General features: G+C 35.7%; 1 protein-coding gene and 1 long non-coding RNA gene across 2 annotated transcripts; one reads left to right on the top strand and one right to left on the bottom strand.

Moving 5' to 3' along the window:
• Window positions 1-3,077: 3,077 nt before the first annotated feature.
• On the top strand, window positions 3,078-98,647 carry ENPP3 (ectonucleotide pyrophosphatase/phosphodiesterase 3). Its single transcript, XM_079148223.1, is given in 29 exon segments — window positions 3,078-3,113; window positions 5,346-5,486; window positions 8,938-9,013; window positions 16,061-16,183; window positions 17,881-18,006; window positions 20,670-20,730; window positions 26,393-26,448; window positions 26,451-26,467; window positions 26,469-26,486; window positions 26,488-26,491; window positions 49,623-49,702; window positions 51,847-51,966; window positions 52,496-52,605; window positions 53,966-54,031; window positions 54,754-54,826; window positions 60,287-60,395; window positions 61,823-61,951; window positions 62,331-62,362; window positions 65,061-65,188; window positions 71,494-71,560; window positions 73,275-73,362; window positions 74,660-74,847; window positions 77,659-77,710; window positions 79,263-79,417; window positions 86,171-86,306; window positions 89,307-89,384; window positions 89,914-90,046; window positions 92,252-92,408; window positions 98,147-98,647. Coding segments are annotated over 28 exon segments (2,631 nt in total). The 5' UTR covers window positions 3,078-3,113; window positions 5,346-5,408; the 3' UTR covers window positions 98,318-98,647.
• LOC306666249 lies at window positions 18,411-22,310 on the bottom strand. Its single transcript, XR_013765253.1, has 2 exons — window positions 21,829-22,310; window positions 18,411-20,146 (listed from the first exon to the last, which is right to left on the bottom strand). It is a non-coding gene; the product is annotated as an uncharacterized lncRNA (long non-coding RNA).
• Window positions 98,648-102,127: the final 3,480 nt, after the last annotated feature.

The raw sequence follows: 102,127 nt of genomic DNA, 5'->3' as shown, positions 1-102,127 counted from the left end.
TCTCCATGCTTCCAGTGTCTCAGACCTAATAGTTGGCAAACTATAACCTGCTGCCAATTCTGGCTTGCTTGTCTACATTTGTATGACTGGCAAGCTAAGAATGGCTTTTGCTTTTTTGTTCATTTTTTATATACCCCCCCCCCCCCCCCATGAATGAGTGCAAGGTCTGTAAGTGCAGAGATTCAGGACTGTTTGTTCACTCCTTGGATATATAATGCACTCGCCTAAATACTCATTGTATAAACAGGACAAGAGGATGCCACCCATCCCTCTGACTGATCTGCCCCTTCGAAAACACTAATGTAGAAAATTGCCTGTGGGTGTTCCCTGACCTAGTACATTATAAGGTGTCACCAGAACAATGCACTGGGTGCAGGGCACCTGGAAGGCCAATGGTAGCCCAGACGCCTCCTAGGCCCGGAGGACGAAGTTCTTAAATGAGTTCTGCACACTTTTTCAGTCCGATTGATAAATACTCCCAGATCCTACTTTTGTTTTAGAAGTATTTCCTGATTGCATTGGACACAGACTTTGTTTCCAGGAAAAGATTAACTTGCAACTGGGGAGCTCACTCAGGAAGGTTATTTGTCCCCATGTTTGTGTTCAGAATTTTCTTGTTTTTTTTCCCTTTTTCTTTCTTTACTCCTCTTTCTTCCTCCTCCCTCCCTACCCTTTCTTCCCCCTCCCTCCCTACCTTCTTCCCTCATCTGTAAGAGGAGATAAAACACTTTATCAAGCTCCTTCCTTCATTTCTTCCTTTCTCTTCTGCTCTTTTAATTTATTCTCTCTCCCTTCCTTCCTTCTCTCCTCCTTCTTTCCTCCCCTTTCCCTCTCTCTCCCTTTTTTTCTTTCTCTGCCTATAAAAATAATTCAGGATTTACCATGAATTTTAGCTGGATTATTAGTATACAATCTTAAAATCCTTTAAGTATCAAAAATATGCTTTTTTTCCATCTCCATACATGTACTTGGGGAAAGTTGGCCAATATATAATGTGTAATATTCTCTCAATTGTTTTGTAAGAATATATTACTTCTCATTTTGAGTTGACTCATTGACCCATTTGAATGGACACTACTATGGGGCGCAGCTTAAGAACAGACCGATCACCACTGAGAAGTCCAAATTTGAGAGTCTTTATTAAGCTGGCCAGCTGACTGTCTCACACAATGCCCAAAAAAATGGCTATTGGGAGAACAGCCCCGACCACAGGGTTGTAGGGGTTCTTATACCAAAAATCACATTAATCATAAGTGTTGTTGCTATGATCCGAAATTACACATTAACATCATGAGATCATCGACAGAGGGGGATGTGGGTCAAAATGACCCTTACCTAGGTACAAACTAAAGAATGGTTGCTAACATCCACACAATTACTGTTCACATAGTACATTGTTTAGGAGCAATAGGAATCAAAAGAGAGCAATTCTTTACTACATAGGAGTTGCCATTGTATATTATTAAACATGTCACACCACGTAACTGATGATAGGCACGGAGGCGGGGTGTTCCCATGGGAGAAGCTTATTTCCTACATAACATAGAGTCTCAGAGCAAAATGGAGTCTGTTTAGTCATTTCCCTTAGACTCTGGCCTATAACATTCTCATGGAGTCAGATCTGTCAGCCCATCACAGATACCAGAGGATATTATATCAGAATCTACCAACAAATACTATTTGTATTTCTAATCTCCTGGTACCTGTATTGAATACTTGATATATAACATGGCAGATGGTATGTCCATAACTTCATTTGAAACTGTTCTAGAACTAATTTACATTTTAAACCTGTCTTGTCCCTTTTGGCAAAAATTTCACAGGTTCATTGAATGTATACAAATACAGAGAACTTGTTTCCTTTTATCATAAAATTACATACTTCAAGTTTCAAATGGCATTTCATGGCTAACTATTCCAAAATATGTTGAATAGTTCCATGGACATACTGCAGTTTTATAACTAGCCATGTTACCTTTGAGTCTTCATTTTTGCTGCTATAATATACATGACAAAATGTCAACTTTGTTTAGAATTTCACAGTTTGCAAGGTATTTCTTTCATGAACATATTTATCATTCACTATATTTACTTGGTCTTCTGAGAATGAGGTATGGATTGCTTGATGATTCTCCTCCCCATTCTCACAATAGTCCCATGCAGAGCACACAGGGATCTAGACACACAAAACTGCCTACTTGCCTTCCTCTGGGCAGGCACTTTCTTGACATTAATAATCAGTGTACGGCTTGGGAGGCTGAGGCAGGAGGATCACAAGTTCAAAGCCAGCCTCAGAAAATTAACTCTGAGTAACTTATCAGACCCTGTCTCAAAATAAAAAATAAAAAAAGGGCTGGGGATGTGACTCGGTGGTTAAGCACCCCTAGGATCCATTCCTGGTACCAAAACGATAAAAAAATAATAATAATAACAATTAATCCTGTAGTGAAATCTGCCTCATAGTTAAAATCTGGTTGTGCCTTTTGTCAGGGAGGCATTTTGCAAGATTCAGCAGTATGAGTCTTGGGTGTTAGCTTTAGAGGTAAAAAGCATCTTTGAGAATACTTTTATTCTTAATCATGAAATTAGTCATATGTAAGGCTGAGCATACCAATCATATATACATATATATAATTTTAAAAATATCAATAAGACAAATATCTCTGTGCTTTCATAAGATTAAGAAATGAGATATTGAGGGCATGCTGTTTCATGCCTGTAACCCCAGCTATTCAGGAGTCTGAGGCAGGAAGACCACAAGTTTGAAGACAGTCTGGTGACTTACATGAGACTATCTCAAAATAAAATCAAAAGCTGTGTAAACGTGTTTCTCAGCACATGAAAGGCTCTGGGTTCAACCCCCAGCAATGAAAAAAAAAAAAAAAGGGAGGAAGGAAGAAAAAAAAAAAAAAAAAAAAAAAAAAACATTGCCCAAAACAGAGAATCCCACTGTGTACCCCTTCTTAGTGATATTCCCTTCCCTCCTCCCAGATGTAACCACTCTCCTGACTCTTGATTCAGTTATTCTCTTCATTTTCTTTATATTTTCAGCCACTTATATGTTCTCTTCATTTACTGAAGATGAGTGGCAAGCATAAAGCTAGGTGGATAAGGTAAGGACCATGTTACCATCACTAATACAAGTCTTCCAGAAAAACATTAACTGAACAAAGTCTCTGGATCAGAGAGAAAAAGGGAGGGAGAGAGAGGAACATTATGCCAAGGAATCAGCTCACCTGCCTGTGGGGGCTGGTCAATGTCCAAACTCCAAAGGACAGGGGATGAGGTGGGGATGGGGACACGTAGGCTGGTAACTCAGGTTAATGTTGTTGCCATGAAACAGAATTTCTTCTCTGATAAACTTATCTTAACTTTTAAAGTCCTCAAGTGACTGGATGAGGTCCACTCACATAGTAAAGAATAGTTTTTTTTAAAGTTGACTAATTATAGTTGTCACCACAATGACAAAATATCATCATAGCAGCACCCTAGATTTGTGTTTGATTAAATAACTGGCTATTATAGCTTAACCAAGTTGACACAAACAACCTTCACAGAGGAGAAAATAAAAGTTGGAGGTTCAGGAATCAGAGTTAAGGCAGAGCAGGAAGAATGTCACAAGAACAGATAGTCAAGAAGCCCACAAGAACTGAAGGCATAAGACAGATGACTAGATAAAAAACAGGTCCTAGGAGTCCCCTTATTTTGAAGCAAATTTTGATATAGGCTTGATCATTCTTTTGTAAAATCAGTATGAAACAACAAAAGTGTGAACTGAAAACTGAAAAAGTGAAAACTGAAATATCACTAAAAGGGGATCTTGCACAGGTGACCAAGCCCCTTGGGTGATCCTACCCATAATATATGCAAGTTTGATTAGCATAGAGTGAATTCTTGCCTAAGGGAATTTGAAAATGTCTGCACTATTTAAAACAAAGTATTTAGACTGACCTTTGCTGCATAAAATATCACTTGGAGGGATATTTTAAAAATACTGCAGCTTTAGCAAAACTATGGAAAATTCTAATTCAACCAAAATAAATCTGGGCTTCAGAATTAGAAAACAAACAAACAACAACAACAGCAACAAAAATTCTGTCTCTGGACACTAATAAGCTATCCAGTGTGGAGAACTTTATGCTAACAGTATTACAATATTTTTGTTTGTTTAACTTGATAGTTTCACTGGGGTACCTGGAAAAAGTCATTGTACAACAGAATAAATGAACTCGTTCATTTTCACTGCTTTTTGGGTTGAAAAAAGTTTACCTAGAGTAGTGTTTTCCAAAGGATATACTGCACCATACAGGAATTTTATGATCTTTACATTAGAGAAGTGTTCTCAATGTTTATTTAGCCAAGGTAGTTATCATGAAACAATGTTCCATGATACCACGCTTTGAAAATCACTGGCTTAGCATCAGTAAAAGTGGAAGAGTTCAGTGCTCACCATTTACTAAAACTTTTTGACATTCTACTATTAATTTAACTCCTTACATCATAAACCTGTTACCCCATCTTAACACAGAGTACATGTATTAAGATGCCCTGGTCTATATGAATAAGAAAATAATTTTAGTCAATTAGTGAAAATTGCCTTACATTTAGGGTGTTAGAAAATGGGTTCCACATCTAGTTCTGGCATCTAAATATGTGACTTTGGACAAGTCACATAATTTAAACAATGAGAGCCTTAATTTACTCATCTAAGAAATAGGAATAAGATGGTTAGAAGGAATATTGTCAAGTTTGACATGAGATAATGTATTTCAAAATGTGTCTTAAATTCGGAGCACTGTAAAATGCAAGACATAATTATAACAGAATTAAGCAGTTTCATATTGGTTTGGTATAGTTTCAAAATTACTACTATAATCGAAACACATTTTTTTAATATGTTAGTTTTTGACCATGTGGCATGAAGTATATGTAAATGTAGAAACTACCTATAACAAGACTTGTTTGGAGTATTTATTTATTTATTTATTTTTGCAGTACTGAGGGTCGAATTCAGGGCCTTGTGCTTGTGAGGCAAGCACTCTACCAGCTGAGCTATCTCCCCAGCCCTGGAGTTATTTTTAAAGAAAATAAATAATAAGCTTGTATTCCAATTTGATTATTATATCATTCTCATTACACAGATCTTGATTTGTATTTACTATGAATTATAAGGAGAAAAAGGATAGTTGTTTACGATGTTCTAGTACAGGACTTGAACCTTTTAGCACTGTAGTTACTACCGTATTTTTCTCCTCTCTAGATTGCCCAATCACTAAAGAGCTGAACTCTGCAAGCATTTAAAAGTCAGGCACAACTGTGTAACTCAGTACAGTTTCTCTTTACAGACTAGAGGAAAGAAGGAACACCACTCTCTTCTGGCCAAACAGGTTTATGCAGTGTCTGGAACGATGGAATCTATGCTAACTTTAGCAACAGATGAACCTGTTAGGAAGAACACTGTCAGAAAATATAAAATAATTTGTATTGTAAGTACAGTTCTTAATTTGAGTATTTCTAGCTTTGTGACAAATGTTAAAAATGTATCTCTCCATTTGAATTTGTTTGTGTTGCTATTTAAATATGAAATTTTAAGTTATTGTATTCAGCTTGATTCCTTATGGTGACTTCAATGCAAGTTAAGATTTTTAATCATATTCAACAAGTAAGAAATTTGAGTAACCATAGGTTAATGTTTAATTAAAAGTTGAACTCCACATCAGAAACCTTTGCAGGACTTTTTTGCATGATTACAATTACCTTCCAAATCACTTTTTTATTGCATAAATATTTTAAGGACAGAGAGTGAGATACTAAATAATCATACCTTATATTATTTTTGTCAAACTATTGATTTCATCCTAATTTAATGCAATTCTAGAGAAAGTCTTTTTTGTCTGTCTTCTCATTCTTGTCTTTTTATGTGGCAGGATCATCCTTATCCTAACAAATAAAATAAAAAGCTTTGATTTTATTACTCTGTCTCTTCCCTTCACTCTGACTCTTCCCTTCAGCATCAAACTTTTGGGAAAAGAGGTCTTCTATTCGCTACCTCAGTTTCACCACCAACCCACTGTCCCTTGAGTTCTTGCTTTGTTATTGTTGTGCTGAAATCAGTCCTTCCTCAACAGTCAATTTCTCTTCCCCTGCCTTCTCCCCACTGAAGTTTCCATAACAACAATATAGGCATATTGTTGAGTACTTCCTCATTTCAAACTATTCTTCCCCCTTTTTTCTGCAGTGACATAAAATGCTCATTTTTATGGATTTTTCTCCTGGTATTGTTTTGCAAATTTATCTTTCTTCTCATTGCACGTTACTTATGAACGTTTCCCAAAGTCTATCTAAAGATTTCTTTAGACAATCTCGTTTCCTCTTGTAGTTTTTAGGGCCATGTTCTCCACCTAAATTCCCTAGTTGAGAGAATGTCACCACCCTTTTCTGTGTTAACATTGTTAACATTGTTAGCATTGTTAACAAGGAGTAAATTAAACAAGCGTGTCAGCATTGAACCCAGTGATTAAAACAAAGTAAACCTCCAATGTCGTCTACTTACTCTCTATCTTTCTGGGAATTATAGAATGCTTGCTACAGTTCTTATGCTATGTACTATATCTTATTAAAGATATATATAAAGATATATCTACAATCTATATCTATTTACTATATTTTATATACTTATCCCTATCTTATTGGGATAAGCTATAAAATTTCTTTGGGAGCAAAACTTATATGTCATTTGTTTTTCTTTCTATCTTTTGACTGATTTTTAGTTAGTAAATGAAGCTCAGTATTTTAAAGTCACAATTTTGAGAGTACCCTAATTATTTTTTTTAATTTTGACAAAAGTATCATTTAAAATTTTTGAAGGCAGCTACTGTGTTTCTCTTTATTCAATCAAGCTGAAGTCAAGTGTTTGTTGGGTTTACAGTGGATTTTGGAGTTCATAATATTCTCCCTACTTTGTGCACAGCATAGAGATTTAAAGATTCATGTGTACCTCAATATCAAGAAGATTTTTAAGAATTAGATATTTAAAGCACATGATAAGAGATTTAAAATGAACGTTTGACTGGGCATGGTGGTGCATGCCTATAATCTCAGCGGTTTGGGAGGCTGAAGGAGGAGGATTGCAAGTTCAAGACCAGCCTCAGCAACTTAGCAAGGACCTAAGTGGTTAAGCACCCCTGGGTTCAATCCCTAGTACCAAAAAAAAAAAAAAAAAAAAAAAAAAAAGAACATTTGGTTGGGGACATATATTTCTGCAGCAAAGCACTTGGCTAGTATGCACAAGGCACTGGAGTCCATCCCCAGTACCACCCCAAGCCAAACAAACAACCAAACAAAAACCTTTTATGAAATAGTATGGAGAACAAGATATAAATATATGGAAACAACACAGAACCATGATGAAAAAGATACCAACATTTAACATCGCAAAGTTTTAAAGCATCCTACCAACAGCTAAATGTTGATTTTCTAGCAAGTTTGAATGGCAAAAGTAATAAAGAGTAGATGTAACTCAAAGTATATTAATTTGTAAATCTGTAATTCATGAAGTTTTACCATAGGGAGTTTCCCAATGTTGGTTTTGTTGCTTTGGAACAATTCTAGTACGGGCCATTTGTGACTTCAGAGCACCATGCATGACAAGGGACTAACAACTAATGGTGTTATTTAATAACTGTTTACTTTCCCCTTCCATCCTCTCACCGAATGTATATTGGAAGGTCATTAACCCCTGGGCCAATTTGAGACCTCATATGAGAATTGTTTTCATAGTATTTTAATATATTTTCCCAGTCTCTGTATTCACTTCTATTGTCAAAGTTAGTTAATTTTCCAGTTGATTTTCAAAATGAAAGCAAGTCCCCCAATCAATAGTTTATGAATTTCTTTATTATTTAAGCAATTTTGATCTGTCTTTCTTTGTGAAATTTATTGTTTGTGTTTTAAGGTCTAATAAAAGTTATTATAAAATACTTTTCTAATTTGATTGTGTGTTACCATTCTTTATGGTAGTGTACTGCATTCTTACAGCAACTTATCTTTGGACCCCACGGATGAGGTAAAAAGGCAGTGAGAAAAATACTTCCCAGTTTAATCTTATCATAGCATAAAGTCTGCTACTTGAGCTTTTGCAGCAGTAATGATGATGAGTGACCCACGTAATCTTTGATCACAAGGCTTCCAAATTACCCTAAATGATTTGCTATGAACTAAGAATTAAAGCAGATCACTTTCCAATTAATTATGTTTTTACATTTGTTAAATGTTCTAATTTTTCTCTGATGAAAAGAGTAGAAAAAAGCAAAAAGCCCCCCAAAACTCTGTTCCCTAGAAATGAAGTAGGTAAGGATTTCACAGTTGTGCTGGAATTCTGGAGTGCCTTTCTAGAAATGATTTCCAGAAATTTCTAGAAATGATTTCCTGTTTTAATTTCTAATTAAAACAGAAAATGAAGCCAGGTGTGGTGTGTGCCTATAATCTCAGCTATTTGGGAGGCTGAGGTAGGAGAATTGCTGGAGGCCAGGAGTTTAAGAGCATCCTGGGCAACATAGCGAGATCCACCCTGCTCCACTGAAATAAATAAATGAATAAATAAAATTTTAAAAAACAAGAAAAAAGAAAATGGACAAAGGCAAATGGATCCCATGGTTTTAATTCCTAATTAATTCAGTTTGGGGTTCTGCTCATTGTATTTGAACCATGAAAGTATTTGAGTATGGAAAATACTGTAATACATGGCATTTTAAAATTCTTTACAAACCTTTCTTATTTGGGGTAACTAAATGAAATAATGCACCTCTATTGTTGGATCTCAAATGCTGCATTAATGAACATGTTGTGGGTACTTAACACTCACTGAGCATGTGGTTGTTTATAACTTTGTGTACTTTAAAGAGAATTATAAATGTGGATTTTCCTTTTTTGTAATAGGTTCTTCTTGTTTTACTGGTGATTATGTCACTTGGATTAGGCCTGGGGTTCGGACTCAGGAAACAAGAAACTGAAGGTATACCAACTAGCCTGTTTTATCTTTTTTTCCAAAACATTCTCTTTTTTCTTGTTTCTCCTGGCCTTAATCCACTAAAAACTTGTCTTCACCCCAAGTCTCTTCTCTCCTCCATGCCTAGTGTTACTTCCAGGCTTCTCCCTCTCCCACCCCTCACTCACCCATCTGTGGCTAATATTGTCCACTATCATTTCTGGACTTTACTCTTCCACCCTCATACAAAAGTCCCTGCTCCAATATCATTCCAGTACAGAGAACTTTGATAACAGATCACAGACTTTCTGTCCCAGCTCCTACTGTAATTGTATATATCTGATGACAAAGTGTCCAGCCTCTTGGACTTGGAAGCCTTTATTGCTCCACCCCCCCAGCACCTCCTGCCACCTGTCCTGTACCTTGATAGCATGCCAATATTATTCCATCTCTGAAATTGTATTATATTTTGGTTAGGTAGTGCCAAATTTTAAAAAGTGGTGCATAGTACTATGTATGTTTCATGTATAATAATTGCAGATTTTATGCCAATTTTTTTTGTGTGTGAAAAAGTAGGGTGTGACCATTATGTGAAGTTTTGTTTTTTTAAGCTTCTCTTTTCATTGTTCCCATGCTACTTAAAAATGATTTATTAATAAGCTGTCTTTGGTTCAAGGTTAAGATGAATGGAATACTCATGAATGGATGTTAATGTGGTCATGACAATTATGTGGTGAAATATAGTGAAACTTCAAAAAAATTTTCATAAGAAGCAAAGAAAAATAGGAAATACATGCCCCCAAGTATATAAACACTTCACATCCATTTTGTGCTTCCCATTAGTATGAATAATAAACACACCATTTGTAAGTGACTCTAAAAAGCATTTTCTATCATTTTTAATGTATTGTTTTGCTATAAAGTGAAGCAGGAAGCAGTTGTTAGAACATTCATTACCCCTTTCAGTTTGACTGATATTTTCTATTTTAACTCCAGTGGGAAAAGTGTTGCTCTTCAGTAGGAGTCCACTTAGGGAGGTCAACTGACAACTTTCCAGTTAGGCTTTCACTTGAGAATTAACACTTTCTGTTTCCCTTTAGAAAATGGCGATACAGTAAAACAAGGAAGGCAAATATTAGCTGGAACATCGCTGCCCTCTCTTGTTCACTTGACTGTGGTGTCTAGCTGAGTGGTGGCGCTAGCCCTCGCTCATATGAGTGTTGGCAGGCCATTTTAGGACTAGTATGCTGATGTAAGCACACAAAAATGGGCATCATTTCTTGGCAAGTTTATTTTCCCAACTGCATAAATTGATCGCAAAAGGCATACCCTAATCTCTGAATAAAATCTATTGTTTCAGTTCTTTCACTCACTCTCTTACTGCAGTACTGGTTGACTTCCCAGGATCAACTTTTCCTTATTCTCTTTCTTCCATCTCAGTCTAACAGTCCTTATGTGGCACCATTACCTTTCCTTTCCTTGCTCTCTTTTGTCATATTCATCCTTTTTAATATTCCTTAGCATTTAGCATCTTCATCTTATCTTCCCCTTTATTATGTATCTTCTGCCACCTCTGTTCCTCTAAGCTCCAACTCTGGACAGTATTCACCATTCTTCACTCATACAGATTTTTTCTAATGTGGGTTTTTTAAAGTTTGTGCATGTTCTTAAAATTTTGTTATTTGTGTGCAATTTTTTTTACCTATTCTTCAAAAATTGAACATGGGTTGTATGTTTGGTTTTATTTTACATTGTAGCATGGAAGAAAGAGAATAAAAATATAAATAAGCAATATACATATATGATAGAGAAAGTGCCAAGGAATAAACAAAACCCAAAAAGAGAATATTAAATTTTGAGTCAGGATGGGATGTGAAATATCTCTCAAGTTACGAGTTGATGGAAGGAGAAACAGGGATGCTTCAGGAAGGATATTCTAGGTAAGAAGGAAAAGCAAATGCAAAGGCCTAGGCAGGAACTTGTCTGGCGTATTCCTTTAAAGGAATAATAAGGAGGTCATGAACTAGAACTAAGAGGACCAGACAGAAGTAGTAAAAACCTGAGATAATTGGGTGTGGTGTTACACACCTGCAATCTCAGTAACTCAGCTAGACCCTGTCTTAAAAGAAAAAATAAAAAGGGCTGTGGATATAGTTCAGTGGTAAAGCACTCCTGGGATTAATCCCCAGTACAAAAAAAAAAAAAAAAAAAAAAAAAAAGCAAAGGGCATTTATGTAAGTGGATTATGATGTATCTATCAATTTTTCTTACTTTACAATTGAGCAGTTTTTGAGTTGCATCTAAATTGCTATGCACGTGGTCATTCTTATACTTCTATATGGTGCTTTTTGATATGTATCCAATATACCATTTGATCTGCTCTCTCCCCGTGTTGAATATCCACCAGATAGTTCCTCACTACAGCATAAACCCTGCGGGTTACCTTATGGACTTGTGTGAGATTTGTTTTGTCATGTTCTCCTGGATCTTAGTGTTTACATCTTCAATTTTGGCTAAGTAGTCCCAGATTAATTCTAGAATGGCTGCCACAGCTTACCCTACCTTCATCACACATTACCACCAACCTTTGGCATTATCTTTTTTGACTACATAAAGTTGGGTATAGAATGATATCTTTCATTTTAACTTTTTTTTTCACTGCCCTGTTACTCCCATCCATGTTTTTTCAGTTTGGTGTATGGCTAGTGTTTCCTAACATCAGCCTGTCTGTTTTGCTGAAGATTGTGTTCATTAAGCCTTGTTTTCTTGCTTCACTTCCTCATTTTACACAGAATGTCCCCTGGTAGCTTACTAAGATAGGATGCATAGAAGATAGGACTTGAGTCCTTGCCTATCTAAATGCATCTTTGACATCCTAATCTAACACTTGGTAGTTTGCCTAGATATTGAATTTTAAGATGAAAATAATTTTCCTCTGTAGATTTGAAAACATGACTTTTCAGTCTCCTTGTGTGAAGTGCTGCTTTTAAGAAATATGGTAATTTTCTAATTTGTGATCATTTGTACATTGCTAGTGGTATCTCTTTGGGATCTTTTAACATCTCTTAACCCTACTGGTCTCTTTATGTGAGCTTTCCCCAGGGAAACATGGTAGGCAATTTGATGTAATAATGTTTGCTGCTCAAACATTATTGTCTAAGCAATTTTAGGACTTTAAAAATAATATCACTTTCATTTGTTGTTTGCTTGTTGAGGTATACCTGATTTTTTTATTTTAAAAATTTAATGCATAAATACATACTCATTGTACATATTTGTGGGTATGATGTGATGTTTTGATACATGTATTTATTGTGTAATGTTCACATCAGGGTAAACCTATCTAACTTCTCATTTATCATTTCTTTATAGTGAAAACATTCAAAATCCTGTCTTCTAGTTTTTCAACAGTAAATTATTGTTATCAGTTGTCACTATACCGTGCAATAGTACAGCAGAATTTCTTGCTTCTGATTGTAACTTGATACGTAATGATTAACCTTTACTTTTCCTTCTTTTCTGCCTTTTCTCCCCAGCCTCTGGTAACTACCATTGTGCTCTCAGCTTCCATGAGATAAGTTAACTAGTAGCCTTAACTACATATGTAAAGTCCATTTATTATATAAGATAACAACTTCTTGGTAGCAGGGATTAGGGAATGGAATCCTCCTGAGGATTGTAGCTGTGCCTACCACATGCCTCTACTATGGTTTTCATTACTACTCTCATATTTTTATTTCCAAAAGCATGCTGAATGTTGCTTCTTTTCTTTTTTATTATAACTTTTCTTTTGTGGATATAATATCTCCTTAAGAGGATCTCAATTTTAGTTGTGTGTGTGTGTGTGTGTGTGTCTGTGTGTCTGTGTGTCTGTGTGTCTGAACTCTGGTCCCAAGTCCTTGTCAATCAAGGTTTTCTCATGTTTGTTTTGCTTTATCTCTCATGTGGCATGCCATCCTGCTCTCCTCAAATGTCCTCTGTGTAGATTTCTCAGAAAGGCTTGTTCCTTTTCTCCTCCTAGTTATCTTCCTCTGTGGCTGTTGTCCTGTTACCAAAGTCACCCCTAAATTCCTCCAGCTTGTGAACCTGTGAGTCTGGAGTGCTCACTGTTTTTTCTTTTCTTCCTTCATCTTTTTTCTTATTATTTTTTAAAGTACTTTTTAGTGTCCATGGATCTTTTTATTTTATCTATTCATTTATATGTAGTGCTAAGGATCAAAAACAGGACCTCACACATGCCAGGCAAGCGCTCTACCACTGAGCCACAACTTTAGCCCCTCTTTTTCTTTTTTAAATTCACATTTTAAGCCCTTTATTTCATGTTGTCACATAACCTTCATAGAGTTTGTACATTTATGTCAGCAACAGCATGTCTCATTAATTTATTAGTGAAAAGTCACTTCGTTTCTCAAAAGTTAAGTAAACTTCTATAATAGGACTTTGAAAATCATGAGTTCTGTTTTGTCTCCTTTGGAGTCTGAGGAGCTATATCACATGAGTGCCCTTACTTTCTATGCCTTTCATGTGTATATTCCTCCTCTTTCACCTTTCTTGTTCATTTTTAATATGAAACTTGACTCCTGAGACATTTATATTTTGTTAAGCCTTTAAAATTAATTTTTTGTATTTGTCATAAGGCAAGAATATCAAGATGTCTTCTCTCTCCACATACCTAACTAATTCTCCTAATTTCCTGGAGTATTCCTTTTTTTTTTTTTTTTTTTTTTTTTTTTTGGTACTTGGTTTTGACCCCAGGGGTGCTTTACCTCTGAGCTACATCCCTAGTCCTTTTTTATATTTTGAGACGGGGTCTTGATAAGTTGCTGAGCACCTTGTTAAGTTGCTGAGCCGATCTTGAGTTTCGATCCTTTTGCTTCAGCCTCCTAAGTCGCTGGAATTATAAGAATGTGCCACCATGCCTGAGCCTGTCACTACCATTTCTTAAAAATGCTTTATTACTGTAAAGTCTCTTTAACCATATCTGTATTATTTATCATTTTATCTCCATGCCTAGAACCTGGAACATAATGATGCTAAATAATATGTGTAGAATAAATAAACATATAAATTTAAAACTATGTGCTGATTTTCAAGAGATGGGGACAAGGTACTCAAAGTTGAATTGCCCCAATCATACCATTATACCCTCCTTGCCTTCAAGGGACATTTTTGGTATACAAAGCAGGTAGTGAGTATCACAGAGAATGATAGGTAAAAAGCATCACTAAGAATTCATGGCAAGGAGAAATTGTATTTAGCTGGTCACACACTCCTTTGTGAGAACTCCACGATGAGATTGGCTTTCTCATTGCATAGTATCACTAATACGCTGAAGACTCCAAAATTAGTATCTTAACTTTTATCTGTCTCTTTCCTGAGCTTCAGATCCAAATATATAGACTCCCTTCCAGGTATCTGTTTGCTTGGATATCCGGCAAAACTGACCTTTCCTTCTTTCAGGTCCTTGCCTGACTTCTTGGAAGGCATTATTGCCTCTTTCCCCTTCTTCATTCTTTTTTATTTTTAAATTTTTTTAGTTGTAGATGGACACAATTCTTTCAGTTTTTTTATTTATTAATTTTTATGTGGTGCTAGGATTGAACCCAGTGCCTCACACGTGCCCACGTGCCAGGCAAGCACTCTACCACTGAGCCACAGCCACAGCCCCCCTGCTTCATTCTTTATATAAACCTGCCCTCCTCTTAATTGCACACTAATTTCTCTGCAAGCTTATTTATATATTCTTTGTGTCTACTACTACTATCTTCTTTAGGTCCTTATCATTTTTGGATTTGAATTAAAGTCTTGATTAGAGAGGTTCATCCTTTCACCTGTTTTTCAGAACAAGTACATAAAACACAGTTCTAATTACTTATCCTCTGCTTATCCTTTAAGAGCTTCTCATTACCAAAGTTTGGGTTTCAAGCCTCTTAATTCGGCATTTGCAGCTTTCCTCTCCCCATCTTTACTTCTTTTTTGGGGGGCGGTGCTGGGGATCGAACCTCCCAGGGCCTTGTGCTTACAAGGCAACCACTCTATCCACTGAGCTATCTCCCCAGCACCCCCATCTTTACTTTTAATCCTACCCTTTAGCCATTGTGTCTTACCTGCTGTTCTCCAAATTGGCCTTTCTTTGCTTCACTGATTTAAATAATGCTGATCCCTTTTCCAAGACTCAGTGGAATCTTCTCACCCACTGTGTGCTTCCATGTATTCCTTTGTAATACCAGTGCCTTATTATTTTTAAATTATTTATTTATTTTTTACAGACTGCATTTTGATTCATTGTACACAAATGGGATACATATTTCATTTCTATGGTTGTGCATGATGTAGATTCATACTATTCGTGTAATCACACATGTATGTAGGGTAGTGATGTCTTGTCTCCATTCCACCATTTTTCATATCCCCCCTCCCTCTCATTCCTTCTACATAATCTAAAGTTCCTCCATTCTTCTCTCACCCCCCCCACCTCCCCACCCCCATTATATATCATCATCCACTTATCAGGGAAAGCATTTAGCCTTTGTTTTTTGGGACTGGCTTATTTCACTTAGCATGATATTCTCCAGTTCCATTCATTTATTTTCAAATGCCATAATATTATTCTTCTTTATAGCTGAATAATTTTCCATTGTGTATATATACCACAGTTTCTTTATCCATTCATCTGTTGAAGGGTATCTAGGTTCATTCCACAATCTAGCTATTGTGAATTGAGTTGCTATAAACATTGATGTGACTGCATTACTGTAGTATGCTAATTTTAAGCCTTTTGGGTATAAACGGAGGAGTGGGATAACTGGGTCAAAAGGTGGGTCCATTCCAAGTTTCCTGAGGATTCTCTACACTGCTTTCCAGAGTGGCTGCACCAATTTGTAACTCTACCAGCAATGAAAAAGTGTCCAGCGCCTCATTATTTAGCACAGTTCACTGGTGAATCATACTGAACATAAAAAGCATCTAATTTGTGCTAGCCTGTGCTAAGTACTTTTATGTGTTTCCGCCATCTAGGTATGAGATACAGGTTAACTTCTAAATATTACTGTCCTTATGTCCTTTGTTTTACAGAGAGCTGCAGGAGAAAATGCTTTGATTCTTCATTTAGAGGAAAGTGGGGCTGCAGGTGTGATGAGGGGTGTAGAGACCGAAACGATTGCTGCTGGGACTTTACAAGCGTCTGTGTGGACTCAAGTATGAGTTTTAAGAAAAGTTTATTATCAAGTTGATTGTGTTATCATTAATGCATATCCAAATTTTTACAGGCACACCTTATGTATAAATTTCTTAGTGCTTCTACAACAAAGTACCACAAACACAGGAGTGTAAAAACCAGCCATGCATTGTCTCACAGTTTCTGGAGGCTAGAAGACCAAGGTCAAGATATTGAAGATCTAGGTCCATCTGAAGGTTGTGAGGGAGAATCTGCTCTTTGCCTCTCCCTAGCTTCTGGTGGGGTGCTGGCATTCCTTGGCTGGTAGAGGCACAACTCCAAACTCTGCTTTCATCTTCACAAAACCTGCGTCTTTTTGCACCTTCTTGCATCAGTGTGTGTCTGTGTCCAAATGTCCCCTTTTCATGAGAACACCAGTCATATTGGGTTAGGACTAACCTTAATGATTTCATTTTACTTGCAGATAATTATCTGCAAGTAGTCCGGACACATTTCCAAATGAGATCACATTCACAGATATTGGGGGTCAGGGCTTCATTGTCTTTCTGGAAGCACAGTTCCATCCATAACACCTTTCATATAGGGTCTGCTTCTACCACTCACCCTTTCCAGATCAACAGATGAACTTTAGTTGATTGAAATTGAAGGACATCTGTCTTCAGGATGAAATGCCAGATAATTACATAAATCCCAATGGAGTTTTACTCTGGCTTAAAATAAACATCGTAGTTTCATCTGCAAATGGTCTTAAATTTCAGGGTGCTTAAGACTCCCCGTGAAAATCATCATTCTTGATCATTCTGATCTTGATTCTATCTTCTCAGAGCACAATTTGAGAAACACTGTCCTCCAGACAGAAAACACAGTTTTACTATTTAATTCTCTAAGTAATTGGTAAGGTGGGGTTAGCTAGTGGTTGGATAAGAGTGAAGATTAGAACAGTAGAATTCTTTACATTATGTTCTCTGAAAAGCATAAAAGGGAGGGGATAACTCACTTAGATAGCTATCTGTGTTCCTTTTACTTTATCTCCCCAGATCTTTTCTAAGAAATAAATGACTGGGAATGAAGAACTCTGTGCACAATGGACGCACACATCATTAACCTATCCCACGTGTTTATTTAAGCATTGTTTCCTAGCAGGTGGCAATGGGAAGCAGCTTTCCTTCAGCTTCCTGCTGATTTTAACAATGGGATTTATTTAAACTTCTCTCACACTAAGTACAAAGCCTGGAAGAACATCAAAGGTGTGGCTGGAGCCGACCTACCACTTCTATCTGAAGACGGTGGTCCTAAAGATGTGAATGTTCTGCTCCTGTTATTATTATCATCACTGTCTCTTCCTGGCTGGCTGTCCTTAGACAAGACTGGACAAAGCTGCTCTTGGGTAGCTATGACTGGTCAAGACTAATGGAGTTTCACCATGGGAAATTCCTACCCTTGGGTTAGCAACAGGACCAGAGTTTAGAACCTCTCTAAACTCACGAGGGCACCTGTGAGGGGACTAGGATTGCAGCTTGTAGGGCAGCATTTCTCTCTGTCCCTCCTGTTAAGGAATAGATTGCTTCTTGTTTTGTATGATATATTTTCATTTGTTAATGCAGATAACCCAAGAATTTGACTGTATACAATAACAGAATGAGAAATGCATCAAATTTGTATCTTTTAAATTGGATACTTAAGAAAATGCCCAGAACTAACTTGCATAATTTTACAGCTCAAATATGGTCATGCAGTTCATTTCGTTGTGGGGAAGGCAGACAGGTGACCAGCCTTTGCTCCTGTGCAGAGGACTGTACGCAGAAGCAAGATTGCTGTGCTAACTACAAGAGTATTTGCCAAGGTAAGCAGAAGGATGTTGTCAGATTTGCTTCTGAGTTCAGTGCAACCGTGTTTTCTAGAGCTATCCTGGGCTGTAGAAATGAAAACAAGTCAGATAATCTTTAGTTACTAATTTATACATCAAAGAAAAGATCAAATGTATTCACTGTGGGAAAAGATATGATTTTTACATATCTCTTCTACATATCTTTTAAATGGCCTATACATATTTTTATATGGTTTATACATATCTTTTCTACATCACAAGGTGTAGAAAAGAGAAGAGAGAGCTTATAGCTCCTTATTTGTCTAGGAAGCAAGGTCCGTTTTAGTCCAATGACATGCCAGTTACACTTGTGGTATGAGACAGAGGATGGCAGGTTCTAAAGTTAAAACATACAGCAAGAGGTTATCTTTTTAAAAAAAAAATTTATTTGTTCTTTATAGTTATATATGACAGTAGAATCTGTTTTGTTTTCTTTACAAAGACATGACATATATTTTATTCTAATTAGGATCCCAGTCTTGTGGATGTACATGATGGTGAGATCCACTGTGCTGTATTCATATATGAACACAGAAGAGTTATGTCAGATTCATTCCACCGTCTTTTCTATTCCTATCCCCCTACCTTTCCCTCATTTCCCTTTGACAGATAGAGGTTATCTAGCTCTCGATTTCTAGTAGTGTTGAAGTTTATCATTACCACTCATTGGTTATGGAGTTAATTTAATAATTTCAGTTTATTTTAAAAATAAATGGAAATGTTTTCTTACTCTAAGGAGTCCATTCCCTAGACTAAAAATTGTTAACTGTTTTTGGTCAGAATTGTATCTTTAGAGAGATTGAGGGAATTTGAATCACTTTTGTTTTATTCATAAAACATGACTAGAACAAACTAGTTACTTTTATACTTTGTTAAACTTAGAATTTTTAAAAACTTTGTGATATAGTTCTACCATATGCAGGGATAGAGAGAATAGCATGATGTTTTCTCATCACCTATGTTATCCATATGGCCAATTCTATCTCATGTTGACAAAGCGTGATTTTCAAAAAGATAACATGACTTTAAGATAAATGTAAAGTGATCAAGTGAAAGATTTACTAACTCATTAATGAGATAACCAACTAAAATGTAAAGCCCGTTCAAAGAAAATCAAAGAGACTAAATGAATAGAGGACTGAAAGAATGTTGAATAAAATCACTAAAATTGTAACTTTTATTGGGACAGAAATTATTTTTGTTTTCTACAGGAAAATCTATTTGCTATCAGAAAAGATTCCATAGTTGTTTATGCTGTTTGTTTTCTATTGGTTAACTGCAACTCTCTTTGAGTTGTAAAATGAGTAATAATGAGTAATATAGATAAAGGTACATACACCTAGGTAATTAAATAATACATAACATTTTAGATAAGTCCAAGATTGACATTAACACAAAGTCTAGTGATCAGCTTCTCCTTTTGCCTATTTAACTTGGAGTTTTTCTTAACAAAATATACTCCTATTTCCCCCCACTTCTCTTTCAAATTTTTAGGTCATTTCAAAGCAAATACTAGAGTTAACATCATTTGTAACATCAGTTACAAATATTTTCAGAACATATGTAAAAAGACAAGGATTTAACAAAATTATAATACCATCATACATTTGAAAACATCATTAATAATTATTTACTGTCATTAAATAAACAGTGTTCAAATTCTTCTCCTTGTCTCCAAATATTTTTTAAGATTAAATCAGGATCCAAATAGGTGCTATTTATTGCAACTGACTGATATATTTCAAGTCTTTTAAATATATATGGTTCCCTTTTCTTTTTCCTCCTTTGCAATTTATATACTGGAGAAATGGGGTCATTTGTCCAATAGTTTTCCAGTCTGAATTTTGTTGATTACATCCTTTGTGATTTAATCAGTTTATCATTCCATACATTTCCTGCAAATTTGCAGAGACAGAGGTCTGTTGAGATTCAATGTAATTTAAACATTTATTTTTTTGCAAGTTACTTTGTACATGACTGTGCTACTTCCATCCTGAGGTTCATCATGTCTGCTGGTGTGGTTTTGGGAATGTTAGCCATTGAAAATCATTTCTAGATCCATTAGGGGTTGCAAATGGTGACATTCATCTTCTACAATTTCCACTTTATTTTTTAGCTGGAATGTATGATAAAGAAAAATATCCATGAAGCTAGGGTATTTTTTTGTTAAGATTTTAAGCATTTGTTAAATTTCACCCACTTGATACAACTATTTCCTTTAGCTTTTTCTTCTTTCATGTTTTCTTTTATCTAGATTGTATATTTATATTTATTAAACCCATTTACTCTAGCAGTTGAGAAAACATTATCTGTGAGGGAGAAAAATCCAAAACATTATTATTATTTTGTTTCAAAACATTATTAACAAGAAGAAATGTCCCTTTCCAGCTGAGGGAATCCCCTTTGTTTTCCTCAGTAGATTGGCTTCCTGGCATTCAGCTGGTGCAGATTACAGAACTCTGCAAGTCATTACAGGCACAGCCCTTGCCAACATGTGAAATAGCACTTATTTGTTCTAGAAGAATTTAGTTATCAGAGTGATGCTATTATGCAGTTTGGGAAGATTATGTCCTCTGACACTTGCTTCCCTTTTTCGTGTGTGGTACAACAGTCTGAAGATTTTGATCTTTGCTTTGCAGGAACAACCCCTTGGGTGAAAGAAAACTGCACCACAGCTGAGCAGACTCAGTGTCCAGAAGGGTGAGCATGAGTGATGTCCGTTTTTTCTCCTCTTTTGACAACTGGCACATGCGATAGTAATTGAGAGGCAGGGTGGCATTTCCTCTACCATACTTACTTTTCAAAACAGAATAGTTAACAGAAGATTGGATTCCTTGTGAATTCAAAGTTAATAGATTTGTTTGCGTTATTATTTTCAAAGTACTTTTATGTTAATTTAGTATATTCATGGTTCATAATATTGACTTAAAATTTGGTTGGAATATTAAGTAACATTCACAAGGTCCAGGTTAGTACTTGCAATTTAGATTGAAACGAATCCTGCTAGAACTCTTTCTATTAACACTCCTGGCACCAGCAATTTCTTCTTACTGGAGGATGTGGAAGAAGAGGGTCACAGAAGGTCACATAGGAAAAGGAGGGATGCCTGCAATTGTTGAGGTGGGATTCATCCATCTGGTGAGGACAGGTAAGAAACACTTGAGGTTCACCCCACCCCCTCCCTACACAACCCCACCCCAGTCCAACCCATGCTTCTCCTTCCCATGTTCATGACAGCTCTCGTAGAAATTTTCCCAGGCCTGAAGATGTGTCCCTAATTACCTCGGAGCAGGGGTACTGTCCCCATTCCTTCTTTGGCTCCCCATGCCCTTCAGACTTTCCTGGGCCCAGCAATGGGAGGATGACAGTGAGGTGGAAGAAGTAAGGAATACCTGCTTTTAGGAAGAATTGGCCTGAGCATAAAAAATGGGATTATTTCATTTAAAAAAATACGTTCAGAGCCGTAGAGTGGCCTATTCCATCTACTCGGGAGATCGAGTAGAGATTTGGATTTGAGGCCAGCCTAGGCAACAAAGGAAGACCCCATTTTAAAAGAACTGTGTAAGGTATGAAATCAAACCTCCTGAGACTGAGTACTCTCTGACATAAAAGGGTTTACTGAGCTCTTACAGATACTAGACAGAAAGGAAAGGACTGGGTCATGAAGTGAGTTCCTATAATATCAAGCAGCAAGGCCGGGTAGCAGTTGGGGAAGGGTGCAGTGGACCCCAGCAGGGTATATATTTTTATAATGAAGACTTAGGGAAAGAAGGCACAGGTTGTTCACATTGAACCTACCTTGGCAATAGAAAGAGGGGTGAGATTAAGCAGAGTGTCAAACTTTGGAGCAGGAGGGCCATCTACTTGCTGCTTCTGGAATGTGGGGTGAGGTGTTGCAAGCAGGACATGTTAGCACCTAGGGGATTGGGCTGGAATTTGAGTTAAGTTTTAACATACATTCAAAAATGTAAATGACCTTTTCTTCTTTTTGGCCCAGAGCTTGTTAACTGATTACCTCCCCATCTCCCAGGCCTTTCATCCTTGTAATTAAATTTAGGACATCTAAGAATTTTTCTCTTATTGATAGACAAATGCATCTGTTATTGTACCATGCTACTTTGGTTTGTTCCAATTCTCAGATCCAGCTGTCCTCTTCAGCAGCTTCTGGGTGGAAGAAGCAAAGGATTTTAGAACAAAAAGAGATTTGAGTTGGAGTCCTAGTTTTGCCTGTGAGACTTGGCTCTAGTAAATTCTCTGAGCTTCATCTATTAAATTGAATAATAATAATAATAATAATAATAATAACAACAACAACAACAACAATGCCAAGTTCAGAAGATTTCATATGTGGATTAAATGATCTAAAGAAAGGGAAAATGTTTACTACTTTATAAAATAATAGTCCAAATTTTAGTTCTGGTGTATGGCATATAGTAGTTACTCAAAAAGTTAATATTTTTCTAGTGGAATTCTTCTTTAGTCACTTATTAGATGAACCTGCCATTTGAACCTACTAAGGTGTGCCCAAAACCAAACAGCATAGATTCAGATGGACTTTTCTCAGGGTCCAAATTAACTTATAATTCATTCTCTCTGACAAAAGCATAAAAATGATAACAGGTGGGCTGGGGGTGTAGCTCAGTGGTACGCACAGGCTTAGCATGCTTGAGGTCTTCACTTCCACTTGCAGCACTAAAATAATAATAATAATGATAATAATAAGAACAACAGCTAATATTTATATAGTTCTTATGATGTACTGGTATATACTTTATACTGAGCCATCTTACATGTTATTCCTTATGAAAACCCTTTAAAGTAGGCCCTATTATCTCTATCCTTTGTCATGTAATCCTTTTATTAAAACATAGGCACAAAGCTCTGAAGCACCTTGCCCCAGGTTACACTGCTTGTGATTGCTGGAGGCAGGAAGTCAACCCTGGGGGCAAGGCCCTAGAGTCTCTATGGCTTGGTGCTCTCTCAAGTGGTAGTCTGCAACTGTGGCACTGTGCAACTGACAGAGGAAGAGGTAGAGAGGAAGAATTTTTTGTGACCCTAAGACTCTCCCTCTAATTGATAATCAGGGGAAGAGAGACATTAAGTAAGCAGGAAGATTCTCACTGAAGTCCTTGCAAAAAGTCCCAGCAAACCTAGATGATTGAGCCTAAGTGATCAGCCAACATGATCTGGCCCAGACTGGTGAATTGCTTGTCTAGTTTAGGATTCAAAAGCTGGAACAGTGGCACAGAGGTTACAGGATTGACCTTTGCAACCTTGAAGCCAGAAAGACCAGAAAGAACACTGGTGAGGAAGCAGCAGTGAAGGTGGTGAGGGGCACACTGACCGTCTGTCTCCCACCATCCACTCACCCCATTTATTCCACTGGAGTTATTCCTGTCCATATGTGCCATCTCTGTGAGGCAAATGTATGGTGATTCTGCCCAGTGTTAACAATAGTTACTGGTAACAACCTTATGACTGGAGACATGAAATTACATGAAACCTTATTACTGGATATTTAAACTAGTATTTCTGTTTGCTTGCTTTGTCTTATGATTTTGCTAGTCATCATAGTTCAATAAGAAGTGTGTGCTCCTAAGTCAGACAGATGTAGACCAATAGCTTAGCTCCATCCTTCCTGGCAGTGGGACACCTTGGGTAATTATTTGATCCTCTTTATCCATCTCATTGATATTCTAGATGTAATGTCATACCTGGCTTTCAGGAGGTTGTTAATTTTATTGTTTATTTTCTGTTATTTTTGCTAATGGTGATGTGAAATAATAGGTGTGAAATGACAATTCTAAGCATACAGAGTGCTGTTATTCAAGCTTCATCGTAGACAGTAAAAGTAATATAGATGTAATGGTCAACTCTACTGGAAATCAGAGAAATTAAAATGAAAAGAAGATAACCAATTCATTCCATAAAATTATCAATATACCATGATTTGTGTAAAGTAACCGCCACTTGTCTTGATTTTGGAAGAACAAATTGATACAGACTGTCAGAAAGAGAATTGTGACAAAATATTTTAGTCTTCTTTGAGAATTTGTCCTTAGATCAGAAAATTTAATCCTTAGGAATGTAGCCTGAGGAATTAATTAAGGGTGTTTGAACACAAGGATATTCATGGTAGCAGCATATAAATGTGCTCTGGAGCTTTGAATAGCAAACTTGAGAGGTAGGGAGGACATTAAGAAAGGGATATACTAGATCTTTGAATCCCACCCTTGTCCCACGCATGATCGACCTCATCTTTAAGTTGCAAGGTTATTTTTGATGGCACATTTGTGAACGTAAAATTTTAATCAGAATTATGCCAAAGACTTTGAAAAAATATAATTTCTAATGTAAATGCACCAGGACCCTTGAGGTTTTGATGAATTTTCTACCTGTTATATTTCAAACAGTCCCAGATTCTCATATTTGTTTTTAAATTGAGGTATAATTCATACATACTGAAATGCTCATATCTTAAGTGTATCTATTGAAATGCTTATATCTTAGGTGTTTGGAAATTTTCTATAGCCTACAGACATAGGTTATAGATTATAACCTAATATTTGCAAGATAGAAAATATTTCCACCATCACAGAAGGATGCTTCATGTCTCTTTTTTCCTTCTATTCTCTTAATCCTCATTATGATTTCTATCACCATAGATTTGTTTTAGAACTTCATATCAATGTTCATACCATATGTTCTCTTCTGTCTGGTTTTTTTAACTTAATCTAGTGATTTTTGACACTCACATATTGTTGCAGGTTTTGTATCTCTCTGGGTTTCTGCACAGAGTATATCCCTGATTAAAACATCAGACCCATTTTCAAACTATTTCTATTATTTCTTTGGGACTTAGCTCATGTCACACCTCCTGGAAAGCTGCTCTCACCTTACAGAGCTTGAGTTTGACATCCTTCCATACATTTGAATCTAACCCTCAACCATCCTTTTACATCTCAATTTCATATCCTAGATGAGGACTGTAACTCCTCTATGCCTTTTTTTCTAAGAATCTAGCAGAGTATCTGACTCAAATATTGTTAAATGAAATATTCTACAATAAATGTGTAATCTAGGAAGTCAAATAGACCTTTTCTTCAGATGCTCCTCATAATTTATTTTGCAATGTGGAATTAGATGGCAACACTATTTAGCTCTACTCAAACATGTCAAAAGCACAGGCATAACCATCTAATTTTTATTTGACATAGGCATTCAGAATTTTTTTCATCATATTTAGGTAATTATCAGAATTTTAAAAGACTTATTCTAGCCAAAATTTGTAGGCAAGTATGTTTTTATTAAAATTTTATTTATACAACTAGTTGAGCAGAGTTGAAAATAATTCTTTATATACTTCTTTGTGTTCATTACATTGGAATTTAAAACAAATTTACTGTATTCATATCTGCTATTTATAGTAGCTCTGATTTGGAAAACACCTAAATGCCTGTTAACAGTAGAATGAATAAGTTTGTGGTTTTGTTCATTCACTGGAAGAATGATCTTTAACTATATGCAACAAGATGGATTAATCTCAATCATAATGTCAAGTAAAAAAAAAATCAGACTTAATGAAATATATACTGTGTCATTCAATTTGCATGTCAATGTCAGTACAAAAATAGGCACAATTATGCTGTTAGAAATCAAGGCACTGCTCATCCTGCTCAGGGCTGTTCAGTGACTGAGGGAAGGACCAGGGGCAACTTTGGGGTGCTGGTCATGTTCTGATTCTTGATCTTGGTGATGGCAACATGTGAGTTCAGTTAGAAAAAATTTATCAAGATATATACACCTGTGAATTTGTGTGTGTGTGTGTGTGTGCGGCGTGTGTGTGTGTGAGAGAGAGAGAGAGGAGGAGAGATGAGAGACGAGAGAGACGAGAGGAGAGAGAGAGAGAGAGCGAGAGAGAGAAATAAGGATAAAACTCAGACAGTGAAAAAAGTACTACATTTAAAAAAGAATAGCCTCTAGCTATAAACACAAAGTTATCTTTGATTTATCTTTTATCTTTGAGTTTTTCCTTTGATTTATTTTTTCTATCATTTACCTTAACTATCCCTCTAAAATGAAGAGATTGAATGCTTTTGAGAAGTATACTAATATTCTGAGATATTAGAATAAAAATCAATATGTAGAACTTTAAAATAAAACACCTCCTAAACATTTTCTAAATTTCACATCATAATTACATCCAAAGATGATAGACTTCAATGGTTGTTACTTGACCTAGAACTTTCCTTACTCTCCTTTCTAAACATTTTCTATTCAGAGAATTACAAGCACGTATTGAAAGGTGTATTTTTGTTTTAACAATTAAATCATGGATAAAATTTTTGTTTTCCATTTTCAGGTTTGACCTGCCACCTGTTATCTTGTTTTCCATGGATGGCTTCAGAGCTGAATATTTAACACATGGAGTATTTTAATTGCCAAATATCAATAAACTTGAGTAAGTTCTTGCAGTTAACAGAATGCAAATGATAGACACCTTGTCAGCAAATCCTTAGAAGAACACTTTCTTTCTGACCTTTAGCAATGGTGGTTTGTATTATCCCAGGTCCTTTCAAGAGCTTGATGTTTTATCACACATCTGTATATTTTAGTAAGGAGGATTTTCATGCTTATGGCTCCTCATACTTTTCTTTGGCAGCATGCTCATCTTTTTTAAAACTTTGTTTCATATTGAATACAATCTCTGTCCTGGGAAATCTGTTTATGCATACCATTTCTAAAGTGGCCTTTGTCAGTACTGGGTTTGATGCATAGCAGAAGATAGGAGCCTAAAGGAGCCTAAGGGAACTGGATAGACCAGTGTCTGCGAAATCCTCCACTAAATCCTCTAAACTAAATCCTCTGAAGTCCAGGATCTCTTTCCAGTCCGGAATCAAATTTCCTAGAAACTGACTCGATCACTTATTAGCTGTTGTGTCTCAGGAAAGTTTACCTCACATGTTGGTGTCCAGTGTCTTCATTTGTAAAATGGTCACTTTCTGATAGATTACTGTAAGAACATTGAATGGTGGGTGTTTAATGGTGATTTTAAGTGTTTTCCTATTATCAACTTTATCACATGCTATGCTTTTCTGCATTAGGCACTTGGCCCTGCACACACTTGAGAAGTAATAATAAAAAGAAGTTGATTGCCCAAGGACACAACCAGAGGGCCAGCTCCATACTCTTTACTACCCTGAAATTCTTCTCTTTTGTCTCCTTTTCTTCCAGACCCTCTTTTATTTCCAAGTTCTCCATTTTTGTAACAATTTGGTTTACTACCGTTTTTATTTTCTCCAAATTATTAAAAACTACAGTTTCCCTGAGTAAGTCACTGACTTTTCTAGGCTTTGGTTCCCTCATTCATAAAATGAGAGGACTAGGCCTAATGGTAATGCTTTTTCTGTTAATTCCAGCTCTAAAATGTCATGATTGTAGAAAGATAATCTATTTTTTCCCTGAGAAACAAGATGCATTATTTCTTCAACTTCTTTCTTACTCTCTAAGGCAGGTCTTCAGCAAAAAGATGGAGAATTTTTCAAACCCAGAACTTGCCACTTACTGCTAACATACTTTGGCCTGAAAAGATAACTGATACCTCTTAGTTTCTATTTCATTATCTAAATTTCTCTTGATAATCTCTTGATAATCTAAATATCAAATCTTATGTTCAAAAGGGAATTTAATAGCCAGGATGAACTGAATTTCTTTTCAAATGGAATTGTTTGATTTTTGTCATCTGATCAAGAATTGGAAATGACATCAATTAAATATTTGTCTATTAAGAGGTTTCCTATTTCTGATTTCTAAAATATGTTTTTAGACTTATGGACAACATCCCAATCCACAAATGTATGAAGAAATTACTGTGTAGGTCTCCCAAGGCAAACTAATCTCCTATTCCTTTGTAGAGTGTCCAGTAAGAATATGATGAAATAGGATTAGGATGGTAGGCAAGAGATGAGTAGTGACAGTAGGTGTCAAAAGTCCAGGGCCCCATCTCTAGTGTCCCATCAGGCTGCCAGCATTGGACTACAGCAGTTATAAAAACTGAGCATGAACTAATACCAAGGGAAGTGAGTCCTATCGGTAACTACTAAGTGTATGAGGATGTGGCTCTTGGAATTACATTTTAATAAAGTAACTCTATTATCTTGTCTTAGTGTAATTGGCAGCAGACATAGAAAGGCCCAAGCCAAGATCAGAAAACTGTCAAGATAGAAGGCATTCAACCCCAGCTAGAAGCCAGACTTCCTGGAAAATTAGGTGGGACACTGGGGATAAAATAAAATAAGAAGTAGCAGATAGACAACAAAGATCTGTCACTTAACATGAAGAGTTTTGGAAATTAGTTAGCAAGATTGGCGTTCATGGAGTGTAGACCTCTTAAGCTCTCCATTGCAAGTGCCATTTGCTCTCTGCTTTCTATTTATCTTGATGAGAACACTTAGTGAGATCTGCCCTCTTAGAATTTTAAGTGTCAATGTAATATTATTATCTATAAGCACAATGTTGTACAACAGATCTCTAGAACTTATTGTGTATAAACTGAAGTTTTATACCTATTGGTAAGCAGTTTGCACATTCCACCCAATCCCTGGAAACCACCATTCTATTTTTTGCTTTTGTGATTTTGAATATTTGTTTATTTTTGTCACCCTGGGGATTAAACCCAGTTTTGCATATGCTAAGCTAGCACTCCACCACTGAGCTACATTCCCAGTCCTTTTTAATTTTTTTGAGACAAGGTCACACTAAGTTGTCCAGGTTGTCCTCAAATTTGTAATCCTCCTGTGTTAGCCTCCCAAGTAGCTGGGATTACAGGCTGAGCTACCATACCTGGCAATTTTGGCTACTTTATATACCTCATATGAGTGGAATTATGTGATATTTGTGTTTTTGTGATTGGTTTATTTCACTTAATATAATGTTTTATATAAGGTTCATCCAATGTTGCATGTTAGAAAATTCCTTATTAAAAAGCTGAATAAAATATTCCATTGTGTGTATAGATAAACATAAGTAAACATATTTATAAGTATTCATAAATATATATAATATATAAATATACTTGTATATATAAATTATATTTATAAATTATAAATAATGTTTATACACATATATCACATTATTACTGTTATTATTTTGTCCATTCTTTATTCATCAGTCAATAGACATTTAGGTTATTTCCACATTTTGACTACTGTGAATAGTTTTGCAATGAATATGGAAGTTACTGATATCTTTTTGAGATTCTGCTATCAGTTTTTTTTTCTCTTTTTTTATTGTAAACAAATGGGATACATGTTGTTCTCTGTTGTACATGGAGTAAAGGCATACATTTGTGTAATCATAAATTACATCGGGTAATGTGTTTGATGCATTCTGGTATTTTTTCCTTCCCCCCCACCCCTCCCACCCCTCTTTCCTCTATCAGTCCTTCCTTCCTCCATTCTTGCCCCCTCCCTAAACCCTAACCCTAACCCTAAGCTAACCCCTCCTCCCCCATATGTGTCATCTCCACTTATCAGTGATATCATTCGTCCTTTGGTTTTTTTTGAGATTGGCTATCTCACTTAGCATGAGATTCTCCAATTTCATCCATTTGTCCTGCAAATGCCATAATTTTTATCAGTCTTTATGGCTGAGTAATTCCATTGTATTATATACCACAGTTTCTTATCCCTTCATCATGAGGGCATCTAGGTTGGTTCACCATCTGGCTATTGTGAATTGAGCAGCTATGACATTGATGTGGCTGTATCTCTGTAGTATGCTGATTTTAAGTCCTTTGGGTATAGGCCAAGGAGTGGGATAGCTGGGTCAGATGGTGGGTCCATTCCAAGCTTTCTGAGGAATCTCCAGAGTGGCTTTTCCCTGCACTAATTTGCAACCCCACCAGCAATGTATGAGTGTACCTTTTTCCCCACATCCTCTCCAACACCTATTGCTGCTTGTATTCTTGATAATCACCATTCTAATCGGGGTGAGATGAAATCTTAGGGTAATTTTGATTTGCATTCCTCTTATTACTAGAGATGTCAAACATTCTTTCATATATCTGTTGATTGCTTATAGATCTTCTTCTGTGAAGTGTCTGTTCATTTCCTTCGCCCATTTGTTGATTGGATTATTTGTATTCTTGGTGTAGAGTTTTTTGAGTTCTTTATAGATTCTGGAAATTAGCGCTCTATCTGAAATATGAGTGGCAAAGATATTCTCCCACTCTGTAGGCCCTCTCTTCACTTTACTGATAGTTTCCTTTGCTGAGAGAAAGCTTTTTAGTTTGAATCTATCCCAGTTGTTGATTCTTGCTTTTATTTCTTGTGCTATGGGAGTCCTGTTAAGGAAGTCTGATCCTAAGGCAACAAGTTGAAGGTTTGGACCTACTTTTTCTTCTATAAGATGCAGGGTCTCCGGTCTGATTCCGAGGTCCTTGATCCATTTTGAGTTGAGTTTTGTGCAGGGTGAGAGATAGGGGTTTAATTTCATTCTGTTGCATATGGTTTTTCAGTTTCCTAAGCACCATTTGTTGAAGAGGCTATCTTTTCTCCATTGCATATTTTTGCCCCTTTGTCTAGTATGAGAAAATTGTATTTATTTGGGTTTGTGTCCGTGTCCTCTATTCTGTACCATGGATCTAACTGTCTATTTTGGTACCAATACCATGCCGTTTTTGTTACTATTGCTTTGTAGTAGAGTTGAAGATCTGGTATTGCGATACCAGAATTGCTTTAGCTATTCTGGGTTTCTTATTCTTCCAGGTGAATTTCATGCCTGCTTGCTCTATTTCTGTAAGGTACATCATTGGGATTTTAATTGGAATTGCATTGAATCTGCATAGCACTTTTGGTAGTATGACCATTTTGACAATATTAATTCTGCCTATCCAAGAACATGGGAGATCTTTCCATCTTCTAAGATTTTCTTTAATTTCTTTCTTTAGTGTTCTGTAGTCCTCATTGTAGAGGTCTTTCACCTCATTTGTTAGATTGATTTCCAAGTATTTTATTTTTTTCAAGGCTATTTTGAATGGGGTAATTTTCCTAACTTCTCTTTCTGAAGATTCATCACTTACGTATAAAAATGCATTGGATTTATGAGCATTGATCTTGTAACCTGCTACTTTACTGAATTAACTTATGAGTTCTAAAAGTTTTCTGGTGGAATTTCCAGGTTCCTCTTAATATATAATCATGTCATCAGTGAACAGAGATAGTTTGAGTTCTTCTTTTCCTATTCTTATCCCTTTAATTTCTTTGGTTTGTGTAATTTCTCTGGCTAGAGTTTCAAGGACGAATTTGAATAGAAGTGGTGAAAGAGGGCATCCCCTGCCTTGTTCCAGTTTTTAGGGGGAATGCTTTCAGTTTTTCACCATTTAGAATGATATTGGTCATGGGCTTAGCGTAGATGGCCTTAACAATGTTAAGGAATGTTCCCACTACCCCAATTTTTTCTGGTGTTTTGAGCATGAAGGGGTGCTGTATTTTATCAAATGCTTTTTCTACATCTATTGAAATAATCATGTGATTCTTAACTTTAAGTCTGTTGATATGGTGAATGACATTTATTGATTTCTGGATGTTGAACCAACCTTGCATCCCTGGGATAAAACCCACTTGATCATGGTGCACTATCTTTTTAATATATTTTTGTAGGCAATTTGCTAAAATTTTGTTGAGAATTTTTGCATTGATGTTCATGAAGGATATTGGTCTGAAATTTTCTTTCCTCGATGTGTCTCTGTCTGGTTTAGGTATCTGATATCAGTTTTTTATATATAGACAGAAGTGGGATTATTACATCATATAGAAACTCTATTTTTAATTTTTGAGGAAACTCCATACTCTTTTCCTTAGCAGCTATTCCATTTTCCATTCCCACTATCAGAATATGAGTATTCCAGTTTCTCCATGCTCCTATTAACACTTATTGACTTTTTATTGGAAAGTGTCTGAACAAGATGTAAGGTGATATTTCTTGTGATTTTATTTGAATTTCCTTGCTAATTAGTGACACTGACATCTTTATATACTTCTTGGCCATTGTATGCCTGTTTTAGAGAAATGCCTTGTCAAGATCTTGTCCATTTTTTAATAGTGTGTTCATTTTTTTGATATTGAATTATAGAAATTCCTCATATATTTTTGACATTAACTCATCAGATATATGATTTGAATATATTTTCTCCCATTTCCTATGTTGCCTTTCCTCTCTATTTGCTATATAGAACTTTTACATTTGATTTAGTCCCACTTGTCTAATTTTGCTTTTACTACCTATGCTTTTAGTGTCATATCCATGAAATCATTGCTAAGATCAAGGTCATGAAGGTTTTCACCTGATTCCTTCTAAGAGTTTCACAGTTTTTGGTTTTACATTTAAGTTCTTAATCCTAATTTAAGTTGATACTCTAGTATAGTATAAAGGGTTCAGGATCATTCTGCACGTGGACATCCAATTTTCTAACACATTGTTTATAGATATATCCTTTCCCCATTGTATAGTCTTGGCACACTTGCTGAGGATCACTTGACTATACACACATGGATTTGTTTCTGTACTCTCTATTCTGTTTCATTGGTCTATATGTATACCTTTGTTCCAGTGTATCTTTGTAGTGTATTTTGACATCAGGAAATGTGATGCTTCCAGTTTTGCTATATTTTGGGATTGGCTATATGAGATCACTTGAAGTACCATATGCATTTTAGAATTTTTTAGAATTTTTTCCCATTTCTGTAGAAAACACCATTGTGATTTTGATAGGGATTGCATTGAATCTGTAAACAGCTTTGGATAGAAGCTTAATATTTTAACAATATTAAGTCTTATAGCCCATGAATACTAGATGTCTTTCCATTTGTTTATGTCTTCTTCAATTTATTTCTCTTATATTCTGTTGTTTTCACTCTACAAGTCTTTTATGTCTTTATTTAAGTTTATTCCTAAGTACTTTATTCTTTTTGATGCCATTATAACTGGGATTGTTCTCCTCATTTCCTTTTCAGATCGTTCATTATTGGTGCATAGAAACCCAACTGATTTTATATCCATCAATTTTGCTAGATTCATTTATTAGTTCTCAGAGCTTGGGGAAAGTCTTTAGAGATTTCATATATTATATCATGTCATCTGCAAGTAGGGAAATTTTGCTTCTTTCTTTTCTATTTGGCTTTCTTTTATTTCTTTTTCTTCTTTAATTTCCTTGGCCAGGACTTCTATTACTGTGTTGAATACAGGTAGAGAGAAGGTACATTCTTGCCTTGTTTCTGATATCAATGGAAGAGTTTTCTGTTTTTAACCATTGAGTACTATTTTAAGTCAACTTTATATTGCTATAACCGAAACACCCACCAAAATAAACTTAGAGGAAGAAAAGTTTATTTTGGACTCATAGTTTCAGAGGTTCACTCCATAGTTGACTCATCACTTTGGGCCTGGGGTGAAGAACATCATGGAGGAAGACTGGCAGGGGAAAGCTACTTACCTCACGGCAGGTAAGAATTGAAGAGAGATAGAATCTTAGTGTAGATTTAATTTGCATGTCCTCCTTATATATGGATATACAACCAGGGTAACTCCACATCATATACAACCGTAAGAATAGGATCCTAATTAGAATAAATTATACTCCATGTATGTATACTATGTCAAAATACACTCTACTGTCATGTATATCTGAAAAGAACAAATAAAGCAACATAAAATAAAATAGAGATGTGAAAAAACAAAAAGAATTGAAGAGAGAGAAGGAGCCAGAAGGACAGATATATAATCCCCAGGGCATGCTCCCAATGATCCATGTCCTCCAGCTACGTCCCACCTGCCTATAGTTACCACCCAGTTAGTCCATTCACATAATTAATCCAGCAAATTGATAAATCCACCCATTAAGTTTCAGTTCTCATAATCTCCTCATTTTATCTCTGAATATTCCTGCATTAACAAAGGAACACAACTCATAACCAAACCATAACAAGTAGGATGTTAGCCATGGGATTTTCATATAGGGACTTTATCAGGTTGAACTAATTTCCCTCTATTCCTACTTTGTTCAGAGTTTTTATCATGAAAAGGTGTTGAATTTTATCACTTTTTTCTGCATCTATTGAGATGATGTGAATTTTATTCTTTTTTAATGTGGTATATATCACATTAATTAATTTTCATATGTTGAACCATCTTTGTATCTCAGGGATAGATCCCATTTGTTATAGTGTATAATTTTTTTAGTGTATAATATTTTTGATGGGCCTGAATTTGGTTTGCTAGTATTTTGTTGAGTATTTTTACATGTCAAGGGTATTGGTCTGAAGTTTTCCCTTCTTTACAATGTCTGTATGGTTTTTTATCAAGGCAATTCTGATCTCATAAGATGAGTTTGAAAGTGTTGCCCCTTGTCCTCAATGTTTTGGTAGAATTTAGAAAACTGACATTTAGTTCTTTAAGTGTTTGGTAAGCATTTACCAACCAAGTCACATAGCCTTTGGGCTTTCTTTTGGGAGGTTTTTGATTACTGATTCAATCTCCTTACTAGTTATAGATGAATACATTCATATTTTCCATTTCATCTTGATTCAGCCTTGCTGGGTTATATGTTTCTAGGAATTTAATCAGTTTTTTCTGGATTATCCGGTTTGTTGACATGTAATTGTTCTCAGTAGTCTCTTAAGATTATTTTTATTTCTGCATTATTAGTTGTAGTATTTCTCTTTCTGATCTTATGAATTTGAATCTTAACTATTTTCTTGTTAAAGATTTGTCAATTTTGATTGTCTTTTCAAAAAACAACTCTTTTTTTAAATTTTTGCAGATTGCATTTTAATTCATTGTACACAAATGGGGTACACCTTTTCATTTCTATGATTGTACATGATGTAGATTCATACTATTCATGTAATCATACATGTACATAGGGTAATGATGTATATCTCATTCCACCATTTTTTATACCCCACCCCTCCTCTCTCTCATTTCCATCTACAAAATCTAAAGTTCCTCCATTCTTCTCTCACCCCCTAGACCCCCACCCCATTATTTATCATCTTCCACTTATCAGGGAAAACATTCGTCCTTTGGTTTTTTGGGATTGACTTATTTCACTTAGCATGATATTCTCCAATTCCATCCATTTATCTGCAAATGCCATAGTTTTATTCTTCTTTATGGCTCAATAATATTCCATTATGTATATATACCACAGTTTCTTTATCCTTTCATCTGTTGAAGGGGATCTAGGTTGGTTCCACAATTTAGCTCTTGTGAATTGAGCTGCTGTAAACTTTATGTGTCTGTGTTACTTGTAGTCTGCTATTTTTAAGCCCTTTGGGTATAAAAAAGGAGTGGGTTAACTGGGTCAAAAAGGTGGGTCCCAATTCAAGTTTTCTGAGGAGTTTCCACACTGCTTTCCAGAGAGGCCGTACCAATTTGCAACTCCCCCAGTGATGTAAAAGTGTGCCTTTTCCCCATATCCACACCAACATCTACTATGTTTGTGTTCTTGATAGTAGCCATTCTAATGAAGTAAGATGAAATCTTAGAGTTGTTTAATTTGCGTTTTCTAACTTATTAGAGATGTTGAACACTTTTTCCTAAATTTATAATCACCTGTTATGTCTTCTTCTGCAAAGTGTCTATCCAGTTCCTTGGCTCATCATTGATTGGGTTCTTTGTATTTTTTGGTGTAAAGTTTTGTAAGTTCTTTTATAATTTTTGGAGATAAGAGTGCTCTATCTGAATGTGCGTGGGGAAAAGATTTTCTCCCACTCTGTAAGTCCTTTTTTTTCACGTTCTTGATTGTATCCTTTGCTGAGAAAAAGCATTTAGTTTGAGTCCATCACACTTATTGATTCTTGCTTGATTTCTTGTGCTTTGGGAGTCTTGTTGAGGAAGTCTGATCCTAAGCCAATATGATGAAGGATTTGGGCCTACTTTGTCTTCTATTTGGTGCAGGATCTCTGGTCTAATTCCTAAGTCCTTGATCCATTTTGAGTTGAGTTTTGTGCAGGGTGAGAGATAGAGGTTTAATTTCATTTTATTACATAATGGATTTCCAGTTTTGCCAGCACCATTTGTTGAAACAGGCTATCATTTCTCCATTGTATGTTTTTGGCTCCTTTGTCTACTATGAGGTAGCTGTATTTTTATGGGTTTGTCTCTGTGTCTTCTATTCTGTTCCATTGATCTACCTGTCTATTTTGGTGCCAATAGCATGCTGTTTTTATTACTATTGCTCTATAGTATAGCTTAAGGTCTGGTATTGTGATACCTCCTGCTTCACTCTCTGCTCAGGATTATTTTGGCTATTCAAGTTTTCTTATTCTTCCAGATGAAGTTCATGATTGCTTTCTCTAGTTCTATGAGGAATGTCATTGAAATTTTAATTGGAATTGTATTGAATCTGTATAGCACTTTAGGTAGTATGGCCATTTTGACAATATTAATTTTGCCTATCCAAGAATATGGGAGATCTTTCCATCTTCCAAGGTTTCTTCAGTTTCTTCTTTAGTGTTCTGTAGTTTTCACTGTACAGGTCTTTCACCTCTTTTGTTAGATTGATTCCCAAGGTTTTTTTTTTTTTTTTTTTTTTTTTTTTTTTGAGGCTCTTGTGAATGGAATGGTTTTCCTAATTTCTCTTTCAGAGGATTCATTGCTTATGAATAGAAATGCATTAGATTTACGTGTATTGATTTTATATCCTGCTACTTTGCTGAATTCATTTATTGATTCTAGAAGTTTTATAGTGGAGTTTTTTGGTTCCTCTAAATATAGAATCATGTCATTGGCAAATTGTGAGTGCTTGAGTTCTTCTTTTCCTATTCATATTCTTTTAATTTCTCTGGTCTGTATAATTGCTCTGGCTAGTATTTTAAGGACAATGTTGAATAGAAGTGGTGAAAAAGGAAATCCCTGTCTTGTTCCAGTTTTTAGAGTGAATGCTTTTAGTTTTTCAGCATTTTCTCCATTTACGATGATGTTGGCTGTGGGCTTAGCACAGATAGCCTTACAATGTTGAGGTATGTTCCTACTATCCCTGTTTTTTTCTAGGGGAAAAAACAACTCTTATTTTGTTCATTTTTCTGTTGTTTTCTGTTCTCTGTTTTATTTTTGTTTTCTTCTTCTGCTAATTTTGGGTTTAGTTTGTTGTTCTCCTTTTTTAGTTCTTTGAGCTGTAAAAGTAGGTTGTTTGGGCTTGTGGTAGAGCACTGAATATCACAGGTAAGGCACTAGGTTCGATTCTTAGCACCACATAGAAATAGTACATTGTTTATTTTTTAATTCTTCTTTTGAATGTATGCATTTATTGTTATAAACTTCTTTCTTAGTACTGCTTTTTGTTGTATCCTGTTAGTTTTGGTATATTGTGTTTTAGTTTTCATTTGTCTTGTCTCAAGATATATTTTTAAATTCTCTTTTATTTCTTATTGACCTTTTGGTTGTGGGTTCATTTCCATGTGCTGGTGAATTTTCCATTTCTCCTTTTGAAATAGATTTCTAATTTCATTCCATTTCTTGAGTTTCAATTTTCTTGAGTTTGATAAGATTTGTTTTAATATGTAATCTAACCTGGGGAATGTTCCATGTGTACTTGAGAAGAATGTGTTACATAGTGTTGAATGTTTATACATATATATGTTTGGATCCATTTGATCTGCAGTGTTTGTTAAGTACATGGTTTCTTCATTGATTTTTTTGGGGGGGTAGTCTGGTTGTTTTACTCATTATTGAATGTGAGATAGTGAAATCTCCAACCATTACTATATTGCTGTCTCTATTTCCTTTCAGAGCTATCATTGTTTGCTTTATGTCTTTAGGAATTCAGTTTGGTGTTCATACATAATTATTATATTTATTTATTTATTTTAAATGATTTTTGTCTAACTGATGGCTTGATCCTTTTTATCATTAAGTAAGGTCCTTCTTAATCTGTTTTGAGACTTTTTTAAAGTCCATTTTGTTCTCATATCATTATAGTCATTTCTGCCTTATTTGGGATACCATCTGCATGGAACATCTTTTTCTTTTGGAACATTTGTATGGAATTTGCATGGAACATTTATTTTCTTTGAGCCTTAAATCTGACGTGAGTCTCTTGTAATCAGCATATACTTGGATCTTGCTTTTTAATACGTTTAGCCACTGTCATTTTATTAGGTAGTTTAATCACTTTACTTAATACTTAATGTCATTATTGATATGGAAGTTTTCCTATTGCCATCTTGTTAGTTGGTTTTTGTTTGACTTGTAGTTCTTTTGTTCTCCTCCTCCTCTATTGCTTTCTTCCTTTGTGTTTCATTTTCAAAATATATTTATATGCTCTCATTCCTTTCTCATTTTTTTTGGTATAACTTCTATAGACATTGTCTTTGTGGTTACCATGTACTTACACAAAATATTTTGTGATAATAACAGTCTATTTTAAGCTGATAATTTTAGTTGCTTACAAAAGTTCCATACTTTTACTTTTCCCTAATACACATAAAGTTATTGAAGTCACAGTTTATGCCTATTTATATTATATATCTACTATCTTATTCAGTTATATCTATTTTTAATACTTTTAACTTATTTAATAGGATTAAAAATGATTTATCTACCATCTTTACAGTAATACAGCATTTTGCATTTGTCTACGTATTTGACCTTAGTAATGAGTTTTTTACTTTCTTATGTGATAATTCTTGTGTTTTACTGTCCAGTGTCCTTTGTTTCAAGTTGAAGAACTCCCACTTCCTGCCAGGGAAGGTCCAGTGGTGGTGAACTCTCGCAGCTTTTATTTGTCTGGAAAAGTATTACTCTCTCTCTTGCTTTCATTTCTCTCTATCATTTTTGGAAGACCTGTTTTGCTGGATAGAGTATTCTTACTTGGCAGTTTTTAAATATTTTTCTTTCACTACTTTGAATATTTCACTACACTCCCTCCTGGTTTGCAGTTTCTGTTGAAATTTTTGCTGATAGTCTTGTAAAGTTTCCCTCATATTTTGGAGTCGCTTTTCTTTTGCTACTTTCGAAATTCTTTTTTGTTTTTGTCTTTGTCTTTTGATAATTTGATTATTATCTGCATTGGTGTGGACTTCTTAAGATTCATCTCTTTTGGGGTCCTTTAGATTTCCTAAGTCTGCATGTTCATTTTCTTCCCAAAGTTAGAAGCTTTTGGCCATTTATTTGAATTACTTTCTGGTTCTTTCTGTTTCTCTTTTCCTTTCAAAAATTCCATACTGCATATATTGATCCACTTGATTGTGTCCCACAAGTGTCTTCATCTTTGTTTCCTTCTCCTCCTCCTTCTTCTAAAATTTTAATTTAGCTCCTCTGTATGAATAATTCCCAATGACATGTTCTTCGAGTTTGGTGTCATTTCTTTTTCTGGATCTATTCTGCAATTAAACTGTTCCACTGCATTTTTCAGTGTAGTTATTATATTCTTCTGCTCCCTGTTTTCCATTTGATCCTTTTTTATATTCTCTTTAAAAATTCTTGAAATTCTCATCTCTTCTTATCTTTTTTAGTTTATTTTATTGTAAACAAATGGAATACATGTCGTTTCTCTGTCTTCTTATCTTGATGAGCATTTTTATAATAGTTATTTTGAATTGTCTGTTAGATAAATCATACTTTTTTGCTTCATTAGGTTCAATTTCTACGATTAATCTTGTTTCTTTGTTTTGAACATATTTCCTTGTTACTCTCTGTGTTGGTGTCTGGATGTTAGTTAAGGTAGCCACCCCTCAATTTTCCTAGAATGGTTTTGTATAGAAGAAGCCCTCATGAATCAACCTGGTCAGAGATTTTGGAGGTTCCTCAAGACTTTATGTTAGTCCTATCTTTCTTGGTTCTGAGTGTGCCACCACTCACTACTATGGTATCTAGAATATGCCAAGTGCTCTCAGTGTTCTCAGATAAGCAAGAGAAGCCACCAGAGAAGTTGTATCATTAGACCTTCTATAAACACTCTCCTTTTGTTCCCAGAGATAATTTGAAAAGTTGGGTTTTTTTTTTTTCTGTTTTCTCAGTGATGAGCCAAGGGGAGAGGATTTGATTACTACCATGCTTATCAAAGCATTTTCTTTATGGTAACTGGCCCCAGTTTACTTAACTATGCTGGATTCTCTTAGTGCTACAAGACTGATAAGACAGAGGGGAAGACTTTGGGAAACCTCTGGAAGACTATGGGCAATGGACGCATCGTCCAACTCTTTCCTTCTCAGAGAGAAGTTGGGAGCTGGAGTTGACTACTCACTCATTCCGCCCTGAATCAAAGGAAGGAACTCCAGTGAATGTCTGCATACTAGTTCAGACCTCCTTTTTTGTTCACTGGATCCTCCAGGACCCTACAGTATGATGGGTCCCTAAGACACGTGAGATAGAGACTAGTCCCTCTGGTAGCACTTGGAAAGTTGAATAGTAAATGTTTAGTCAAGTTCTTCCCTTCCTTGGGGAGAAATAGGTTCTTACCAGAAAATATAGCAGTATCCTGGGGTTCCCTCTGGATCGTATGGGACCTACTAGGGATGGGAATTATGAAAAAGATATTTACATTTTTCCTGCCAGTTTTGATATGGCTGGTTTCACACTTTGCTGGTGTGCAGGAGACTCTGAAGTAGTTTTGGGGTTTTTTACAAAGGGAATTGATCCATGTGTTGCTGTTAAATGGTTATGTCTGTGGTGGGAAGAAGACCCCAGAGATTCTTGTTTTGCTATATTGCTGACATCACTTCTGTCTTCCTTTTTCTGTCTTTTCTCATCTGTGTGCCAAGGGCTTGGATGCATACGTGCAACCACTGGGAAGATCAGAGGTTCTGCAGAACTTATTGATTTTAGTGCTGGAAATGACAAAGGTCAACCATATGACTAGTATTTCCAGAAGGATATGAGATATGTGCAAAACGAAAAGTACCTATTTTGAACCTGTGAATATTGCTGAGTTATTTTCTATGTTTTCAGTTTGTAAGAATACCTTAATTAATAACACTTCTTTGTGCCAATCCTGATAAGAATTTCATAAAGACTACATTGTAGTTTTTTTTTATTGTAAACAAATGGGATACATGTTGTTCATTTATTTGTACATGGAGTCAAGGCATACCATTTGTGTAATCATAAATTTACATAGGGTAATGTTGTTTGATTCATTCTGTTATTTTTTCCCTTCCCCCTACCCCTCCCACCCCTCTTTTCCCTCTATACAGTCCTTCCTTCCTCCATTCTTACCACCCTCCTTATCCCTAACCCTAAACTTAACCCTAACCCTAACACTAACCCCTACCACCCCCCATTATATGTCCTCATCTGCTTATCAGCAAGATCATTTGTCCTTTAGTTTTTTGAGATTGGCTTATCTCACTTAGCATGATATTCTCCAATTTCATCCATTTGCCTGCAAAAGCCATAATTTTATCATTCTTCATGGCTGAGTAATATTCCATTGTATATATATGCCACAGTTTCTTTATCCATTCATCAACTGAAGGGTATCTAGGTTGGTTCCACAATCTGGCTATGGAGAATTCAGCAGCAATGAACATTGATGTGGCTGTATCTCTGTAGTATGCTGATTTTAAGTCCTTTGGGTATAGGCCAAGGAGTGGGATAGGTAGGTCAAATGGTGGGTCCATTCCAAGCTTTCTGAGGAATCTTCACACTGCTTTCCAGAGTGGCTGCACTAATTTGCAGCCCCACCAGCAATGTATGAGTGTACCTTTTCCCCCACATCCTCCCCAACACCTACTGTTGCTTATGTTCTTGATAATCACCATTTTAACTGGGGTGAGATGGAATCTTAGGGTAGTTTTGATTTGCATTTCCCTTATTACTAGAGATGTTGAATATTTTTTCATGTATCTGTTGATTTCTTGTACAACTTCTTCTAGGAAGTGTCTGTTCATATCCTTAGCCCATTTGTTGATTGGATTATTTGTATTCTTGGTGTAGAGTTTTTTGAGTTCTTTATATATTCTTGAAATTAGTGCTTTATCTGAAGTATGACTGGCAAAGATATTCTCCCACTCTGTAGGCTCTCTCTTGGCATTGCTGATAGTGTCCTTTGCTGAGAGAAAGCTTTTTAGTTTGAATCTATCCCAGTTGTTGATTCTTGCTTTTATTTCTTGTGCTATGGGAGTCCTGTTAAGGAAGTCTGATCCTAAGGCAACAAGTTGAAGATTTGGACCTACTTTTTCTTCTGTAAGATGCAGGGTCTCTGGTCTGATTTCAAGGTCCTTGATCCATTTTGAGTTGAGTTTTATGCAGGGTGAGAGATAGGGGTTTAATTTAATTCTATTGCATATGGTTTTCCAGTTTTCTAAGCACCATTTGTTGAAGAGGCTAGCTTTTCTCCATTGCATATTTTTGGCACCTTTGTCTAGTATGAGAAAATTGTATTTATTTGGGTTTGTGTCCGTGTCCTCTATTCTGTACCATTGATCTAACTGTCTATTTTGGTACCAATACCATGCCGTTTTGGTTACTATTGCTTTGTAAAGAAGTTGAAGATCTGGTATTGTGATACCCCTGCTTCGCTCTTTCTACTGAGAATTGCTTTAGCTATTCTGGGTTTCTTATTCTTCCAGATGAATTTCATAATTGCTTGCTCTATTTCTATAAGGTACATCATTGGGATTTTAATTGGAATTGCATTGAATCTGTAAAGCACTTTTGGTAGTATGGCCATTTTGACAATATTTATTCTGCCTATCCAAGAACATGGGAGATCTTTCCATCTTCTAATGTTTTCTTTCATTTCTTTCTTTAGTGTTCTGTAGTTCTCATTGTAGAGGTCTTTCACCTATTTTGTGAGATTGATTCCCGAGTATTTTATTTTTTTTGAAGCTATTGTGAATGGGGTAGTTTTCCTAATTTCTCTTTCTGAAGATTCATCACTTATTTATAAAAATGCATTGGATTTACGAGCATTGATCTTGTAACCTGCTACTTCACTGAATTCACATATGAGTTCTAAAAGTTTTCTGGTGGAATTTCCAGGTTCCTCTAAATATATAATCATGTCATCAGTGAACAGGGATAGTTTGAGTTCTTCTTTTCCTATTCTTATCCCTTTAATTTCTTTGGTTTGTCTAATTGCTCTGGCTAGAGTATCAAGGACAAATTTGAATAGAAGTGGTGAAAGAGGGCATCCCTGCCTTGTTCCAGTTTTTAGGGGGAATGCTTTCAGTTTTTCACCATTTAGAATGATATTGGTCATGGGCTTAGCGTAGATGGCCTTAACAGTGTTAAGGAATGTTCCCACTACCCCAATTTTTTCTAGTGTTTTGAGCATGAAGGGATGCTGTATTTTATTGAATGCTTCTTCTGCCTCTATCGAAATAATCATGTGATTCTTAACTTTAAGTCTGTTGATATGGTGAATGACATTTATTGATTTCTGGATGTTGAACCAACCTTGCATCCCTGGGATAAAACCCACTTGATCATGGTGCACTATCTTTTTAATATATTTTTGTATGCGATTTGCTAAAATTTTGTTGAGAATTTTTGCGTCGATGTTCATGAAGGATATTGGTCTGAAATTTTCTTTCCTTGATGTGTCTTTTTCAGGTTTAGGTGTCAGGGTGATATTGGCTTCATAGAATGAGTTTGCGAGGGTTCCCTCCTCTTCTATTTCATGGAATACTTTGAGGAGTATTGGAATGAGCTCGTCTTTAACGGTTTTGTAGAACTCGGCTGAGAACCCATCTGGTCCCGGACTTTTCTTTGTTGGTAGGCTTTTGATGACCTCTTCTATTTCATTGCTTGAAATTGATTTATTTAAGTTGTGTATGTCCTCCTTGTTCAGTTTAGGTAATTCATATGTCTCTAGAAACTTGTTGATGTCTTCAAGGTTTTCCGTTTTTTTGGAGTATAGATTTTCAAATTAGCTTCTAATTATGTTTTGTATTTCACTCGTGTCTGTTGTGATATTTCCTTGTTCATTCCGAATTTTAATAATTTGAGTTTTCTCCCTCTTTCTCTTTGTTAGTGTGGCTAAGGGTCTATGAATTTTGTTTATTTTTTCAAAGAACCAACTATTTTGTTAATTTTTCCAATTATTTCTTTTGTTTCAATTTCGTTGATTTCGGCTCTGATTTTAACTATTTCCTGTCTTCTACTACTTTTGTTGTTGGTCTGCTCTTCTTTTTCTAGGGCTTTGAGCTGTAGTGTTAAGTCGTTTATTTGTGGATTTCTACTTCTTTTGTTGAATGCGCCCATGAAATAAATCTTCCTCTAAGTACTGCTTTCATAGTGTCCCAGAGATTTTGATATTATGTGTCTTTGTTCTCGTTTACTTCTAAGAATTTTTTTAATTCCCTCCTGATGTCTTCCGTTATCCATTCATCATATAATAGTGTATTGTTTAATCTCCAGGTATTGGATAAGTTTCTGTTTTTTATTCTGTTATTTCTAATTTCAATCCATTATGATCTGATAGAGTACAAGGTAGTATCTCTATTTTCTTGTATTTGCTAACAGTAGCTTTGTGGCGTAAAATATGGTCTATTTTAGAGAAGGATCCATGTGCTGCTGAGAAGAAAGTGTATTCGTTCTTTGTTGAGTGGTATATTCTATATATGTCCATTAAGTCTAAATTGTTGATTGTGTTATTGAGATCTATGGTTTCTTTATTCAATTTTTGTTTGGAAGATCTATCCAGTAGTGAGAGAGGTGTGTTAAAATCACCTAGTATTATTGTGTTGTGGTCTATTTGATTTCTGGAATTGAGAAGGATTTGTTTGACATACATGGATGAGCCACTCTTTGGGGCATAGATATTTATGATTGTTATGTCTTGCTGATTTATGCTTCCCTTAAGCAGTATGTAATGTCCTTCTTTATCCCTTTGACTAGTTTTGGCTTGATGTCCACATTATCTGAAATGAGGATGGATACTCCAGCTTTTTTGCTGAGTCCGTGTGCATGGTATGTTTTTTCCCATCCTTTCACCTTTAGTCTATGGGTATCTCTTTCTATGAGATGAGTTTCTTGCTGGCAGCATATTGTTGGATTTTTCTTTTTAATCCAATCTGCCAGTCTATGTCTTTTGATTGATGAGTTCAGGCCATTAACATTCAGGGTTATTATTGTGATATGATTTGTATTTCCAGTCATTTGGCTCTTTTTTGTTTTTTGACATGATTTGGTTTCTCCTTTATCTGGCTGTTCTTTTAGGCTAGTTCCTCCCGTTGCTGATTTGCATCATTGTTTTTTATCTCTTCCTCATGGAATATTTTGCTGAGAATGTTCTGTAATGCTGGCTTTCTTTTTGTAAATTCCCTTAGCTTTTGTTTATCATGGAAGGATCTTATTTCATCGTCAAATCTGAAAGTAAGTTTTGGTGGGTATAAGATTCTTGGTTGGCATCCATTTTCTTTCAGGGCTTGGTAAATGTTGTTCCAGGCCCTTCTAGCTTTTAGGGTCTGGATTGAAAAATCTGCTGATATTCTTATTGATTTTCCCCTGAATGTAATTTGATTCTTTTCTCTCGTGGCCTTTAAAATTCTGTCTTTATTTTGTATGTTAGGTATTTTCATAATAATGTGCCTTGGTTGGGGTCTGTTGTAATTTTGTATATTTGGAGTCCTATAAGCCTCTTGTACTTGGTTTTCCATTTCATTTTTCAGATTTGGGAAATTTTCTGATATTATTTCATTGAACAGATTGTTCATTCCTTTGGTTTGTTTCTCTAAGCCTTCCTCAATCCCAATAATTCTTAAATTTGGACTTTTCATGATATCGCATAATTCTTGTAGATTCTGTTCATGATTTCTTACCATCTTCTCTGTTTGGTCAACTTCGTTTTCAAGATTAAATATTTTGTCTTCAATGTCTGAGGTTCTGTCTTCCAGGTGTTATATCCTATTGGTTATGCTTTCTATGGAGTTTTTAACTTGGTTTATTGTTTCCTTCATTTCAAGGATTTCTGTTTTTTTTTTTTTTCAGTATTTCTAACTCTTTATTGAAATGATCTCTTGCTTCCCGCATTTACTCTTTTAACTGTTGATTGGTGTGATCATTTAATGCCTGCATTTGCTCTTTCATCTCCTCCTTCAATGCCTGCATTTGCTCTTTCATCTCCTCGTTTGCTTCCCTGATCGTTTTAATTATGTACATTCTGAACTCCCTTTATGACATTTCTTCTGCTGTGCTGTCATTGGGTTTTATTGATATAGTATCTAGGTTTGTTTGGGACATTTTCTTCCCTTGTTTTCTCATATTGGTCAGATGTCAGTGGGACTTTGTGATATTGCAGTATTCTTCTATTGGCTTATAGTGTCCCTGTAGATTTCCAGTATATCACCTTCCTGCCTTCAGTAGCCTGAAGTCTTGGAGTAACTTGATAATGCAGTGCTTCCAAGGAAAGGTGCCCCTAGCCTGCTACTGGTTCCAGGGCTTGGAGCTGGCTCTGTGTGGAAAGGCTCTCACTGGGTGGTCTGCTCCGAGAAGCTGGCCGTGAAAGGAGCCTGTCGCTGGAGGGAGCAGGGCTGCTTGGGGAAGTCTCTGGGTGCCTTGTCCTGGTCCCTGAAGCTGCCTGCGGGCTGGAGCTCGCTGCTGGCTCCAGGACTTGGAGCTGGTTCTGTGCAGAAAGGCTCTTACTGGGGGGCCTGCTCCTAGAAGCTGGCCGTGTGGGAGAAGCCCACCGCCAGAGTGAGCAGGGCTACCTGGGGAAGACTCTAGCTGCCCTGCCGTGCTCTGATAAGCCACCCCTATCCGGCCTGCTGCCCAGGCCGAGCTTCACCCGGTGGGGGAGACTCACCCCGTGGCTCTATTTTAGTGCGAGTCTCTCGATGCCTCCCCTTCTTGAATCCTGGGTTCTGGAGCTACTGGAGATGCAGTCACCCTCTAGTCTGCCATCTTGGATCGCCTGCATTGTAGTTTTGATCTGCACATTCCTTGGTTGTTTCACCTATTCATCCATTTAGCCATCTAGTCTTTCTTATAGTTTATAGTTACTGTAAGCCTAGTTACATAAGCATATCCCATTTATATTTTCAGGTTATTTTTGTTGAGTATTTTCTTTTTTAAAAAACTGTTTTCTAACTGGATATAGTGATGCATACCTGTTATCCAGCTGGGATACTTGGGCAGCTGAAGCAGGAGTATCACAAGTTCAATATCAGACTGAACAACTTAATGAGACCGTCTCTCAAAATAAAAAGAGTTGGGGATATAACTCAGTGGTAGAGCTTGCCAAACTAGGGCTAGTGTTCACCCCAGTGACCTCCCCACATGTGTGCAGGCGTGCACACACACCCACACACAAATGGTTTTCTAGAAGTAAATTGTGCACATGGTAAACATTTCAAAGAAATATTAAAGGATATATAGTAAAAACAAATGCATTTTCCCTGATCATCTTATTTTTCTTCTACAGAAACAAATATTCTTATTAGTTTATATCATGTCTTTCCAATAGTATTTTATTTGATCATAAATTTGATTATTAAGATTTGGAAGGAACAGTAATGGAAGATGGTGCTTCTTGTGGACTGTACTATAGTAGGCTGACACAAATGCAAAATAGTAGCCTAGGTCTATAGGTAGTCAAGAGATATGTCCTGTTTATGACATTATAACTAGGATGGTATCATGTTCACACCATACTGGCAGCTTAATTTACATTTTGTTTTATACACTATGGCTCAGTTTAAATTTTATTTAATACCCTAGAGCATTTAAGAATTTGAGTTTGCTACCCATGTTTCAAGGAAATAAAAACAAAAACTGACTTTATATCTTGGTTCATTCTGTGACTTTTTCACCCACTTAAATTCTTTAATTATGTAAGAGGATTAGCTTCCTTTATATTTTCTTATCATATAACTTTTCAACAATATTGAATTTATCTTATCCTAACTGAAGACAAGAATTATTTATTGATGTTATTGACTAAAAGAGAAAAATAAGGGGTGGGGGGAGAAAAAATAACAGAATGAATCAAAAACTATTACCCTAGGTAAATGTATGCTTACACAAATGGTATGCCTCTACTTCATGTACAAACAGAGAAACAAGATGTATCCCATTTGTTTATAATAAAAATGAATTTTAAAAAAAGGGGGGAAAAAAGAAAGAAAGAAAAATAAAGGTTATTTTAATTTAAAGCCATGCCTTATGGATCAAGTTTCAAAGCAGTTTACAAACTAAGTATATCAGAATCATCCTGCGTGATTGTTAAAAATGTAAAATTTTTGAAGTCCCTTTCCCCCATCTCTGTTTCTCATCAAATGGTGCTATGTAGTGAACTTTATAGGGACTAGATTCTGAAGGAGGAAATTCCTGGATTGTATTGGAAATACTGAATAGAGACTGGGAAGGAGATCAACCACAGATCTATTTGGGAAAATATTCGTTGTTTCCAGTTGCAAGTTTGTTACTTTTTGGCCAACAATCAATTTCACTTTTTTTTTTTTTTTTTTTTTTTTAATTTAAGAGACTATAACAGGGAAGTTTTCCTTTAGAATTAGAGGCAGTGGGATTTGGGTATGGAAAATTTCTTGGACTTTGCTGCAAAGGAAATAGCAATGTGCTCCAGTAGTTCTGACCTCCTTAAACAAGGTTACTGCACAGATTGAAAACAACAGAACAATGAAAGCAGAATTAATGCCATACTTTGTGAATAACACAGTACAGGAAACTTCACAGATCAAATGGAAACTGAACTGAAAATAATAAGCAATAAGTGAGCTCATTTTGCAAACATTACTATGTGACATGGTCTTATGGAGTTGAACAAGTCGAATGAATACCTTTTTAGTTACCTGGACAGTTGTGTTGATTTTTATTATGGAGGATACTTTACATATAGGAACTATCAGCTGAGAAGCAATAATATATAGAGATTCTTACTATAATGACCAGAGTCAGAAAGAAAAAGCAAACTAAGTGTATAATTTAGGATACCTTTAGCTCGGGGGTCACAATCCAAACAGGCTAAATCCTGCTTGCTCGGCTTGATATATGGCCTGCCATATGCTAAGAGTTGTTTTACATTTTAAATGTTTTTTTTAAATAAAATAATATCTTGCAATGTAAAAATTATATGAAATTAAAATTCCCATGTCCACCAATAAAATTTTGTTAGCACACAGTTCTGCTCATCTGTTTGTGTATTGGCTATGGGTGCCTCAGTGGCTAAATGGCAGAGTTGAGCTGTTGCAACAGAAACCATATGTATCATCTGCCTTTTCACAGAAAAATGTTATTGACCTTTATTTAGCTCATTCCTCTTCTAAAAATGGACATGCCTTAGAATGGGAGAAGTGGAGGGGTCAGAATTTCAACCTCTTTCTGTTAGTTTTCTGGAAAACCTTCATGTTCAGACTAATTTTTGTTTGTGTGTTTGATGGTGCTGGGGATTGAACCCATGCTAGGCAAGCCCTCTACAATTGAGCTACATCCCTGGCCCTTTTTTTTTTTCTTACTTTGACAAAAGTAAAGTTTACCAAGCTATCCTCAAATTAGTGATCCTCCTGCCTAGCTTCCCTGAGTAGATATGATTATAGGCATGTACCCAGATCATGTCCAGATTTTTAATTATTCAGCATATTTCTAAGGAGGAAACAACTTTCTAATTTCTCAACAATACTTTGTTGCAGAAACATGTGGAATTCATTCAAAATACATGAGAGCTGTATATCCTACCAAAACCTTCCCAAATCATTACAGCATTGTCACGGTAAGTGCTTTGACCACTGGAAAGACTGACAGGCCGCAGACAGGAAACTGACCATGTCAGACAAACCTTCGTGGGCAAGAACTGTCCAAGCCCATGCCACATACTTCACAAGTACATGTAATGATAGTTCATGGCTTAATTCAGCTGGGGAGTCATGGTTCAACATGAGGCTGGAAGTGTGCTGTGAGACATTAACTATTTAACTATGAGTGTGTCCTTACCTTTGTGTGAGGCCAGAATAAACTCTCTGAAATACCTTTCTCCTGGCCTTTTGATTGCCCTTTATTTAACTGAAGGTCCTCTGAGAATGGTAGGTTATATATGCTTCTTATTGGTGATTTTGCTGTTTAAAATAGCCCCCAATCATAGTGCTGAAGTGCTATCTTGTATTCCTGTTTGGATTGCTGACCACTGAGCAAAAGGTATTCTAAAGCAGGCCTTGCCATGCCTCACAGATAAGATCATGTGTTAGGTAAACCATTCAGTGGACAACTACTGGGATGTGGAAATGTTGTTCTTCATGATTTCTAACTTAATACTTATGCTCCACGAATTAATTCATACTGGCCTCTTAGATAAACAACTTTAGATAAACAAATCGCTTTAGATAAAACAGCTAAAACAAGTGAATTCTCCTTAATGTATGAAAAGATGTAACTGGAATGATTAAAATTAACTCAGAGGAAGTTCTCTGCTTCAGTCTTCATCACCAAAGGATATTTGTGTCTTTACTATTTTGCATAATAGTATTTTATTACTATGGAATGATAACTGACTGAATAAAAGTTAACCCTTAAGTAATTGTATGTATATATCCTCATTGTTTGTAGATTTCATATGTGCAATTTCATCTGCTCACTAAAATTTATTTGTAACTCCCGATCCACAAATGTAGTACATGCGTGGTCATTGTGGATATGGCCAGGAGCCATGTGAGTTGCCTGATGCACACCTTTCCAGTTGAGGTATACTAGGCAACACTCCTGTCCTCTTGTTTTAGTTCTCATGATGTCAATAAGTGTCATTTTCACAGTCTATTACCTATTTAGGGCTATGTTTTTCATGTTTGTGCTTCTTATTGTTGATTTTGGTATTTAAAATGGTCTCCAATCAGTGCTAAATTGCCATCTAGTGTTCCTAGCAAGCAGGCCTTGACATGCCTTACAGAGAAGATCATGTGTTACATAAACTTCGTTCAGGCATGGGTACAGTAAGCTAGTATTAAATAGTATTAAATGTTAAATAGGTTCCATTTTTCAGACACACAGAAGGTAATATGATGATCAGTACACAAAAATGTCATACCAGAGGTCCTCAGAAACTTAACCCTGTACTTACCTTAGAAGCAGTGGTTCAGTATTTGTTAATTCAGTGTTCATCACAATTTTAGAGAACATAAGTAACATGAATAATAAGAATTAACAGTATGTATACATACATAAATATAAATGCATATAATGCACACATACATATATATGAATGAAAGATTACATACAAGCACTATTCATTTATATGATATCTCTGTCATATATATAGTGATGTTCTGAATTGTTGATCCTAGAATCTGTCTGAAAGTAGTTATGATGACAGGAGATATAGTAGGCATTCAATGAAAATATGTAGAAGGAGTGAATGACTATAAATAATTTGATTGAATGAATGATTGGATTGATAGCAAAATGGATGAATGGAAAAGAGGATGGAGAGAATGAGCTGATAACTAGCTTTAATCACATTTAGCCAAGTATCTGATAATTCAAGTCTATCTAGTAAATTTCTTGTGACTGTTGCTAATATAAGCAGTGACTAATTATTATAATATGGGAAATTTTATTGATGAACAGTTACTAAGCAAATGAGAGTTATATTAATACCATCAATGCAAACCATTCACCTGATGTTCTTTGTTTGCTGCTATATACCACGGCAGAATTAGAAACAAAAACTGCCTGTATCTAGCTGGCTAGCCAGCCTCAAATTTGGGTTCAGATCCAGGTATTTTATATTAAAAGGTACATGACATCCTTCCTAGACATGATTTATAGATCTTACAGTATTTTAAATATACATTTGGCTTTACTTTCATAGGCAGTAATTACAAAAATAATTTTATTTATCTCACTCTTTTTTAATTAACATTTTAGGGCTTGTATCCTGAATCACATGGTATTATTGACAATAATATGTATGATGTACAGCTCAACAAGAATTTTTCACTTTCTTCAAAGGAGAAAAATAACCCAGCCTGGTGGAAGGGGCAACCAGTATGTAACATTCTGTTCATGGTTTCCAAAGTAACCCCATTTACCCATGTGACATGGACCAATCTTCTTGTTCTACTTTGAGTTTTAAATTATCCATCTTGTCTCCAAGAACTAGGTTGTGAAGGTGTTTCACCACTATTTATTATTATTATTTGAATTTTTAAAACATTTATTACTGTTTACTCTTATGTTGAAACTTGAGTTTTGTATTGTAACTATATCCATCTGGAAATTACTCAGAAAAATTATCTAATTTTTTTCTTCATAGTTTTTCATAATTCTTTTAAAGAGAAAGAATCTTATAATTTCCTCAATTTAAAAAAGATGAACTTGTTCCTCACTGCCTTACCACATTTTTAACTGTTGAGGCAGATACTTGAATATTTATGTATTTTGACTGCTGCAAACACAAGTTTTTAATAATTATTATAAGTTTTGCAGTGGAAATTGTTGTTTCCAATAAGCTGTACCATTTCAACAACACCTAACCTATTGACGTTCGCTTAGTCTCGGTTCTCTCTTCTTACAGATATGGCTGACAGCAATGTACCAAGGTTTGAAAGCCGCTACCTACTTCTGGCCAGGATCAGATGTGGCTATTAATGGTTCCTTTCCTACCATATATAAGAATTACGACGGGTAATGAATCACTTTCAGATAAGAGCCCATCTAAGCAGTATTGATTAGGATGTTTTTTTTTTAGGGCTGGGGTGGAGACCAGATCCATGTGCCTACCAAGTACATGTTCTACCACTGAACTACTCCACCCAAGCCCCTTTTTGTCTGAATTTTGAGTGAAATTCTATATTTCCAGTCGTTTGGGTCAAATGCCTTGGAGTCATTGTTTCTTCTCTTTTTTAAACCCAATCATTTCATCTCAAAACTTTCTTGCATTGTCTCACACATGAGGTTTTTGGGAACACCTAATCTAAACCATCTAAACAAAGATGATTGCGGTCTCAGAACCTCCAGCATTACCATTCTGATTTGAACTTTCTTCTACAATTGCCTTTTTATACATTTCTGTGCTGCGCTTTTTGCAGTGCTGGGGTTTGAACACAGGGCCTTATGCTTGACAGACAAGCACTCTTAAGAACTGAGCTATGTCCCCAGCCCCATTTCTGTGCTTCTTATTCCCTATAATCTATTCTTATTCAACCAGTCAAAAAATTACTTTAAAATGCAAGTTCAATTATGGCACTCCTTTGATCAGTCAAAGTAAAAGCCTCAAGGACTCTCTGTGCGATGGCAACCACCATCCCCAGACCTGATGTCCATCTACTGCCCCAGATGCTCACTCAGACTCCCTCAGTGGACCTCGGCACACCAAGTTTACTTCCACTGTGAGGCCTTTGCACCAGCCCTTCCCCCTGCCGAAGAGGATTTCCTCCTTGGATTCAAATGCCCACTCTCTCACTTCTTTCAAGTTTTTGCTAAAAAATCACCTTTTCAATATTGCCTTACTTCAAACACACTCAGTTTAGAATTCCAAATCACTCTCACCCATTTCTCAGGGCCCCTTATTCTGCTATAATTTTTATTTTTTCCATAGTATTTGTCACCTCTAAATATACTATAGAATTTGTGTATTAACTCTATTGTTTGATTCTTGCCTTCCTCCATGGTAATGTAATCTTTGGTTTGCTCACTGATAAATTTTGTTTCAAATGAACAAACAGTGTCTGGCAATAGATGCTCAATATATATAAATATATAATTGAATGGAAATTAATAAACTGAGTATTTAGTTAGGGAACATTGACAGAGAGAAGGGCAAGTAAGCATTATATACTTACTACTTACTATACAGAGAAGTATATCTGTATAAAATACTGAAAATAGGGACCCTTAATATACTGAATATCTTTCAGCATTTTGATCATATAGGATCACAAAATGGATATCTGAATATATTAACCTATTTTCCTGAGGAGGAATAGAATGCAATTATTCCCTGATCCAATTAATTTTTTAAAATTATATTTACTCTTTTTTTCAGTAAGATCTCATATGAAGAGAGAGTTTCTACATTGTTAAAATGGCTGGACCTGCCCAAAGCTGAAAGGTAATACATAGTATCAGAGAAGTGCTGGCATAGTGGGACGCATGTGGACCAAAAATGGAATTTTTCTTGATCATTACTGACTGTTTTTGAATATACTTGCTATTGCCTCTTAATGGGCGCTTTTCAAGAGTTATTTCTGAGGTCTGGTGCTCTTGAGGACATGGTTGACAATAACTATTAACTGCAGAAATACAGCCAGTACAAGAGAGAAGAGGCAAATATCACAGAGGAAGATGTGGGGTTGGGGCAGAGCTGAGACTGGGTCTGACACTCACTTCTGAGGACAGATCCCAGGAATCACAGGTGCTTGCACAAGACCGTGATGACGGGCTGGAGTTGTCAGAGTCTCCTGAAAGAGAGTTGGAAGTAAACAGCACATCAGAAACCAGACATCCAGAAACAGAACTTGGTGTAGTAGGAGAGAGAGCCAGCAAAAAGTCAGAAACCAGGAAATATAAAGGGCTTGGGCACACCAAAAGAGGTCCTAACTGTAAGAACAAGGCAGATTTTCACAGCTGAGGCAGACCAATGATTACATCCTGGCAGGTCTTATTTACTTCCTGAAAGGAAACCTATGCCAGTTGGGGCCAAGTGCCGCTGCGGTCCTGAATAAGGAGAAGGCTAGAGAGAAAAAGAATGGTTAGCATATTCAGGATCCCAGATTTTGCTGCAGGTTTATTCCAAATTTTTAATGTCTTTCTCTGTTTCAATTTTACCCCTAGACCCAGTCTTTATACCATATATGTGGAAGAGCCTGATTCTGCAGGACATGATGAGGGGCCCGTCAGTGGCAGAGTAAGTTTTTATTTTTTAAAACAAATGGAAACTTATCTAACCCTAACCAACAAAATAAAAAAATTTCTCATTTCTACTGTACACGAATATATCTGATAAATATATGAGAAGTTCAAAATAAATGAAAATCTAAAAAGGATATCTGCCTTTTTAACTATAAAACAATGAAAATTCTAGAAAGGACAACTGCCTAATTAACCACATCTTGATTCTTTTGATAAGCACTGAAGACTTAAATGTCCCTATGTTATTTCATATGATAAAAACATGAAAGCTAAATACTGCATGAGCCAATTCAGCATGCTAATGTGGCCCATTTCTAAAAGCTAAGTCGCTTGCAAGTTCACTGTGGTATATCCAGCCGTCTACTCATATACATGGTTGCATTCATAAGTTCTTATAATTAGACAATATGTTATTGCCTTGGGCACATTTATCATTGGAGTGAACTCTAATATTAGTTTCTTCATTAGTTAGAACATTCTGTTATGATTCCCCACACAAATATAGTCCTTAAATACTGCTTTTAGCAAAAAAAAAAAAAAAAAAGTCATTTTTCTCTCCTGAACTCCACCAAAGCCTTTATCATCTTGAATGTAGTGCAAAGCTGTGAGAACTCCCAGGAGTATGATGGTATTTCCCTACCCCATGGAAACTCAGTTAGTAATTGTCCTCAGTTGGAATGCAGGCATATTTATTCTGGCCACATGCCTTTGCTATTTATCAGAGAAATCCTTTTCCTTCCTTCCTAATACAAGGTATCCCGAAGTAGTGAGTCCACTCAGGACTCAATAAGACTCTTAGCCTCTTCTTTTTATCACAGAATGTTATCCTAATTCAGATTACTCTAAGGCCGAATGACTCAGTAATGAAGTAAAACATATTTAGTATTTCTTCTTTTCTAGTTTGTTATCCATGTTTGACATGATTGATCATTGGAGAGAGGATGCTCTGTCTGTATTTATCTGCCCTCTATGGTATAGCTGACTTAGGTTAGCTACCAGTTCTTTCTCCCCACCTCCATTCAGTGCTCTAGTTTAGTACCCAAGTAAATTTTAATTCTGAAAAGCATTGCAAAAGAAGAGATCTGAATGCCCTGAGAAGTCTATGAAGAGGTCCTACTCCAGAGTGGGATGGGAGTTGGGGCTGACTATCAGGGTCTCCTCTGTGTAACAAAAAGTAAACAATTTGAAGATGGCCTAATTGAGGAAGAAGCTGAGCATACTGGAGGAACACATAATGAGCAAATGCACAGATAAGCTGATGGTTAGATGACTCCATAAATAATGATAACAATAAAAATAACAGCAGCTAACCTTTATCATGTGCTACTCTGAGCCAGGTAGTTTGAAGTCCTGTGTGAATGTAATATCCCACCAATGTCTGGAGTATTGGGAACCAGAGGAGAGAGCTAAGAGGAAGTCCAGAGAAGGCAACACCAAATCATGTAGGTGTTTTTCAGGCCACAAGAAGTGCAGTGGGAAGCACTGAGATGTTGCAGTTGGAAAAGTGAACCGACCTGATCTGTGTGTATTTAGAAATCACTTTTATTGCATAGAGGGAAAGTGGGAAGAAAATGATTAGCTTTTGCAACATTCCAGAAAGGATATATATATAGTAGTGACTTGGATACTGTGGTAGTGGCAACCATCATGGATAGAAACGGACACTTTGAGATTCATTTGGGAGATAGACTTGGCATGACTTGGTGTGAGGTGGATGAGGCACAAGGGACAGCAATGATAGTTTCTGGTTTCTATCTTACTACTGCAAGTAGACTATGATGGCCCATTTACATTAGCAAGAACGCTGCTGGGGAGTAAGTTGAGGGAAGATGCTTATTTGCAGCTGAGGGTTCTGTGACATCCAAATTAAGAAGTTCAGAATGCAACTGAATGAATATTTAAAACTCAAAGAGATAAATATCAGGGAAGTTTGGTAGCAAATAGATGGTGCCTGGAAGTGAAGATGATCTCAGGTTGGAGTGAATAGTGAAAATCGAAGAGGGATGAAGACCAAGCTTCATTTTAGTTATACATGACAGCAGAATGTATTTTGACACATTATACATATTATACATACATGGAATATGACTTCCCATTCCTGTGGTTATACAAAATGTGGAGTTACACTGGTTATGTATTCATTCTATTGTCTTCCCTATTCCTATCCCTTCTCCTTTCCCTTTATTTCCCTTTGTCTAATCCAGTGAACTGTTCTTTCTTATCCACCACCTTGTTGTGTATTAGCATCCACATATCAGAGAGAACTTTCAGCCTTTGGATTTTGGGATTGGCTTATTTCACTTACCATGATAATCTCCAGTTCCATCCATTACCAGCAAATGCCATAATTTCATTCTTCTTTATGACTAATAGTCCATTGTGTATATATACCACATTTTCTTTATCCATTTATCTGTTGAAGGACACCTAGATTGGTTCCATACCAAGCTTCATTTAAAACTCAGGAAAAAGAGGCAAAATGAATAGAGAAAGTTGAAAGACTTTTTCTTGACTTTGTTATTATTTGTTATTTTTAATAAAATATCTTAATTCAGAATTAATATGATGTATAAATTAAAAGTAAAGAAGACTATTTTAGTTTGTTTTGGTCCACTCACTAAGCTTTTTAACTTGTTCTAGATTTTTCCATTATCAAAATCCCTGTTGCTTGACTGTCCTTTTAAAGCCTACTTTAAGCAGGGCTAATATTGTGCTGAGCATTTCTAGAGTTAAAGAAATGATGCCTTTACTGCCAAATGCCAGGTTGAAATGACAGATAAGGAAAATAATGAGTAAATGTATAATCAGGGGTTTTTGTTGTTGTTGTTGTTAAAAGAGGCAGGCTATTAAAGTAAAAAGTTTTGAATTATTAAAATTTGGTAGCTTAAACAATTTTAAATAGGAACATCATTATATGATACATATAACCTAAAAAAGTTCATGAAAGGGGGAAATAGAAGGTGTTAGGATTTGGATGGCAGGGCCAGGTAGGAGAGGCACTGAAAATATAGCAAACCAGGAATTTCTTAATGCCAAATTCATTTCAATGATTATCTAGTTATAGAAGATGAACTGGTTGCAGTGTGTCCTGACTGGTCACAAGTCACTTCAAATGATGGTCTACATATTCAGTAAGATTCTACTGTTATTCATTATGGACAAAGAAATTATTAGCTGGGATGAAAAGTCAGTTGGGAAGAAAAAGTTTAGAAAATTTAAAACAGATTGACTAAAATGTTGGTTACACGTGCACATGGTGGGTGAACTTCAGAGCACTGGACTCCACTTATTCTGCCTCCATGTGGGGAGTAGAATAAGTGCAGAAGGATGTTGTCATTTCCAGAAATTAGATCATAGCAATGGCTGCAGAGAGCTTCCTGCCAACTGGATGGATATTCTGCAGCCTTCAAGTCAACTTTGCAAAGAGGGGCTTCTGGATCCAAAGCACAATTTTTCATTAGGGGTCTTGCTACTTAATCATCATACCAGGATTGTACAGTGTCCACTGTGGAAGCGAACAGTCATGATTTCATGGGAAGAGGCAGTTTCTTCTGGTGTATTCAATCCAAACTTGGTTTGCTCCACCTCTGTAAACATTATGTCCTTGTTACCCATCCCCCAAACTGCACACTCTTTTGTTCTGTAGAGTGTGTACTTTGTTAAAGACTTTAGGTTAATCAGGTGCAGTGGTGCATGCCTGTAATCTCAGCTACTTGGGAGGTTGAGGCAGGAAGATCACAAGTTTGAAGACAGTGTGGGTACCTGAGTGAGACCCTGTCTCAAATAAAAAATAAAACTCAATCATAGAGAATCCCTGGGTTCATTCTCTAGAAAAAAAAAAAAAAGTCACTAGGTTTAGGAAACATGCAAGATCTTGTACTGACCTTGGTAGGCAATTTCATACACAAGTGATTCCAGAACTGTGCAAAATCCACTGGTAGCAGCGTGCCAGGGTGCTAGTAGAGGAGGATAAGAAGGGTTTTTAGTGTGCTTGGGTGTGTAGAATGAGTATGTAAAAGGGACATTATGCCATGAAAACAAGTAGGAACCTCATTGACAAGCCAGAGTGCATGATCCTAAGATTGAAGGTCAGGAAACACTTTGGAGTAAGTGGAGAGTTTAGCAGCAGGTTGAGCATGGTTTAAATTCTGTCTGTCTCTTAACAGTGGGACCATGAACATGTTTCTTAATTTCTTTAAACTTCAAGTTTCCAGGCCTGACAGCTGGAAGTTCTAATAGCATAAGTTCCAATAGCATATTCATGCCTGTTCTGTGAGAATTTCATGAGATAATGCACAGAAGCTCTTAACTCCACCTGGCTTGTAAGTTTTGTTCTCAGAAAGAATAAGGAGGAGGAGGAGGAGGAGGAGGAAGGAAGTAGGGAGGCAGAGGGGAGAAGGGGAGGGAGAGAAGGAAGAGAAGAAGAGAAAAAAAAGACAATTATTTTTGTAATAGTGTTATGAGAAATTTAACATGTTCCCCCATCCATTGCTGTTATACTTTCTCATTTACTGAAAAAATTACTGAAAAGTTTACATCAGCAAAATTTACTTAAAACTTTAGGTCAGTTCAATGTGTATATGTGTGTGTGTGTGTGTGTGTGTGTGTGTGTGTAGAAAAATCTAATAACACAAAGAATATAAACAATAAAATAAAATGAACTCTAATTCATATTTGGGCAAACCACCATAGTACTTTGATATATTTTCTTTTAGTTTTCTATGCATGTGTGTTTACTAAGAAATGCTTACTATATTAAGGACAAAACCAGAATTATGCAATATGTGTGGGTGTGTATACAGTTTCTTTTTCATTTGTTAATGGTTAACACTATTGTGTTTTCCTATGTCTTTGTTCTTTTCAAAAGTGTTTTATAAGTGTTGTAGAGTGTGTGTTCTAAAGCATGTGCCATAATTTATTTTCCCCAGAATTCAAATTACAAAGCAATGATGTGATGATTATCTGTATACAACCTTCATGTGTACCCCAAGTATTTACTAGGACAAATGTCCAAAAGTAGAATTATTAAATTACAGAATATGCTCATTTTCAATTCTCTAGTTACCCATTTTCACATGATCTTCCAGAATGTATACAGCCCTTTGTTTATTAGAAGCATCTGGGATCCCCCTTTCTACTATCAGGCATTATTATGAAAACATTGAGATTCAAAGAGTGTTTGTTGACATTCAACATTGCTTCATGTGTTTATTGGCTTGTAGACTATATTCCTTTATAGGAAATACAGCTCAATTCTTTGTTTATAGATACTTAGGGAATAGGTATTTGGTAAATGTGGTAGCATGGGTGGTGGGCTCTGAAGTTCTATTTCGAAACCCCACCACATTAAAGAAAAAAATGCATTTATTTTTTACCTGATTGAATAATTATTTGGATAATTAAAACATTTCATGAAGACTATCTTAATTCTTTTTTTTTGTTTGTTTGTTTTTAGTTAATTAAAGCCTTACAGTTAGTGGATAGTACCTTTGGACTGTTGATGGAGGGCCTAAAACAGCGGAATTTACACAATTGTGTCAATATAATTCTTTTGGCTGACCATGGTAAGCTTCCTTTTTAAAAAAATCATAACTCAACATTGATTATATTTTTTAATCTTAGGGATCATATAAAAATAATACTGATATTTTAAAGTCTGCACTTCTAGACCTAGAAGCTCCTGAAAAAGAAAAGAAAATTTTTCTGGTAGATTATGAAGAAAAGAGGACTAAATTAAAATTTCTAATTTGTTTATTTAACATTTCTAAAAATCTGTTCACATACTCTTTTTTTTCTGTAAAAATGGAGTTGTAAGTACTTAATAGGAATGTGGTTTGATTGTTATTCAATCTGAAAAGAACTTTTTGGAATTTTTTTTCAGCTAGTAATTCCTTCATGTAGGCTGGCTGCAATTTACTCTATTGGCAAGTTTTGCTACTCTCCTTTTCTTCTTTAATTTACTTGAACAGATGTATGTTTAACATAGCTGTTTGTCTGTAAAGTCCCTGTCCCCTCACATTTCTCTGCTTGAGGTTAATTCTTGAGCCTGGTAAACGTGAACATTAAAGGAAGTAAAATAGCAGCTACCCACTGTCCTGCACACAGAATGCATTCACATGGTTGTAAAATACTCATTCATTCCACAAATATGCTTTCCTATCTAATATTTAAGTACTCTTCAATCTACTAGACTCACCAGTGGTGTCCATAAGTACATGAAGCAGGCAGAACCCTTTTCTCGCTAGGGTGGTCAGCTTTCTTCTTGAGAAGGACATTCAAAGTCAAACTCCAGAGCTGTGAAGGAACAGGGTGAGGTGTGGGAGTGGTCTGCAGAACTCCCTCTTTTGGAATATCAAGATAATGGGAAACATAGTCTTATGTTTTTTAAATTTCTAGAAAGTTTCTCTAACACTTTATTGTTTTAAAGTCAAGGGGATCCACTTTGTTAAAAGAAATTGTTAAAAGTAAAAATTTACTTGCAATCTGAAGAGTCTGTCAATAAAAAAAAGATTTGATTGCCAAGTCTTTTTGGAGCACATGCCGCTTATATAAATTTAAACAACAAAAGTAAAGATTGTGAATCCCTAAACTCCTAATGTATTATTTCACAAAAGCACATGTTGCTATTTTGATTTAAAAATGTATCATTTGTCTTAACAAATCAGATTTTATAAAGATTTAACTACCCCACAGAGGATTTTCTTCTTCAAAATTACTTTAACTGAACTACATTGAAAAGATAGTCTGTTTAATATTGCTGTTTAGTCTTCCTTCATAAACATGACCCTTTCTCTCCACTACCACAAATTTTAAGTTCTGCTATTTAGAGAAAAATAATAGAATAAATTGTATAAGTTCTCAGTTAAACTCTGTTTGAGATCTACAACATAAAATATCTCCTTTTCGACATAACCAAAAACACATTGTTGTTGCTACTACCTGTTTACACACTCAGTGGATTATTTTTCTCTTTCTTCCCTTTTAAATTCAGGAATGGACCAGACTTCTTGTGGTAAGGTGGAATATATGACTGATTATTTTCCTCAAATAAACTTCTACATGTATGAAGGGCCAGCTCCTCGCATCAGGACTAGAAATATACCCGAGGACTTCTTTAGTTGTAAGTGTGAAGATACCCATATGAAAGGGGAAAGGGGATAAAACTGAAGGCGAGTAACCATAACCAAGGTCCTGAGAGCATGTGGGGACTTTTGCAGAGAGTCCCTTCCTGACTTTCTGGGAAGATCACACAGAAACCAATGAGACATTCCCATGTTCAAGTAGCATCAGTCTGTAGAGTCTATGGGAATAGCTAATATTGCTGAGTAAAAATATATCCTATTCTATTCTTAAATGCTAAGGTAATTCTTCATCTGAAATAATTTTTTACTTAATTTTGCCAGATCATCGTTATAAGTATGTCAAATTCACCTGAGTTGTTTACAATTTTTGCAGTTGTCAAGTACCAATTGTAATGTGATTATTTTCTTTTGAAACAGTTAATTCTGAAGAAATTGTTGAGAAACTCAGTGTAAGTATAGTCTCCTTAATATATCTAAATTAATGGTGATGGCCTTAATCTGAGTTCTGAGAAATTTATATCATATGTTTCTGACACTAAGCTACTTGTAATTTATTTTTTAAACTCTCCATCAACATGCATGTTCATCTTAGTTTTTATTTTGGAGTGGACACTGCTGCAGGAAACTAGTTCGGGGTAACATTGGCCCTAACTCCTAGTTTTCATTGAAAAGAATGATGTCCCATTCAAAAGTCTGTGCTAGTAAGCTTTAGGTCACACCATTTCCTTCAGTTTTTGTGCAACTGAATATCTAAAATAGTGAATCTTAGACTCTTATGGAAATTTTTGTTGTTGTTGGTTTTTCATGGTGTGGGAGGTTGAACACAGGGCTTCATGTGCTGTACCACTGAACTACACGCCCAGGCCATTTGTGTGATAGTTTTTAACAGTTTTATACTTAAAATATATTCACAAATATATATCTATGATGAAGAATTTATTAGTTTATTATTGCTTGACATGAGATTAAATTTATTTAAGTAGAACTGGACAGCAATTACAGTAAAAACGGTGAAGATGGGGTGCAAGTGCTTAAAGATAAAGAAAACATGGGGTAAAGAATGGTTCATATAATTTGGGACTCACTTCAAGGTTCAAGCAGGAGTGACTAGAACAGAAATCCTTTAGAGGGTTAATCACTCCTTTTTCCTCTTAAACGTTTACTCATTAATACTCTGATCTTAAGTAAACATGATAGACAATATTGCCCCCTATTGGTGAAGTATAGACATGCTGAGTTTAATCTCCTGAGCCACTCCCATACCCAGATACCAACCAACAAAAAAAATCGACCACCAAGAACATTTTAGGTCTCTTCAGAATTAGTGCACACCACTTTGACAAATGGAATTTTAAAGCTATCTGGAGTTTTCCCTACTCATTTACTTACCACCTAGGATTATAAGTTTTTTTCATGCTGAGTGGAGGGGTACTTCAAGATTTTCAATATGTGGACTCTCTCAATCCACATACTGTTTTATTTTTGTTATGTCACTTGGTGATCTCTACATAGGTGAAGTTCTGTTGATGAAGAGGGACAAATCTCTAATAATCCTAGTGGTGCAAGGGGATCAAGCACCACAGATTTTGGAAATTCCCGTACATGTTTTCATGGTTATAAGCTGGGTCTGGAGCTATAGAGCCCCCCAAAAAATGAACTACCATTTGATGTTTCATGTGGTTGTGCTGTCTGTGGGCCTCCTACATTGAACTTTTATTGGACAAACATAACCAGACATGAACTGGCAACTCTTTAAGTTCCACAATAATCTGGCTACATAAGAGACATGAGCACCAACTTGGTTCTTAAAATGACCAAATTTTATCTCAACTCTTGTGTCTTTATCTCAAGTTCTCAAATGCAAAGAACAATCCTGTACTTCTTCAGAAGTTGGCATTATGCCTCCCAAGTTTCTGTGGATCTATTCTAGCTACACACCAGGGAGGGAAGTGTGACTAATCACTGTCTGTTGTCCTCTGGAGCACCTTGTATCCCCTTACGTTTTTGGGGAAACTGCATTCTCAGCAGCTGCAATCATGTGCCTGCCTGGAAATCACAAAAATGTTGTCTTAAGAAGGAAGTATAATAGTTGAAAAGTAGAAAAATAAGAAGCCTGAAAAAGATAACAAAATAGATAAGAAAAAAACCCTTAATAGACGTACAATAAATACTTTTCGTTTTCTTCTTTCATTCTGTAATCTCTCTGTGCACTCCCATTTTCTGTATTTCTCTTAAATTTTGCTTTGTGAAGTTGTGTTTCATAGCTTCTCATTTTTCATCTCTAAGTTGAATGTGAGATAATTGGTGACACAGACTTGCTAATATAGGTGAGACATTGTGGTTTAAAATATATGAGAAAATGGGGAAATAGAAGAAGTTTCATTTCCTCACAGTCTTATTTGTTATGTTTAACAATTTTCCTCTTATTTCTCAAGGAGGTCACGAAAGAAAGTTTCTTTGTTATTGGTTGTCATTTCTTCATTTTTCTTTTCATTAATAGGTACCAATGTGATTCGAATTTTATGGTTTTTAAATCTGCATTAAAGTTACAAATAGTAATTATTAGAGAAACATCATTTTATAAAATTTTACTCTAATTTGAGATAAATCCATAAATTTGTTTTACAAATAGGGATACTCTACTTGGTTTCAAAAGCTGTTGAATTGATTTGAAAACCAAGCAAATTATTATTTAAAAGCTGTGCTGGTAAGGAATTATTAGTGCAACAAAACTGATTTTTAAGTTATTTTTCTTATACTTCTAATATCTCATATACTGTTCATATATAATTTAGACTAAAAAATTATAATTACTACTCAAAATTGAGATAGACCTATCTATTCTCTGTCAAAACAAGAGGGGAGATTTATGGGTGCTCAATATTTTCACCCAGGAATAAGACCATAAAACATCAAATATCTGCTCATAATTTAAATCAGATTTTAAATTTCAACCATTTTATTGTTGCAGCAATGAAAACATAATTAATGAATCTGATTATGTTGATTATAGGTTTACTTTTCCTATTTTATTAGCTTGAACTTAAATCCCCCTACTTTTAAAAAGTGCCTCATTGTCTTAGAAGATGAAATTTTTTACTTAGTTTGCATATTTTTTCATTGGAGAAATATTTACCCTTTTTTCAGTGCCGAAAACCCGATCAGCATTTTAAACCCTATTTGACTCCTGATTTGCCCAAACGACTACACTATGCCAAAAATATCAGAATTGACAAAGTTCATCTTATGATGGATGCACAGTGGCTGGCTGTGAGGTTTGTGTGTCTATTTATTTTTAGCCCTTTTGACAATCATCTTTCATTATAAGCTTACTTAACGTTACCCCACTATTATGATCATGTAACTGTTCCTAAGTATTGACATTTCCTTGACCTTTTCATTCTGTCTAGCACTTCTCCACTTGAAGTTATTATTATTAGATGGCTAATCTCAGCATCCTAATCTCTACCACATAGATGAGAATAAAGAAGAAAGTTGAGACTGTACCAGCCACTGTTCCAGGGACATCAGCAACAGCACATTCCTAACCCCAACTGTGCTGTCCTTTGAGGCAGCAGGCAGGATAAAGATATCAGTTTTCTTCTAGGCTGAGAGCAATTGAATGATTAGAAGGCTCTTTAAGATCTTTGTCAGTGTTGTGGTTGTTAGAAAAGAAACTTTTTATGGCTGTAAAGCCAACTTGACCAATGTAACATTTATCTCTTATTTCTAGTTATAATTCATGCTGATCACTGAGCATTTGAAAAATATAAATGTCCTTAGAGAAAATAAAAACCGTTGTGAATCACTCCATCCCAAATAACCAATGACTTTATGGATCCAACAAAATTTTATCAAATGCTTGCCAAGCTTATCAAATGCAGGTCTTGCTTCAGGCTTTCGGGATACAGATAAGATTATCTGCCCTCTTGGAGTATAATTGCAATGGAGAAGACTGAAAATGACCCAGGAAACAAACATATACTTGCTTAGTAAATGAGTGATTGTTTTCTAAATTTCATTCCAGGATTTTTTCAATGTGCTTAAGTGAATACAAACAGAATCAGGATCTTATGGAATTTTCTCCCCTAACATATGTATGCAACATGATGCCAGGGGATTACAATGACAATGCAAATACAGTAACTAAAAGATATGTTTGACGGAGAAAGAGGAGATGAAAGACGACAGGGAGTTGGCAACGCTCCAACATGTATGCAGGATGAAGAGCAGGGGTTCGGCAGAGCCTAGTCTTTAAAATAGCCTGCAAACACAGACGTCAGCCAGGGAGTGTGCAGTTCCACATTGCTTCACTAGATGGCACTGTCCTCTCTCCTTGGGATCTGAGTTTCTTGACTGTATTGTGGATGGCTGCACTGTGGCTCAGGACAACATTCTTTAAAAGTATTTTTCTAAAATGTGAATAAAATAAATTAATAAATTAATTTAATATGAATAAAATTAAACTTTACTAAAATTAAACACATAAAATTGTTAGTAGTTTAGGTACATGATATATAATATATACATGGGAGTACATCCTCAAATATTTTACTGTTAGGGGTCTATTGAAGAAGTTAGGAGGCCACAGATGCAGAATGAGAAACAGTTATGGAAGGAGAGTGCACCACCAGAATACCTCTGGGTTTCACACACTGATGGACATTCTCAGATGATGAGCTTCATATCCTTTGCTACGACTAGCAGTGAGATATAAAATAGACTAGTGGCCTAAGAGTTCAAGGCCTGGCTCTCAACCTGGCTACTTATGGGAACTTAGGGAAATTAATATCTTAGGACTTCATTTATCTCATCTATAACACAACATGAGCCTGGTTTTATTATTGTCCCATTAATTACTTACATGTTACATTAGCTTACATCAAAGGAAATTTTGAATACAGACTTAATAAGAGCAATTGAAGAATTAGTTTAATTAAATCATTTTATTTCTAACTCTTAAAATATTTTCTAAAATAAAGCATATCATCTTTAGGAATAATGTGCAATATTTGGTAACTAGATTAGATCCCCTTTTCACTATTATATCAAATTTTAATAGTTTAATCTATTATCATTATCTTCACATTGATTTTGCCTAAAGTGTGTTAGATTTTACTCATTTGGGAAAACCCAATTATTTGAAACCATAAGGGAAGAATTGTTAGAGTGCTTTTTTAGAGAACATGAATAACAACTCTTTATTTTGGAATAGCAACTGACAAATATACAGGCACCTCTCTAAGGACTATGGACACAGCCCTTACCTAAAGCTCTTTTTCCAGGTGGGAAGGAAGATCGTAGTCATGATCTAGTGTGATAACCCACAGCGCCAGAACCAAGTACGTGGTTCCAGGAAGCAAAAAGGATGATAGCACACACCCAGGTGTGGGAGTCAGGAAACATCAGAGAGGGCTTGCTGGTGGGGTTTATTCCTGATCTGGGTTCTGAGAACTCAGCGGGGCAGGCCAAATGTTGTCAGCCAGCGGGTCTGCCCCTGCAGTCTGTGTGCATGGTACTGGCGCCCATCCAGAAGGTGAGTGGGCCTGAAAACTGGATCCCTGCTCTGCTCACTAAGCTCCCTTCTATGTCAGCAGGAAGAAGGGGACCCATTTTCTTTGCTGGATGGTATCCTCCACTTGCCAAACCTTGCACACTGTCAGACTGTGTCCTTCAAGATGGGTTCTTTCTCTAGATCTGTCCAGAGCAACTGGGTTCTTTTCTCAAGCCAGCCATAGCTCTGGGGCAAAAAAGGGAAAAATGAGATAGCAATTGCTAGTGATTCTATATTGGTGGAGAACCCCATGAATGAACTGCCCTCTGCATGAAGGATTTACCTGTCAGGACTAAGGAGTGTGACTTCCATCTTGAAGAAAGTAGGGGGCCATTGGTAGCTATGTGGTGTTCTGAAGAGAATATAGTGAGACTTGCATTTCAGAGAACCCATTCTAGCTGCATTATGGAGGAGGATCTAGCAAGACATAGGGGCCTGTTAGAATGTGTGCTGACCCATTCCCCAGAGTTCTGACAGCCCCCAGGAAACTGTAGAGCCCAGGAATGGTGAAATTAGTTACATGGGACATCTCCAGGAATGTATTGTGGTTGACCTATGACCCAGATTTTCCAGGATAGTCCTGGTTCTTCATATTCTGTCTCAAATTTGTATTCATTAAACATGTATGTCCATTTCCAGCAACAGTCACAAAGAGTTTAAAAGTTTTAGGGAGATGTGTGGTATGTAGGAAGATTCTGCAGTTCTGAAAGCAGGATGATCAATTAGGGAACTCGATCAAGTCGGAGACCAGGAGGATCCAGCCTAGAACAATGGCAGTAAAAGAGGGAAGGAAAAGACCAACAGGGAGATTACAAAGAAAGATGAGTCTTCTCGTGCACTTGGGTATCAGGACAGAAGTCTTGTTCATCAGCCACCTGTGTCATTACCCAATTGTGGGAGAGAAACTCAGCTTTGATTTCAACTGTGTTAATTAGACAGGGAAAAGATAATAGAGAATTTGTTCCAAAAGGTTTCATCTAGTACTTAGAAGTTGAACTAAATTATGATAGATAAAATCAACTCATCTTTTCCAAATGCCAGCTCTCATTTTTCCATGCGCGCTTTCCAGAGTCAAATTAATGGTTGGAAGGAAAGAACATAAGCAGTTCGAAGAGCAAATTGCTTAAGTTTTTGCTTAAGAAGCATTAGAAAATAGAGATTTTTCATAGAATATTTTTATCTTTTGCTACAAAAAAATTTTGCAGTATTTACTGTCTTTTCTCATTGAACTAGGTTAGGAAATGGAAATTTTAAAAAATACTAGATTTTTCTGGAAATAGAAAATAAACATTGGACCAATTTTAGGAAATTTTACCACAAAGATTTGGTTCAAAAAATCCTTTTCTCTCCTTCATTAATGAACACTCTAGCTTCCCACATAATTTAAAACTTAGTTATCTATAAATAATTCCAGTAACACTGGGAAACCAAAAGTCTGTGCAAGAAGAATGAAAAAAAATCTATATATTTTATTTTATTTTATTTATTTATTTATTTAAATTTATTTTTATTGTAAACAAATGGGATACATGTTGTTTCTGTTTGTACATGGAGTAACAGCACACCATTTGCATATTCATACATTTACATAGAGTAATGATGTTTGATACATTCCGTTATTTTTTTCCTTCCCCCTCACCCCTCCCACCTCTCTTTTCCCTCTATACAGTCCCTCCTTCCTCCATTCTTGTCCCCCTCCCACTCCCCATTACGTGTCATCATCCGCTTATCAGTGAGATCATTCGCCTTTTGGATTTTTGAGATTGTCTTAGCTCACTTAACATGATATTCTCCAATTTCATCTATTTGCCTGCAAATGCCATAATTTTATTATTCTTTATAACTGAGTAATATTCCATTGTATATATATACCACAGTTTCTTTATCCATTCATCAATTGAAGGGCATCTAGGTTGGTTCCATAGTCTGGCTATTGTGAATTGAGCAGCTATGAACATTGATGTGGCTGTATCTCTGTAGTATGCTGATTTTAAGTCCTTTGGGTATAGGCCGAGGAGTGGGATAGCTGGGTCAAATGGTTGGTCCATTCCAAGTTTTCTAAGGAATCTCCACATTGCTTTCCAGAGTGGCTGCACTAATTTGCAGTCCCACCAGCAATGTATGAGTGTACCTTTTTCCCCACATCCTCGCCAACACCTATTGTTGCTTGTGTTCTTGATAATCGCCATTCTAATTGGGGTGAGATGGAATCTTAGTGTAGTTTTGATTTGCATTTCTCTTATTACTAAATATGTTGAACATTTTTTCATATATCTGTTGATTGCTTGTACATCTTCTTCTGTGAAGTGTCTGTTCATATCCTTAGCCCATTTGTTGATTGGGTTATTTGTATTCTTGGTGTAGAGTTTTTTGAGTTCTTTATATATTCTTGAAATTAGTGCTTTATCTGAAGTATGACTGGCAAAGATATTCTCCCACTCTGTAGGCTCTCTCTTGGCATTGCTGATAGTTTCCTTTGCTGAGAGAAAGCTTTTTAGTTTGAATCTATCCCAGTTATTGATTCTTGCTTTTATTTCTTGTGCTATGGGAGTCCTGTTAAGGAAGTCTGATCCTAAGCCAACAAGTTGAAGATTTGGACCTACTTTTTCTTCTATAAGATGCAGGGTCTCTGGTCTGATTTCAAGGTCCTTGATCCATTGTGAGTTGATTTTTGTGCAGGGTAAGATAGGGGTTTAGTTTCATTCTGTTGCATATGGATTTCCAGTTTTCCCAGCACCATTTGTTGAAGAGGCTATCTTTTCTCCATTGCATATTTTTGGCACCTTTGTCCAGTATTAGAAAATTGTATTTATTTGTGAAAATATATTTTTGACACAAGTTCTACTTATAATAATGATTTTGTTGCAATTCACTAAGGTAAGGGCTTGAGCTGACACCCTTGGGGTAACTGAATTGAAACACCTTATAATTAGGAATGCCAGTGCGTTCTCTGTTCTGGTTCTTTTTTATTTCTCTTCCTTACTAGTGGGTAGAGTTGAGCATACCTTCATCAGAAGTGTGATTTATATTTAATTTTGTAATTTACTTTATTTTGTACTTAAACTGAGTGAGAGTCATTTTGATAAATGTTGATTTTTTTTCAAGACACTAGACTACTGTCCTGTGACCACTTGAGCCTTCAGTGCAAACATGAACAGAAGCTGTGTGTGTGTGTGTGTGTGTGTGTGTGTGTGTGTGTGTGTATTTCCCTAGGAGGTGGAGTGTGAGGAAGCAAATGAAAGAAACCTTTTAAGGCCAGTCTTCAGAAACTGGAGTCTTGTTCCCATCAGAGAGAAAATTTGAACCAGTACAATATTGTTGCTTTAAGAAGATCTAGGTTCATTTAGCAGTATCTTTTTCCTAAGTATGAAAACTGACTGTGCCGAAAATTGCTGACACTGTTCAAATTAAAGATTAAACATGGAAAAGATAGATTAATTGAATTTGAGAAGTTATTCAAGTAACAGAGCAACAGCCTAGGGAAGAAAATCCCAAAAGTTAAAAATAAACTCAATTTACAGAATATACTAGCAACCCCTTATCAACTATTATAATTAACTTCTCTAAGTATTCTTTATTCATATTTTTGTATTATTTCCTCTGGACACATCCAGTATAAAATAGAAATTAATATTCTTTCCAAGTGCCAAAGATTTATTCCTAAAACACTTAAATGCTTAAAATAACATATTAATCCAACTCTTAATCACAAAGTGCAGATGAGCTTGACAATTCTTTTCTTTTGTTCTGTGCCTTTTAAATTATTCCCTTTGTCAGTGTCTAAGAGTGAAAAAGTTTGAATTCTATTTATAGAACCTAGAATTCTCCATCCTTCTGCCCTACCATTCTACTTATTCCTCTATGGTTATGAATTCAAGCATGCAAATAAACACATTTATGCTGTCATTGACAGAAAAATTACTTATATAAAAGAAGAAGCTATATTAAAATCCATTAAAACTCACTTTACCATAAGGGCTCACATCAATACTTTGACCAGTATATAATAATAATATTTCTTCACAGGGGTAAAGAAACTTCATTCTGTGGAGGAGGCAACCATGGTTATAACAATGAGTTTAAGAGCATGCAGGTAATGTACTCCTGAATTAAACAAGTGCTGACTGATCTCTGTGATGGGCAATATCCAAAACTCTTGAATACATCTGGGATAGAGCAGTTAAGGGCCCTCATGAAGCTTTATTTGAAGAGAGGATGAAGACAAAAGGCCAAACAGGAGTATATGATGTGGTATGTTAGGTGAAGTGCCAAGGGGAATACAGAAAAAGTAAAGCTGAATGAGAAAGTGGGAGTGTTGGATGCCCTGGGGACAGGAAGCAACTTTAAAGAGGGAGGAAGGATAAAAATCACCGAGGTAGCATTTGAGCAGAGACTGGAAGGAGGTGAAGGAAGTAGCCTTTCAGGTATTCAGAGAACAATGTCCTAGGCAGAAGACACTGCCCTTGCAGAGACCCTACGTTGGAATTGGCCTTAGCCAATTGAAAGGATGTTGGACTGTAGCTGTTGCTGATTTGGAAGGAAGGAGCAAGAGGACAGTTGGACTTGCTGAGTTTGAAATATTTATTAAACATGCAAGTAGAGATGTTGAATAGGCAGTTAAAGAGTCTACCCCAGAGATAAAAAGTTGAGTCTTAGACATAGAAATTATTTAAAATATAAGACTAGGTAAGATACTCAGGGATTGAGTGTAGATAGGAGGACCAAGTATTAAAGGTGGAACTTTTCTATTTGAAGAGATTGGAGAGAAAAAAGTTAGTAGAAGTAGAGGCATCAGTAAGGAAGAAAGAAAACCAGAGTGGAGTGACCAGAGCCCTGAAAGCCCAGGGAAGCAAATCTATGGAGGAATCTACTGATCTATGTGTAAAATGTAGCTGATACTCCTCCAGAGTCAAAGCCTTAAAATTATTGCATCCTGATTGTCTTATCTAGTTCCATTTGTCACACACGCACACACACACACACACATGCACACATACATACACACTCCTTTCCAAATTGGGGGAAAAAAAAGTGTTAGGCTCTTTATGAACATACTGTGTCTCAGTGTTGCCATGGTGAGTTATATCACTTTATAAATACCTGAAAAATCTCTAGAAACAGCTTTTCTATTAATTAGGCTACCATATGATAATTAAATTCATGACTAGAAGAAAAACTTATGCCTCCAATTCTTTACTGATCATCTTAGAAAAACATGTATATCACATTAACTAAAAAGAATTGTTTATCCATATTTGATACTATTAGTTGTTTATAATCTTAAATAGATTTGTTATGAATAACAAAGTTAGTAATAATTAAATATAAATCAGAATATATAGTTCTCTTCACAAAAGTAAAGGGAAGAGGTGTTTGAGAAGTAAGTAGGTTAGGAAAGTGTGCAAAAATTTAGTGCTTTAAATTTCTTGTCATATACTAACATATTTGAGCAATGATATGAAAGGAATATGAAAACAGCATATGGTGTCGTACAATAAATTTCTAATATGTAATGTCTAGATGTTATGGAATTGTGCTGAGTAGGTTGTCCACTGTTGCCTGTGTTGCTAGTTGTTGACATGTGAGGTACTGGGGAAACAGGTAGAGACAGGTAAACACAGCATGCATTATATTGGATTAGAATTCACACATCACAGGTGGAAATGATTTGAAAATCATTTTCAAAACTGAAAAGAAATTCTTACAGAAGCCTAAGATGCAAACAGGAGAGGAAAAACGGTGTCTCTTCCTACAATTATTTGTGAATCTAGATGTTATCTAGTAATAGTATTATTATTACCACCTAGGCTCTCTTTTTGGCACATGGACCCAGTTTTAAAGAGCAGACTGAAGTTGAACCATTTGATAATATTGAAGTGTATAATCTACTGTGTGGTAAGTATAAATAAATAAATTCACCAGCAAAAGGTGAATAATTTTTCAATATATTGTAGATTTAAATTGTGGACAAATTGAATCCCTAAGGCTAGATGCTGTGCATTAAGACAGAACATAGGAAAGATGGGGAGAAATTATTTATTATCCAGAATTATTCAGACTTAAGAGTGAATTCATTTTTGTTTTCCTAGTAATGATAAACCTTAGATCTTAGGAAACCATGCTTTTCTATCAGTTAGTTGCTATATGATAATTTAATAAAATTCAGAAAAATAAAATAACACTTCCAAAATTTCAAAGCAGGATAAGCATACCTTAAAACACCAGTACTTTCTTGTAATTATAAGAAGTCTCCTGGCATAGAAGGATGTTAAGGAAGTTCTATTTGGCTGGACACCTGTTATTACACTCCAGGTTGAAGAACTGAAAAGAATCAGGATCTTAAGGAACCTAATCTACCTTTAAATCTATATGCCTGGTTCAGTCCATTGTACTCTCAAATCACTTGCCTGGTAAAGCAAAGAGAAAGCTACAGTTTCACTGTTAATTGGATATAAGCATATGCACAACTGTTTCTCTTAATCTTACCATCCTAATTGAGGGTAGCTTAGAGACCCAAAAGTACCTGTTTTAAAATAATGTTTTGTAGTCTTTACAATTAAATTCTTGTTCTCACAGCTGCTGAGTTTGTGGCCAGGGTTTTTGGCCCTTTGTGGGAATGGTTAGAAGTACTCTAATCTGAGGAGAGATCTCCCTTAGGTAATAGTCAGCAAGAGCCGTGTAAAAGGCTATGTTTATAAAATGTTGTTTATGTTCTGTTGTTGTTGAAAAAATAGAAGTTTTCTAAATATTAAACAAAACTCACTAGTTTAATTTTTTAAAAGCATCCATTCTTAGACAAATTTCATATAACTAAGTAAACATTATTTTAAATATGATGATAAGTCATTTAACTTCTTTAAACTTGATTTTAACTTAAGAGAATAGCATTTTATGCTAGAAAACCATGGTATGCTTAAGGAACAAAGTGATCCTTTTAACAATGCAGCTTTTCTCCCAAGGGACAGAAAAAGTTCATGGAAGTTCCTGAGGCTTCCCTAGTTGACTGAACCATTGTGGAAAGACTAGATGCTGTAGCACTGGGGGATGAAAGTCAGTAAACTGAATGGCATATACAGTACACAGCTGGGTTACAGCAGAAATTATTAAATGAACGAAACAGTAGCTATTTCTCCCACACAGGAATTGTTGCCTTCCAATTTAAAGCTGTTCTGAACTTATTTGTTTAAAACAGATCTCCTACGCATTCAACCAGTACCAAACAATGGTACCCATGGTAGTCTAAACCATCTTCTGAAGGTGCCTTTTTATGAACCATCACATGCAGAGGAAGTGTCAATGTTATCAGTTTGTGACTTTACTACTCCGTTGCCTACAGGATCTCTAAACTGTTCATGTCCTAGGCTATCTTATACACAGAATGTAAGTAACAACTTCATGCATCCACAAGACTGTAAATGTAAACGGGCAAGCTGATCTATAACCAGGGTTGTGTTCTGGCTTGAATTATTAAGTACATGTATGGGTTCTCTAAACTTTACCTGGAAATTAGGGATTCTAATGCAGGCATTATAAGATTAAGTGTGGAAATATACTTTGTAAATTGGAAAGCAGAATTTGGGAAGAAATTGTTAATCCTGCTATGAGCTATTTGTCCTCACCATTCAAAATAATCTTGGACCTCTTTTTGATTTTTCTCATCAACCATTCTTAAAATTGGAGAATCAGGTGGACTTGCTTGCCATTTAGAGCAGAACAAATTGGGAGGGTGCAGGAATTTGGGCAGCAATGGAGAATTTCTATCAGGCACCGCTTGGACACTGACTGATCGATAGTAGACACTGGAAAGGTCCTATTAGTAGATCATGCCCTGGGCTGAGTACAGGGGCAAGACTTCAGATTCTAGGAGATTCTCAACAAGGAAGTTCCAAGTGCCCCAAAGGCAAGGAGGAAGAAAAGGGACTCAAAATACAAAGACTAGCCCCACCTTTGGGAATCAGATCACCTGGGTGGGTTGGGATTTCTGAATAAAATTGGAACCCAGGAGCTCATCAAGCTAAAATGAATGTCAAAGTACATTTGATGCCAAGTTCAAAATGTGGTTGTAGAGCTAAATAAACACTGGCTATCTCAGGTAAAAATTGCTCCTAATGGTCAAGGGCCATGAAGACTACATTCTCTAATCCTCAATGTCATTCCACCCACACATAAATAAATACCCAACAACAACAACAAAAATAAAATAAAATAAAATAACTTTAAGGGACAACCAGTAAAACTTCTCTGTAATTATAACTCCATAGCAATGATCAGAATAGGGGTGTGGGTTTCCAACCTGATATCCCTGATAACTTCAGTTCCAGGTCTCCACTACTCCAGATAACCTCAATGCAATGGCCATTAAAATGATGATGATGATGGTGATGATATAAAGTGGGTATTGGGTATTTTATTACTCACTTTAGAGAAAAAGAGGACTTGGAGAAGTTAGGCAAATTGTCCAAGGTCACAGAAAGTTAGTCTATCTAACTGCAAATGTAGAGTTCCTCTCTGTAAAGAATGTCTCTTCCTATACCAGGTATGGATCCAAGACCAGCATTTACATGACCTGGGGGTTGTCTAGAGATGCAGAACCTCAGTCCATAACCCAGGTTTATGAAATCATGATATGTACTTTAACAAACCCTCGAGAGATTTATATGCATCTCGAACTTGAGAAGCACTGGTTATCATCCTGACTCCATTGTTGATTCCAGCTGCCATCAGAATGCTTTGTCTGATTGTCAGTTATATCTTTGCCAACTGCTACACACACACACACACACACACACACACACACACACACACAAAGAGAGAGAGACAGAGAGAGAGAGAGAATATGAGGGAGCAGTAAGTAGCATCTCTGTTTCTCTGAGTAGTGGCAGAATTGGAATTTAAACCCATGTTAGTTGTTGTGTTTGTTCACTAGTAAAGTTTTACTTGTAAAACACTTTGTGTGATTAATGCAGAAGTAATATTGATCATACTCTGACACATGTTTAATTACTTTTAATTCCTTCCCTTCCCTGTCTCATTATCTTACAGTCTACCAGTCTGAATCAAAAGTCAGTTCTCACTGAAACTGATCTATATGACTGCAGATCCAAAGCTTCTCTCTGTAAAGAATGTCTCTTACTATTCCAAGAGGTATGGATCCAAGACCGGCATCTGCATTATCTGGGGGTTGTCTAGAGATGCAGAACCTCAGTCCATAACCCAGGTTTATGAAATCATGATATGCACTTTAACAAACCCTCAAGAGATTTGTATGCATCTCGAACTTGAGAATAACTGGCTGTCATCCTGACTCTGTTGTTGATTCCAGCTGCCATCAGAATGCTTTGTCCCATTGTCATTATATCTTTGCTGACTTATACACACACACACACACACACACAGAATGGAGGAGCAATAGCATCTCTATTTCTGAGTAGTGGCAGAATCAGAATTTAAACTCATGTTAGTCTGTTGTGTTTGTTCATAGTAAACAAAGTAAAGTTTTGCTAGTAAAACACTTTGTGTGATTACTACAGAATAATATTGATCATCTTTGACACATGTTTAATTACTTTTATTTCCTTCCCTTCCCTGTCTCATTATCTTACAGTCTACCAATATGGAACAAGTGACTCAAACGCCAAATCTCACTGAAGTTCGTTTGTCTGACTGCAAACAAAAATTTCCTCTCTGTAAAGAATGTGTCTTCACAATCAGAGAGGTAGGATCCAAGACCAGCATCTGCATGACCTGGGAGTTGCCTAGAGCTGCAGAATCTCAGGCCATAACCCAGGTTTATGAAATCATGATATGCAGTTTAACAAGCTCTCAAGAGTTTTGTATGCATCTCAAACTTGAGAAGCACTGGTTATCATCCTGACTCCATTATTGATTCCAGCTGCCATCAGAATGCTTTGTCCCATTGTCAATTATATCTTTGCCAACTCCTACACACACACACACACACACACACACACACACACACACACACACACACAGATTGAGGGAGCAATAGCATCTCTACTGCTAAGTAGTGGCAGAATCAGAATTTAAACCCATGTTAATCTGTTGTCTTTGTTCACGAGTAAACAAGATTTCACTAGTAAAACACTTTGTATGATTACTGAAGAAGTAATATTGATCATCATTTGACACATGTTATTACTTTACTGCCTTCCCTTCCCTGTTATATTACAGGTTCTCCATCTGGAAGAAGTGAATCAAAGGCTAAATCTCACTGAAGAAGAAAGTAAGTCAGTAGAGTCTATGTTAAGTGTTTGATATTTAGAACTAACAAAACACAACATTACTCTTTGAGGATTTTCCAAAATAAGCTCACAGAGGCTTTTAAAGATTTTATTGCCAAGAAACCTGTGGGGGAAACCCACAGGCCTAATAATAAAGGATACCAAGCACCAGGAGAGTTAAGGTGGTACCAAGATTGTGAAAAATTCCTTGAACTGGTTGTGCTTGTCTCCTGTCCCCTCTTCTCTTTCTAAGGTGTGAACAGACCACATTTCCTAGATTCCTGGCTATAGAACCTGGGGCAAGTTATTTATTCTTGCTATGTCTCTGATTCCTCATCTATAAAAAAATCATACCCCTTCATGTAGTTGTAAAGATTAAAACAGCTAATCCATGGAAATAATTTACAAGTGCCTGACCTATAGCAATGTCTCTATTACCTGTTATCTTTTAAGTATTCTTGTGTTAAACTCACTGGGCCTCAGTCTCATCATCCCTTATTATCTGCAGGGAATGGGTACCAAAACTCCTTGCAGATAATCAAAATCTGCAGATGCTCAACTCCCCTATATAGATGGCATAGTATTTTCAATAAGCTATGCATATTCCCCCATAAACTCTAAATCATCTTTAGACTACTTGTAAGACCTTATACAATGTATATGGTATGTAAACAGTTGTTATACTGTGTTGTTTAGGGAAAAATGACAAGGAAAACAATCTTTACATGCTCAGGAAATGTTTTTTAAATATTTCCAATCTGCAGTTGGTTGAATCAAATATAATAGCATACAGAAACAAATAAAGACATTAGGATATAGTCTGCATCTACTCAGGCTGCTATAACAAAACTCCTTAAGCAGGTGACTAATATACAACAGAAATTTATTCTCACAGCTCTGGAGGCTGAGCAGTCCCAGATTGAATTGCCAACAGATTCAGTGTCTGGCCAGGGCCCACTTCCTCATAGATGGCCCTTGCATTCTAACTTCATATGGCAGAAAGGACAAGGAATCTTTCTGAGCTCTCATCTTTATAAGAGCACTAATTCCCTTTTATAAGGACTTCACCTGATGATCTAAATGACCTAGAGGTCCCACCTTCAAATACCACCACCTTTGGATTAGGGTTTCAACATGAATTTTGGAAGGACATAAACATTCAGACTAGCAGGCTTACTTTTAAAAATATTCCAATATCTTTCCTATGATAATTATTGAAATAGGTCATCTTTGTTATAAAGTAGGCACTTTGGGTTTTAAGGTTTTATCTCTTTGGATATATCTTGTGAGATATAAAACACAAGGAGCCAAAGAGAGCTTCAGATTTTTGCTTAGCCTCTTGTTTAACCAAGTTATTTACCTAAGCCTTAGTTTTGTGATCTGTAGAAAGGGATAATAACACCTACCTCACAGAGTGTTTGTGAGTTTTAGGAAGTTAAGTATATAAAATATTTGTTAGAATACCTAACAAATAAGCCACCAGAGGGTAGTTGTATGCATAGATGCACTTGCTATTTTCACAAATATTTTTATTTTATGTTATTTTCATTTTAGTAACAGCAACAGTGAAAGTAAATTTGCCATTTGGGAGGCCCAGGGTTATGCAGAAGAACAAGGACCACTGTCTCCTTTACCACAGGGAATACATCAGTGGATTTGCAAAAGCTATGAAGATGCCTATGTGGAGTTCATACACAGTCCCCAAGCCAGTAAGTTCCTGAGTCCATTGATCCATGGAGCCTGGAAAAATTTTGCAATTCTTTAATGTTGTAAGCATTGAATTTTGTTTTACAGCAGCAATCACAAAAGGTTTTCACTTCCATGTAGCTTGTAAGAGAAAGTTCCAAGTATTACATAAACCTTTTGATAGGTGCTATTTGGTGCAAAAAAGGACTACATTGGGTTTTGCTTGAAGAAATTAGAGAGTTTTTATAGGCCAGTTTGCCAATTGGTAAAGCAGTAGAAACTGAAACAATAGCAAGTACAGAGATACACTGTCCTTAAGTATACAGTGGGTTACACATAGAAGGTAACAGCATTAGGTCATAAAGGGCTTTGTACTTTTTTCACTATTTAACAAGTATTCTATTATCTGCTGTGTGCTGTGGAAGGGGCAAGGAGCACTGTGAATAGGACATGATCCTTCCTGAAGGCTGCAGCCAGCACTCTGATAAGTTAGGCTCAACTTAAGTGAGCAGATGTGTGACATCACAGGTCTCTCCAGACCAAGGTTGAGAATCCATTCATTTAAATCCTCTTCCTTTTTCACTGTCTGGCATACTCCCTTTCACTAAATGGTGCCAGGATGATCAACTACCCATGAGGAAGAAAATTTTAGATACCTACCTAACACTATACACAAAATTAAATTTCTAGTGGATTATAGACCTAAATATGAACAACAAATCCATATTTTCCTTTGTGCATATCTTTATGACCTTAGGATAAAGAAAGATTTCTTAGAACACAACAACAATAAAATTATAGAGGAAATTAATTTGACCATATTAACATTAATATGTGACAATAACAGTCATGGATAGGACAGTATATTTGCATTGCATATAAGAAACAAGTGATAAAGATCCAGAATAGTAATTCGGATCCAGAACAGATAATAATTTCTGCAAATAGACAAGAGGATAAAAATCATCTTAGTTAATATATGGACAAAAGATATGAGCCAAGCAATTCAACCTCATTAACAGTCAGGTAAATGAAAATCAAAGTAAAAGGTAAAATCAACTCAAATGCTCGACTTCTTTAGGACAGGGAGTGGTTATAAAATATCCTTGGTTATTAAAATGTTCAGTGAAAGCTTATTAAATGGAATGTATTAGACTAATCATTCCCAACCACGAACTTCATCTAGAAGAACAAGAGACCTCGAATAGCCAAAACAATCCTGAGTAGAAAAAGTGAAGCAGAAGGTATCACAATATCAGATCTTAAACTATACTACAGAGCCATAGTAACAAAAATGGCATGCTGTTAACACCAAAATAGACAGGCAGGCCAATGGTACAGAATAGAAGACATAAAGACAAAATCACATAAATACAGTCACCTCATACTAGACAAAGGAGCCAAAACATAACAATGGAGAAATTATAGCTTGTTCAACAAATGGTGCTGGCAAAACTGGAAATCCATATGCAGTAAAATGAAATTAAACCTCTATCTCTTACCCTGCACAAAACTCAACTCAAAATGGATCAAGGACTTAGGAATTAGACCAGAGACCCTGCACCTAATAGAAGACAAAGTAGGCCCAAATCTTCATCATGTTGGCTTAGGATCAGACTTCCTTAACATGACTCCCAAAGCACAAGAAACTAAAGCAAGAATCAATAAATGGGATGGACTCAAACGAAAATGCTTTTTCTCAGCAAAGGATACAATCAAGAACGTGAAGAGAGAGCCTACAGAGTGGGCTTTTCTACATGCACTTCAGAGAGAGCACTTATTTCCAAAATTTATAAAGAACTTACAAAACTTTATACCAAAAATACAAAGAACCCAATCAATAAATGGGCTAAGGAACTGGACAGACATTTTACAGAAGAAGAGATACAAGTAATTTATAAATGTATGAAAAAGTGTTCATCTCTAGTAATTATGAGAAATACAAATTAAAACAACTCTAAGATTTCATCTTACTACAATTAGAATGGCTATTATCAAGAACACAAACAATAATAGATGTTGGCATGGATGTGGGGGAAAAGGCACACTTTTACATTGCTGGTGAAGTTTTTAAATTGGTGCAGTCACTCTGGAAAGCAATGTGGAGAATCCTCAGAAAACTTGGAATGGACCCACCTTTTGACCCAGTTATCCCACTCCTGAGTTTATACCCAAAGGACTTAAAATCAGCATACTACAGTAATCCAACCATTATTTTAAAAGATCTTTAGAGATAAAGTGTACTGCTATCCAGAAGGATAAATAAATAAATAATCAGGACTCTGTCTTTGTAGAGATAATCATAATATTTTAGATCAGAGAAATGATCTCTAGCTGTTAACTGTTCTTGCTAAGGAAGTAATTGATGGTATCCAGTAATTAGCATTCCATGAAATCATTTCTATTTTGTTTTTGCTTTTGAGACTGAAGGCATATTCAACATCAGTCTTATTATTCAGTTCTCTATTTTGAAAAGTCCAGGCAGGTACTAGGGATTGTGTGGCACTAAAGGGAATGTTTATGTTTTTAATAATTTCCGCTGCTGTCTTGCATTCCTGAATTTGTATGAGCTTTGGCGGAAACCAAAGGCAGAGGGATTTTAAGTCAGTGCAGAGGAGGAATTTAGTACAATTCTTCTTTGTTATTGTTTAAAAACTAGCTTCTTTGTTACCAAAAGATCCTGTCCTTTCTCTGATCCCACAGATGGACTTGTCTGTTTCTCCCTCCATGTGACAGGATGGAATTCTAGCAATTTTCTGCTTTCTAATTCAGAAATTGCTCTGTTCATGTGTTGTGGTTCAGGAAAATTACATACAAGGATGTTTTGAGATTCGCATAAAAATGTTGTAAATCAGTCCTGTGTTTGAAAAATCAGACTTTAAATAAGTCTGGAACATGAGCCCCAGTTGGTCCATGGCTTTAAGTTTTATGGAGTTCTAGTTTTTCTGTGGTTTTGGTGAATTTCTAATTTTTGTTGCTATCTCAGAAGAGTTCTGGGTAAGTAGTTGTTACTTGAAATCACAGTCCTACAACTGCTTTAAAACCAGAAAGACTGGTCAGGATGGCTTTTGTTTCTGGGCCTGTTCAAGAGGACGATATGAACTGGTTTTTCTGTTGGTAGCTAAAAAATTGAAAATAAAAGAAAGAATTGTGATTGTTATTTAGAGTAGATACTTCAGAAATTTAATATGAAATCAAAAGACTTTTTCAGAGGGAAAAATCTATCATTCTTTGAAAATGCTCCATATAATATACATAAATATAATATTATACATATATTCTAGCATATATGTATATATCACCCATATCACTGAATCATTGAATTTTTAAAGCCTTTTTGTGTTCTAAATCTTATCCAAATCATGTATTGTAAGTCTTTAAAAAATCATGACTTTATTATATGTTAGAAACTTTTTTTGTTGTTTTTTTTTTAACCATGAGAATAATTTTCCTAGTGAGGGAAAATCATACAATTAGACAAATGGAACTATAGTAGTTGAAAGTATAGCTATTATCCTTACTGTGAGATAAGATTAAAACTATCCAATCTTTGAATAAATATGTTTTAGCTTTTACATTTGGCCCACAGGTAAGGAGAATGTATCACTTCAATTAAAATAAACTTATCTGCTGTTCCAGTTACGTTTGTCTGATAGACGAAGAACCATCTCACTTTTCTGTCTGTTCTCATCATTTGCTTCTCTTGAAAGATCTGAAGAGGTAGAGTTTAGATTTTATCTGAGTGTCTTATTAGGCTCTGTTTATTGTTTTTCTTACTTTTCTCTGACTTCAGAAGTACCAGGGACTCTGAAAAGAGGGCAGAACTGAGGCTGTTTATGTGGTGGTGGTGATGGCCATGTGGTGGTAGTGGCTCACCATCGCCTTTATTCATGAGACCACGGCTCAGAAAGGATGTGACCCCTGCTCCCTGTCCTTCTAGAGGCTGTGTTTGGTATCCTCTCACCTTCATAAAGGAGGCCACATCCTGCTTTCCTAGTCTTAATTCTTGTCTACTTGAGAGTTCAAGTCTGACATGTAAGAAATAACTCTTGAGGTTTTCAGTTAGAAGAACACATGTAACTTCTTTTAGTACTTTCTGCCTACAGATATCCTGGTCAATTTTCCTCAACCCCATATATATGCTACTTTCAGAAAATGGTAAACAGTTTACCCAACTAAATTTTTTGAGCACAACTTTTATAGCAACATTCTCATGAAAAATAATAAACTTCCCTTAACATTTTTATAATTTGAACTGTTGGATATAGGCATTCCAGTTCTTGTACATTAAGAATAAATGCTTTTGCGGCTACCTTTGTGTATTTTATATGTCTTCAAAAGAAACTTATTAAACGCATGAGACGTTAGAGTAAAAGAAGGAAATAGCAAACTCAGTCTCCTTGGTATTTATGGGACTGACTCAGTCAGCAGTCATTGTCCCCCATTCTCCCATTTTTTACAACATATTTGTGTGCCTCTTTATTACCAAGTGGAGAAACTGGTTGTTCAGAACTGTTCACTATGATATATTTTTGAAACAACATAAATGAGTTTTTTTAGTTTTCTGCACTGTGGCTCTTGAAGGAGAGCAGAATAAATGATGAGAGGAAATCCAATGCACTCAACACAGATATCTTCCTATTTCTCGGTTTACTTCTTGCTTTGGTGGAATGATATTGCTCAAGAGCTTCCTTAGAGAGGAAGAAAAGAAGACGCATGTTTGAGACTGTAGGTGTCTCAAAATGTTTCAAATCTACCTGTGTACTAAGTTGATGGTTCAACTGGCTTTAGAATTTTAGAGATTTTTTTTTTAAAAAGTTAATAGGACATTAGATTTCTGGTTTGATTGTCTAGTCTACTTATATTTTCCATACTTTCCCTATGTATTTGTCTTTAATTTCATTTTAAGAGACATTTATAATTTCATCTTTCAGATCATATTGAATATTTATTTCTGCTGTCCCAATTTTTAAAATCTCAAAGACCTCTTTATCTCCTTTCTTATTGCTTTCTGTATTTCCTTTATTTTTGCTATATATATATACACTCTTATCTGAGAGTTTTCTCCTGCTCTCTATATTATCTCTTTTTTCTTCTTGGTTCCTCTTTCTCACCTTCACTGAATGGTTAGTGGTCTTTGACTGTCAGCTCATTCTTTGAAGGAGAGGCACTGAACATGGCTGGGGAAGCTCATAGACTTCTCTTGGTTGATTAGGAATGAGACCAGCCGTTTTGTTTTGGACTCTCAACTGTAAGTATCTAGTTTTACTTTCAGGTTTGATTGTTTTCCAAAGCGAGAGCACTTCAAATCTGACCCAGTATATATGATTTGCAGGTTACATGGGGTAATGAGATTGGGAGTTTTACTTAATCCCATTATTTTATTTAATCCCATTGTTTTCAATATGGTGTGCACGCCCTTTGCTGCTCTCCATGTCCTTTACTCTGGGCATTTCTCTGGTTTAAACTCTCTGGAGAGTAAACATTCTATCTGGCCTCTCTAACCTGGCCTCTCATTTCCAGTCCTACATATATTCTCTGGTAGACTCCAAGTTCTACTCTTCTGGCCCTCTATCGTAAGAAGTTGATTCTTGCTGTTTTCCTCAGTCACTGGCTCTTGGTGGTCAGTGTTTACTGATCTACTCAGTCAGATTACTGCTTGTTTATCCATTTTGCAACTTCATGATGACTGTACTTCCCCCCATGGAATTCGAGAAGGTTGTAAAGATAAATGTATGTGTTCAATCAGTTTGAGAAGTTTGCTCAACTATTGTTTGTTTTCTAACTGGAGCTTTACAGTGTGTTTGGGAATACATGCCCTTCTTGGTTCCCCCTGGAGAAGTCCTTGTCTTCAGCAGCTACTTACTCTAGACTTCAGCATGGTGTTCTCTTGCTTATGACTACAGCATAGAGTATACATTGCCTTTTGCTTTGCAAATTGATCACACATTTTAGACAACATGGTTTTTGCTTTTAGTAGTGAATAAAGGAAGGATATCCTAATTTAATTTTCTTTTTAATTTTTTCAAGTTTGTTAAGAAATAGATCTGTGGTGGTCAGTAGAAGATATAAAAATCTGAAAAATTAAATTATATAATGGTCACTTACCCATGGCAATACTCTAATCAAAATATGATGACCATGCAATATGTCACCTTAAATACTGAACTTAGGCAGCACATTTATAAGACACCCCCAGTGAATAAATTATTGTATTAATCTTTAGAGTTACAAAGACAATTATTTAAAGAACATTCCTGTTTGATAATGAAAGAAGCATAGCTACAAATTTATTTAAGTCCAAAAACAAATATACTTAGATAACTATGTCTTCATTGAATTAACCTTAAACTGTTTAGAAGTTCTTGTCCAGTTCATATCTATAGTTCTAAAATAAATGGTTTTAATTTTATTTTCAATTTTTATTTGAATGTACAAGATATATCACTACATAAAAATGTGATCCTGGAAAAGATTTTGAGTTTTGGCAATGCTGACATTTTTCCTCTGTTCACAATTCAGGTTTTAGTTTGCAAAGATTCCTTTCCAAGACACATTTGATTTGCCCTCCCGATGTCCTCTAACCGGAAGGGAACCACAGAAAACAAGAAAACATTGCTGAAAACACCCATTTTCATTGCTTGCGTAGACCTGATTCACTAAGAAAATAGGAAGAGGTTAAATGAAAAACACTCTAGGGAAGTTATAAGCCATATAAGGCAATGGGTGAACCACAACTGTGGGTGTAATTTTTTTTCTTTTCTCTCTTTCAACAGGGAAACACATCGCCTCCTCCTCCCACTGTCCCAGACTGTCTGCGGGTTGATGTCAGGGTTATTTCTTTTGAGAGCCAAAATTGTTCCCTCTCTTTTCCAGACCAGAATATCACCTACGGCTTCCTCTATCCTCCTGGTTCGTAGCGCTCTTTTTTAGAGCAATAGCTTAGAAAGCCCTCATCAGCTGGATGTGGGCATGTGCCTTAAACATATACTCTCCACACAAACTACATGCTTGGGCTAAACTAACTGCCTAAGACGCTTCCAGTGGTTGTGGGCTTGCCAGAGGCAGAACAACAGCTATCATAAAGACTAATAAATTTTGCCACGAGAAGCACCCATCAGCTCTAATCTGGCCCAGATGTTTGGAGAGGTCGACAGGTTTAGGTTTAATTTTAAAACTGAGGATTCTTTGGAGAGTAACACAAGCATCTAAAAAAAAAGCATTTTTTTTCTGGCTACTACCACAGCTAAATTCTCCATTGAGAATGCAGCTGTTTCTGTGAAAAGAAATCAGACTGGAATTCTACCCTGCCACTCATGCTGTGTGTCCAACAGCTTTGAACTGTGGGTTCAGTAGCCACAGTTTTTGTATTGTATTGTTCTATTTTTTGTTTTGGGGTTTTTTGTTTGTTTGTTTGTTTGTTTGTTTTGAAAGGATCTCTCTTGGGAACATACAAATCCAGTGTGATTTTTCTAAAACTCAAGTCTCTGTCCATTCAGCAGAAATGTCATTTTCATGAGATTTCCAACATTTTCAGCTTCTGAAAATGTGTTTACTCTTGATATAAGCCTGTATTTATTTTTCCTGAAGTCATAACCAGAGAGGCTTAGTATGGAGATTTGTAATTTAAGAGATTCTGAGATTTAAAAAGACTTAATGAAAGCTAGTAGCATATCAATTTTAATTCCTGACACAGAATTAGAGTAAATAAACTAATATATTTTATCTAAGTATCTTGATTTAAGTAATCCAAATATATGTGAGTCCTAGGATAAAGCTTTAAAAATTACAATATATTATTAGTAAAAGTTTTTAGCTTGACATATAAAATTATAGACATTAAGCTGTGAGATATTGGTTAGTATATAAGCATTTGCTGTGATAAGGAAATTTTCAACTAAACAACTTGTATCAAAAATACTAAGGATGAAATGAAACTTCATCTAACCTTCTACCACAAATTTTAACTCTTTCTTAGAAATGAAAATTCCATTATAAGTGAATTCTTATTTTTCTGTAATACAAAAGTAATATATTTGTTGATTGCTTTTCCAACTTTCAGGGCTTAGTTTGAAAAAGTAGAGAAGATTCTGGGGTCTGAGTATTGGAAACACTGTGAAATTTTCTGTCTTCCTTGCACTGTGGTGCCTACCCATTGGCCTACCATTTTAGTTTTAGTTAAGATACTCAGACTGGTTCAAATATAAAAAGTGTTCTAGTAGATAACTCACCAAAGTGGAATTGTGTAGTATTTGTTTTTGTATCTTGTTTATTTTGCTTAGCATAATTATCAAATACTAAAGAATTTTAAATAGTCAAATTCATAGGATCAAGGAATAAAACAGTAGTTGTCAGGGGCTGAGGGAAGGGGAAATGAAGAGTTACTAATAAATGGGCATAGAGTTTCAGTCCAGCCAGTTGAATTAGCCCTGGAGATCTGTTAGAAACCTCATTATGGTTTGGATGTGGTCTGCTCCGTGGTGTTCATATGCTATAGGCTTGGTTCCCCATGCAGCAGTCTTTAAGAAGGAATTAAACCTTTAAGAGGTGGTACCTAGTACAAAGCATTAGCTCATTTGGAGTGTTGCCTTCAGAAATGATTAATGCCAGGCTCTTAGGAGTGAGTTCTCAAAAAAGCAAGTTGTTATAGAAATAGCAAGGCTGGCCAGTTCCTTGTCTCTGGCTTCCTTGATAGCCATGTGATCTCTTCGGCACACCAACATTTCCCTTTCTGCTTTTCCACCATGTTGTGTTCCAGCCAATAGGACCCTCACCAGAGGTCAAACAGATGGGGTCACCCTATCTTGGACTTTTAGACTCCTAAACTGTGAGCTAAATAAACCTCTTTTCTTTGTAAGTGCCAACCCAGCCTCAGGTATTTTGCTATAGCACAGAGGATGAACTAAATATACACAGAGTTAGCAATGTTGTATTCTACACAAAAATTTGTTAAGAAGGTAGATTTCAGTATCTTTACTGAAATAAAACTTTTATAGGTTTTCAGTTTTTAATTCTGATAATAATTCTGATAATAATTCAGTGAACTAGATGCCTGGAAACAAATGAATCACAGAGGAACTCAACACTTTGCTCAAGTGGTATAACTGGTGAGCAGAGGGGCTCACACACTTGCTTAATACTCACTGTGCCAAGGAGCACACCTGTAATTCCTCAGAGCCAATTATTTGTGATGTTCTCCTCAACAATCTCATCAAATATAAATCACTTTCTTATAAAAATTTTGTTTTTGAAGAGTTATTCATAAGGGCATTGTTATTTTGTGCACGTTCAATAGCTATGCATCCATATCAGCCATTATATTTGTTTCCTAGGACTTCTGTTACAAAGTATTTACTTAAAATAACACAAATATATTCTTTCACAATTTTGGAAGGTAGAAGTCTAAGATCAAGTCATTTACTGGACCAAGCTCCCTGTGAAGCCTCTAGGGCAGAGTCCTTCCTTGCCTCTTTGAGCTTCTGGTGGCTCCAGGCATGCAGTTGTATCACTCTAATCTTTGTGTCCTCTTCACGTGGCCTTCTCCTGAATGTGTTTTCTGTCCTCTAAACAACTCCTTATAAAGGTACCAGTCATTAGATGAAGAGCCCACGTTAAGGCATCAATAATGTCATCTAGAGATCCTTAACTACATCTGTAAATATTTTGAAATAAGTTTACATTCAGAGGAATGAGAGGGTTGGACTTGGACATATCTTTTGGAGAGTCATATTTCAAGCTACTGCAAGTATCAAATGCATAAAACTGCCTGCATTGTTGATAACCTCTACTAAAATGTACTCAATATTTCTGCATTTTGACTATTCATAAATTTACATCAATATGTAACAGTAATAGGTAGTTTGTCATATTTTCTCTTGTAGCTAGATTTAATAGGATCCATTTGTTTTTCAGCAAACAGTAGAACTTCTGATAGTCGACAGGATGCTTTAATTACAAGTAATGTGGTCCCTATGTATGAAGAATTCAAAAGTAAGTTTTACTTATTTTTCTTGAAATACCTAAGTGACTCTTGGAATTTACAGAAAGATCCCTGACATATCTTCTTTTCAACATATTTCAACTTTGAGGAACATGTTGCTAGAATTCTGATAATTTGACTTTAGCTATTAACTGCAGAGAGCTATTTAGAAAACTAAATTTTACTGACACTCACCCTAAGTAAATGAAAGGTAAATGTTTGTACCCAGAATAATAATTAATAAGAAGCATGTGTGCTCTGACCATCTTTAACACTCCTTGTCTCCAAAACAACTCAGCCCTATGTAGAAATTTGGAGATATATTTAATTGCAATTTGAAGTCTGCAACTATAGCAACAGAAAGTATCTTCAACATGGCTGTTTATTTTTGTTGCATGAGCTACTTGTAGAATGACCAAACCATCACTGTCAATTGTTGAAGTGGAATTTGATGCTATTTAAATATACTTATCTATAAGAAAACTATTCCCATGTTCAATAAAGGTAGATATTTTTAACATCTTATTCTTTCATTTTTAGAAATGTGGGACTATTTCCACAGGGTTCTTCTTATAGAATATGCCACTAAAAGAAATGGAGTAAATGTGATTAGTGGACCAATATTTGATTATAATTATGATGGCCATTTTGATACTCCAGATGAAATTACAGAGTAAGTAATATAGGTTTTCATTTTTCAATTTTCACCTTTGGCAGTACTGAGGGGTTGAACCCAGGGCCTTGAACGTGGTAGGCAAATGCTGTACCACTGAGCTACATTCCTAGCCCTTTTTATTTTATTTTTAAGATAACCTTATAAGTTGCCCAGGTTGGTATCAAACTTGTGATTCTCCTGTTTCAGACTCACACGTCGTTGGGATTACAAGCATGAGCAATTGAGCCCAACTAATCTGAGTTTTAGACTTAGCAACAAGGTATCAGGAGGGGAAATCCCAATATTTTAAATATAAAATATGCATTTTAAGTGTTCTATGACATATTCATATTCAGATGTCATTGCTAACTATTTTCAACCCAGTCTAAATATTTAGAAAAAAAATTACATGGCAAAAAATTAAATTAATAGGACTAAAAAATTTTACCAGGCAGAGTTTAGCAAAATTTTCATTTGGAAAGTTTCTAAACTAATAGACAAAGGTAAAGTGAGATCTTGTAATGGTCATTCAGGAGGTAGGGGAAACTCAATATACTATTGATAAATATAGAATCAATTCAACAGTAAATGAAAAACTCAAGTAAAGACTGCTTATCTTAGTAAATCACAATAATACCGAACAGTTCTTAAAAACATCTCCCAAGAGAGAATGTAAGTAGATTTCACATGCAAAACTAATCCAACTAAACTGTACATCTCAATATCAAACCTGTTCATAATAGGTTGCTGAGAATTAGTTTTGAATGCAGTATGCAGAAAGTTTCAGAAGTTTCATCCATCACTTCTTTTATTATCAAAATATAGGACAGATCAAACGAAGCAAATAATTTCTAAGCCTATTTTATATAAGGCAATGATTTCTACTATACCTTCTGATCAAGTAGCCTTTGTGTCTACTAAGCAGGTAGATTTCATTTTGTTTACCTTCTCCTTATTTCAGTGTTTATTGCTTTCTACCTTTCATCATTGAATAAGTCAAACAAATATTTTGATATTCTTTACTATATGCTAAGTATGTTTTAATCATTTACATATACTTCATTTAATCTACAAAACAACCTTAGAGTCAGTAGCAATAGTCCCCAGTGAAAGATGAATAAACTGAGGCAAAACAGTTGCAATAGACAAATTCCACAACTAGTAAGTAGTAAAAATATATATATATATGAACCCAGATAGTCTGACTCTGAGTCATACATTGTTATTTATACCAGCTCATATTCCTTTTAGTGGACTCATACTAATATCTTACCCTTACTTTACACCTAAAACTTTTCAAAGCATTTTCACATTTGTTATCTGAATCTAAAGCACTGCCATATCCACTGTATGAATTTATCTCCAGGTCCACAGTGTGAAGTTGTGTTTTAGTCAGCTATTTCACTACTGTGACTAAAGGACCCAATCAGAACAACTGCAGAGGAAGAAAAGTTTGAGGGTTCATGGTTTCAGAGGTCTTAGTCCATAGGCAGCCCCTCCATTCCACGGGGCTTGAGGTGAGGCTGAACATTGTGGCAGAGGGAAGCAGCTAACATGGTGATCAGAAAGCAAGCAAGAGAGACTCCACTGGCCAGATACAAATACGTCCCTCATAGTCGTGCCCTCAATTCCCAACTTTTCCAGCCACATGCTACCCACCTTCAGTTACCACTCAGTTAATCCCTATCAGGGCATTAATTCACTGATTGGGTTAAGACACTCACAACCCAATCATTTCTCCTCTGAATGTTCCTGCATTGTCTCATACATGAGGTTTGGGGGACACCTCACATCCAAACCATAACAAGTTGGTAGCACAAGTCCACTTCCCGATTAAAGCTGAGGAGACTCAGTAATAGAATGATAATTAGGTAAGTGAAAGTACACAGAGTTGGAATCTGGGCTCCTTCATTTCTAGCTCCTGCTCTATTAAAAAATACCACTGTGAAGAATGAAGTCAACAAAGCCAGGCAACAGCAGGCAGAATTTGTATTCTAATATTTTCCCATAATGCTAGAATGGCCAATCTTGACCTTCTGCTATAAATCTGTACTGACGACTGACTGAATTAAAAGAAATAAAATATAAAACATTGTACTTTCCATCTCTTACTATGTTTTACTATGTTTTTACCTTGGCATTTCTTTAAAACTATATAAAGACATTTATGATCCTTCAAAGAAAAATTCTAATGACATCAAATCTTTTCAATTATGTTTTTAGACATGTGGCCAACTCCAGTGTCCCCATACCAACTCACTTTTTTGTGGTACTGACAAGTTGTAAAAACCAGAACTTTGTACCAGATAACTGTCCTCAGTGGCTGGATGTTCTACCTTTTGTCATCCCCCACCGACCTACCAATGTGGAAAGCTGTCCTGTGAGTATGCTTTGGGAGAGTCCCGGGACCTGAAAAAATGATTAGTTAGAGCCCCTTTGGGTCTTCATAAAAGGCGGCTCTAAAAATATGTATGGGTATAGTTGTAATAAAAAATTGACTTCATTTTAAGGTTTTCTGCAGGTGATTCATCTTGTTATTAATATCAGACATGCATCTGCATATGTGAACATGTATACATTCACCAGGGAAGGGACAATGTCACTAATTTTTTATTCTGGACACAAATCTTAAGATTCTGTCCAAAGGTTGGCATTAAATTCATGTTTCCTGAATGAAAATGTAAATTTAAAAATTCCATCAATTTGAAACATGAGGTGTAAAATGAGTTTTACACACACAAAATAAATTAGCTTAAGTAACATTCTTTGTTAGGATCAGGCAAATTTTGTGTGAATGCACAAACACTTTAGAATGCACAAATGAGGAATACGTTGTCCTTTCCTTTAAGAAGTTCATATATGATGTTGACACATAAATGAGGTACAGTCACATAAATGAACCAGTCAGTAATGTAAGAATTATTTTAAAAATTAAAAATTAAGAGATGTCACAAAGGTACATTCAGTTGTCAAATACTGTTAAAAGAATTCATGCTTGGAATTAAAAACATGTTGAGTTGGCATAATCAATAAAGGTTATATAAAATGAAGTGGGAGTAGGGCAGAGCCCTGGAGGATGGGCAGAATTTGTATAGATCCAGAAGACTAGGAATGGTGTGAAGAAGGAAGAAGAATTTATAACAATAGGATAGAAGAGTCAAAGGAAAATGTAAACTCAAAGTCATTTACCTGCCCCATTTGCAGGTAAATGGATGGGTTTGGAGAATATCATGCTATGTGAAATAAGCCAATCCCAAAAATCCAAAGGCCGAATGATTTCTCTGAAAAGTGGATGAAGATACATAATGGGGGGTGGGGCCGGGATGAGGCAAGAATGGAGGAAGGATGGATTGTGCAGAGGTAAATGAGGGGAAGGGAGGGAGCGGGGGGAAGAAAGATAATAGAAAGGGACAACTATCATTTCCCTATGTACATGTATGATAACACAGTGTGACTACTCTGTGTACAACTAGAGAAATGAAAGTTGTACCCCATTTGTGTACAACAAATCAAAATAATAATAATAATAATAGAAGAAGAAGAAGAAAAAGATGAATCTGAGATTTTAAAATGTAGATAATTAGGAAAAATATAAAAAGAGGAATGAGAACTTTTTGGCAGGTAGATAGGATGGTTAAGTTTAGGCATGTCAGGTTAGTGGAAATGGGTGTTCACACAAAGTCCTATTGGCCATTAGAGACTGGAAATTAAAACTTAGGCTCCAGGCTAGATGACGATTTACATATATTTTGTCAAGTTTTCAACAAAAAGTCTCTTTTCACAATGTTATGCAATGGAAAGTACTTATATTTATTAGCAAGTACTTTTACTAGAAGCCTAGCAAAATAGAAGAAGGAAAGATAAGTAGCTCAATAGAGGGACAGAAAAGTATTGTTAGATTTCAAAGGAGAAATACTTCTTGGTAGGAATGGTGATGTTTTAGCAGGGTTATGCAGAGATGATTTGACTGGAGTGTTTGAACAATCTTTCTTTAACTAAAGATGGAGGACAAATATCAGACTTACAGTCCTAAAATGAGGAAGGAGAGTTTCAAAACAAGAAACTACCAGATATTGTTGAATTTAATCCCTTCCTCCTTTTTCTGTCAGCATTTTCTTTACTTGAGACAGAGGTAAACCACCAATCTTCACTTCCTCTTCTGAAGGCAGACACTGACAATTAATAGAATATGGTACTCTTTACCCAGGAATCAGGGTCAAGCAGTTATCACTGAGGTGACCATTATGGGGTGATTATAATTGATGTATAAGGAAGAAACTATTTGCTATTCCTTATGACCTTCTCTCAGGACTTTTGAAAACTCATCTTAAGTAGCTTTGCTATCTCTTGTCTTCCTCTCCTTCACCTATGCGCAGCAATACCAGCTTGCTCAACTTAAAATTTAATTTGTGGTTGTGTCATACTTCCTCATACCAAAACTTTTGATTATCTATACCAAATAAAAAGCAAAGCAAAACAAGCAAAAAACTCCCAGTCTGTAGTTAAGTCTCTTCACAACTTACCTTCAGTTGATGCTGCGAGCTCATGCTCAGGTCAGATGGGAGTCCTTGAACTTTCTTGCACCTATCTTGAGTCTCCCTACCTCATCACTATTGCCCATATTCTTCTTGCTTCTAGAAGACCCTTCTTTCCCATCTTCTCAAAATTCCACCTGCACCCCAAAGTTAACTGCAAATCATATGAAACCTTCCCTGATCATCCAATGTGGAAATGATCTCCCCCAAATTGATAGAGCACCATATCTTCTGAACAGGACATAATAACCAATGAGTTGGACTCACAGTCCAGGAGTTTGAGGAAGTTGTGGTTTATGAATAAGGAGATGACATTCACATATATTATTCTGAGTCATAATATGATGACTATGAAGCAAAACAAGTTATGACTACTTGGGAGTTAATAAGATGCGGCTGTCAACTAACTGTGGGGAAGAGGAAGCAGTATGTGAATCAGAGGTGCCTGAAAATTTAAGCACGACTGGCCAGGAAATGTATAAGATAAGCAGTTGTCTTAAGAAGGATGAATTTCTCTTGGTGGCTTTCAGTTTGAGACTAATTATGTATTTAGGAGGATGTAAGTGAAACAGTATAGAGTAGGACTTGAATGCATAGTTTAGGATTTAGACATCTTGGAATTAGTACCTTGGCCTAACTGAACTATTAATAGCAATTTCCTCATCTCTTAGATATAATAAATATAAAAAATTTCACCTCCCTTCATAAAGTTGTTGTGAGAATTATATAAGATGATTGATTAAAAAAAACCCTAGGAGTTCCTAATATGTAGTTAATGAATGATGACCCTTTAAAGGAATCATATCTTATGATGGAGTTACATCCTAAAGACAAAATAAGATGAAATTAAACCCCATAATCAAATCACTTAGAAAGTACAGTACAAGCTCAAACTGTTCCTTAGTCCAAACCAGCTAATATTTCCACTAGCATAAGAACAGGCAATTATGCTACAAGCATCTAATGAAAAAGTTGGCATGCTTTAAGGGTCACGTGTGAAAACTCAGCACATTTATGTCTTTTAGTTGTGTACAAAGGCACCCACTAAAAGAGGTTTGAGGAAACTAAGACCAGATGTAGGACTTGTAGATTCACAATTCCGCCTCATACTTGATCTAGAGAATTAGATTCATATTTCCTCATTTATTTACTTATTTTGCTTCCCTATTCCATCTTTCCTCCCTCTTCCTTTTTATTTTTATTCAACTTTTTATAATTAATTCCTGTTCAATAAATGAAAATGTAGCCATGAGTTTAAGTACCTATTGTTATCATAAATTATTCAGCAGATATTGGAAAATACAGGTATGGAATTAGAAAAGAAATCAGAAAAGATGTCTATTTGGCATTAAGTCAAGGGAGCAAAATAAAATTGCCAAAGGAAAGAAAGTAGAGAGAAAAAAATCAAATTGAGAGAAAGATCAAGGATGGAATTACTTCGAGGCAGTTAAGTAAACAGAAGCTATCACTGAAGGAGGGATGGTTATAGAGCTATGGAAGATAGAGGAGGAACATTCGAAAGCTGGGGCTAATCCACTAGGTGAAAGGTTTGCAGACACCCATTAACGAGGTTCCCTTGGCAGAGCAGCTGCCTTGGTGGGCTAGCAGCAATATGCAGACCAAGGTTTAAAGAAAGAGAATGAAGAAGTGATTAAGGAAGAAAAAAACTGAAACAGATATCCCTCAAAAGACTAACAAAGTGAGTTCTATTTTGTAGGTATGCAATTCTTTTGTTTATGTCACAGGGCTAAGATATACTAATAATGTGTATTATATAAAATCAAAGCATATACTTAAATATAGCTCATAAACCATGTATATGCAAGGTTGCTCTTACGCTGGGTGTACCGTACAACTAGAGTTGTCTATAAGTGACTGCTATTCAGATTGGCTGCTGCAGGTGACTTACCTGACGTTAAAATCTTCAATATTACCTCTGCATTCATGCAGCTGCATATAGTACTTTGCAGCTATTTAATTGCAATTTTAAAAGAAGAAAGACTATCAAGTGTTCAGTAAACAACTTGGTTGCATGGATAACAAATAAGCCAGGAGAAAGAGAGAGAATAATATAAGTCAAGTGGGGAAAATGTTATGGAAAAAAAGTGATCAGATATATCAAATGCTGCTGAAGTGTGAAATAGTAAAGGCAAGTAAAAAAGACTGAGTTATATTCCCATTGGAAGACTGAACTCAATTTAGCACACCACATTTTTATTTAAAATAAATTAAATAACATCATGGCTCTCACACAGAAAATGTTCTAGTGGTTAGGAATAAAAAGTGACTTCATCTTACATTTGTCTGACTTAGTGGGTGGCTGCCTGTTTTGAGCCTGCATCTGAAAAAACAAGCAAACCACTATGCTGAAGTAAAGTGAGAATTACTAAAACACATTCATTTAAATAAATGTAGTTGAAACTTTGTGAAAATTTAACAGAAAAGTAATGACATTAGAAATGTTGAATATTAGAAAATTAATAAAACTGGGTGCAGTGGTACACACCTGTAATCCCAGCTATTCAGGCGCTGAGGCAGCAGGATCACAAGTTCAAGTCCAGCCTGGGCAACTTAGCAAGACCCTGTCTTAAAATAAAAGATTTTTATGACTCAGTGGTAAAGCAGCCCATGGTTCAATCCCCAGTAACACACACACACACACACACACACAAATAATTAATAAAGAATGTGTCACAGAAATTTTGGAACTAACTTTTACATAGTGAAAACTTGGTAAAAATTAAATGGTTAAGAAATAACGGAAAAAAAATACTCAACTATCATAATATTCAGAGTAATAAAATTTAAACAGGCACAAAATGCTATTTCGCACCCATGGATTGACAAAGATGTGGGGACATGAATGTCATCTTCACTTGCTGTGGAGTGTAAATGGTATAGAGCTTTTGAGGAGTGCCAAGTTTACATTTGGTTAAGTTAAAATTGCATTTGCTCTATGATCCAGCAATTTCGTTTATTTATCCTAGAAGCCCATGCTCTTAAACCAAGGATGCTGAGTTATTGATGACAGTTTCATTTGAAAAGGTGAAATGAAAAAAATAAGCTGTGCTAAATTAAAATGAGGCACTATCATATCTCTAGGTAAAAATATGACCTAACTAGATCTGGATATATCACTATCTAGATTATAAACATAAAAATGAATGAAAAAACAATGGAATATACCACTTATAATGTCACATATAAATCTCATAGACCAATACTATGTGTTACATATTGATGTGTAGTAAAAATTTAAAATATTACATCAAATTCACACTGACTCATAGTAATGTTTATCTAAAAACAAAGAAACATTGGGAACTTGCCTTCATCTGTAATATATTTATTTTAAAACCTTACATTTGAAGTCAATATACAAGTTGGCTAAAGTTTATGATTTTGTTGGGACTGTGTTTCTTATAGTACATTTTTTGCTTTTTGTTTTATTAAACAAAATTTAATTGTTTCAAATAAAGATTTAAGGTAATACATTTTTAAAAAAGACATCTTCTAATAAAATATATTTCTGTTAATGAAAAATCATGCTCTAGGAAAAACGATCTTTTGTTTCTCTTTTCAGGAATATACGACAGATGATGTTTGGATTAAAGAAAGATTTAAAGCACACATTGCCCGGATCCGTGACATAGAACTTCTTACTGGTCTTGACTTTTACCAGGAAAGAGCGCAGCCTGTCTCTGAAATTTTGCAACTAAAGACATATTTACCCCCATCTGAAACTGTTATTTAACTTAATGTATGAAACAATTTTGGCAAAATGTAGATGGTATTTTGGGTTGGAAAATCATAAAATAAAGTTTTCTATTTTTCCTTAATTCCCCTAAAAGTCATATTGCTTAATTTGTATTATTCTTTTCTTTTACATTTTTATGACTATGCATTATTTAAAATTTGCATTTTTCATAGAATATTTCCCATGTTCTATCTTTTCTATTGTATGTATTATCCCATTCATAATCTTGGGCTATATTTTTCTGCCCAGTATTATCTAAACAAAAAGAATAACAAGAGGAGTAGGTCTTGCTCGGGAATAGCATCAATTTTACATCAATTTGTCATAAAACTTTTTATATTTAGCAACTATACTGCATTTAATAAAGTAAAAATGCACATAACTTTTGTTCAGTAATTTCACCTGTAACAATTCTCTGAAAAAGTGTCATTTGCACAAATGCACAAACATTTCAAAGATCAGAAAACATAGAATTTAAACCTGTATAAACAGAAAAGTAGTTCTATGTATTATAGATAATATGTCAAAGGAATAGGAGTAGCTGTGTTCCAAAAATTCTTGACAAAAAAACAAACTGGATTTGGCTCATAGGATGTAGTTTGTCAACCTTGGTTTATATAATGAAGCCATAGTGTGAAGGGAGACAGGAATAGTGAGAAGAAAAAGGGCTATAAAATTTTTGTTTTGTGCCTTTGTACTGCCTAATTTTTTAAAACGCTGTATGTGAATTTCTTTACTTTTTCAAAATATGATTATGAACACAAGAGGCCCCAGTATTTAATTATTCGAAGGCAAACTGTTGGTCAGATTCTTGGATTGCCAGACTGGTGAAGTCCCAGATTCGTCTCCAATATGAAGATGAGTTCACCCAAGGTCACAAGCTTTTGCTGCTAATGAAAAACCTTGTGACCTGAGCTTCAAGGAAAATACTATCATTTTCTATTTCTACCATGATTTCAATTGAATTACAGTCACTAACTACAACTAATGGAAATGTTAGTTCAGTGCCAATGGAGTTTTTAAATACATTTTCTCCACTTGTAGGTTAGTTGAAAAATTTATGCAGTACAAAATGGACAATACAGAGAGACCAAAAGACAGGAGACGCACCAAAAACTGCTTCCAAATATACAACAGTGTTAATATTCTATGTCGAGAAATAATTCCTTCCATGTTCTCTACCATAGTTTTGGAAACTAGATAAGATTCCTTGGGCTTTAGACACTCCCATGGGGAAACAAATGGGTGGTTACAACACTGAACTGAGTTTAACTCTGGAAGCCCTCATTGCCATTGAATTTCTGTCAAAGTTTTTAGGTTTTTGAGTTCCCAGCATAAAAATAAAAAAGATCAGTATGAGAAAAATTAGTCACCTCTTTTTTACATAGAATTTATGTGATGTTATGCCTTCTTTTTGTATACTCATTGCATCCAAAAGATGTACATGTAAAATCATTCTGAAAGAATGAATACTGAGGATTTAATGGATCATGGAATTATAGGGGATTTGCAATTTCTACTTCATAATTTTCAGGATCTGAAAACAAGTGAGCTTGTTTTAACAAACTAAAAATGTAAACATGTTACAACTAAAATACCATTTAGAAAGAATTTTAAATATACAGAAATGTTTCAGGAGTAGTATGAGCTACTCTTGTATAAGCTTTACCAATTGTTAGCATTCTAAATATGTGTGTTTATATGTGTCTTTTTCTCCCTGAACTTTCTTTAAGTGTTTCATGCCCATCTGGTCCCAATACTTCAGTCAGCATTTCCTAAGTTCAAGGGTACTGACTTACACAACTGCAGATGGGAAATTTATTTATGTTGATAAAATACTACCATCTAATTTATAGATATATCAAATTCTGTTCATATTTTCAATAATGTCCCTTATGATATTTTCCTTTCTGATTGAGGATCTAAAACAGAACCATTCCTTGCATTAAATTTTCCTTTCTCTTTGACCTCTTACGATATGCAATTGTTTCCAGCAAAAGAGCTAGTAGAAGTTTCTCAGTCGTTAACAAGTAATGTTGATATTTTTGATGAGTTCAAATCCTTTATTTTGTAGACAGTCCCTCAAATAGGGTTTGTGTGACATTTTCTGATGATTAAATTCATGCCATGCATTTTGGGCAGCAATGTTACATCAGTGATATTTTCCCTCAGTGCTTCATATTTGGAGGCACATGCTATTCATTTGTGCTGTTATCATTTTGGCAAATTTGATGACTTTGTGCTCACTCGGCATTTCTGTACAGATGGTATTTTTCTCACTGTAATTTGTAAGTATCTGTGGGAAGACACTTGAGACCCTGTTTGTGCATTGTTTTAATTACACTTTTGTCCACCAGTTTTAATATCTATTAATAATCCTTCCCTGATTTAATTTTTGTTATGACAGTTGCAAAAGGGTGATTTAAAAAACTCTACTACTTTACTAACATTCTACTCTAAGGATGAGTTTTCTCTTCATATTTGTTTGTTTACTTATTTGTTATTTATATGAACTCATGGATTCTTTTCTATTCCAATAAATTAAGATGCATTATAATCATGATTTATTCTTATACTCAAATTATCCAAGATTCATCCTTCAGAGTTCTATTAAGTGGGCTCCAAAGTCCTTTTGACATATCCTCAACATTTTTTGATTACTTACTTATTTTATGGTATAAAAATTGTTGCAGATGTTGGTTCAACATATGTAAATCAATAAATGTAATTCACCACATAAACATAAGTAAGGATAAGAATCATATGATTATCTCAATCATCAAACCATGCTAATTTGAAGGAAGACCAGTGTGAGTTAAAAAAAAGTCTGATATGAATTCATTCAAGAAAATGTTGCTTTGTGACTTTCAAATAAGTCAGTAACTAAGGTGCTGACATTTTTTCAGTAATAGACATATCAAACTGGTACATCACCAATAATCATAAAGTATGTTGTTCAAGTACTGCTCCTGTTAAATTATCTTAACTAGTACAGATGTTTATAAATATGCTATTCATACTTCAGTATATTTAGCCAGCTTCCTTTCTACCGATTGTTCAATTGTAAACAGCCCAGAAAATAACTCCAAATGTTAAACAGGAAATAAATGTTCAAAATATGTGTTTATTGGTTATATACATTTATTAATTAGCTTAATTAGTTGACCTACTTAGGGTTTTCAAAGTAGCTTACCATTTATTTTGTTTTTAGTTATTAATAGCCTATCATAAATGTGATAAATTTTATATAAAATTTGCTATAATTACCATTTGGCCTTTAAAAGTTAGTTAAGGGTTTTGTTCCCCCAATGCTGTTAAAGTTGAAAGTTAGAGAAATGAGGATGTAAATAAAAAAATTTCAAAGTCAGGATTTGATGCAAATCCTAGTGTTATGGTTTGGACATGAGGTGTCCTCCAAAAGTACATGTGTGAGACAATGCAAGAAGGTTTAGGGGAGAAATGATTGGGTTATAAGAGTCTTAACCCAATCAACTGATGGGATTGACTGAGTGGTAACTGAAGGTGGGTAGGGTGTGGCTGAGGAAGTGGGTCATTGGGGGTGTGCCTTTTGGGTACCTATTTGGTATCTGGTGAGTGGAGTCTCTCTCTCTGCTGCCTAATTATCATGTGAACTGCTTCCCTCTGCCATGATGTTCAGCCTCACCTAAAACCCTGAGAAATGGAGCCAGTTGCTTATATACAGAGACTTCCTCCAAAACCGTGAGTCCCCAAATAAATGTTTCCCCTTCTACATTTGTTCTGGTCGGGTCTTCTAGTTACAGCAGTGAAAAAGCTGACTAAAACAGT

The sequence above is a fragment of the Sciurus vulgaris genome (assembly GCF_902686455.1).
Source record: "Sciurus vulgaris genome assembly, chromosome: 7".
Taxonomy (NCBI): Eukaryota; Metazoa; Chordata; class Mammalia; order Rodentia; family Sciuridae; genus Sciurus; species Sciurus vulgaris.
Note: the sequence above shows the minus strand (reverse complement) of the source record. Positions and strands in the feature narration are given on the sequence as shown.